At 38.1% G+C, this 144,179-nt stretch overlaps 1 protein-coding gene and 1 long non-coding RNA gene across 2 annotated transcripts; one reads left to right on the top strand and one right to left on the bottom strand.

Moving 5' to 3' along the window:
• The first annotated feature begins 4,620 nt into the window (after positions 1-4,620).
• LOC137272503 (uncharacterized) lies at positions 4,621-17,494 on the top strand. Its single transcript, XR_010956097.1, has 3 exons — positions 4,621-4,827; positions 16,138-16,363; positions 17,332-17,494. It is a non-coding gene; the product is annotated as an uncharacterized lncRNA (long non-coding RNA).
• A 38,505-nt stretch (positions 17,495-55,999) lies between these two features.
• Positions 56,000-116,646, bottom strand: LOC137272502 (synaptotagmin-1-like). Its single transcript, XM_067804887.1, has 5 exons — positions 116,084-116,646; positions 83,519-83,727; positions 70,334-70,762; positions 68,637-68,757; positions 56,000-56,975 (listed from the first exon to the last, which is right to left on the bottom strand). Exons 1-5 carry the CDS (start codon positions 116,484-116,486, stop codon positions 56,677-56,679), a joined length of 1,461 nt encoding a protein of 486 aa, XP_067660988.1. The 5' UTR covers positions 116,487-116,646; the 3' UTR covers positions 56,000-56,676.
• Positions 116,647-144,179: the final 27,533 nt, after the last annotated feature.

Genomic DNA, 144,179 nt, shown 5'->3' with positions numbered 1-144,179 from the left:
TACTACAGCGCCATGGCCAATGGTTACTACAGCATCCAAACATTTATGAAGAAACCACTTAGCCACCGTAGGAGTAGCTTCAGTAGTTGTACTGTGGAGTAAACCAAACGACGAAAAAATATTATATATTGTTTAAGGAGTCGACTTGTCCTTCTATCAGTTCAAGGAGGATTCATTCAGTTTTTAGCGGCATCATGAATGGTTTTACCGGGATCCACAGATGCTGAAGGTATACTATGGTAGTAGGCGTATTGTGGAAGCTGAGGTCTAGGCTGATGGAAAATGTATTTGGCGTTGTTTATTTAATTCATTCGATTCTCTTTTTGAAAACCAATGACGATGTTCGATTATTCATTTGTGTACTGATATGGGATGTAGGTTCACAATAACATATATGACAATAATCAGAATTATTTCTTATTCTGAGAACTTGACTTGAATTAAGCTAAGGCTACAGTGTGGAATCCGGTCGGAATTACTCCCAACGGCTAATGGACACGGTAGATCAGTCACATCATATATAAACGCTATTCTGAGGATAGGTAGTAGGTGCCTTGCTGAACAAAAGACGGTGGTAGCTTAGTAGATAAAGCGTTGGCTGGTCACTCCAAGACCAGTTTTCGTGTCCCCAGATTGCTACAGTATATGTGAAGACCATTTCTGGAGTTTCCCGCCGTAACATGGCAGGAATGTTGCTTAAAGCCCCGCCCACTCAGTGTAACGTGATCCAATAGTCAGATACTATATTTTACTTCGACTAGTTTTAAAGGAATTATGATGCTTTACAGGGTATTTGGTGACGGTTTTTAACGTAGAGTAACAACACAGCAAATTCCAGGGTTGCTTGGCTGAAACATTACTGACCTTAGTTTAACTCTTTCACTCACCCACACCTCTCTGTTGTTTATAGAATGGCATCACTTAGTTTGAGGGCGGTTGGGTTGCCTAGTGTGCAGGAAGACAAGGATTCTATTCCCAGCATGGACTCAATGTGAGAAGCCCATTCCCGGCGTCCCCGTTCCGAAAACGACGTAAAACTAAAACTCACTCACACACTCATCACTTAGTTTGAAGCGGCCGAGAGAAAAACAGCTTCAAAAATTGAAAAGAAAAGAAAAAAGCATGTTTGAAATATAATGTCTTATTTTATGTGCATGTTTAGAAAAGGTTTTAATTTGTGCGGCAATACTTTCTAATGTTAAGATGGTGAATGTGATTTGCATTTTCCAACGAATTATGAACGAAACCTATCAATGTCAGGATCTGTGTCCTACATTTAGCCTGAGCGAATGTTTGGGCTATGAGCCTTGATACAAAGTGCCTGATCATCACTTTCCGTTAGTCGCCTTTCACGACAAGCATGGATTACTGAAGATCAATTCTAACCCTAATTTTCATTGGAGATACCAACTCAGACACTCAGACCCGAACAGTCAATGTTTTTAAAACCTAGCGCCAGGCAGGATAACAACAAATACAATCTTTTAACGGCTTTGGATATGGCGCGACTTTCTCGAAGGCGGCCTTCTCAACGCATTACAAAAACAGCTGTGTATGGAATAGATTGTAGGGGAAAAAACTTTGAATATGTTTCAGCTCCGTCTTAGTGACAAGTTATTTATTCAGCTCTTGTACAAGGTGTCTGGAGATGGAATTTTATTAACACATGTATCTATTTGCGTTTTAGTGTACATTGATGCTCGTAACCTTTAAAACAGTCAACTGCTTTTTACATTAAAACATTATTTCACTGACACTGGAGACAGTCGGACTAGAAGGCATTCTGTCATTACAAAAGTGAAATAAGGGAATTTGGACAGACTGGTTGATTGGTTAACGTTTGTATATTGAATGTCGGGTATTAAGGTATTACATGCCTGTCTCCACTGGTTGAGTTTCTGCTTTGCCTGTTCAGTCAAGATAGTGCCGTGGACATTGTTTTCCGATACCACAGTTTTCTATGCAAGGCCATTCAAAGAGTTTAGTCGCTTTGGAAAATCTGTCGTGTTGTGAATCACTGAACTGACTGGTCCTGGCTTGTATGTTACAAGACCGCTGTCACAAAGCTGGAACATTCCTGCGTGGGACTTTGAACGCCAACAAAACAGGTTCACATCTTATACACTAATCAAAGATTACCCACCTTAACACGTTGAAAAAAACGGGTTCGGAAAATCAATCAGTATTGCCAAAGTCAATACTTCTCTTCTGTCTCGTGTTTAATGGGAAAATCTTCCACGCGTCTGTAGGGGTTGTTTAAGTTTTTTCCCCTGTTTTGGAACAACAGCACGCATCTTGTACCTTCTGGAGCTACGCTCACTAAAATCAAACACAGATTAATGTTGCTTACAGATGAACGGGTCAAACAACAAAACAAACAAACAAGCATACAAACAAACACAAGGTTTAAGAACAATCAACCAAAACTGATAAATCTTCACTAGCTCACTGCTAGGTATTATACTGTCACTCGATGCCATTTTGTAATGTTGATTAACAATATAGCATATCCAAATGGAATTACCTGCAATAGTGCTGACGTTACTTTCAATTTTTTCTCACTCACCCCGACTCAACAATTTACAGACAGCCGTTATTTAGCTGGAATGCTGCCGAAATAAGTGTCAACAAATAACAAATACTTTTTTATAAATTACAAATTTAAGTGCGTTGACACTTGAAATATAACGACAAGATCCCATATCTGACTAAAATGTTTGCCTCCAAATTAAAAAGATGGAAGATAAATGTTTGAAATTTTATGTCCTGTCTTGAGCATTTCCACAAAACGTATTTAATTCCTACGACATTACCTTCTAATATTAAAGTGGTGAAAATATATGGTATTTTCTGACGAGTTATATACGTTTTACAATGTACATAACCGAACGAACGCTATTAATTTCAGTGTTTATTTTTCACATTTAGTCTTAACGGAACGTTGCCCAGCATTGAAAAGGTATTGCAGCTATTTCAACATATAAAGAATACTCGTCAATTTCATGATATCCCGAAGGACTACACCAAGACTGCAATTTAAACCATGTATCATCCAAAGCGCAGGTTTACATGCTTTAGTGTGCGCCCCCCATGTCAACATTACCCATGGAAATTAAAGTTAGTAGGTATCTCCAGCAGCCCATGCTTGTCCTAAGCGACAAAGCGAGACTGGGTGATGTCATTGTATCCCCAATACATCTAGCGATGTTCATGATATTAATCATTCGGCTGTCTGAACTTTGCCAAGTTTGACGGATTAGCGACGGAATTCTTTATATTGACTTTTACAGGGTGTTATATGGACCCCATGACGATTCGTGTTAGAACTGATCTTCAGTAGCCCGTGCTTGTCGTACGAGGTGACTAACGGGATCGGATGGTCAGGATCGTTGAGTATACCCTTATCATCGCATTCTAGTTGTGCAGATCGACGCTTATGACGTTGATCTCAGGATAGTCGGGTACATCGACTATTTACGTACCGCCTTCATATAGCTGGGATATTTAACGATACTGAGCGTTCGTTGTCCTGTTAGCAATTCAACAAATAACAGCAGGTGGAGCGTGAGTGAGTGAATGTGGTTTTACGACGTACGCTTTTAACAATATTCCAGCAATATCACGGACGGGGACACTAGAAATGGGTTTCATAGATAGTATTCATGTGGGGAATAGAACCTGCGTCTTCGGCGTGACGAGTCAACGTTTTAAACATTTTGATGGAGCGTAAAGCAGTATTTCATCAGTTGACGTAATTACTGATTAATTGGGTTTCAGTTGTGAGACATGCACCTTCTTTTAGTAAAACCTTTAGTCATCACAGATTGTCATTGATCCATTAGATACTTCTTATTGTTGTTTCCCCTTTATTATCATAAATATTATTGTATATATATATTGGATATACACGTGACGCACATATCCTTGCATCTAGTACATGCTTAAGGTGCTGATATTTTCCCCTACGATCATTAGATGTGAATTTCAACGGCACATTTCAATATATCAGCATATTAACGTATTATCAATCTCAATTCCTCAGGACCATACAACTCTTGCAGCCAAGGGTGCGCCGAGTTATTGTGATGTACCCATTCACAGCTGGGTAAACTTGAACACATTGTCACAGTACTTTGTTGAAGTTTACTGCACATTGCTGTACCCGCAACTAGGTGTTTCACATTTCCATGTGAATACCATCTGCTCATATGCCAACAGAATCGTGGGTTCTTTTAAGTGCACAGGTTGTGTACTGTACACTAGGCGTTGTGGCAACACTGAAATGGTCTGCACTCCAAGATTTTTACACCCGATCACAGTTGCGCTCGATCCCGACACCTCACGCTCGCTGGATCACTCGCCTGGCACCTCGGACAGCTAGCCAGCCATGCTCCTATTTATTTACACCAAATGGAATCGGTTTCGGGCAGACTGGGTATTGTTTTGCACTGATATTCTCTATCGATGATGATGATGATGATGGTGATGATGACGACAACGAAGATGATGACGACGACGAGGATTATGGTGGTTGTGATGTTGATGCGATGATGATAATGACGTTGACACCAGGTGTCTCATGAAACGACAAACACTACACTATACAAATGACATACAGTCATAAATGAGAGGGCTACTGATTCCAGTTCCATGCCGTTTACAAAGATATAATCATTTGTCACTCCACAAGTGATATGCATCCGTGACAAACAGGATGCGGATCTACACGGTGACGGACGTTCTCACCCTTACACTATCTATCTACACACCTGTCGGCAGGTGGGGACATTTCACTCAAGGTCGCTGTGTACCCTGGACGCATTTAAGGTATGTGCTTTACTGATTACTGATACCAATGATTAAAGGAAGATATAATCTGAAATGCATTGATTGTGTCACCGAAATCGTCATTCAAACACAGGTATATTCATGTTCTATTATTCGGGGAATCTTCTTGAATGATGATGTTATCAATATAATTTGTTTTGCTAGTTGCAATACACAATAATCAAGCTTAGCAACACAAGTTAGCAAGCTCGCCCACCCGATCCCGTTAGTTACTGAAGACCAGTTCTAACTACTACTACTACTACTACTACTACTACTACTACTACTACTACTACTACTACTACTACTACTACTACTACTACTACTACTACTACTACTACTACTACTACTACTACTACTACTACTGCTGCTGCTGCTGCTGCTGCTACTACTACTACTACTACTACTACTACTACTACTACTACTACTACTACTACTGTGAAGATGACGAGATCGGATGGTCGGGCTCATTGTTACCGTTGCCCCCTTGCGTAGATACATTCTCACTGTGTAGGCCACTGTATTGTCTGGTACAAACCCGGTTATTTATAAATCTTTGAATACTGCTAGCAATAATGACAATAATATTATTAATGTATACCTATAAACCTATGTGTATGTTCGCAACGATACACATCCAATACTATAATAAATTGAGGATATAATCTGACATTAGAGCATATCAAAAACTGAAAAATCAAAAGTGACTTATCATGAGTCTATATTTGTCTCGGCAGTATTACGGCTGCACGATGCTGTTTGTAAACAAACAAATCGGGACCAAACAATCCAGTGATTTCCATAAGACACACTTTGTCAGTTTGTAATATATTGTGCGATTTTTTTCGTTGCACTTATTTGTGGCCCGTTCATTTTTCAAGTATTGTCTTTTTCGTATTTCCCACCTTGGAATGGCTCAGTCTTCTACAGTGAACACTGGCAAATATGACAGGACTGATATTTTACAGAAAGGTATATTTAATAAGGTATATTAATCACGAATAGGTGATTTACGTTTTAGGAAAATTCAAATATAAAACATATGATATGTCGTTGTCTTCTTGCGTTGACGTCAGTATGGCAACAAGCGATGTCTAAGTTTGCAGCACACACATTACAGTGTGCTAACAGGCAGTTGAGGCAAGTTTGTCTCTTTTTAGATACACATATTGGATTTTACATGTAATTTCCCGAACATTCTCTCTGCCCAGTGCGTTTACAGGACAGTGATTGAAATGTGTAACGTTATCTTTAACATATCAGGAGAGATTTGAGACGGAGTATCGATGTTTTTATTCTCGTAGTAAAATAATCAGGCTTTTAAATTTGAACAGGAATAATTTCGTTAAAAGACATTTAAAGTGAAAAATTCAAGTGGAATCAGTGAGGTTTGTTTTTTCGGAGTTGTTAAACATGATGGTACGATTTTTTCACTGGAAAATGTTAAATCAAACAGATTGTTCCCAAATAGCCCCTTGCAAAAATAATATTTTTTGAAAACTGTATCAAACCACGGGTCGGTTCCCATCAACCGGGCTTGAACAAACTTTTTAATAATCTTTGAATTCCATGTCTAGAAACTTGTTTCATTTTTTTCTCCGATATAGAACTTTTTAACTGCATTTATGTTAACTATTTCTCTAAGATCGCCAGTACACGCCAAATGTCCAAATGTCGGAGTGTGACTGAACTGTTTGTGTGGATGACCATGAATAGCCACTGGCCCGCTGGGCCGTAGCTAGTAACAATCCAGTCGGACCAGTAAATCTTCACAGGCACTGGTCAGGCAATATCATGACGTGATACAAATGGTCATCATGTTAGCAGCTTGAGGATGAAACCAGTGTCTTACATTAAAATTTCGGACCAGTGACTTAATCTTATGGCTGGTAACTTCCAGGCATAGCAAGCCCGACTGGCTTGCAAAACTATTTCGTACGCTGCCAGCATAGATAGAAAGATTATTCACAGGCGAGCACACATCTAATATGGTTGGTTAGATTCATTTGATTTCAATTTGATATCAGCCTTTTAATGTTTATGAGCTCAATGAAGAAGTCCTATTAAAAATATCATCTCTATAAATATTTACACTTAAACAGAAATAACGAACTGGATTTAATTTATATTTGAATACATATATATTTTATTCTAAATACATATAAGCAATAAAACCCTGTCCAAGTCAATAAAAAGTCGCTGTCGCTTAAGGAGAGGAATATACGATTCCGCCCATAAAATAGTGAGTGAGTTAGGATTTTGAGTCACATCAGAAGTATGTCAGCCATATAATACCAAGTATTCATTCAGGACACACAAAAGCCTATGGGCGAAGGACAGTAGAATACAACAGCTGTATAGATATATAGATGTAAAACTATCATGTAAATCCCAAACTGTAGACAATATGCAACAGGTGACAGATCGCCGACAACTTAAGGTAAATTACCATAAAAAGAGCCACCGGGACTTAAGGTACCATTTTTTCCTGCATGGAACCTGCCTGGATTTAGACCATCTCTTCAGCCGTGGGAGACTGTGCTATTGATTTGTTTACAGAAGATATGTATCAAATCTCGTTTGCCACGTGTTCAGCAAAATGTGTTAAAAAGCTTGGAGCCTGTGAATAATAAATTATTCGCATGACTGGGGTCAATGACATGGCTGAAGGTGTTGTAGATTTGCACAAACATTATCAAGACTGACAGAAATGGTTTGAAATGTGAATGGGATGTTATATTTAAATTTAACTCACTATTAAAGCGCACGTGAAGGTTTAATCTTGGTAGACATCCATGACACCATATCCCCGAGGCCTATTTTAGGTTTCTAGGACACTGTAATAAAGTATTTGTTTAATATCTTCTTGTACCCAAATTCTAAGGTTGGGAAATGGCTTAAAATCTCACGATTGATCGTTGCTTCATTACCAACGAACAATCATCGAAAAGACTTTTTTAAGATTTTCCAATCCAGGGTGATATTGCAGATATGTATATCCTGATGGAACCTGATACTTTACAGGGATGACTAAAATATCCTGTATTAGAGAAATATTCAGTCCTGACTTTTCAGTGAGTGAAGTGAGTTTTCAAAGACTTAAACACGTATTCCGTCCTGATAACTTTGAAGATATGTTCCATCGTCAAGTGTTTCAAAGAGCATAACAATATTTCATTTGTTTTCGATTATGAGAAAATGCGATCACCTGCTCGGTCCTTTGGTCACTGCGACAAATCTTTGATTATTTTAATTTTTATTAATCGGAACACCACTACTAAATGCACAGTGAAAAATGTTTTGAAAATAGTGGCCGTTCGTACATGTGTTTAATAACTGATGACAGACCAGAAGAGGTTATGAGGCCATCACAAGGGCGAACAATATCACGTGATCGTTACTGAAATAAAAACACACCAGCTTATGAAAAAATGGGATCCAAAAAGACAAAATAACAGGAAAATAGTACCGATAGAACACGTTCTACGTCCACAAGAAATCGATTTGAGTCGATTGTACAGTTGTGATCATGAGTACTCATTTGTTTCAACAGTAATACATCTCTACGATGTTGTTTGTAAACAGATCGTTACGGGAACTTCACCATCATTTGCACGCACACAACGTATCGGGAGTGTGGGAGGTGTGTTGTTGTAAAAGCCTTTGCCGGGTCGCCGGGTGGGGTTGGGGTTGGGTGGGGGTCTACCAGTGGATGGTTGTAACAGCCTGTTTCTGTGTGTAGGTGTAGTGTCTTGCAGCGAATGGGAAAGAGCGCAGCTGTGATTGTAGCAAATGGTGGGCTTTGACAAACTGCAACACACACCAAAGTTCCGTGATACTATTAGCAACCAGGTATAAAGTATTGTGTTAATCTGCCTGAGCACACAACTTGGGGTAAACAAACCACCAACAAGGATGATGATGATGATGATGATGATGATGATGATGATGATGATGATATTTACGATAAAACACTGTGCGGATACATCATTTTTATGTTTCAACAGAAAAAGAACTTTTCAAAATAACCTTGAGCAAAATGCGATTTTCTTCATGGGGTGGTCCGGTAGTTTGCGGGTAAAGCGTTCGCTTGTCACGCTGAAGACCGGGTTCGATTCCTCATATGGGTACAATCTGTAAAGCCCATTTCTGGTGTCTCCCATGATATTGCTGGAATATTGCTAAAGCGGTGTAAAACAGGGTACCATACTCACACTCATATTTCTGATGTCCTACCTTTACGAGTGTTCCTTGTGTGTGCATGCTGAAATTCAAAATTACTTCATCTCGTAGCCAACAGCTGGAAAATTGTTGGTGCGGGGTAAGTCAACATTCATTTTTGTAATCTACGCAGTTCAGTTAAGTTCCCCCTTCTTTCAGCTAAGCGGGGGTTCCTAATACAACGTCATGCAATAGTTGCTTGATTGGTGAAACAGCTTTTTCGTAGCAAGATTAAAATATCGCAAACACTTGCTGAATCGCCGGGTTTTTTGTGTGTATATGAACAGCGTGTAAGTCACTCCATTTCTGTAATTACACAATGCCATTTAGAAAGTGGTCAAATGTAGCATGTGTCATATTTGGAAGTCACGGTGGCTGAGCGAGTTGGGCGGCTGACTTTGTGTGCTGGCGATTAGGTATTTAATATTTTAAGGCACACCAACAGAAGAATACCAGCACTGTGTTGTAAAATAGTGATTATCAGTGATAGTACATCCTCATCATGCACAAAATATAGGGGGCTGTTGATAGCATAGTGGTTAAAGCGTCCCGCCGACAAGCCGAACACCTGTGTGAAACCCGTTTCTGGTATGGCTTGGTGTGATATTGTTGGCATAGTTCTAAAAGCGGCTTAAAACCATACTCACGCGCTCACAAAATATACAAGATTGTGCGGTGGAATGGCACAGGTTCCGTAACGGGATGTAACGTTCGCATGTCACTACATTGGACTGTACAAGTCTCTTTTTGTTCATATTCCATTGTTTTTGGAACCTGCAGAATCCCTCGTAGGGCCATATTGTACCAGAAGAAATTTAGATGTAAACCAGTGTCCTCCTTCCTTATGTGCTCGTTTCCCGACCTGTCAGTGCCATGCACAGTGTATTATTGTGAAGGGGCGCACCTTTGTCAGTTGATTGTCAACATGCCCCAACAGCTTAGGCAAGATCGCCGTTTAACATTCTCTGCTCAACTATTTTATTTTAACTCGACCTGCCATTTGTGCCAACTGACCTTCCGGATCATGCATATGAAGAGTAGCTCAGGTCAAGCTGAACAAACTGTAACTGTACCAGGTGGAAACATCATTGAACCTTTCCCAAAAGTTTTCTAGTGCACTTAAAACAGACACCAACATACAATACAACTGTCTACATCATGATCCGGGTTGTTTATATATACTAAACGTCAAAAGAAACGGTACCCTCCTACCTTTATGAATTACTGAAAAGCTATGAAACAGACATATTTATTCAGTAATGTGGGCCTAACGGCCTATAATACAATTGACAGATACAATGTTTTACAATGCCACGTGTTAGTTCCAAGAACAATGCTTAAGCAGGTGTTTCAAAAACAGAGCAACTGATATACTAACATGTGGATCTTTAGACTAGTACATTTATCATGCCTTGTTCACACTGACACATGGCATCCAGCTGCGGCAAGAACTTTTGGCGAATTTCATTATATTTTGTACATTGCATAAAAACATGGTATTCATTTTCAATCGCTCTAAACTTACAATTTATACGGATACAACTAGTTTTACAATTTTCTTTATTTCGCCTGAAAGAAACAGTTTTAAAATTGTGTAGGGATATTCTAAATTACTACTCTCAGAAGAGACTGCAAAATATAACATTCAGGCTCCAGAATTGCTTTCAGCTTACAGTAGTGCGTTAAATAATGCGAGTTACAAATAGACTCATGCCAAGTTTGTTTGTACATATCAGTTAATCTTTCTCCAAACTGCCACATAAACATATATGTATCACCAACAGTGTGTGTTATCCACACAAAGGAAAAACCTGTTCTAAACAATATAGTTCTAATGTTGGACACCCAATTACATTTTCCATTTTCATCTAAAGTTTTTAGTAGTACATAACATTGATATGGATACCAATTTACTTTCATTTGCAACAACTTAATCCAATACTTAATACATCGTACTTGGGTTAGTATGAGCATATCACATCTACCAGTCTCACCAAGTATTTATGCAGCATTGTTAGATGCAAACTTTCCCACTCTTAATTATCGTTTAAAATATGTAGTTTGCACTTGCTCTGTTACAAGATGGTAATTACTGCCCCAAATTTCACTTGCGTATAATAAAACATGAGCAATGTTCTTATCAAATATTGCACAGGCTGTAGTGAATGAGATATCTGTTCTTACTAAATAAATGACACATAGAAACCATTACTTTAGATGCCTAAAACACATGTTAGAAGGTATTTGTTTACAAGACAGTTTATAATACAGATTTAGGCAAATCAAAAAAATAATTTCTCAAATACATTCATATTTAGGTGAAATGTATCGTCAGGAGACTTAAAGGTTGAATTAAAATTTTGCGAACAGGATAAACCATTTTAAGTCTCCATTTTGAACTATTAAAACAAGAAAGAACTGTTGCAGAACGTGTAGAATTGTAAAAGGATTATTCCCATGTCTTCATAGTACGTCTTTTGAAATTTTTATTACTGATTTGCATTGGTAAATCGTAAGTAAAGGGTGTCTTTGATATTGTGAAAATGTTTTTAGAGGCATCCCAAATTATGTTTGTTAACATTTACGCCATTTTCTGTTTGCACTATCAATCACCAAAACGCAGCAATGTTCAAGCAGTGTTTGCATCCATTTCACGTGTAGAATGATTCAATAGGGCATAAAGAGATACTAAAATGCATGATATGACACGAGAAATATGCCACGATTAACAGCTGAAGAGAGAGAAAGAGCTACCGAAATGGTGCAGATGAGGTCGACGTACACTACTGCTGCCAACGCCCTAATTATAATGACACCGTATCACGGTTATAAGACTTATTTCGAGCTACAGACAGAGAGGGATCACCGTAGACAGGCCAAAAATGGACGTCTGCGCATTTCAACGCTAGCTATAGACGCCGCCATTATCAAGCAAGTCATCTAACGGTGTTAGAACCGACACCAAAACGTCGCCCTCACAAGAATAGAGAAGTTGTCATCCATGTAGTCCTTTAATACTGCTGCAACTTTTAAATGCCTCTCAAAGAAATTATGATATGATATGATATGATATGATATGATATGATATGATATGATATGATATGATCATCATGTTCCCTTCATCAAAGGATTGTTTTTCTGGCATTCTTTTAACCAACTCAACTCTCAGGGGATCATTCAACTCATGCAGCCTGTTACCTCGTTACCTCTCACAAGGTACCCATTTGCAGTAGGGTGAACTGGGACACATAGTCACGGTATTTTGTCCAATGAAACTGCATGTTACTATGCCATCAACTAGGTGTCTGCATGTGTTCGTGTGTCCACCATCTGATCAGCTTCTAGATGAGTGGATTCTTTAAAGTGCACATGGTTGTGTATTGCACACTAGGGGTTGTGACAACACTGAAAGAGCGGGATCGACCAAGGCACATTTCGCGCCTTAGACAGTTCGCTCACCGTGTAAAGAGAATTGGCGGCGCCTTAGACCGATGAGTCCCTCGTGCCCCCAGCTCGCCCATTAACATGCCGGAATGCCGTTGTTTTTCAGTTGAAGACGAGCGAGCCTTGCGCGACCTCCTCATTAATTTGACATTTTTGTACTTTTGTGTTTAGCTTAATTGTATATAATCAGAAACAGATTTCATCTGGACTGATAAGCACATGTGACCAAGTGCTAGTGTTGTGTACCAGTCACCGACAAAACCATCTGATAGCTTTCAGAAACCGAACGTATGATATATCGTCAGTCAGTGTACTATGTACTAAAGTGTTGAATGCTATACATTGATATATTTACACGCAGTGTGTCGTGTGAAAATGCTTCAAGTCTCTAAACTTGAGGTGTGTAAGTTTGGAAGTAGGTGGCTTATCGTAATCAAAATGTTAAAAAAATGGAAAAACATCTTTCCTCAGTGTCATAGTAGAACAACTGATGATGGTAACATGTCTTAAATAGCTCTAAAAAGGAAACAAATGTGTCAACATTGTTAAAATATGGTACATTTCTACAGGACCATATTCTTTTGGAAGAATATGTAAAAATATCTAAGAATTATTTCTCAATTTGGAAGAGGGATCGAAGCCATTTTGCGTCGCATGTTAATACCTGTCTGACGCAAGGTTGTACCATATCTCCAACCTTATTCCTAAATACAGTAAACGCCGAAAGAAACGCTAAACCCCTTCCCTAATGACGGAGACGCCTATCTTCAACTATCGTTGTGATGCATGGACGTCCACTTCTTGATCTGTCTACGGTGACCCCAGTCTCACTGTAGCCCTGAATAAGTCTTATAGCCGTGATACGGTCACATTCGAAAGCGGCGGCAATAGAATTGGATGTCGACCCGATGGGCACCTTTCCAATGGCTTCTTCTCTCTTAAGTTGTTAATCGTGGCATATTTCTCGTACATGTGTACCATATCATGCATTCTAGTCTCTCATTCTACATGTAAAATGGATACAAATAGTGCTCGAATATTGCTGCGTTTCGGCGACTGATATTGCCATGTGTAAACAGAAAATGGAAAAAAATGTTTACAAAGATAACTTTGGGTGTTCCTAAACATTTTTTCGCAATAGCAAAGACACGTTTTACTTGTTTTCACTGATGCAAGCCAGCAGAAAGATGTTTTAAAAGACTGAAATCATGGGAATGATTCTATTATGGATAGTTGAAAAGTGGTGACTTTAAATGATTTATCTTTGTGCGAAAGTAGAATCCTATTTCAACAGTTCGTTTAGATATCTAAATCAGTACTGTTATTGGTTTGTTTCGGTTAATATAATTGTTCTGAAGAGGTTGCATGTCATCTAAATATGAATGCATTTCTATATCTACATGTGGTTGTTTTGTAATTTGCATACAGCTATGTTGTTCTTGTAAAATAATACCTTTTAACATATTTTTTCATAGTTTTTAAGTAATTCAGAAAGGTGTGAGCGGAGGTGTATCTTTTGGAGTATATATATATATGATACCTTAGTTGTTTTACTGTCTATTTTCTGGTATTTACGCCTTTATATACATTCGTCCTGAAAGGTATGAAAAGTTTATTCGAGGTAAGCCCGTCATTCCGAAGATATTTCGTTTCATCTCGGTTGCGTTTTTGTGTCAAGTAGAGGTGCAGTGTCAGTTTTGATTCTGATATACTGAACATCAAAAGAAAAGCAACTGTTTTTGTCAAGATGACATATAAACATCAACGCTCACACTTATGAGATTTCATTTTTTCGAAACTTGCGTTTCATTTGCTATTGTGTATATATCTTAGGAATTACAACAATTTAGGAATTTGAACTTAAAACAGTTTTTCAACGAATAACTTGAAAAGTATTAGTCAAAATTTTGTCATATTTGGAGGCTTGTCTGAAAAGATGGCTGCAGTGCACAGTATGGTGCCCCGTAGTTTTTTAATTTTTGAAAGAGTTGCGTCAATTTGTAATTTGGAGCTTCAAAAACCCCCAAAACATGAGAGTATTTGTTCAACCCAGACCTTATAAACATAATGGATTGTTTTCAGATTTGGGGTTCACTTTCACATCTATGACCCGTGTAGTGGAAAGGTATAGTGGAACATTGACGTTTTCATTTTATTGGGAAATAATGCAAAATTTTTAATAACTCTAAAAATCGGGAAAAAAACTTGCCTATCAAATTTGTTCACCCAATGAAAATATTGATGCATTAATGACAGAAATGGTGTCCGATACAATCTTCCATATTAACTTGTATGATACTTTACCGAGTTATCTTAGGTGAACAATATTGACTTAACAATTAATTGACTGAACTTGGCACATGTTTATGACCAGTGCCACAGGTGGGGCAGGATCCTTGCGCCTTCTAGACAACACCTGTATCATCACTAGTTCATAGTGATTGCTAAACACATGCTCTGTCATTGTATCGCATAGTGACAGACACTGGTATATCTGATCCAAATTCAGTTTGTTTACAAACAATATCGTATAGTATACAGGATTTAGTCACAAATGCCGACTCTGCTCTCAGCAAAGATTTCTTTGTGAATGTGGAAAGCGGTTTGTCGCTTCTGTTCACAATATAATGGCCTTTTCCATATTTTAATTATTAATTTCAGATTCTTTGTGGGAAAAGTTTTTTCTTTTGCCAAACATCATTATTATTGACTGTTGTTAATCTGAAGAGTTATTAGTAACATTCGCCCGTATTTAGGCTTGTTACACTCTAGTCCTGTATCAGGAATGTGTAATTTGCTGTGCTTCCGATATGGCTGTGACTAAACCTTAACTCACTCACTCAAGTTTAAAGTGTGAGTACGTGTGTACGCATACGCCCTGAAAGTACTTCACATGGAGATGCACCCACGTGACTCATATTTCAAACAAGCAGCATGGGTAGTGAATACAGAAGCATTCTCCTCTCTCAAACGCTGGTACTTCGGACACGTGAACAATGGTTGCTTGTCGTAATAGGCGACTAACAGGATCAGGTGGTGAGCCTCGCTCACTTGGTTGAACACACAACATCAGACGCTATTCCACAAAAGTAAAATTAAACCAAAACACGACAAAACTTAGACCCGTTCTTTAAGAATATATCTGTGTGTGAGGGAGCAACAATCTAATCGAAGTGTTTGTTCTAGGTTCTGGAGACCAATACTGACCTTGGTCGTCACGAGTGTGATGGATGTGTGTATTGTGCGTACAACAAACATTGGTTTACTTTGTATTGTGCGTACAACAAACATTGGTTTACTTTGTATTGTGCCTACAACAAACATTGGTTTACTTTGTATTGTGCGTACAACAAACATTGGTTTACTTTGCATTGTGGGTTCCGGTATGTCACTACTAACACGTGGTTCTCCATGTAGTCGGGCCCCGTGAAGATCCGGGTTAGAACTGATCTTCATCAAAATATGCTAGTCGTAAGAGGCGACTAACGGGGTCGGGTGGTTGACTTAGTTGACACATGTCATTGTATCCCAGTAGCGCAGATCGATGATCATGCTGTTAATGACTGGTCTTAACATACAGCTGAAATATTTCTGTGCGCGGCTTTAAAAACTCACCCAATAACTCACTCACTCTGTGTTCGGTAGATGAAGACAGCCTGCCTGCTTCTCGTTATCGGCCTGGTGTTAGTTTTGACCGACAGCTCCAATTCTCTTTTCTGGAGAAAACGACGGCGGATATTCAACCCTTGTCGTATCATTGCCTGTACCCATCATAAGATAAGGGACGTAGACCGTGACAACACCGTCGACGACGACGTAAACAGCTCCAAAGACGATGTTTCCAGGGACGTACCTCGCTTGCCTGAAACTGGTTAGTATCGAACTTAGAATGCCATGATCTTAACTAGTTACACTTTAAATACCCTGGTCTCACAGGAGGATTACTCTTTAGATGGTCTTAAAGGTGGTCTATAACTTCTCTTTGTGCCACTAATATAAAATTATCTAAAGGTTGGCTTGCTCGGGGTTATGTTGGAATAGGATGATCTGAAAGATCTATCTCGTCTAAAGGTTTACTCACCTTTAGACTGTCTTAAAGGAGGTCTTTCTTTTCTCTCCCTATCACTTGAATACAGTCATCGATCTTAAAGGAGGTTAAAGTGTTCGTCTCGGGCTACTTAGAATAGGATGGTCTTAAAGGAGGTCGAACTCTTCTCTCCTTACCATTTGAATGTCGTGATCGCCCTCAAAGGTGGTTACGTTTTCGCTGTGGACAAGTTAGAATAGTATGCTCTTAGAGGAGTTCGAACTCTTCTCACCGTGATCGTTCTCATGGAAACAACAAACGGAAAGTGTACTTTCCCGTAAACATGAGTTGATAATAGAACTGCAAGTCCCTTTAACGTCTGGTTAATAATAATTGCCATATATGATTATTATGCAAAGATATGCAAAAGCAATTTGGTTGGCTATTTCGAAAAATAGATTGCATGACATAGTATTTACTGCAATCATTTTAAAAAATCTATGTTGATCACTCGATTGTCTGGTCCAGAGTCGAGTATTCACAGATCGCAGCCATATTGCTGGAATATTTGGCATCAAAAAGCAAACAACAAAGTTTTTTCTTCGTCGGTAAATGACTTTTCTTTCTTTGGAAAGAATACACACGAGTGATATAAACATCACTTCAGCGGCTTATAAAACCACTCTGATGTTTAGATATTTAACGTAGGCTGATCCGTCAATTTTGCAAAGAAAAATGTACTTCAGATCCATATTTGTCATATTTTGGTTAGAATTTTACCCTTAATGGTGTGAATATAAATTATGTTTCAGATCAGTTGGTGTAACCGGTGCAATGACATGACCACATTACGCCTGGTTCTGAAGGATGACATTCAGACTGTCTCTAAAAATAACATTACTTTCTACTCAAAAGGATGGCATTTGCGTTTGACAATTGTTCAAATTCCTTATTACAGCATATAATTCCTGAGTATGATCTGTCTTGTGATTTTTCAAATAATTATTCAAATATTCAAATCATACAGAAGTATGTGTTGCGCCATGTTCGACAGAAGTTGGGTTGGAATCCACCCTGAATATGACGAGCCTGACTTCATGCTTCAACCCTTGCTCCTCAGTGATACGCAGTGATACGAGTGAGTGAGTGAGAATGGTTTTACGCCGCGCTTAGCAACATTCAAGCAACATCCCGGCGGGGGACACCAGAAAAAGGTTTCACACATTGTACCCATGTGGGAATCGACCCCACGACTCTTGAACCATTAGGTTACCCAACTGTCCTTGTTACAGAAATACGCCCCACAGCAAGCAGCGTTAAATCACTCACACACACTCACTTTTTGAGCGAGCATGACTGTTCGCAAAGGGCTGGGACCGCTGCCATATAGCTGGAATATTGATGAGTGCGCCCTTGAACAACAAACCGGCTCTAGGTTTGAACTAGGAATAAAACAGACAGAATTCTGTCTTACTATCCACTGTTGATTTTCTCTCCAAAATAACCCATTCCTATTGGGATTTACAGAATGTAAGTGTGTGTTTGAAGTAACACCGATTAGTAACATTTCACGCTTGCGTGACATACTGACATGTTCACTCACCCTTTTCAAACTGAATCAGTGAGTGAGTATGGTCTTAATCCTACTTTGGTAATTTTGCAGGATTATCGGGAGACACCAGAAAGGGGTTTCACACCCTGCATACATGTGCGGAATCGAACCCAGTTCTTCGGCGTGACGAGTGAACGCTTTGACCACTTGGCTATCTCACCGTCCCTTTTCAAAAAGAACAGCGATGCTTTCCGTTGATCAGCAACAGGATATTGGCCTGCTTAAGAGAGGCTACCCTACATAACGGCCTCCTTTAAAATCTGGACAGCCAGGCCGTGACCTATGCATTCAATTCCTTGTGTACATGCCCCTCTCCGTAGTGTAGTGGTTAGATCGTCCGTCCGGAGAGGTCGCTGGTTCGATCCCTGGCTGCGTCATACCAAAAGATGTTAAAATATGGTACTTGTTGGGCCCTGCCTTGCCTCCGGCATTAATGGGTACAACAAGGACTGGTCGGCTCGTTGTCAGTATAATGTGTCAGTGTGAAGGGGCAGTGGGGTAGCTTGGCGGTTAGAGCGTTCGCTCTTCACGCCGGAGACCCGGGTTCCATTCCGCACATGGACTCAATGTGTGAAGCCCATTTCTGGTGTCCCCCGCAGTGATATTGATGAAATATTGCTGAAAGTGGAGTAAAACCATACTCACTCACTCACACACACACTGTTCATGCTGAACTGTGACAGTACATGCAGTCTGGGCTAGTACAAACATACACACTCACGCACACACACGCACACGCACACACACGCACACACGACACACACACTCACGCACGCACGCACATGCACACGCACACGCACATGCACGTCGTCCTGTGAGCGAAATCTTCTCAAGTACTACATTAAAACCCCTTTCCACTTCACCTCGATCACCATGAGGGGTAGACATCAGAACGTTGCTTCAGGAAGCTCCTCAAACCCCTATCGCTAATCAAATCACGTGAACGTTTCCCGATGAGTCGGGAAAAGGTACTTTGTTTTATCTCGCAATAATTGCCCGACTACTAATTATCATTTGGAAATAAGCACGCTTTTTCCTCAGACAAGGAGATGAAAGATGTTTTTCTAACCACCCCTTTTTCATCAGTGTTGGTGACGCTCCCTGAATAATGATAAAGTGGCTATTTTCTTGCTTGTCGTTGCATCAACACTTAATTACGTTGTACACACAACGTTCGCAAACTTCTAAGGAAAAATAAATGAAACTGGATCAGAGAAGTTTTTTTTTCACTCATGGAACAAAATGATTTGAAGTGTTTGGCCGAAAAACATTGGGGATGGTACATTTGGGATGTGAAACTCTGAAACCATGAAATATACAACAAAATGCGAGTTTCTTGGCTTTAGATTATGGAATATGGACTAGACAATCCTGTGACTGATACTGGTACGTGACACTTTTAGTAAATGAGTTTAGTTTTACGCCGCTTTGAGGAACATTCGGACGACACCAGAAAGGGGTTTAAAACATCGTACCCAAAGAAGAATCGAACCCGGGTCTGCGGCGTGATGAGCGAACGCTGTAACCACTCACTCATACGAGATTATGAAGATATTATGTCTGGGTGTTGAGATTATATGCGCAGGTCGGCACCTATTACCAAGTTACCGAGCACCAGCCATATCAGGGGGGGGGGGACACCAGAAATAGGCTTTGTTAACCCATGTGGGGAATCGAACCTGCGTCTTCTGCGAGACGAGCAACGGCTTTAAGAACACTAGTCTTCCCCATTGCCCCTCAGACCTATTAGATTAGGAGACCTATATATGTTGTAGACTCACGAAATACGTTTGATTGATATGAAATAGGAAACTAAAGGCACCGCCGCTAATGCAAAATTTGGTATCGATGTAAAAGATAAATAACTGCTTTTTCGCTAATGTTCTTTGTAATATCATTCAAATGACACCGTTCCGGTAAATACCCCCTCATCTAATGACATTATAAACATAAACACATTTCCAAACGGTAAGAGAGTCAGAGGAAGACTAGGTTTCCTGTTAATCTGGCAACGAATTGGCAATATCTGGGTTGATATGGTAATATATTTTGATATAACTATACGGCCGGGTTCTTCAACCCAATGTGCCTTTTGCGTGTCTGGTTTGCGTTGACACAATTTCATGTGTGGCTTTGATCAAACATGAACAGTTCTTTGATCAAAACAAATATTGATGTTGTTGCTCCCAACACGAATCACATCAAGATTCTGTAAATGTACCATTTACCACCATGTGTCAATCAGATGGAGGACTTATCTGTTTCACGTTACGTGAGTTTTGCATGTGCGATGCAGACTGAGTAAAAGTTTCACGGGTGATGTTATAATCCAGACTCGATGTTTACAGACCACGTCGTACAGTTATAATACTGCTGAATAAGGAAAACAACTATTGCGAAAACAATAAACAACAAACAGACAAACTCATGCCGACTCACAGCCTGTCCACCCAATGCAGTTAGTTCCCTTCACACAATACACTGGTGATGCTATCCTCTGCAGTATTATTACGAGAATGAGAGGGTAAAATTGTTATGATAAGGACAGTCTCATGCAACATACTATTGTGATAGCCAGAGTCGCAACAGTGCAAAGGTTTTCGCTTGGCTTTGCACCAGATAGATATAGTCGCAACAGTATAAAGGTTTTCGCTTGGCTTGGCACCAGGTAGATATAGTCGCAGTAGTATAAAGGTTTTCGCTTGGCTTGGCACCAGATACATATAGTCGCAGTAGTATAAAGGTTTTCGCTTGGCTTGGCACCAGGTAGATATAGTCACAGTAGTATAAAGGTTTTCGCTTGGCTTGGCACCAGGTAGATATAGTCGCAACAGTGCAAAGGTTTTCGCTTGGCTTTGCACCAGATAGATATAGTCGCAACAGTATAAAGGTTTTCGCTTGGCTTGGCACCAGGTAGATATAGTCGCAGTAGTATAAAGGTTTTCGCTTGGCTTGGCACCAGATACATATAGTCGCAGTAGTATAAAGGTTTTCGCTTGGCTTGGCACCAGGTAGATATAGTCACAGTAGTATAAAGGTTTTCGCTTGGCTTGGCACCAGGTAGATATAGTCGCAGTAGTATAAAGGTTTTCGCTTGGCTTGGCACCAGATAGATATAGTCGCAGTAGTATAAAGGTTTTCGCCTGGCTTGGCACCAGATAGATATAGTCGCAACAGTATAAAGGTTTTCGCCTGGCTTGGCACCAGATAGATATAGTCGCAACAGTATAAAGGTTTTCGCTTGGCTTGGCACCAGGTAGATATAGTCGCAGTAGTATAAAGGTTTTCGCTTGGCTTGGCACCAGATAGATATAGTCGCAACAGTATAAAGGTTTTCGCTTGGCTTGGCATCAGGTAGATATAGACGCAGTAGTATAAAGGTTTTCGCTTGGCTTGGCACCAGATAGATATAGTCGCAACAGCATAAAGGTTTTCGCTTGGCTTGGCACCAGATAGATATAGTCGCAGTAGTATAAAGGTTTTCGCTTGGCTTGGCACCAGATAGATATAGTCGCAGTAGTATAAAGGTTTTCGCTTGGCTTGACACCAGGTAGGTATAGTCGCAACAGTATAAAGGTTTTCGCTTGGCTTGGCACCAGATAGATATAGTCGCAACAGTATAAAGGTTTTCGCTTGGCTTGGCACCAGATACATATAGTCGCAGTAGTATGAAGGTTTTCGCTTGGCTTGGCACCAGATAGATATAGTCGCAACAGCATAAAGGTTTTCGCTTGGCTTGGCACCAGATAGATATAGTCGCAGTAGTATAAAGGTTTTCGCTTGGCTTGACACCAGGTAGGTATAGTCGCAACAGTATAAAGGTTTTCGCTTGGCTTGGCACCAGATAGATATAGTCGCAACAGTATAAAGGTTTTCGCTTGGCTTGGTACCAGATAGATATAGTCGCAACAGCATAAAGGTTTTCGCTTGGCTTGGCACCAGATAGATATAGTCGCAGTAGTATAAAGGTTTTCGCTTGGCTTGGCACCAGATAGATATAGTCGCAGTAGTATGAAGGTTTTCGCTTGGCTTGGCACCAGATAGATATAGTCGCAACAGTATAAAGGTTTTCGCTTGGCTTGACACTAGGTAGGTATAGTCGCAACAGTATAAAGGTTTTCGCTTGGCTTGGCACCAGATAGCCATAGTCTATTGCAAATAATCATTGCAGTACTGTTGTGATACGTTTTCCCCCAGAATTGTCTCATTTCAAGTCTTTTCCCTATTCAAAGTATATTATATAAAATGAAAACAAGGTGAAGTAGTTTCAGTCTCTTTCAATAACTTTGAAGAAGCTTGAAACCCAGGTCAATTAAGCAGTTAAACATAAAGCTGCAAGTCTCTACCCACTACCCTGCACCTTGAGCTGCACATTTATCAGCGGACGTCAATTACTAAACTATCGATAGTCACACATACAAAAGGTATTCGTCCTACCATCGATTAATTAATATCGGAGACACAACAATTGAAATCCATCAATAGTTCGATTCATCGTTACTGCCTTATTGCTGGATGCAGCCTCAAACCATCAGTTGCTCATGATATATAGTTTATTTGCAGTGAAAATGTACCGATGAAGTTCACTTTAAACGAAAAAGTAAATCCAACAAATAGAAACTGAGAAATCCTAATAATTTTACATTGCCAATAAAAAAATTAAGTCTCTGAAATTTATTCAAGTTATACAAAAGTGCGTAGCAAACGATCATTGTTTCAAATTGCTTTATTTGTTTGTATAAGGATTGGGTATGAAATTAAATGAAACACCGAGAACAAGTAGGGTTGCTTAACGCCACACGTATAGAGAATAGGGGGTGAAACTGGTTGGGCTTGTAGATGTCATCCTCGATATACTCTTCAAAAAAGAAACGCAAAACCCAGATATCAATGAAAATTTGATATTAGATGCGCGGAAAAGAAAGATACGTGAATGAGATTTTGTGGAGCAATGCATAGGTATCTTTCATATTTCATGAGAATAACTGTCATCACAGTCATTACTGCTGTCTACCAGGTGGTGTTAAAGTCAGTACCTCGTATGACCACCTCCAGCTGCTACCACTGCCTGGCACCTCCCCCAACTGACATCATTGCCCGTCACCTCCTTGGGTACAGATCGAATCAGTCGTTGAATGTTTTGTTGCGGAATATTTCTCCATTCCTCCTGCAGCATGTGGAACAACTGTTGAAGCTTCTGTGGTGGATTAAGACGTCGACGTACCCGTCTATCAATCTGATCCCAAAGGTGTTCGATTGGGTTTAGATCCGGGGATCTGAAGGGCCAGGGGAGGGTATTGATGTTGTTATTGGCCAGGTAGTGCACGGTGGCACGTGCTGTATGGTGCCTGACGTTGTCCTGCTGGAAGAGCTGCCGTTGACGGTCAACAAGATCCTTGCCACCTCACTCTTTGATTCGCCAGCTTGCAATCGTCCAATTGCCTGATTTCGATCGGCAGCGTTGAGACGACCCCATTTCGTGCACAGTACTTGCAAGATCGTGGATGAAGTTGTGAGATTCATTTGAGTCTTTTATAGTGACATGCTGTACTCCTGCTTTGCACGTGAGAAACAATCATTGTGCCTCATATTCGTGCTGCATTACATCCACGCACATCATGACAATCTTGATTGATAAAACCGTTCAAAGTCATTTTGGTTGTGTTTGGTCAAGCATGATCTTCTAAAACATTCCAGAAACAATGGTGCAATGTGCAAGCCTGATACAATGTTTGGGTAAGTATCATTTTTGAATTTCAGTTTGCGTTTCCGTTTTTTGCAGAGTGCATCTCCAGGGTATAAGTTCCGCTAAGTCTCCACTGCATCCTGGATACACCTACGGCTCTGTCCGATAATTTTATTACCTCCCTTTGTTGGGTTTGTTGTATTGTTTCGTGTTTGTTTTGTTTTGTTTGTTTTTGTTTTGCTTGGATTTGATAATCCAGTGATCAGCATCGATCTACCCAGTTGCCATAACGAGGCAACGAGCCAGCGAGCCTTACGAAGAGCATGGGTTGCTGGAAACCAATTCTAACCCAGATCTTCATGAATAGTTATCATAATGAGTAAAATGGACAACGGCGAGTCAAAGTTATTCCTTGGAACAAAAGATCAGTGCATCTTATGGGGACAGGGGTGTCTTCATCCTCAGCACTTCGGCCTTTCCTCTCACCTCATCCATATGATAAACCTTGATACTACTGCATTTTGTGCTCACTTACTTCTACATACACCCGTGAAGATTAGGGTGCGAATTGATATTCAGCGACCCATGATTGTCATAAGAGGCATCTAGCGGGATCGGGTGATCAGACTCGCTGACTTGTTGACACATGTCATCGGATCTCAGTTGCTGAGGTCGATGTTCATGATGCTGAATATTGAATTGTCAAGACTGGATCATACAGACCACCGCCATATAACTGGAATATTGCTCAGTGCGGCGTTAAACAACAAACCATTCAATCAACTTCCACATAAGCTAGGACAAGAAGCATATCACTTCGTGTGCAGTCAGCATGTGTGTGGTTGAACTGATCTGACAAATGAAATTTCTAACGTCAAATGTACAACTAATACAACACTCTTTCTTCATAAAAATGCACACATGGGACAGTTTAATTCCCAGTTATTCCATTTTTCAAATCCTTCAGCAACTGAGGATGAATCTGATGGCATCAATCTGATCACTTTAATATTTCTATTTAGATCCCCCGAAGCCCCACTAACATTTTTACGGTTCCCCAACGTCCAATGACGTTGGTCATTCTGGTACACTTCCTCTCCGCTTTAGAATCGATTGTGACAGGCTAGCATCCCAATTATATTCAGGTGGCCTGACAATGCACATGGGACGGTGATAGTGAATTCACAAAAGCGGTTGATGTTGTAGGATTCTTTATACTTTCAAACAAAATATTTAAACACTCAGAACAGAACACCACGAACACATATTGCAAGGGTGAGGTATTCGTATTGCTAATATTCGCGATAAAATAATTTTCATAAAACAAATATGAAATCTTTGCTAAACGCACGTCCACTGTACAATTCAAAGTGTTAGTGAGGAAAAGAATATTTCCATTTGAGGAATGTATTGTGAATGGCGGATGTTAAAAGTTGGGAAGGGATTTTTACCCTTTTCGAGAACACCTGGTCTTGGCACTGATGTCAGTGAACTATTCATTTCCACAGCTTGTTTTCCCTTTACAGGAAACGGCATTTCTTGCGAGTGAGTATGGTTTCACGCAGTTTTATGCAGCAATATTCCAGCAGCCACGACGGAGGACCAGAAATGGGCTTCACACATTGTACCTGTGCTGGGAATCGAACCGGGGTAATCGGCGTGACGAGTGAACACCTTAACCACAAGGCTACCCACCCGCCAACACTAAACAGTGATGATATACAGGATTGCATGTGACTATCTATCCAAAGGCTACACGGGTATGTTGTCGTTCATATAGAAGTTACTTATATCTTTTATTGTATTAAATGGTTCTTGATTTAATTTCTGATATCTAAAGCAGGATTACTGACATCGTAAAATGTTACAGAAATGTCAGCAACATATTTCGTAATATCGGTTGTATTAATGAAAACCATAGATACCTTGAACTTTAATAATACCTTCAATGCATAAATGTATATCGGTTTTAAGACTCATCTCTTAGATGTTTGAAAAATATGTCTTTCGAGAATTCGGATACATCATTACAAATAAAAATACAGTTTAATTTAAGAAAGTAGGGGAGACGTTCTTGTCACACTAGAGACATAACACTTTTTAAAGATTTCCTAACAAGGTAGGCAATGTCACACTAACCCCGACGATATAATGAACAATATCAGCATTTTTTCCATATATATTCTCTCTAATGCTTCGGATAATTCTCCAGGAAGCTCGTAACCGATGGAACTCTTGTGTGAACTAAAATCCCACCATCAGACAATAAGAGCTTTTACCCACCAGAACATTCTTACCAAATATGAATACGTCTCTCACAACCAAGACCTCATCCCCTTATCGCCATCAAAGTGGAAAATTGAATTAAATAAAGTATTATATCAGAAAAAATAAGAGCTTTCTTTTTGGCGGAGTCTTGACACCTCCAGGACGTGTATGTTCCGTAGTTTCTGAAGACTGTCTGTCTTCACCGTCTGCCAGACAAATGCTATTCAGATAGCCCCATCATGTCTTGGCCAAAACCACCAGGATTACCGTTTCCATAAGTCCTAAAAAAACTCACAGAGGGCTCACTAATCTTCGTCAAATGGAGTTGATGAGGAGGTGTTAGCGGCCTATTCTGATGACGGGGACTTCGATGCTACTCCACTGGTGGAGTGATGTTTACGTCTGACGCAGAAGTGAGTCCCATGTCTGCGCTTTCAGAACAGAAGTGAATTGTTTTTGAGTAAGATGGCGGGAGTGAAATTTATCTATGACAGGTGTGTTGGACTGTTTCCTTTAGGGGACATTTTCTGGTTGCATATGAAGGTTATTTCCAAAGCTGGCGAAAAAAATAGAACTTCAGAGCAATAAAGGAAATGCCTTTTACTATTCTCACTTTTTCATGACCATGCAGACCAACAACAGATGTCTTAACTATCAATCAACTTGAGTTTTAGGAAATGTTATCAACGGTTTAGAGTGGCCAGTTTTTAACAACCATTTTGCAATTTTGTTCTTCCTCAATAGATACTCTTTAAACCCCGTGGACATCTTCTTGTTCGAGTGAGTGGGAAGGTGTTGGTGAGAGTGTGGTTGTGGGTAGGCGTGTGGAGGTGTGTTTTGGGTTTTGGACGCGTGCGTGTGTGTGTGTGTTTGTAGGCGTGCACGTGTGTTTGTGTGGGGTGGTGGGGGTTAGTGTGAGGAATGAATTTCCAGGAAAATGTGGGGTTGTAGCCAGAGACGTTTTTAAGTGGAATGAGATATATCGCGACACATGTAAAACTGTGCTGAAATGCACCAAGCATGTTACGACAATGCCTGTCTGCTGCACACACCTACTTCTACAGACACATCTCCTACTACTACATCAGATACTACTATGTCAGATGCTTCGACCATCAAAAGGTAGAGGGTTTTGGATTTACAAGACTGATGAAATGCAAATGATTACGCCAAGGAGGAAAGAGATGATGAAGTAATATAAAGGGAAAATGTTACAATTTATTCCATTCCTTTGGGAATGTCTCATCTGTGTGTCTTTACATTACTTTTTCTCATATGCATTAGAATTGGCTAATGATATGCTCGGGAAATGAAATATTCAATGTTGTTTTAATAGTATATAAAGAACAAATCAATAGGTTATTGTTTTAGCAATGTTAGCTACCAAAATAACTCACACACTAATACGAGACATTTGATGACCTACGCCATTGATATCGAGATTGCGGTTACTTCACAGTCTGCCAACTCCACATTGTCTTCCATACAACTAAATCTATTATGCATGAGCACAGCTACTATAACCATCACTGATGACAACAGGTCCCCCAGAAGTTAAAGTGTTGGCCCACCAGGTCACACACGCAGCTTCGAATCCTGATATTAGTACAATAGGTGGAGTCCATTATCGTTTTAGCATCATGATGTAAGATCCGGGTCGACTCACAGTTCTAAAACGTGGAGCTTGTTCTTGATTATTAGGAGTAAAATATTTCTGCCGGGAAATGAAACACATACCTCAAAATGGATTTGCCCAAGAGGTTATGCGAACGTTATCAAAACGTTACATGGCAATGCATCTATGATATCCATGTCATTTGTATCCCAATCGAATTACCATGAGTAGTTTAACTGCATTCCAAAAGTTGTAAGGAATTCGTTGGTTTCACATTAATTTCAGACTCGCTGTGCGCATGCACAGATCGTGTAAAAATATCTACTGGTCAATTCCGCTTTGGACGTACGTTTACCGATAGCGTAAACACACGCTAAAGAAAACGAAAAATCAAACCAAATACATAGTTTTATGTCTATTACAACTTATATTTATACCTGTATGTACAATAGACCGAGAGTAGAGAAATAAATAGCTTGATTTATGTCAATAAGTTCTTGTATAAACACATCACGCCACCACCGTTCTTCCCGCACATCCCCTTCTCACAACTAACAAAACACACATTTCTGATGCAGCCGCAACCACAATAGTACATCAATACCTGAAAAGCATATGTAAATTGATATATTTAGTCAGCTATGAACAGTTGTCACTCGTAAATAATTACTTTTTAATCACTTTGTTTTGAGTGTATTTACACTATCGGTATGCGTACGTCCAAGGCGGAATTGACCAGTAGATATTTTTACACGCTCTGCGCATGCGCACAGCGAGTCTGAAATTAATGTGAAACCAATGAATAACAAGTCTGTATGGAGGATCAATTTCATATCAACTTCACTTAAAGTAGCGACGTTTCGGTATGGATATTTAAACCGATTCCAAGCATCACAAGATCCATCAACAAGAGGTCATCCCCAAGTGTAGTTGATTTCATTTTCACCGCAAACGAAGGTGCCCTTTATTTTTGTCTAGTTTGTATGACGGCTGTCGGTAAATAATCAGGTCAGGGCCAGACAATCCAGTGATCAACAGTGATGAACATCGATCTACGTAATCAAGTGTCACCCGAGATAGCGATCCCGACCACCCGGCCCCGTTAGTCGACACTTTCCCGACAAGCATGGGTTACTGAAGATCAATTCCATGGCCCTTCCACCATATGTCAGTATACACTCATGGTGGTGCCATGAAAAGGATCTAAAACACTACCTTGTCATTAAGTTATTGGGAAAGGCTAGAGGGGCAGAACAGTTGGTACTGGCAAATCCCGCGACGCGTGCATGTGGTCCCAATCACAGACCCTGTCAGCAAAGATGGAAATATAGCATTTAGTCGACATTTTTAACACACTTGCGCTGGGTTATCGGATTTGAGTCCTCATTTCCTACACATGTTGACGCGAGGAACAACAACACTGGTTCTGCTAAATTGCCAATCAGGTCTTAGTGTAAAACCTTTTATGTCCAACATGGCGTGTTGCTAAAACGACATTCTTCGCGCAAGAGGGCGGAGGGCTATTGGAGCTTTGGTGGGCTTGTGTTTTCTTCGGTTTTTTATTTTCTAGCAGAGTACTTGTCCGATCATGCCCAAAATCCAAAACGTCAGGATTATATTTTGGCACCGTATTGGCGTTGAAGCGAAAAACCTCGGTAACGGCTTGAAATTTTTCATTACGTTGCACGGGTCTCCACTAGCCTGAGGAAGGACTGAAGTGTGTTAGGGCCAACACAATGTACCGTGCCTCTCAGTGAGCTATTTGTGCACTGTCGTGACGCGGGAAGCCAATTTAAGGACAAATGACGTCATTGTCACTCGTCCTAGTGCAATTTGCGGACACTCTTTTTCCTTCTCAGAGCTCTCTAAAATGTCATCGTGGTTTCTAGAGCGGAATGAACGTTCAATTTTCTTTAAGATATTTAAACAAAACTCTGATCAGCACAGAATGGGGACCTGATACAAAGAAGCGATTTTCCCGAGTGACCATGTCAATGAGAAGAAATGGTGGTTCTTTCAAGTAACCAGCACAGCGTCGTGCGAAGCTAAACATCAAAACGTTATTCTTGGAGCTTTAATGCAATTCATCACAGGTAGAGAGAGACCTTTCCCCAAACTGGCTGGTTTCGTTATAGAAATGCATTAGCGACAACTCAGGCATTCGTCATCATATCGAAGGCGGTCCTTCAAGAGTAAGGGACAAGGGAGTGTTTGTAGTATAGAATACTGTAAGGGATATTCTCGTGATCTCGACCTCTGGAAATAAGATAAAATGTAGCATTCTCGTGTTCTCGCCATTTCGTGTTTCTTAAGGGCCTTATTTGACAGGCAGAGATTGCGAGATTTGACAGCATGTACAAAGGTCGCATTTTAGCCTTCTCGACGTTTGAGAAAAAGTGCAATGCACCAAAAACACGAGAACACGCGATTAAGCCATATCTCGCGTTATCAGAATCTCGAATTCTCGCACATTTAGCATTTTAGCTTATTTTCAAAGGGCGAGAATGTCCCTTATGGAATTCCATACAATCATTAACACAAACTTCGTATAATGCTTTGTTTATCCCCTTTGTGGCATTTGTCAATTTCTGTAAGCATATGCAAGTGAAGGTTCATCTGAACCTTTACTTTTACCTGCAGTCTTATGTATCGAAAACAGAGAGATGTTTTCGTGCTCGTTTGCTGTGCTGATCAGTATTTCATGACTTTACTTTTCACAGTGAGTAAGTATGGTTTTATGCCGCTTTTGGAGATATTCCACCAACATCATGGGGGCACCAGAAATGGGGCTCACACATTGTACCCATATGGGGAATCGAACCCGGGTCATCCACGTGACGCTTTAAACACTCGGCTACCCCACCGCCCCCTAGTATATGACAGCCCTTGCCGGACGCAATGGGAGTCTCACAAAATGGCCATTTTCGCGACAGTCACGAGCAAGGGTTTCGTGTAGAATACTCAGAAATTTTGGAATCAGAAATTCTGGTTACTGGCAAAAGCTAAGGGACATTAATCTATACATAGGTTAATGGTGCTCCATTGAAATTATTAGTCATATCTGAGTCTCTAGGTTTCATACCGTGGTATTGAATTATATCTGATCACAGATTTGCTAGGCTTACTGAACAATTTGCACAGATATCGTGAAACCAGCCATCGATATTATGAAGATCATCCCATCATGTTATCTACAAGGTTGTCTTGGAGTGTTTGTACTAACACGCTTGAGCCAGTAAAGCTTATTAATTATGGAACAATTACATCGTAATTGTGCAAATAGTCCTGTTCATGTGTCACTTGAACTTTTTTGACTGTTTGAAGAAAACCATATTGTTGTACGGTCAGAGGTGTTCGGATTTCAAGAAAGAAGTGTTGTTGATGGATTTCCATAAATTTCAGTGTAAACATACATTAAGTAATGCAGCATTACCTGAATATGGAAGATACATTACGATTGCAAATTATCTCCTTAAATGTATTACACTTTGTTGTAAACGATTAAGAATGTCTAATGATCGTTATCCTACACAATGTTTTAATTTTAATTTGATATATAGATAGATTCCATTGGTAGGATTACTTGGTTTTCAGAAATATCTAAGGTTTTGTATGAGTATGGATTATTTTCAACATTATGTAAACAGTAAATGGTTGTTCAAAACAAAATATTATTAGCAATATCAGGAATTTATCCTGTAAGGGTTAGAAGTGTGATATCATCATTGCCTATTGATATCAATGTAAGACTAATGTAAGATGCTCAAAAAGATATTTATGATGCTAAGATGTAATATATTATGATGTAATATAAGATGGAAAGAAACTATAAACTCTGATGTAATTTGTAACATGTAATAGTAATAGAAATGAAGATGGGTTCCCCGTTTTTAGCAATATTCCATCACTATGAGAAACAGGCTTCGCATATTATACCCATGAAATGAAGATGAAGTCTACTTCCTGTTTTATTGTGATGAATATGTATCACTGCTAAAAATGTAATTATCAGTGTGGAATAATATAACAAATGCTTGTAAATTCATAAAATTAATAACTTCTTATGACATGGTTCTGTTATTGAACTGTGCTAAATTTATCAAATCATCTGATAAATGTCGATTCTTTGTAAACTGACAACTCAAATGTCTACCTATTGCCACTATGCACTGTGTCATTTGTATTGTTTTTGTACGTGGGCCGATAGCATACAAACTGACAACAAACGTCCTCACACCTATGGTACAAGGTTTACGCCACCATGAAGACGTAGTTTAGAGTTGGCCTTCATCAACTCATGCTTGCCCTATGCGGAGACTCGTGTGGTCAGACTCGCAGATTTGGTTGCCACATGTCAGCTTATCCCATCGTAGATCAGTACTCATGCTGTTGATCGCTAGACCCATATTACAACAAGCATCAATTGGTCTTCATCAACCGACATACAGGCAGCCACCGTATAGGTAGAATATTGCTCAATGCGGCGTTAAACGGCAAACTCTAAAGTCTTACTCACATAGTTAAACTGCTAACATGCACCTATTTCGGAATCCATCATGTTAAAATATGAAAAAACTGTTCGTGCAAACTTGTCAGTTGTTTTCGTCCTTTCGTCGAATTCGTGTTGTTTACATGAATGTTGCACATGTACAAAAATAATCTCGTAAATCAGGTCTGAATTTAAATACCGTGACAACCTGACGTCAGGAACTGTCACGTCATTAAGCCCGAAACTGCAAAAACTCCACAAATAAAAATTAATTACATTAAAACCAAACAAATGTTTAAAAAATATGTTGTCATGGAAGTTCAGCAGAAACATCGTCGACGGTATATATAGCTCTTCGTTAATTTGGTCGAGAGAAAAAAAGTATCGATTGAATGTCCGTCGTGTCTGTTTGCGACGGGTTTTTTTCCGAAAGGATATAATGTGTTCTTGCCAAAGCCAAAGGAAACTTTTGAACGTTATTTAAACAGTCTAAGCACTGGGGTAGCGCAGTGGTTATAACGTTCGCTCGTCATGCAGAAGACCCAGGTTCGATTCCCCAGATGGGTACATTGAAGCCCATTCTGGTGTCCTGCGCAGTAAGTGCAGTACTCCAGTGGTATCAGGGAGTAATATTCTGGTGCTGAAGGCAAGATTAAACTGGCGTAGGCCTTAGTGTGAACTTGTATGGTGAGTATGGCTTTACGCCGCTTCACACATTGTACTCATTTGTGGAATCGAAGCGGGTCTTCAGCTTGACGAGCTTTAGCTATTATGCTACCCCTCCGTCCCTGCAAGTGTGAAACGACTGCTCCTTTCGTGAAACCCATGGGACGAACCGACATTTGGTCCCACAATCATACGATTCTGGCTTGCCCAAGGGACGTAACCCTGTATGGCCAATGACTTTATGGACCTGCGAAAGACCGTTGAAGGAACAAAACGCTGCTTCCAATGGTGGTAACTGTTTTCGAACCCGGCCCATCGATTTTCCTGTTAGTGACGCAGCAAAGCTCAAATATTTTAAAATATTGTTTTTCTAACTGAGATATAATCAAATCAATTAAGGGGAAATCTTGCACTATAGTAAATGTTTTAAGGACAGTTCTTGTAGAATTCACCAGCAACATGTTGTCTTTTGCATCTATTTGTATATCGTCAAAACGAAATTCACCATTTTCGGAATTTGAAATCATATCACCGCTCCTACTGTTCATATTGCTCGCTATTGTGTGAAAACCAGGAGTAACGACATTGATACAAGTGGATTATTTCTGCGTTGAAACAGTTTGCCGCTTTGAAGCAATATCACACTTTTGTCCAGAATAATTATATTTGTCGATTGTTTGTGATAACAGAAAGACTTCAGAGACATGTATGGTTGTGTTCATCCTGAACTGGATAACCTATATTTTATGCCGTAAAGTGAACGCTTCTTTCGGGGCAGATTTACTTCGTATTGTTGTATTTTCAAACATAACGTGAATATGTCAGTGCCGATGCTTGATATTGTTTCCTTTCTCTTTTGTTTAACGCTGCTTCCAGCTATATTTCAGTTTGATGGCATCGGTCTGTAATCGAAACGGGATCACACAATCCAGTGAGCATCGATCTACGCAGCTGGGATACAATGACATGCATCACCGAGCCTGAGCAGTCGATCCCGTCAGTCGCCTCTTACGACAAGCATGGGTTACTGAAGACCAGTTCTAACCCAGTCTTCACGGGTTTCGTCCTCTCTCTATATATGATGCTCCTGAATCAGCGTCTCAAACGAGTCTCCTGAAAATTATATGAATGGATTTCGTGAACAGTTTCTCTCTTTTGTTGGTTGGTTGCCTAATTCAGCATCGAAGCACATCACACCTACGGCGATCAGTCAGTTCAGAGAGTAACCAGAAGGTCCGGTGACAATCACCAAACAATCACATGAGCTATACTGGTGTCATGATCTCAGACATGTAGACATGGTGCTGACAAACAAATACCAAAGTAAAATACCCTCAGATTCGAACCAACAAATGTAGGTTCTCGCCTACCACAGAGGACTAAACGAAGCATTGTGAATGGCACCGCCCAAAACAACTTGGCCACCCGTGTAATCAGTGAGCTAGAACGTAGTATAACTAAATAACGTTTAGCAAACAATATCATATTTAGTTTGTTTATTGTTTCCTGACCACTTAGGCAATGCCCAAACTTTAGACGTCGATGTTAACGTCACCTAGGCTGGACCAGGTAAACCACGTGATCGATATCATGAAATAAGATCCTCACATTAAGCAAAGCAGCAAGTCTGGCTCTCACGCCAAGAACAATATCCATGTTTTCAATAGAAATCTGATTCAGAATATATCTCAGTGAACCGTGAAGATGCGTGTTAAAATTGGTCTTCAGGAACCATGCTTGTTGGTAGAGGCGAATAACGGGATCGGGAGGTCAGACTCGCTGACTCATGTCATCGTATCCCAGATGATCACCGGGTTGTCTCTAAAATTATTATTTACAGACTGAAGACATATAGCTGGAACATTGGTGATTGGGGTTTAAACAAAAAGAAACGTCGTGAAAAAGCGTGCATATATTCTACCATACAATATCTTGTACTTGACAATATTTAGATTCCTCATGTGATCATGTCATCCGTGAATCCAAAATCAGGAATCACCACCGACACGTCAGAACACGGACCAAAAACACGAACAGTATCCCAACGTCCACAAAGATCGCGTACAATTGTAATATTTAAAAAAACGACCACATACCTAGACTCCTGTCCATCAATTTGCAGCATGCGAGAACCATCTAAAGGTATTTAAGACGTCTAATTCCCCATGCCAAGGAAATACGAACAGGACGAGAAACGGGTTTATCAAGCGTCAACTAAAGTCCCTTATTTCGATCCGTCGTTTCAAAGGCTACACAAATTTGGACTCTCTGCACTGATGAACAGGCACCGAAAGAGCTGTGTGTTCAGCCAACGCCTCATCCTACTCCTAATGTAGCCTAGCTTTTATCATTACCCAGTAATTGGGGCCCATCATGATGGCCACGTCCTGCACTGTGGACGTCGGCCAAACATGCTTCCGTTACGATAAAAAACTGAAAGACCGATCGATTTGCATTAGAACACCTTCCTTGGTCACAATTAAAACCTTGAGATAAACTTGAGAGCGGGAGATCGCGCTTCCCCGACAATCAATGAATTAGAAATCTCGCGAGATTTCGTGGAAACAGGATGCAGGTGAACAAGTTGCCGTTGCCTTGGTGTTAATGAAACCCTGTGGATATAAAAGGTACGAGGACCATTCTTCTTTGCTCGTTAAAATGTCGTTAGGGGCTCTCCACAAATGTGGTTTACTGAGGTGCTGGAACCACAAAAGCACGGAAGCACGAAACGTCACACAGGGTTTTAACAAGGTGTTAGGTTCAACACAGGCTGCTCTCAAAACAATTTATTCGGTCTCCATCAAGGAAACGCTGTAGTGAAAACTTTCAAGTAAGGGTGTTGAATGTGTAATTTCAAATATTTCACTGAGGAATTCAATCAAACACGAGGCAATCTGCATGCCATCACAAAACATTGACATTGATTTTCTCAGGTTTTGTGATGGTTTTAAAATCAACTTGTTATTTTTTCTAAAGCTAGTTGTTTGGAAAACGTTCTTGATGCTACTCAGTGTGAATACAGTGACCAGATACATCCGGGCAGTTGTGCTCTAAATCATCAGGATTTATGTATCATTGTTAGAATACAAGTAATCATTATGCCACTTGAAATAAACAAGTGAAGATCCGGGTTAGAATTGGTCACAACCCGTGCTGGTCGTAAGGAGCGACTAACGGGATCGGGTGGTCAAGCTTGCTGACTTGGTTGACACATGTCATCGATTCTTAACTATATAGACCGATGTTCGTGATGCCAAACACTGGATTGTCTGGCCCTGACTCGATTACTGACAGCAGCTTAATGGTGATATATTTAAATTCATTTGAACATATCAGAGCGCGGTAACGTCCATGCATAGCTAGCCGACGAGGTGAGGTGCTGGATAGCAAAATGTGACGGTAACCACGCCTTATCATTGTCTATTTTGCACAGATGCTGCTTTATGTAGATGCGAATCTTACTGCTTCTTCAGCTGTGGAGTTTAATCTTTTATGTTCCAGAAGGAGTTTAATCTATTATGTTCCAGAAGGAGTTTAATCTATTATGTTCCAGAAGGAGTTTAATCTTTTATGTTCCAGAAGGAGTTTAATCTTTTATGTTCCAGAAGGAGTTTAATCTTTTATGTTCCAGAAGCATTCTTATTGTTTCACACATACGTTTTTCAGAGGACCAAAGAATTACTGTCAACCGTTTACGAAAATGAAACATACAGCTTTATGGATTACAACTCCTTGGTTATTACGTTGAGCGACGTTTCGATGTAGATTCTTACGTCGTTTTCAAGCTATATGTGAATACAACCAAATCATGAGAAGCTTATATACATGGTATGTTGTTACAAACAGCGGATTAACATATATAAGCTATATTAAAGTAGTTTCGAATGAGAGAAGTTGTTTATATTCACATGTCATAAAATTTCATTTAATAACTTTATCCACAAAGTTTGTTCACAATGTCAACATCACTTATTGTGACTAACAGTGAAAACTATTAGGACAGCAACTTTTCAAGCATTTACACTTGCTGTTTGACACTTGCAGTGTCCACAGCAACCACACCTCACAAATCCCTGTCCACCACATATAGATGAAATGAAGTATATTGATTGTTGTTACACCACATGACACGAAATTGCTGACCCTCTTAGTCTTTTAACGAAATGACGGCAATTTTAGGTCACTTCACGACATTACTGATTTTGTTGTATAACGTACACAATATGACATTCGACAGTAATTTCTATATACACACTTTGGCATTACAATATCAAATACAATTCAAAACACAATATTTGTAATAGTTTAAAACATGGCTTTAACAATTTTATGTACGATTCATGACGCAGGCGCCAACAGTAATATTTACAATTTGAAACACGGGTTAAAAACCCAAGTGTAAAAACAAGGAATTTGTAAATCATTTACATGTGATTCAAAGTTACATATAATGATATGCAATCTCACAGATCTTTCAGGCTTACTTCTTGTTAATCTGAATCTGTTTGTAATTACAGTCTTTACGAGATTAGGAAAACAGTTTTCTTTGCAAAGTATGCATTCGGGAGAATCGGTATCTGAAATCGATGAGTTATTAATTTGTAAAATTATTAATTCACTATTCTCTAGGACATTTTCCATGCCAGTTGAGCATTTGGAATGGTAATACGTTCTGCAGCATCTATCCATGGCTAATAGAGTTTTGAGACGTCGTTATTTTATCGCTTCTGCTATTGGTTGGGGGTTGAAATTTCTTTAGTTTCAGTCTTCGCTCCACTAGAAATTCAATCATACAAATGTTTATTCAACATGCCGTTTGTCTGTAGATATTATTTTTCACATTTAAAATGCAACACGTCGTTTCTAAAATAACAGTTTTAAAACCGTATCTCCTGTCATTACTTCATATTCGTTGGTCCCCAGTCACGATTTGCACTATGACTGATGATGGCTTATCATCTAATATAGATGGCTTTCACACTGCTTCCTGCTTAAGGTCGGATTTCCCGCCCTTATTAAGCCGATACCAGGCTTTACAAGCGAAGCACTACTCATACAACTTGATCACTATGATTATGTTGTCCAGTATAAGGCCCTTTGCTTGGACAGGATCAGCAGTGCCACTCATAGTCCGCAAATACGAAATGTGACTTCTTCCTACTGACCCAGTTCGTAGAAACCTGATACGACAATAAGGCAATGTCAATGAAATGACATATCCCTGTTCCGAACCCGCTGACAAATGGATTAAATATCGAAAACAGTCGTCCAAGGGATATCTCAAGACAATCTCATCACGCCAAACGTCATTACCAGAACAAGCTTTGCGTCCACACACCTCGCACCGAAACTTTGTAATTGAAGACGGGTTTACAACGATCTCTGTAGCAGAATTCAGTTTAGTTGACTATCAATCCGCAGAGAGCATGTTTTAGTGATCCAGAACCGATTGGGTCTGAGTTATGCTGCATTGTTGTCTATATTCTGCTCCGTTTACTTAATATTATGTCCCAAAGGATTGTCTGAAATAAATGACCACTCACAATACGTGACCATAGGTCATTCAGTTGGAAAGTTATATCCCCAGGGCGCAGATATACCGTTCTGGTGCCAAAAGTTGTGTCGTCCAGTGATGACTGGAATAATATGGGTATTTACCATTTCATGTATCTACCAGAAATGATGTCTTTGTGCGAAATAATTTGATAGTACAGTTGTTTCATTTAAAACATATTCCGTGAGTGGACATACAGTTGACCCATGAAGATTCGAGTTAGAATTGATCTTCAGTAACCTATGCTTGTCGTAAGAGGCGATCAACGGGATCGGGTGGTCAGACTCGCTGACTTGGTAAACATCTGTCATTGTATCCAAAATGCGTCGACTGGTGTTGATCACCCTGTTGCCTGGTCCATGCTTACAGATTGCCGTATTATTGCCGGAATATTGCTGAGTATGGCGTAAAATAAAACTCACTCACTCCCAAACATATGCATTGTATAAGATGTGTTTGCCTGTCAATCAGGAGAATGGTTCGCGTGATGATGGAATTCTTATAGTTGGATCTACAGTTATCTTCCTAGTTCAGCGTAACTCAAACCAACTGACATGAGCGTAACTCAAACCAACTGGCACGGAATGTCTAGCAGAGCGGATGCTTGTAGGACTTCATCACTCCTGTATCACGGAAATGAGTGCTAGAAGTAGTCATCATTGAATGAAAATACATAGCAGTAGCACAAATGGCAAGCTAAGACAATGTTGCTTTTAGCAACTTCAGAGTAACTTCGGAAACTTTTATTCAGGATTCTTTATGGGAAATATGATGACAAGGTGGGTGAGTGAGTGAGTTTAACTGTGACAAAGATAGCAAACATGTCAAAATTAGCCAGGTGAGATGAAATGGGGTTTAAGGTCGTACTTAATGATATTTCATTCATATGACGACGTGCATGCGTGTGTCTGTGTGGCAGCTTGTACTAGACTAGACTAAGCTGGTTTTATAGTGCTAGCCCAATGAGATACAATGCCACAGTTAAGCAGGAATACCCCACTCAGACTCATTATACTGACTCCGAACCGACTTGTCTTTGTTGTACCCATTTATGCAGAGCGCCAGGCATGGACCAACAAGTACCTGTGTCCATAATTATTTTAACGTCATTTAGCATGACTCGACCAGGGATCTAACCCGAGGCCTTCCGCTCTCTGGGCGGACGCTCTAACCACTACACCACGGAAGCGATTCAAAATTGCCCAAAATGCTAAAACGTGACAGTTTACCCTTTTGTCGAATTGTCACGCCTTGGTTATAGCACCACGTTTTTTAGATAAGAAATGGATCAAAGAGATAAAAAACATAATTTTTGCTTTAACAAGGTCGTTGAACTATTATTTGAAAACCTATTTTTCTCGTGAAACATAAATACAAACTGAATATCCAAGCGAAAAATAATAAAACATAGTAGATACTTTTCCTTTTCATATAATAACAGAATATAAAAGTTCTTTGTCATTATAAATCGAAATTTTAAACCAAGGCTCCGAATTACAGTAGTTGATTCAAAGACGGGCGTGGACTGATTGTCGGGTCGTGTAGAACTGATACAACCTAACTGAAACCCAGGCTGTCAGCAACAATACTGCAATATGCTGCAATCAGTTTGACAGTTGCAGATTACTCAGTTACACGGACTTACTATCTCAGTAGAACGCAGACTATAAAACGCCGTACACCGGTGAACGTACATATGGTTGCGCAAGGAATTACGCCAACAGAAACAGGTTACTGATTTCATGATCAGAAGCACCACCGAAAGGCCACCCCAGATCTTCATCAGGCCTTTTGTGAAGTAAAAGGCGCATAATGGGAGTAGGCATTCTGACTTGGTTGACATCGCTGATCGATGCCCATGATGTTGATCACTGGATTGTCTGGTTCAGACACCATGTAGCTGTAATATTGCTTAGTGCGGAGTAAAGCAATATTCAAACAAAAGATAACGTCTTCTGAATTTATCTACTGGAAATAGATAAATGTGAGATGAGGGTTCGCTTGATTAAAGAATTCAGGAAATCACGTTAATTTGCTGACGAGTTATTCCTGGATCAACGTAACCAAAGGCAACGGATGTAATACGTTGCGTGACTGAAGTGCACAAATGGCAAGCGATTGGCAGGTCCAGAGACAACCTCTTGGGTGTATACAAGAATATGATCCGAGATCCATTGCCACTGGAAACCCAGACTGTCTGCTTAACCAAATATTGGAATGTGTCAAATGAGTTAGACAGTTGCAGATTACGCCAATTACACAGACCCAATATCTCAGTGTAACACTCGGCATTAATAACATTGTCTAGGTCTTGAGATGAAATGGACAAGATCTCATGGAATATGTTTGTATGACGGTTAACATGACGAGGTCGTTCGAACACAGGATTTGGTCTCTGAAACACATGGAGATCGCTGAGTGGGTGAGTTTAGTTGTACGCCGTACTCAGCAATATTCCTGCTATATGGTGGCGGTCTGTTTGCGTCTTGACCTAACAATCCAGTGGTCAACAGCATGAGCATCGATCTGCGCATTTGGAAACCGATGACGTGTCAGCAAGTCAGCGGGCTTGACCAGTCGATCCCGTTAGTCGTCTCTTACGACAAGCATAGTCGCCTTTGATGGTAAGCGTGGGCTGCTGGAGGATTATTCTATCCCGGACCTTTACGGGTCACATGGTCATCACTATGCGTAAATGCAAACACATGATTCTAATTATATAAGGCGCCGCAATTCGCTGTGACAGAAAACTGGTGCTGGGTTTGAATAACAGTCGTTGTGATTTTATTTTCTTAGGTTTGTGTGTGGTGGCAGGTATCACTTTCAGATAACACCTGGTGTGTCTGCTTTAACAGTGTAGTGATGTGAATATACAGAAAATAGTTTAATGGATATAACAAATATAAGTATACCATTTACAAAATACCGTTATAAAGAACGTAAACAATCACTTTTACAAGGTGTTGTGATTTGTATTTTTGTGTTGTATAGCGTTGTGTATGAAAAAGAGACTGACCAGTATTTCAAAGCTATTTACATTTTGATGGACCCGAATGTTTTGATCGTGTATGCATTGTTCAAAGCCGGAAAGTGAATTGATTTACAAGACACGGACAAGACTAAACAAGTAAAACCATTCCACTCCACAAAATGAGCGAGTCATTTTGAAAGCATGTCTTGTGTGTGTTTAGGCCGCGTTTCAAATCAGACTGCGAAACACATCACGAAAAATCGCTTCCTGTCACGTGACCAGTGTTGCATGATGGCCAGTGATGGAGAAATCCACACTCCGTATTAAGAACGCTTTTTCTGATTGGTCTGAAATTGACTTCCGCCGCACTGATGGGAGCTATAAATACTTCTTTTCTGATTGGATCTCGATTGAATTCGTTTTTGGTGCAGACCTTGCTTCGGCAATCGTACTTCTCTCTATAAACGATTTATATTTTCACCCCTGGCTATGCAATCCTAGTGGGTTGCTAATAGATTCCTGATATAAATCTGATGGCACATGATAAGTCCCAGCAAAGGTCACGCGTCCTCATATAATGACAGCTGACTACCTTTAACTAGACGTACGAGTTTGTCGTTGCGTGCGTGCGCGCGCGCGCGCATGCTCACGTGCTAGCTTGCATGTATATATTTATACAACCGGTCGGATTGGGACGTTTTTGTTCACCATCATGTTCATGCGCCCATAACAAAATTCCGTTCTCACTCCATGATTCCAAACATAGGAAGACCGAGTGAGTGAGTGAGTGAGTGAGTGAGTACGATTTTGCCCCGCTTTTAGCTAAATTCATGGCTGTGGGAACGGGCTTCACATTTGGTATCCACGTGGGAAACTGAACCTGGGTCTTCAGCGTGACGAGCATTAGGCTGCCCCACCGCCCCGCAAGAAGACAGAACGTTTTACGATTAAGAAAGTACAAGTGATTTGAAGACAGGTGCTGTGGCAGCGAGACGTTTTGCCGTTTTTCTATGATTATCATTCGGAGAAACGTTGAAGGATTGTTAATGCAACACTATGTCCCGAATGGTGGATTCATTTAAGCTAATGGATGGATAGTTTGTTCAGAAATGCGTCTACACAGAAATGTTTGTTGGCAGTGGTGAAAAAAGATTTGTATAATAATTGTAGGAAGCATTCGAAGACCAAAACTGCCGTGTTGATGGTGAAAGTGAAAAGATTTTTTTCATCGTGTTCAGAAATACGCCCAAACTGACAGTTAGTTGGCAGTGGCAAAACAAGTGATTTATATATTTGTATATTTGTACTTAAACAACAAAAATGTTGTGTTAATGGTGAAAATGAAAAGATTGTTTGATTGTACTTGTTGGATATATAAGTATAAGGATAGAAACAATCAAATAGGCGCATTATTATCCGACAGCAGTATCAAGTCAAATCACCACAGAGATATGGTATATTACAGATAATACTGGTCCTTCTATGATGCTAACATGACTTTGTTTCAATCAAATTCATTTCAGGACGTTAGCCTTCAGATTCGCGAAGAGGTTTCAGTCAGTGTGTCTTAAGATCCGAGCTAACGATACCGAAATATGGCAATGGCTTAATAGCAGTGAATGGGTACCCGATAGGATGAGATAATGTGTAAGCAAAGAAAAGCAAATGACAATCTTCTTGTCCCATCAACACTGAAGTGTGTATTCCACATGGTGGATTGAGATGAAATAGGGTTTAAGGTTGTACTTGAGAATATTTAGCTCGTAAAATGACATACACGGGTATGTATGTGTGGCTGTTTGTACTTGCCCAGACTTAAGATGGTTTTATAGTGCTAGCTCACTGAGATACCATTCGTAGTTGGGAGGGACAAACAATTACCATATTTTAACTTTTTTTGGTATGGCGGACGCTCTAACCAGTACCCCACGGAGGCGGTATGGTGAAGTGGGGATACTTCGGGCATGTCTCATCTAGGAGGGTCGTGAATATAAGCCATATCATAGTACCAGTAGCGAGAAGAAAGTGATTTGAAAGAACTTATCCGATTACCGACGTACTGATGTATCATAATCTGAATAAATGTGTCTACTGGGACATGACCGACATACGCATGCAACAGGCCATAATTTTTATGTGACTGTAATGATTTAGGTGTATGCCTTTCATGTGATTTGGCATATCCAGGGACCTATAACATTATTTTAAGAGATGCTCGGGAGGAAGGTTACAACCTTCTGTGATTGTGTTTTAACGCCCATAATCCCGCTATATGACGGCTGTTTGTAAATAATCGAATCTGGACCAGACAATCCGCTCAATGTTATCATGTGCGTCGATCTACACAGTTAGGATCTCATAACCCGCATCAGTCGAATCAGCGAGCCTCATCACCCGATCATGTTAGTCGCCTCAAGTATGGGTTGTTCAAGGCCAATTCTAACCCTGATTTTGACCTTATCGAAGTGAATAAATGAGTGAGTGAGAATATGTTTTCACAGCTTTTTGCAAATTTCCAGCAATATAGGGAATGGAACACTGGAATCCCTCTGCGTGACGAGCGAACACTTTAAACACAAAGCTACCCCATCGTCAAACATTACCTGAATGCATATTGACATCGGACTAGAGCCTGGATCAGACAATTCGATGACTGACATGTGCATCGATCTACGCTTTGCGTATACGATGACATGCATCAAACACATCATGCCCCCCCCCCCCCCCCCCCCCCCGTTAGTCGCCTCGGATAAAAAAAAGAAATTTTTTAATCATAACGAATATTCGATACCATATGTTCTTTTAGCTTCCATAACTAACTGCTAGACATGGGTTATTTTTTTACTTATACAGAAATATTTACAATAGGAGTAATTAATAATAAATAATTTGCTATGTTCGTTATGTTTGTACTAACTCATAATGAGGGCCAACTCAGCGTCATACTTTGTTATGCTTAACATTCCGTAAGTATACATCGGACAGAATATTGTCTTGCTTCCTGTGGCAAATGGGTACCTGTTTTCGCAAATTATATAAGACTTACATTTCGTATTGATTTTGTGACTTCAAACCCACACAGCCTTGTCCGTATCTATTTGAAGGTGAGCTCCATGACCTTATGATCAAAACGAGTGTGTGTCCATTGAAGGTCTAGACTTGTGAATTACTGTCTGTTGGACACTGATTGGGAGACTGTTTGTATTTGCGTATGATTAGCTCAAGATGGAACCAGACTTGTTGGACATCAACAGCTTGTTAACCCGTATCAGAAACGATCAAATTTGTCTGGAAATGAAGAATATTAGATGACGCTTGGCTATCAATTAGAGTGGGTTGTGGTGCATAACTATTATCAAAGTTTCAGTTAAATCTGTACAACTTTTCATGTGTTGTATTCGGAGCTGATAAACTAATGTTTATAGTCACGAGATCTGGGATTCGGACCTACGACCACGGGATCATTGCAAATGCTAGCAGGTGCAACAACATATCCACTCCTGTCGCCCTTTTGCTCATTGTCCTGAAAGGCATTGTACGTCGATTCATTTCTATGTAACTTTTCTCACATATCGGCGTGTGTGACTGACAATCCGGTGATCAACAGTACGAGTATCGATCTACGCAGCTGGGATACGATAACAAGTGTCATCCAAGTCAGGAAGTCTTGCCACCTGTTAGTCGCCTTTTACGACAAGCATGGGTTACTGAAGATCACCTCTAAACCGGATCTTCACAGATTCTCAATATATCAGACAAATGAACACTGTCCTTAATGTTCATTTTGCCTTCTTAATCTTAAGCAAGTCTATATGTATTTTGCAGTCTAATTCTGATAATCCGGACTGAGATCAAATGAACACCCAACGATGCACTACTGGGCAAACTGAGTATACCTTTCAAAATTACTTTGACAATAAATGAAAACCGTTGTAAAATATATCAGGCCGAAAACCGTCGCCCAAATACTGAACGAGTGAGTGATGAGAGAATTTAAATTAGTTTTACACTGCTCTCAGCAATATTCCAGCTAAATGGCGGCGGTCTGTAAATAATCGAGTCTGAAACAGACAATCCATTGATCAACACCAAAAGCATGAATATACTCATTTGGGAATCGATGACATGTGTCAACAAAGTCAACGAGTGTGGCCACCTGTTAGTCGCCTCTTTCGATAAGCATGGGTTAATGAAGATCAGTTCTAACCCAGTTCGTCACGGGTAGCGAAATACTGCAAAGGGAGACCCAAAGTCCTCCTTCACACGCCGCCCCGAAAGTCCGCCAATCTATAGGAAGTTGGCAATTCGCTTACTGAGGAGTGGAAGTCTCCCATGGCGACCTACCTTTTATACAAGCACGAAGTGACGGCGTTTCGTATAGATCACATAATGACAATAGCTTTTTATGTGATTTTGTTACTCTCATTCCGATTTGTGATCGTATTGGTCACGTGTCATGTGGCACATGACCACAGACATTTTCCAGAAACGTGTCAATATTGTCTTTGTATAGTTCACCTAATGCATAGAACCTGACTTGTTACTTTCAGTGGTGATCTGGAGGAAATTTATGTGGTAATGTAATAACATTTTCTAATTGTGCTGGGGAAGTTCTTCAAAGATTCAGAAAAGGTTCAGCTTAATGTATGACAGTAACTACATGGAGTCGCCACGCAAACTCTGAGTATGGCAATATCGTCAATGGTAAAGCAAACAGTGGCTTGCCCCGTGTGAATCATATAACAAATTTAATATCCTTGTCCCATTTCTCATCGGATGTCTTGTGTCAGTGCTTACTTTTTTATATTTCCCGAAAGATTATGAACAAAGGCGAAGAGTGCTTACATCATACAAAGGCTTTGGAAAACAGCAAACAAGTGATGGCAGGATTTATCTGAGGTTATTTATCAAATAGATTGCTGTATTCCCAAGATAAAACAAAACAAACTACCAGAGTAAGACGGTATCATTACAAAAAATGCATAAAGTGAACTGGACATTCATTTGGGTTGAGTTTCTTAGTGGTCGGGCGAGTAGAAGTAAACAACTCCTATTTGATGCAAATTGGATGAAATTCCCTAACATTCGATGTCAATGATGATTATCAGTAATTCTTTGTTATATTTTCTTGCTGTATTTGTAACCACTAGGAACAGTGGTATCTGTTGCGCCAGGTAATTTAGATTTCTTTTCTGCAGTTGATGTTACATATGCAGTAGATTCCCTTTAAACCGACATCCCTCTAATCCGATGTTCCCTGTAAACTGACATATGATAATACATTTTCAAACCAGGATAAAAAAGAGAACAAGAACTATATTTAACAATTAAAGAACCATAAAAGGATCATGTATGTTAAACGTTGTACTTCGATATGTAAAATAACTCAATTAATATATATTGACGCCAGGGATGTGATAACGCAGCACCACAATCTGCCCCATATGGTTGACCCGGATGGACAAAACGGTTTCCGTATTCAGGTAATATCTATGATAAAAGAAGAATCGATTGTAACGATTTAAAAGTATACGGACCCGTGAATATCCGTGTTAGAATTCAACTTCAGGAACCCATGCGAATAACGGGATCGGGTGATCAGGCAATTGCGTAGACTGATGCTCTTGCTGTTGATCACTGGATTGTTTACAGACGGCCGCCGTATAGCTGAAATATTGCTGAGTATTGCGTAAAATAAACCCCCGAACTCAATCATTCACTCACTCATAATGTCTACATAATGTTAGCAGTTATGACACCAGGTGTTCTAGTCACTCGTCACAAACACAGGCAAAGGCAGGTCAATTATTCAAGTACAAAAGAAAGCCTAAAATGTTTATTTTTCAGACACTGCTTAAACACCCGTGATATCATTCTCATCTGTTCGACTTGTTTGTTGTTAACGTGGCACTGCCTAACATCCGAGCTATGATGACGGCGGTCCGTAAGTAGTCGAATCTGAGCCATTCAACCCAGTGATCAGTATCATGAGCATCGATCGCAAAGGCATACGATAAGGTGTATCAACAACGTCAGGGAGTCTGCAAGCAAGTTGCTGAAGACCACTACTAGATCCGTGAAATGCTCATGCTGTAGATCACTAAATTGTCTGGTCCAGACTCTGCTATTTATAGACCGCCGCCATATAGCTGTAATATTACTGAGTGCGACGTAAAGCTAAACTCACTCACTCACCAGTTCTAACCCGGATCTTTGCGGGTGTCTTTCTGACCAAGTGTGTTACAAATGTAACCACAACATCTTGGCTTCATAACATTTTCATTCTACACTGTACTCCATGAAATGACGCTGATTGTTTGTTTACATCAACAAATGCCTTTCCAACCATTCCCAAACTGAAATATGTTTGCATATGTGCCTTTAAGACTTTTCGTTTCGTTACACAGAACTCAACAATACCATGACTGTGTTTTCCCCTCTCCTTAGAGAACACATTTGGACACGACGACTCTCGTTAGCCCGGATCTACATTACTTGGTACGAAATCGACGTGATTGACCATAGCTAACATATCGTAAAACCAATACAGAACGGCTGGCATTACGCTTGACGTGACGTCTTTTGCCAAGACAGTTGCATCGAGTTACCAACATGACAGCCAGTTTGCGCTCCCTCTCAGGATTGTCTAATTGTTATACAACTGTTCCACCGATATACAAGAACTCGCGATGCTAAATTTGCAAATTGTGTCACCAGCAGGATGAGAAGGTATTGCTGCAGAAGTTCCTGTCTGGCACATCCTGTCTATAGGCCATCAAGCTAATCTACCTCGTAAACACTAGGTATACCCTTCCACTGAAACATGTAACTCCTAACTTCTGGCACTTTGCTGTAGAAATTAATTCTGCAATTTGAATCGTCAGTCCAGGAATTAGATGACGACGCTATTGGAATCGCCCGGCAGAGATTCCGGTTGTTATAGTTCTATTTCAACCTATTCTGGTCGGGTAGATTTAATGGATCCGGTGGTCGGGTTTGGTGACTTGGCCTATTGCATGGTATCATACCTAAAGGCTTACATAGTCGGTGTTAATATCACCCACTGGATTGTCTGACAATAGTCTAATACTTAGATCACCGCTGTTTAGTTGAAATATTGTCGCTTTCAGCGTCAAAACGGGCTACTGGAATTTATCTTTAATCAAACATCTCCTTCAATAAAATGAACTCTTGAAGATCAGGGTAAGAGGGGATCTTCAGCAGACTATGCTTGTCTGACTTTCATGTCATCGTATTTCAACTGCGTAAATCCACGCGCATGATGCGGCGTTAAAGAACAAACAAACAGACAAACAAACAAACGAACAAACACAGCTAAATCTGAATCACTTGATTGTCTGGCCCACATCACTATATTTACAGGACACCGCTGTTTAGTTGGAACACTGCTGATTTCAAAGCAGAATGGTAAACAAGGTGCTGGGACTTTTCATCTTTAATCTTACACTTTTTTTCAAACAGTACTGACCTTTTCGCGATACCGGTCCAAATCGAACCAGAAAGAGCTACCGTTCTGGAGATATTAAGTTCAAAGAAACTGAGCATGTCAGCGAGGTAAAGTCAGAGCTGTAAATCTCTTTGAAGTCTTCTTCTCAAGCATCTTTAAGTTTCTGTGTTAAGTAAACGTCAGTGCTCAACCCGCTAATCATTCGCAAGACTGCAACTATATTTCACAGCGTGACTATTGAGGTAGAAACGATATCGACAGAGTATCGTAGCTATTCTCTGTTGCGACCAAATATTGCAATGTGTTTTCTCTCCTTGAATTGTCACATGTGAAGCCAATTACCAAATGAGAGTATAGTTTATATGCAATAAAAACAAGTTGAAATAGTTTCAGTCTCTCATAATAACTGACAAGAAACCTGAACCCCAGATCAAGTACACAGTTAATACATAAACTCATTGAAGCTGCAAGTCTGTACCCCAAGAATACCAATCACCCATCCCTACCCCACCCTACACCCCATGCATTTTACAACATATACATTCCATAAACTGCCGAAAGTAAAATAATTTTAGTACATAAAAGGAATTTTTGGCGATTTTATTTCTTTTCCTACCTCTCATTACGTTTTCTGGGTATAAAAACCTGTAAAACAAGAAATTAAATTGGTCTGGTGTAAAGGTATAGTGTAGAAACTGTCAGGTGCAGGCCATTCAGTGTGTAACCCACTCAGCTATGAATAATAGATTGAGTCTGTAAATAATCGAGTCTGGACCAGACAACCCAGTGATCAGCATCAGGGGCATCACTGTATGCAGTTGAGATATTATGACATGTTTCACACAAGCTGGTGAGACCTACCGAATGATCCCGTTAGTAGCCTCATAGAACAAGCATGGGTTGCTGAAGACCAGTTCTAACACAGATCTTCACAGTGAGTGAGTGAGTGAGTGAGTGAGTAAGTGAGTGCGTGAACTGGTTTTTAAAAAGTATTTCATATTTATCAACGTGTCACTAGGATGTGAATGTAGCCGGAGCACACCAACAGATGCAAGTCTCAGGTATTGACCAATTAGATGAACTCCATGGGTGATGATACTCACACAACTAAAAACAATCTGACCAAACATGGATTTGGACCCAAAATCATATTTTCTGGTGGGTGCAAGGCATGCAACGCTGAGCACCTGGCACAAAATGCTAACCGTGATCCCATACAATGTGATTCTCAGTGATGGAGTAATGATGAAATACAATGGAGTGCGAGCCTAACACATCCCCTACATCCATGTGAAGATATGGTCTACAATGACCAGATATTCAAAATATAATTACACGTAACAGAGGAGTGCAGTCTGGACTACCAGTCATCTGACTCCCATTTTTGTTGGCTGAGCGGGTCAAGTGGCTGACTTTGCCTTCTTAGTCCTAGCAATAAGGTGCCTGACTATAAGGGTTTGGGTTTACACCCCAGATGGGACTCAACCCAACAAAAGTACTAGAATCTGTCTGTTACAGAGATTGTGTAATCCTAAATATAACATGTTACAAAATAAAATTCTGTTTGTTGCACAACCTTTTATTCCCTATTTACAATAACTGACAAAATATATAAGAAACTCTGATAAAACGCATATATAATTTATCTGTAACCAGTGGTCACTTTATAAATATCATCAACAAGACTTCATTTGTCTCACAATAAAACAATGGAATATTCAGCTCATCATACTGAGAAGGAAAATGTTCAACTTGTCATACAACAGAACAAAGAAATTTACAGTTTATCAAACAATAAAACAAAGACATTTTTCAGTTCATACAGAGAAGAAAGAAATTACAGTTTGTCAAACAATACAAGAAAGAAATTTACAGCTTGTCAAACAATAGAAGAAAGAAATTTACAGCTTGTCATACACAGAAGAAAGGAAATTACAGTTTGTCAAACAATGGAAGAAAGAAATTTACAACTTTCTTACATATAAGTAAGAAATTTACAGCTTCTCCAACAATAGAATAAAGGAATTTTATAACAGCTCATCATACGTTACAACAAAGGAATTTACAGGTGGTATAAACAATTGTTCTACAAATGGTATGAAACATACAAATCTATTTGAATACATAATAATGTACATTGCACCGACTACATACCAGTGCGAGTGTTATCACATCTAGGGACAAGGGTAGAAAAATATGATATGATTAGTGAAATAAGATGGATAGTTGTTCTTTTTTCTGTTCCTGCTTCCATGTTCATTCTCTAGAATATTCTCCAAAGGATCAGGACACAATATTGATAAAACATCTACAACATCAAAAGAAAAGAATTTATTTTAGAACCATTCAAAAACTCACGTCAGTTGTCACATGATCGATTCACAGTGTTATTGCTATCAATGTGTAAACGCAACTACTATTAAACAATAATAAATGTGGAAAATTTAAAGACATAACACATTTGTGAATGAGTATACTGTAAACCCAATGATGATGTAAACCAGGCACATTGCAAGTAAATTTTTGTCTGTAAGACTGATAGGTTGGAATGTTTTATATTGAAATAGTATGGAGAGCTTGCCCAACCTTTTAGTAAAACTTTTGTATAAGCCCAGTAACTTTTTAATCATGTAGCTATGATATTTCATATTTGAGATCTGGGAGCAAAGAAAAAACAGATACTGAGATAAAATAATTCTTAGTCCGCAAAAGAATGATTCAGAAATAATTCATCCTTTAGCAAAATACATTTTTTTTTAATTCTTCCTTTTCACATTTTTTAACTAGCTGCTCCTTTAAAAGTTGCCCGAGCTGCACTAGTGACCGAGCAAATATCCCCTCTCAGAAATATCAGACTCTCTAGGATATTTAATGGTGGGTTCCTTGATTAAGACAAAGCTGAAAGAGTCGTGGTAGAAGTGTTCCAGCAATGCTTCTTGGATATACTTCTATCTACAGGAACTTACCCTGTGCCATACACCACTGGAACAAGTCAACAAACATTGGCGCCAAGTATTTTTCTCCTGGCATACACATGGAAATGGCGACTAAATGTATTCTTTTGTCTTCAGGAACTGACCCTGTGCCAGGTCTTAGACAACTGCTTCAAATAGGTCTTTTACCTGGTACATACATACATACACACACACACAGCTGGAACCAGCAGAGGTACCTTTCTGTCTACAAGAACCGACCCTGTGCCAGGTCACAGACCATGGATATAATGGCCAGTAGTGATCCTTGACCAACAACATGACCTTTGAAAGGTATCTTTATAACAACTGAGACCGCATACTGACTGTCCATATTCGTCTATGTGTATTCAGATTACTTTTAGATGGAATATAAAATTGCCTTGTATATATAACTGAACATATTTAGTTTCAATGACATCTGATCAAAATTTAGTAACTGTTGCTTGGTGTCTAAGTGAACTCCATGTGAATATCTCAAGATACAGAAACATTTATATATCTGATTCTGCTTGCACTCAGTTGTAGCTGAGATTTCTTGGAAGGGTTTTATCAATTTTGATCAAAATTGTGTTGTTGTTGGCGGGGGTTGTTTTAAAATGTAGAAGTAGCAGTAACAACAACAGTTGTTATAGTATTAGTGGTATTAGTATTAGTATTAGTATTAGTAGTAGTAGTAGTAGTAGTAGTAGTAGTAGTAGTAGTCATGCCTCACTGTATCCATCATTTTATTATATTAGCATAGATGCCTATCCACTGCTCTCTTATTAGCATAATGGGAAGTCAGCAGAGGAAACATCTATTAATATCTGAGTTGTAATCCAATAAGCTCTCATGATTTATTCAAAATGTGATTATTAATCAGTGTTTTAACCTTGTGGAACCTACTTTAAGAGAATGCTTGAAACTTTGGCACATAATACACAATATGGAAATTGATACTGAAATGACACTTTATCTTTTTCCATTGATTAATCTTCTACAATGCCCATGAATATGTCGTTAAGCGGCATTTCAGAAGTTGCAGTATAAATCACTTGCGTTGACTTTGCATGTCAATTTCACAGTTCTTTTAGTGCAGCATTTTGTCCTCATGGTCACCTGATAAAAAACTAGGTTACAAAAGTTCAAGGTCACCTCATAAAATGAAAACTTAAATTAGGTCACAAAGGTCCTTTTAACATATCAGTGTTAACCATAACACATTATTCCACCCATTCTCACTGATCACAGTTATTTTTTCTTATCTGCGTATTCAGAATATTTTATCATTCCCTCGATAGTTTTGAATTTGTAAACACTGCATATGTCTTCCTCTCTAGGAATTTGCAGGACAATTCAGCATAATTGTAATTATAGTAAACACAGATGAAATGCAGTTCATTGCAGCACAATATATATTGATAGTCATGTTTAACTGGTTTTAAATCTCCTGGGGGTAGACATATTTTGCGGGTTTATTTGTTTGGACATTGAAAAATTTCGTCAATTGACAAAATGCTATATAATAGATATTTGTATCCTCATATTTTTTTACTTTGGCCAGTAGGTGATAAAAACTTAAAAAAAAATCTGGGTGTGCAATAAATCCTTATACAATTATAATGCTAAAATCTGACAGTGCCATCCATTTCAATGAGATTTGCATTGTGAACTCAATCTGGACTGACTGACAAAAAACAAGCATGTAATACTAACAGTGTTTTTATCAGAAAATTACATATTTCTAAGGTCATCTTATCAGGAAACAAGGATGAAAACTCTAACAACCTTATCTTTGAAATTAAAATCTGCACAATAATCAAGAGCACAGACTTCAGGTGAGCTGGAATTCAAACAAGGCAAAAATGGAAAACAAAGTTATCATAAACAAAAGAAACACAATAATAATCGTGTTACTTGGTAAGATCTCTTTAAAAAAATAGAGACGTAAGTCTAAATTACTCAAGTTATTTGTTGAATGTTCAGAATTAGAGCTACCTCCCTTTCAAAGGGCCAGCCATTTCTCAACACAACACATACAGCAATACAGTCACGGTATCACAATACAGTTTCAACTGGAACAATACACAAAGATGTTCCATGAAGTCGACACCTACATGGACACCTGTGTGTTGCCATCTGGATGTAGAATCTTCAACACTGTCACAGATCACATGTACACAGATCACAGAAAACACACCTGGTGGTAATGACATCATGGAGTGCAGGCTTGTCACATATGTGAAGGAGTGTGTTGTTTTGGGTTTGATCTTGATGCTTAAAAAAAGACAAGTAACGAGTATTTCTGTGATCACTAACAAAGAAACCTGTCACAGCTACTGCATGTAAGATATACACCAAAAGCAAAGGTGTTTATGCTCAAAGAAATAATCTCCTCTACTTCTTTGATCTTAAATCTGGCAATGGTGAGAAATGCTGTGTTGTGTATGTGTCTGTGTGTTTGAGTGTATGAGTCTATTCTGTGTGGCTGTTGGGAAAGGATTTCTAAGAGGCAACATCATAAATCTTTTGTCCACTGATTTAGAATAAAAAGTATTCCATAGTGTCTTTGAAAAGAAGAAGCCTAAAAAGAAATAAAAACAATTCATATTTTTTCCCTAAAATCAGCATGTTTGGCAGGTATATATTTGTTTTGAAAAACCTGAGGCAAAAATGTTCAATACTTTCCTGAACCATGATAGAACCTGATGGAAACATCCAGGATCCTCCTCAACCTCCACAATACAAACTGTGGGTAACCTAAGATGAGGTCTTTATTGATATGGTATACATGCGTTACACATTCAAAGGTACTCCCAAGTAGAAATCTGATAGATTATGAAAGGCAACATAAACAGAGAGAAATGGTGACTGAGTTGAGTTTTGATCTGTTTCCAACTGAATTCTGTTAAATTATGATTTGTCAAGTCCATGATGGAGAAATGTCCTAATCATTCTAAATGGAATTACAAATGTTGAATATAATGGTATTGTTATAGTTTCTCCTCTTTGATGAATAAGATTCCACATTTCAATGGTGGAACATCAAATAAGGGCCTGATTTTGGTGTGTAACGTACCTTCATAAATGTAATTATCACTATCATGTGAGAAATGTAAAGGTCATTTCCAGAGATCATGTTAAATAATTGCAATCCATTTGTCACTGACTTCTTCACTGCAGTTATGTTGTATGATAAATGTCATAGAACTGAGGTCAAGGTCATTATCCTCCAAGGTATTGGTCACACAAACACATCGTTCATCAGACAGGGAGTGAAAGCTTCTCACTGAAACAACTCTGACGACAAGATGACAGGAACGCACAAGGCAATGACTTCACAGCAGGAATTGATGATGTCAGGACATCTGATGACACCAAGTGTCAGGAAATGACATAACATCCCAATTTTCATCAGTGAAGTAAAGGTTGGAGTGGAGTGCGGTGTGCAGATACCCACAAAACACAGGACCCCATTCACAAGGATATTGGGTGCAATGCTCATCAATGCCCCGTAGCCTCTTGTGGAGGGTTTAAAGCAGCATGTATTTTGTCCCAATCTGCCACCTTGTACCTCTGATTAGTACAAGTCATTGTTAGTACTTCCTGGCTTTGTATAGACTACATTCCTCCATCACACATGATATCCATGAAGATCCTGGCAACAACTGATCTTCAGCCACACAACCTTGTCGTAATGAACATGATTTGGCCATCAAACTTGCTGAAGAGGTTCACAAATGGCATCATGTTCCAACTGTGTGAATCAAAGTTTATGATGTGAATTTGATTTGGATTATTTACAGATCAGTGTCACTTTGTGGGTACACTGATGAATGCAGCATTAACTAGCAAACAAACCATGAGGACATGGGACTGAATTTTTCTTCAGCAACCCATGCTTATCGTAAGAAGTGATTAACAGGATCAGGTGGTCAGGCTCTCTTACATAGTTGAAACAAGTCACTGATTCCCAATTGCACAGACTGCTATTGATCACTGGACTGTCCGGTCCAGACCTAATTATTTACAAACTGCCACCATTCAGCTGAAATATTTGTGAGAGTGGCATAAAACAAGCCAAAGCAAAATAACAAACAAAAATATCTCCATGAACACATCTGGACAAAATGCAGCATAGTTGTGATATATGTATTTCTTAAACTATGACATGAGTCTTTTAACTCTTAATATTCCAATGGACTGCACTTAGTGCATGAAATGTCTGTGAGTAATTCATCTGCCCAATACTGAACATAAAGTGGCTGAGAAGAACCAGATTCCAGTGAGTGCCAAACTCTTGAAATCAATGTGGGAGAAATTCTGCCACAACTCAGCAGATGCTGTATGAGAAATATTGCCAATTGTGGGATCCTATCAAAATGTTCATTGCCAAGAGCATCTACTGGTTACTTTGCTTGTTCCCAAATCAACACATGTGGGTTAGAATTTATCTTCAGTAACCCATGCTTGTTGTAAGAGGCAACTGATGGGATCAGGTGCTCAGCCTCTCTGGTTTGGTTGACATGTCATCAGTTCAGAGGTTGATGCTCATGTTGTTGATCACTGTACTGTCTGGTCCAGACTCAGTTATTACAGACCGTTGGAGCTGGAATATTGCTGGAATACAGCGTAAAATATTGGAATATTGCTGAGAGTGGCCTAAAACTAAACTCACTCACTCTTTCTCAAACCACATCATCATTCCTGGGTGTTTCAGTAAGCAACACCATAACAGATGTCATCACAGGTGATGGAGGAAGGTAATGTAGTCTAAACCCATGAAGTACCAACGCTGGGTACAGCATCCCACTTCACAACCATTTGAGACACATGGCTTTGTTTAGTTCCGTCATCTCGTCGTCTTCCTGGCGTCAGCTGAGGTTGTGCCACCTAGCCACAGCACTCTTGGCACTGATCAGGTCCTTCCAGTGAGCCATCTCGTCTCCTTCAGAGGTAGGACCCAGCTGAGTCTTACCCAGCAGTTCATCGTTACCAATCTTATTGTCATGGTATACTGCAAGCTCCAAGCATATATTGTTGAGGAACTCCTTGCCAAGGTTAAACACCAGTGCTTCGTTCCAGACAGGATTTGTTGTGTTGTGTTTTGTTGAGGTCTTCTTCTTCTTCAGCTTCTTCCCAGAAAAGGATAATGTTGCTTTTACGTAAGGATCTGCAAGAGAACACGCAGTGCATGAAAATAGGGTTATTGAAGAGTAAAGTACTTGATATTTTTTTGTATAGGACTTTTTGATTAAATCATATCTGCTGAACTTACTGGTCACAAAACATTCATTGTACTACAAATGTCATATATATGTATGTCTATGTTTAAATATAGGTTTTGGGTTGGTCTGCTTTGTTATTTATGCCACATTTAGCAATATTCAAACTATAAGGCGGCAGTCTGTATATCATCAAGTCTGGACCATACAATCCAGTGATCAACTGCATGAGCACCAATCTATGCACTTGGGATACGATGACGTGTCAATGGTACCAAGTCAGTGAACCTGACCAACCAATCCTGTTAGTCGTCTCTTGTGACAAGCATGGGTTGCTGAAGACCAATTGTGAAGTATGATAGCTTTGTGAAACATGTCTCTGAGTTGCTATTGAAAGGAGAACTAAAGTCATTCATGGACTTCTGTAATACTGCTAAATGTTTTAACTATTCAGCACTTGTAAATGACATGCTCTTTCATGTTTGTGCATCTAAATTTATGACCACCTGCCTTTAATACTGTGTATGTTTATCAATTGCCAGCACTTTCATCTAATTTTATTGCCAACCTCATAAAAAAACACCTTTTGTTTAATTCCAGCAACGCCGAGTCAAACCTTAACTGTACCGCCTCGTCCTATAAAACGTTCATCTTCTAATCAGATGCTGCCACAAGTTCATAGAACATCAGAAATTATAATAAGAATTACACTAAATGAGACTCGAACACATTTTTCCGATAATTAAATTAAGTTGATTTGGGGTTTTTTTCCTGACCGCCTGACCCATGATATAAGGATTTTGTGGCTACATGAAACGCATAAAAGGAGGATGCCATAAATACTATAATTCTGTTTATCAGTTGTCACCGCTTTCTGTAAATACATTCATTCATTTTCATTCATTCATTCATTTTTGTTTCTTTATTTACTCCACCCGCCCACCAACTCTCTCACTCACAATTACTACAAATTTACTAACAGAACAAATACATATTACATCTTATGTTTGCATTTCCAAAGTGGACCTGAGCACTTTGAAAATCATGAGCACACAACAATGCAGCCATAAGCTAAAAGGTGAAGCACAGTCCTTTGAAATTTGAGATAGCCTCACTGTGGATTTCACACCTCTAATTTCAATTCAGTGCCAAGCTGCAAGCATTTGAACAAGATAGCAAATTTATAAACAGGAGGCAAATAAGACAACATCCAACCAAAGTAGATTTACTTCCATTCTACCATGACAAAATAAAATGGGAACTCTTGTTCTTCACTTTGATATGCTGTTAGGAAAGATATTTTGGGAAGCAGTCCAAAGCTTTTAGTGGGTTGTCAATTATGGAACACTGATAAAAACCTCTGGTAGCATTTCGGTGCCATATATGCAGACATTTTTTTCAATGTCTCTATGAATATCTTGTATATATGACTTGCACTGAGTGTCTGTAGCATAGAGTTGGGTTTTACACTACTTTTGGTCATGTTCCAGTAATATCACCGCGAGGACACCAGAAGTGGGCTGCACACATTGTGCCCATATGGGTAATCGAACCCTGGTACTGGTTGTGACAATCATCTTGGTAACAAAGTGAACTGAGTGTCATTGAGCCTCACCCATGGCAGGACATATGACACATATTTTTTCAAGAGCATTTCTTCTTTCCTGCCAATATAAAACTTCTCTTTTGAAAATATGTTTTTCTTTCTCAATATCCATTGTCCCTTGGATGAAACTGAACACATTTCCCTGCTTCAATTTTTACTTAAGGCAGTGGGGTAGCCTAACGGTTAAAGTGTTCACTCGTCATGCCGAAGACCTGGGTTTAGTTCCCCATGTGAGTACAATGCGTGAAGCTCATTTCTGGTGTTCCCTGCTGTGTTTTTGCTGAATATTGCTAAAAGTGGTATAAAATCAAACTCACTCACTTATACTTTATTTACCCATCAGACAGACAACTGTGAACAGCTGGGTACAAATGTCTTGCGCCTCGGCATGAAAATTGTTGGAAACTGCTGGAGTTGCAAAATATCAGTGGAAAGCTACTGAATTATTGATGAAATATATGAATGTAATACCGCTGGAGTGTTTCTTGTATGTATGTTGCTTGAATGTTGGGGTAATATTACTAGAATATTTCAAGAATTTATTGATGTAATGCAGGAATTCTGTTGAAATACTAAAGGAATATTGAAGACATATTTCTAGAATATTCTGGAATTCTGTTGAAATTTTATCTATTTCCAATATATGCTTCAATAACAGTTCAATATCTGGGGAATAGTGCTGGAATATTCCAAGAATTTATTGGCATGCTACCAAAACGATGCTGACATACTGTGGGAATATTCATGGAATGTTCACAAAATAAACTGGAATAATAGTTCATTATTGTGGGAAAATTGCAGGGAAATTCCTAAATGTTATTCAAATACTGCATAAACATGACTAAAATATGCAGGAATTGTTGCAATATTTCCATGATATGGCTGCGATAATTTCAGGTTGCAAGAATGTTGTAAAGACCAAATGTGCCCAATTCCATTGTGAGAAAATACAATGGTTGAGCCACTTGCCTTTGTCTGCAAGCCTCATTAAATACCCTCCTTAATTTCGCTTCATTTTAGAATCCTGTGTGCGTCTTCAATAACATTTGTAATTTTCAAGCTGTTTCAGGTGATTGCAGAAGATGACACTGTTCACTATCCACATGAGAAACGTTATTATTCCCAGCTGAAGGGTGCCCTTGCTGACATTTCCTGGCTCATAAAAGCCCCCCAAAATAGATTATTGATGAGCGAAAGAGACATGTCAATTTTGACGAGCCATCAGGCAAAGCCATTAATTCATTAGATTTTCCAGCCTAGCAACGTGTTGAAATACAGGACCTGGTTTTGTTCATAGTCCTGAACTGAACACTTCCAGTCTTCACAATATGATATATGATAATATGTAGTGCTTACTATCATTGTCATGGCCTGAAACCATCTCATGTTTGAGACGCTTCTGCAATAATTTCTTCACCATTTTGTAGATATTAAACAAATGTGGAATACAATTAGGAGAACAATTCTATTTCCTTCCAGGAATTAATTTAAGTTGACAAGAACTTTGATGACTTTTGCTTGTGATTCATTCTTGTTACATTTCGTTTGTACTTCAATGACCGCTAATTGTTTTAGATCACATGAAAAAATACAACACAAAGATTTTTTTTCCATTCTGATAACAGGCCCTTGATGAAATTCCTGAATTGAAATGATCAAGCTTAATATGAATCAAAATTAAGTTTCACCCACCCTGTTAGTCACTCTAAAATAAAATTTCAGGTAATTATTTATTTATTTGAAGACCAAAGTGGGCTTTATCGCATTAAAGTACAGAACATGTCCTTGAAAGTATTAGTGTTGAGTACATCATTATTGGCAAATGGGGACATAATCCCAGATTTGCATCTTACTGATCATTTGCTGCACCAGTGAATTGGAAACTAGCATCTGAGTGGGTTTGATTAAAAGGCACTCAGCCTTTTTGTTGCAACTAAAGGATGAAAGGTAGTGTCTGTTGGAGACCCGTTTAGAAGTTTTCACGTAAGTGGACTTGTAATATCTAGTCCGAATGTAATAGTTACAAAGTCAATATTGCTTTCAATGAATGTAATAACTGGCTGATGTTGATTGAGAGATGATTACATGTGGGAATTGCGCTTGGAAATTATGCAAACATCCGTCAATATCTTCCATTTTGTCCAATTTATAAGGCAGTTTTAGAGTCAATGCGCAATGGAGGTTTAATTTGAAGAAGATGATTTTTCGTAGTCAAACATGGCCTTGCTGTAGTCACCTTGTTGTGAAAGTCCCCTGATAGCAGATCACAGATGCAGTCTGTTTGTCATCAATTCCTACACAAGCGCTACAAATGAGTTCCACGGCTCAGTGTCGATAGATTGGTTTCCTGCTCTAGAAAGTTCCAATGCAAACAAATTACGAACAGTTAGAATGTACCAATCAGCTCCAGCTTCATCTTCAGTGTATTGGGAGTGAAACAGAATCATTTCATGCCCCACAAGCTTTCTTATTTAGCAGACACTGTTTTGGAAAACCCTACTTTGAGGAACAGGGCCCTCGCCCATGACAGACTAACAACAGATATTCGACAAATGTTATTTCTATAACTTCTTCTGAATATTTTGTCCTTGGTCCATTTTGTAAACCCTGTGATGAAAGAGTCATGATCAAACATGCTGAGATAACTTTAATGTCTTGATATTCTATTACAAAGGACATATTTCAGGTTGAAAACAGTGAAGGAACATTTTGATATGATGCTAGTTGTTATTTAAGTATTGATTTTTTAGAAAGAAATTGAATTACATGAAAGTTTGAAGAATATATTTGGTAAACAGTTACTAACACAATCATCAATGGATGAAGTGATGGCTTAAATCCAGCTAGGGTCCATGCAGTAAGTGAACATTCAGTAAGTCCACATGATTTCTAGTTTTGTGGTCTACCATCAGTAATTCAGCTGAGATCCACAGCATGTTTCATGTTGTATTGTCTTTAGTTTCAGATTTACTTGCTAGTTTTACATTTATATCTAATTGTCTCTGTGGTGTAATAGTCTGCCCTGAGAGTGGATGGTTGAAGGTTTGGTCCCTGATCACGTCATTCCGAAAAACGTTAAAATAGGTACTGTTTGGTCACTGCCTGGCGCTCGGCATTAATGGCTACAACAAGGACTGGTTGGCATAGAGTTAGTATAATGTGTCTGAGTGGGGTATTCTGTTTTAACCGCAGCACGGTTTCTAGCAGTATAAAACCAGCTGAAGTCTAGGTTTGTACACGCTGCCACACACATCAGCAACAGTTGGACTGAGCACCCATTTCAGTACCAAGACCTGTTATGATCATGTGAAAAATAGATTAAACAATGTAAATGTTATTCTTTCATGATTAAAAGGTTATATTGTCCTTGAATTTAGACATTATTTACAGCCACCTGTTTTCAATATAAAACACGAGTAAGATACTGAAATACTCGAAATTTTAGCCCCTGAGTTGAACAGTATATTGCCATTTCTAACAAATCTGATGTCACTACTGGTAATTAACAGATGGGGGTAGCTGGGTAGGGTAGGGTAACAGGGGGTGGGGTACCTGAGTAGAAAAATTGTTTCTATTCCTGCCCTAGTGTACAGTACAAAATCCTGTGCACTTAAAAGAACCCACAAATCTATTGGTATATGACCAGATGGTGGCCATACATGCAGACAGACACCTAGTTGTGGCTACAGTAACATGCAGTAAACCTGGACTAAGTACTGTGAATATGTGTCCCAGTCTTTCAAGCCGTAAATGGGTACCTTGTAAGGGTTGGAAAGCCACATGAACTCTGTGCATCTAGTGGCTGCAAAGCGGTTGAGAATGATAAATATGGCATGCTGTTGAGATTGACATCCAGTGGTCGAGGAAAATACAAAGCACCTTTGAGCTGGAGGGATATGATAGTATAATGATTATAACATATGGCTGAAATACTGCAAGTGTGAGTCAAAAACTCACCCATTGTCCATGTAAAGATCGCCTGATGTTAAAGTCTATCACTGCACAAATCTCTAGTAGATTGCCATAACAGAGTGTTCGTTTACTCATCACCATCTGCAGTAAACTGTAAATCCTGTGGGAAATTGATTCAGTTGCAAGGGATTGGCTATAGACTGACTCCCAAACACAATGAATGAAAAACTTCGCCTTGCAGAAAGGCTAGTCATAAATATAAACAACAAATCAAGACCAATATATTATCTGCATTGCACATTTGTGATTTTTACCCCAAACAATGCATGTTCCAAGGGGTATTAAGATAAACTCATCCGTATGTGCACATTTGTTTTTTCTGGAGCAGAACTTTAAAAGCGTTCACTATTTCTTCACAAAATATGCCAGATACACAGCATGTCTTTTGGTAGTTTGGATTTCTGAATCAAATATTGTTTGCATTTCCATGGCAACAAGTTTGCCTTCAACTGAATTTGGTGGTAGTGCTCCTTTCTCGAGCAGAAGTTCAAAACCTTTTAATACTCTACTTAGACTTTGGACATGCCAAAACATTTGACATGGTCATAACTAGAAGACATATTCAGGAACAGCATTTTGTCATTGTGGGGGATATTGATGACTTTGTCTTTTTGTTTCAATTTAAGTTACTGCTGAACTTGAAGAATCTTTTTCTGTCCATCTGGCCATAGTTTCTATGCGTATCATGCAATATTTTGCATCTGTTGAAACCTTATACTCCTTTATTTTCTGCAAATCACTTCTGCCATTTGTGGCAACTTTGTATGTTGAAAAGTTGTAGGTGAAAAGAGAAATGGTCAAACATATGAATTTCAAAGATATTGAAATTTTACAGTTCAAGGAAGCCCAAACAATCGTTTCTTTACGTCATTATTTTTTGAGTCAAAACTTTTGCAAAAACATAAAAAAAACCATGATTCCAGCCTGATTTATCAACTTTACAAACTGATACGAAATCTGCATTATCAGCAGATTATGTCATAATGCCATCATTAACAGCCAAATGTATGTCTTACTTTTTCTTTGATGTGTAGAATGAGCAGGATACATTGGACAGCCTGTTCGAAAATTACCGATAGAACTCATTTTCTTCAAACAGTAATTTTCTCTGAACATCATCCACAAACAGTAATTTTATTATTTTCAAGAAAGGCGAATAATTCATGGCGTTATAAACTGCACTCATTTACCAAATAAACATCTTAATATTGCAATTTCCCCCAGAATAATATACTGGCTGACTTTATGTGCTCTCCTTATGAGATAATCAAGAATACATCACGATTGTATTACCCCCAAGTGGAATGTAGAATATTATGAACCGTTTTTATGAAGAATCTTCAAAGTGGCTTTAGTCTCTCCTGATAATAGGATAATGTCAAAGAAAAATACTGACCATGATTTTACGACAAGTTTGACAAGCTAGGCAACAAATTACTCTGTTGCAGAGCTGCGACTTGCGGGTTTACATTCCCCTGAGATGTAGACGGTGTGCTTCCTTACTAATATAGGTACGTGGAAGAACATTATGCAAGGAGGTCACTTATATGAAAATGATTTAATATATTTGTGTGACTTTGAAACTGAAGAGATACAGCAAACAAATATGTTGCGATGTGGCAACAGGGACGAATATGCTGATGGCTACTTTTCACTTAAAATTAACCTTCACTGAAAATATGGGTGAAATTTAGCAATCTCTACAGGGTGATATTGTGATATGAAAATGCATACTTGGCATCAGACATCCCTGTGACGTCATCGGTAATGATGACATCACAATCAAATGACATCACAATGGTTTCTCGGCTTCTTTTCATTAAAAAAAACAAACAACCTCCACTGAAGATATGGGTGAAATTTAGCAAACTCTGTGAAATTTAGCAAACTCTGTGAAATTTAGCAAACTCTGTGAGAGGATATTACTACAGTGAAAATGCATCTCAATGCTTAGCATCACTGTGATGTCATTGGTGACCACTAATAACATCACAATTAAATGACATCACTAATCTCTCTGCTTCTGAAGTTGGTTAGTTGTACTGTTAAGACATTGCTAATTACTGTTAACTAGCTAAAAAGGTTGGAAGAATGATCCTGGACAATAAATAGAATCTCACCCCTGTGATAGAAAACATATCAGCACTTGTCAACAAAAGTTTGAAACTCCATGGCAAGAGATAGAGCTTCTAAATTTTACAAACTCTTTATTGTTATGTTACATATCAAAAGACATGAGGGTGAAAATGTTTATCATCCAGAGGAGATATCGATTGGGTGAGATATAGAGTTTGTTACATGAGTATGCATGTCCTCAACATTTATGAAACAAGCATTAAAGTTTGTATTGCCCGAATGAATGCGCAATGTTGAAATGTTTCATGACATCACAGATGATGAACTACAGAAACAACAGTTGCTAGGGAAAAGTGGTATGTGCACATATATGTGACACTGGTTATGTTTCACAATATGGGTAATAAAAGCATCTTTTCCTCAGACACATCACTGTCGTGAGAGTGACACAACTGTGATGTCATCCGTAATCATGATGTCACAATCAAATGACATCACTGTGCTCTGTGCTACTGAAGCTGGTTAGCTCTATATTTCTAGGCATGAAACTGATTAAAACTGTTTACAAGCAGAACAAGGTAGCTCACCAAGTGTCTTCGAATTCCTAACTGAAATATACCAAGAATTGTTGTTAAAAATAAAAACACTATAAAGTTTAGAAATAAACACAAAGTGACATTCTCCATCAGTCTGTGTATTTTCACAACACACTCAGCCATATCACAGCTATATGGTTGCAGTCTGTAAATAATTGAACCTAGACCAGACAATCCAGTGATCAACAATATGAGCATCAACCTGCATAACTAGGAACTGATGGCATGTCAACCAAGTCGGTGAGTCTCACCACCCGATCCTGTTAGTGGCCACTATAGACAAGCTCAAATGTACTTCGAATACATCTCAAATATAGTCTGAACGTCCCGAATGCCAGTATGGCATTAATGCAAAGCTTTGTAATGTTTTACTTGATTCCTGTGAAGAAGCCTTAAAGCTTAGTCATATAGATATATATGTTTGGCAGTAACAACTAATTCCTTTTATGTTGAAAAGGTGACCCAGTGCAATGGGAGATTATGAAAAAGGGAAATCTAGACTTGCTTCATTTAAAGCTTTAGCATTGCTGGTACTGCCAGACAAACAACATCGTGTACTGATTCCATAGGAATCAAACTTTGGTCTTCTGGTGCTAAATGTTCTGTAAAAACTTTCAGACTTTTTGTCACGGCATCATTTGGGGCCAAGTTACCATTGCAGAAGCACCTTGGCGGAAGGAAAAGCACTGTGGCCCCTAGCTGTGAGTGAGTTTAGTTTTACACCCCTTTTAGCAATATTCCAGCAATATCACAGCAGGCACACCAGAAATGGACTTCACACATTTTACCCATGTGTGGAATTGAACCCATGTCTTCAGTTTGATGACAAACACTTTAACCACTGGGTTATGAATACCCTATGGAACCCTCAGTCCCGTGAGATGGACATGAATCATGAATTATTTTAATGCACTTTTGTAAATTCTGTGTCCAAGGTCAAGAAATATGTAGATATTTGAATGTGAAATATCCTATTTATGAGCAAACATCCAGATTGATGTGTACAACAAAGGAATGATCAAAGGGATATTTGAAAGAAGTGTCCCCAAGGCAAAACCTTCATTTTTTGCACAAGACATTGATCTTGACAAGGTTGTTCCAAATCTAAATATCCTGACATTGATAATCAAATATTTATCATTACTCATATTATCTGTCAATTTGCGACAATATAGTGTCTAGAAATATTTCAAGATGTGGCTATAAATGTACATGTATTGAGCATGAAACTGACACCATCTGTAACATAATGATGTTAGAAGTTTAATGTGTATTTTATTGTAAAGACTGCTGAGACACACTAGGAGTACATTTGTCCTACAAATATTTCAGCAATATAGGCTGAGAAAAACAGAAATTGATTTCACAACTTGCACACATGGGGAAATGAACCCAAGTTGCTCGTGTGAAAAGTGGACATGTTATTCACTAGTCTATCCAATGGTTCTCATATGCAATATCTGTGATTAAAAAATTTAAAAATTTCAATCTACAAAATATTTTCAGTACTACAAGGCTGTTTTATGCATTTAAAAAGGCACTGAATTTCTATGATAAAAATAGCTTAAAACCATATGTGACATTGACTGAATTCTAATTTGAAACAATTTGAAAATTTCTTATTAGCAACAAAACAGACAGTTAAATTGGAGTCATATATTACAGGACCTAACTATAATGTACTGAGATCAGACTCCAACTTATTGAAACAATCTTAAGTCCATGTTTTGACTCAAGTTAAAGCTTTTACTCAAATCTAGGAAAATGCAGGAAAATAATTTTCCCAGAATGAAACGAAATTTCACTTTTTTCTATACAGTCTCACAAGTCTGTACTCACATAAAAACAAATTTAATAACTGTAATAGTTTTGTTTAAATAAAAATGAAACAATTACACTTTTTCTTAATGTGACATGTATTCTTCAATAACACCATATTATCGTTTCAATGTAATGTCATGCTGTCAATTTCACAGTGTATATATCCACCACCCATCATCCAGGGTCTGATACACACGCTGACAACAGGCTATCACTTGCAACTGACACATCAGATGAAACACAATGAAACTGACCTTCACATTTATGCTAATATATATTTCATGAATTATTGAAGAACACATTTACAAAAAGTTCAAAGGAATTCAGCTTTTAACAAAAGATGTCACTGTGATGATGTTAAGAAAATCTGTCATCAGTGGGTGAAAAGAGTTAATCTTCATGAGTATGCATGGTTTTACCCAAGATGCAGTGCAAGAATCATGATAAAACCAATGTCTTTTGCAAAAATTTGAAACACTCTTTTTTTGAATGGAAGTTTGAAACAAAGAAATCACTCAAAAATGATGTAGTTATTATTCCTTATAGAACAAATGAAGTGAGACCATACCCCTTAATAGTTACGTGTGTTAGTTTCAGTATTATGGTCAAGGAATATTTCTTAAGTTTAAACTCTTATTTAATTTTATGTAGTATTTGGATACATATATATCATTTTGTTTCCACACTCTTTCTATCACAACCGAATAACCTCAAAACCTCATGATCACATGTAAAAACTAATGTTTTATGGAAATAATATCTGAAAAGATATCACATTTATCTTTTGTCCGTAAGTTTCTCACTGTTGATATTATCATGGCATGACATTTTAAGTTCATTACAATAATGTGATAGAAACTGCTTTTGCTTGATCTTTTTAAAAAACCTTAAATAGATGAGACTTTTGCTGAAAAGTTTATCGGATCAGAGGTACTTATTTGAGTCCTAAGTGTAGTTTGGTAATCTCAAGTTTGATGCATCAAGGACAAAACTGAGTCATGTGCCAGATTTAAAGATATTGTAGTAAATATATCTTGTAGGGGTGACTACTGAGGAGGAAAACAACTATTGTCACAATGATAGCCTAATGCGGCACACTATTGTGAAGATGATAGTCTAGTACGACCATCTATTGAAATAGTTTTTTGTCTCCTTGATTTTTCTGCTTTGAAGTCATTTCTCAAATGAATGTATAGTTTATATAAAATAAAAGCAAGCTGAAGTAGTTTCAGCCTCTTTTAATAACTGACAAGAATCTTATTGTTATTCACAATTTCAAACTTCGAATCTCTTACCTAATGTTTGCCACCATGTTTGTAACAAGGGCAGATAACTCTAAATCAAAGAGACCAAATCATACTTTATAGTGATGCATTGATAGTTTTTTGTTTCTCCCATTGATTAACTGCTATCGTAGACTCAACAATTGCAATCCATTGATAGTAGGATGCAGATTCATTACAGCAATATATACTGAGGTTAAGCATGATGTCAAACATTCTAACCATATGACTACCTCCATGGCTATCGGAACTTACCTAGAGTTATCTTCCCTTCCTCTGAATGCCTGAGATTCCTGGCTTTGGTAACAACAATGGTAAGTCTCTCAGCACTGGGCAAATAGCACAGCGAGAACATCAGATCCCCTATAGCATGTTGCTGTGGAAACAAATATATCATTAGATATATATATATATACATACACTACCAACAAGAATAGTCTGTGAGAACATGGCCATTAGTGGTCTCCCATGTACCATGTTGCTATGGAAACAAGCATATCAAAGTATTTAACAACAGACCATGAACTTTGGATGGGAGGGTGAGGATGAACTTTGGTAGAGACAATGTATAGAATCCAGAAAGGAAACAAAACTCATTAGGTGGCAAATTGGACAAAAAATAAAATGACTCAATCTAACTCTGTCAGACCCATCACACAAAACAACAATTTGCATCAAAGCATATCTGTGACATCATTCTGTGTTGAAATACTCCATGATTTTTCAGAAATAGGCCATGTTCTGTGAGCAGTTTTAAGTGCAAAGATGCATCATGATGGCCTGTAATGACCCACAATCCATAGAATCTTAGGCGTGTGGGCCTGATTGAGAGCAAGGATGTGTTTGAAGTTAAACAACCTTATAACTCTCCATTCCCTAAAAATACTGGCCTTAGCTCCTGTAGTACCTCAGCTCCATTACTGTTGTGTAATGTAAGGTTACGAGGCTGTTCCCTTCTAGATAATGCTCAGCTCAGCAGGTGAACCATTCCACATGCCCTGAGAGTGTCGGGGTCTACAATTGATTGTCTTCAGCATGAATACATCTTGTTTAAGGAGACATGTGTTCTTTAGAATTTGTTATAAATACCACTAATGATATCTTGTCTGTCTCCTTTAGAAAGTGCTGCAAGATGTGGGGTTGCCAAGGTCATTGCACCTATGTTGGAGCATGCTTATACAAGTTTGTTTGTTTGTTTAATGCTGAACTCCACAATATTTCAGTTATTTGGCAGTGGGCAGTCAATAATCAAATCTGGACAAGGGAATCCCAGTGATGAACAGCATGAGCATCGATCTATTCAGCTGTGATACAATGACACATGTCAGCCAAGTCAGTGAGCCTTAACTCAATTCCGTTACTCGCCTCTCATGAGAGCAAAGGTTGTTGAAGATCAGTTCTAACGTGGATCTCCACTGGCTGTGTTGTTGCATGTGCCACTGTAGAGTATTTAATAATTTTTTGTGTGGGTGGGTTGATGGGTGGTGTGGTCATTTGTCTCACGATACTGAACAGTCTTGTACTTTACTCCTTAAAGCCAAATGCAAGGCAAGATAACAATAATTACCATCTTTTAATATAATGAGAGAAACAAACAAAGGAACACAAACAAATTCAAGAGTTCCAATAATGTTTTCCAGGTTTCATAGCCAACTTTGAATAGCACTGTGGGAGGAGATAATAATTAAAGAAATAAATAAAGTACTGGAATGTTCCTTTTTTGTTTCCCTCAGTACATCTGTTGGTATGACCAAAGGATAAAGCAAAGTTACTGACTTTATGTCCCATTCTTCAACACTGCACTAACATTACCTTAGTGACTTATGATCGCCTTAGCACTTTGTGAAAGGAGGTCATCATCATGATAAAAAATATTCTATACATGCAAGAAAAAAAATAAGCACACATATCACAAGGACACTAAATCATATGAAATAGTCATTGCTACTCACATCCTTTTTCTCGCATGGTATGATTCCCTTCCACAATATAACCTTTTCACTGAGGTCTACCAATTCCAGTGGCACATGTACTTGTCCAATACACTCATCCCGTGAAAACTGGTCATAATCATACAATAGCACCTCCAGAGTTGTCACAGCTAACTTATGTGGGGACACCTCGAAAACAAACTCCTCTTCAAATTCCGGGTTGACTGTTTTCCTGTGAATCTTGCTTTGTAATATACTCCTTTGTTCTGGAAGTAACGAAACTTTGCAATAGGGGTCGGCAGTGCCGCTGAAATCCCGCGGTACTAGGTCCCTTGCTTGTATCATATGTACTGTGAGTATTGATGTCTCCTTGTTGTACTCCATACTGAGGTTGATGGAGCCTTGTTGCTCTTCTTGGAGTGATGAGACGGAGCTCTGCCGTACTAGTTGCTGTAACAGAGAATAGGTGAGTGAGTGAGAGAGTGAGTGAGTGAGTGAGTTACTCAGTTTTCCTCCAATGAGGAAATGGGGTTTAATTTTGTACTTAAGAATATTTCACACACATGACAATGTGCATGTGTGTATATGTGGCAGCTTGTTATGTGACTAGCCCATATTTAAGCAGGTTTTACAATGTCAGCTCACTAAGATACCATGCCGCAGTTAAGCCTGAATACCTTGCTCAGACACATTATACTGACACCAAGCCAACCAATCCTTGTTGTAATCATTAATGCCGAGCAACAGGCAGGGACCAACAAGTACCATATTTTGACATATTTTGGGTTGACGCAACTAAGTCACAATAGGTAACAACAGGTAACAACAAAGCTGTTCATGAGTTAATCGTCTGAGGGTTGGTTAGTATTCCAAGAGAAACGAATACTTTAATCAGTGGGCTGTGCCTAAGTGAGTGAGTGAGTGAGTGAGTGAGTGAGTGAGTGAGTGAGTGAGTGAGTGAGTGAGTGAGTGAGTGAGTGAGTGAGTGAGTGAGTGAGTGAGTGAGTGAGTGAGAGTGATAAAATTCTGTTTTGAAACCAGATGCACACATTCCTGTGGGAAAACGCTTTTTCCAGATGATTAATAGGCTAGCAACTAGAAATGAACATATTTTACAGATAAAACAGTTCATAATAAAAATAACATACAATGTAAAGGAACCCCAAATGTTTCTTCATAAGCAAGACTGCCATATATTTTAGACTTGCATGGTCTTCTTGTATATATTTGCTGATGGATTGATTGATCAAATGAGTAAGACTCTGGCAAATCTAAACACTATTTTGGAAATGTCACTTAGTATGAGAGCAACATCCAAGCGGTGCCGGCTGTGGTGATTTACCACCTGCCCAAGACCTACAGTCTACTGCTGACAGTCGAAGGGTTTCAATCTGGGTTAATATAGGATTACTCGTCTGGGTACTGATAATGACATGTTGTAACAGGGAGGAGAAAATAACACATTGATGTAACAGAGAGAGGACAATATACTAGTGTATTATCTTACATAGTGCTGTAAGAAAGAGGAGAAAATCACATATTGCTGTAACAAGGACAAGAAAATCATATATTGCTGTAATAAAGAGGAGAAAATCATATATTGCTGGAACAAAGAGGAGATAACTGTATATTGTAACAGAGAAGAGGAGATGGTATAGTACTCCAACTGATGTAACAGAGAGGAGACAATGGAACTCTGATGCGAAAGAGGAGACGATGGAACAATAATGTAACAGAGAAGAGACAGTGGAACACTGATGTAACAGAGGAGAAAATGGAACAATAATGTAACAGAGAAGAGACAGTGGAACACTGATGTAACAGAGGAGAAAATGGAACATTGACGTAACAGAGGAGACAACAGTATTTTGCTGTTACAGAAAAGAAACAATGACTGCTGATGTGGAGCAGTCAGAGTGAAATAGTGCTGTTCTAGACAGGAGACAATGGACAATGAAAAGTTCCATTGACACAAACAAAACAACTAACAATGTCAGTCCACTAAAACTGACACAGAATAACAAAACTTATTGTCCATAACAGGAAAATGTAAAAGAGGAAAAAAACATGATGACGTACCAGAAGGAAACCATGCATATATACAACAATCTTAACAAACAAAAAAGTGTCAAAAAAGATGTTGTTTCCGTAATGCATAAAACAATGTTGACACCATGTGGCTAAGCCATGCTCACTGAATGAAAGTGTCCGAATCTTAACCCTGGTGAAGACTGCATGCCTGTCTGACAAGTGTACTAATTGGTGGCATTGTCCGGATGGGGTAGCTATTTCTGTTTCCTTTGCACAGCAGTCCGGATCCGGAAGCTGAATATCTCGACTAACAAGACACAATAGATATATTTAGGCGTATTGGTAAAACCCTGGCTGCTAGTCTGGCAAAAGAACATACAATAACGTTACTATTTTTCTCCACACCAAATTGATAAACCAATAAATTACATAGCAAATCCCATGAAATTGTATAGATTTTATTCATTTTGATATCCCTATTAATTATGATATCACTGGCATAGCTAAACATAGACAGTCAAAGCACGTAGCAAGCCATGTTTTTTCATGCAAGCCCGAAAGTGTTATATCTAGATGGTATTGAGGGCTTTCATAGCCCAGGCTTTTTTTCATACTGGCAGCTACGTCCCTGCAATCTGTCAGCACACACTATACTGACTCCAATGTGATCAGTTAGTTCTTGCAGTGTAACTCGAAATAATGTCTTCAATGACCTGGCTGGGGATCAAACCAGCTACATACTGCACTGCAGATGTGGACTCACAATGGCAAGGCTGTCAAACTGACATGCCAAATTCGACCAAGTCGAATCATCTGTGTGATTAATCAAATTTAACAAATGGGACAAATCAGCCACTCAATTGAGAGCCCAGAGTCTGTTGTAGTTATTTGGCAAGTTGAATGTGGCAAGACCAATCAAACTGTGTTTTGGTGTCACATGGTAAATGTTTACAGACAAATATGGCTTCATCTGCTTCAAGAAAACCATCTCAAGGTTTCACGGGAGGAAACAGTGCTTTTTATGGTTCATTATCTGAGTCATGAAACACTATGGAATATTACGAGCAGGGTTTACTCTGAAAGCAAGAAGAAGAATGCTGTGCTGATGGTGATCAGCTTCACATTTCCGGAAAAGTCACTGCCACCTGCTTCACATGGTATCAGGCAGCAGATAATTGCTGCTAAGTCTGCCTCGCATATTTTGATATCATACAACAGAATGTAAAATAAACCACATTGAACCATGTGAATGGTAGCAAATCGACATTTATCACAACCACCAAAGATGTTGCACAGTGTATGGAAATTGGCAGATTGTAATGATGTGTCTCCGTGTCATACTTAAGTCCATGATGTCAGACAGTGTCCTCGGTTGAGGACACCATACAAACATTTATTGAAAAGAAACCCTGACCCGTACTGGCAGATGTGATCTTATCAAGATAACAAAACACATACTACTAGATACATATTAGATGATCCTGTGCACTAAATGCATTTGTGACAAGAGAGGCGGTACAACGAATTGGGCGAGTACACTTGGCTGCTACAGGCAGCTTGACGATTATGCACGTGCAATACATGCTAACCGTGACATGAAATCAACACCGCCACTGATTAACATCTGTCTCGCTACTGTGTAACACCTGTCTCAATACTGTTAAACAGATTTCAGTTGTAGTAAAAAATGTCCAAGTTCGGAAAACATGGGCAAATAGTTCATTCTCTGGCAAGGGAGATAGCATATAATGTTATCATGTATATGGACAAAAATTGTGCAACCAAAGTAGATTCTCTTTTACAAAGTAGCCTTGCTACTGGACTCTCAACAGCAACTTTAAAGCGCATTAAGGCAGAAGGTGGTAGGAGTGCGAGTGGACCTACATTTATCAGACCCACCAAGTTGAGCAAACCCAAAACTTGCAGTTACAAACTTGATGATTTCGACCGTTGTGCAGTCCGTCAATTTGTACAAAGTTTATATAGCGTAAAAAAACAACTACCCACTCTGGATACGATGTATGATATGGCAAAGTGCCAGTTGAACTACAAGGGTTCTAAGGAAAGTTTTCAAAAAAATCTCCAAGACATGGGGTTTAGGTGGCGAAAAATGCAGTCAAACTGTGAACTTTTAATGGAATGTAAAGACATTGTTTCCAAGCGTTTGCAATACTTGCGTGCAATAAAGAAATACAGAGAAGAAAATTGAACACTCATCTTTATCGATGAAACATGGTTGCATGTACACCACATTGCTCCAAAGTGTTGGCAACTTGAGGGTGAAGTCGTAATAAATGGGGTTCAACCTCCGTCAGGCACCGGACCTCGGCTTATTGTGGTTCATGCAAGGGGTGAAAACGGTTTGGTTCCAAATGCTTTGCTTGTTTTTTATTCCATACTCAAATCAGCAGACTATCATGATGAGATGAACTTTGATAATTTTTCCAAATGGCTCCAGGAAAAGTTGATCCCAAACCTTCCACTGCACTCTGTCATCGTTATGGATAATGCACCATATCATGGCAAGCAAGTAGGCAAATGCCCGCCAACCGCCAACAGAAAAGATGACATAAAAGCGTGGCTACAAAGGAACAATATCTCATTTCATGAGAAAATGCTTAAAGCCGAACTATTGTTTCTTGCAAAATCCAAAAAATCGGACCCTGTCTACATAGTAGACACGATGTTGAAGCAACATGGTCATGATGTACTATGTCTCCCTCCATACCACGCAGAACTAAACCCAATTGAGTTAATTTGGGCAAATGTGAAAAATTATATCGCTTCACAAAACTTGCAGTTCACAAAAAGTTCCTTAAGAGTTGCCATAAATGAAAGGATGTCTGCAATTGGTGCAAAAGAATGGTTGGAATGTTGTAAACATGTTAAAACAATTGAAGATGGTTACTGGCAACGTGAAATCGCAGTAGAAAGGGAAATTGACAGACTACTGATTGACTTAGGACTTGCAAGTGATTCAGACACCGAGACTGATTCAGAGAGTGATAATTAAAGCATGAATCAGTAAGTCCGCCTAATTTTCCAGCATTGTTGTGTCTTGTATAATAATTGACACATACTATATCAGGTTTTTACTGTTCCCATACTTTGTCATAAAAAAGAGTAATCTTTGGTGAGTTGTCTGTATTTTATATTTTTTTCGTCACTGACAAATCTACTGAGTCTGGTACTGAGTAATCCCCAAACCGACAAATTTGTGTACAAAGATATTTCTCACTGACTTATCAATGTCAAAAGGTATTTTCAGTTTTCTGTGCACAATTTTGGTGACCATAATAAAAATATGACAGAAATTTGGAAATATTGTTTGAATACTAACCATTTCTCTGGAACCGGTTATATAAATTTCCAAGACATATATTCCTGGTCAATCACCAGCGGAATTATGGACAAAAATCAGCCCGTACAGAGAAATAGGAACAAAATTATGGGATAAAAATATTTCCCCCTTGCTCCTCTCATTTAGCCACCACCATTCAGTAACAGTTAACTTTTAACATATTAAAAAGGTAAATGAAACACAATTAACTATATGTAGTTATTATCTATTTAATATTTAGCAGACGAAACATCAACTTTACCCATTAAAAACAACACCGCATATTACTTCGAATGATAAGACTGCAATTTCAGGCGTAAGATACTGATATTCCACACTAAGCTTTAGTTAAGACAAAGACAAATGGATGATTGGGGCATTGACAAGCATTTTAGATATTCAACAATTTTGTTAAAAAAAACAGGAAAATGTCATTTGCTTCGTGAAATGGATTGGTGGTCCTAAACATATTTGCTCAGTATATTGTGTTGATTCAATTCGTTGGGATTGTACCTGTTCCCAAATCGAGTGTGCTATAACAACTCATGCGTGAAACGCAAGGGGGGGGGGAAAATGAACTTCTCTATATTTATCAGACAACCTGTCTCCCCCTTGTTTCAAATGGATCGATCTGTGGGGCGTTCCAAAGTATGCAAACTGGGGTCATTTGTCAGGTCGTGGATCATCTTATATGTGTTTACCAGTACATGCCGTTACTATTTGTCATGAAGGGTGACTTTAGCAGGAAACTACTAAAAATAGGAGGTTAACCATAGAACTGAATTCTGGTTGTGATATGTTGCATGTGTGAAACAAGAAACCTGACATGTTATCTTCTAGCCACTGAGTTCTCAAACACCTTGATTACATCAAAACTGCACTACTGGAAGGGGAAATAACTCATTTGAAGGGGAAGTAACCTAAATGAGAGAAACAAGAACTGACCTAACCTTCCAAAAAGAAATGGAAACTGTAGAGCCAGGTTCATTGTTAAAGTCAAACAAATATAACTTCTTGCCTTACAATTATCAAAACAACTTAGTTACATGTAAAAGTGCATAGATGGAAGGGGAAATCACTCCAAGGAACTGGAACAGTCGTCAGCTTAATAAGTTTTAATTGCATGGTCAAGTTGATCAAAAGAATCAGCTGAATATCAGAAACAAGAAAGTTCATGCAATGTTCTTGCCATATAGTTCCCTCAACACCTTAATACTTACATCAAACTGTCAAAGTTGCAAAAACAAAACAACTGATGCAAATGTGGAACTGAATTATTGAATTAGATGCACACACAGCTAGGTAGATTAGGGTTAGGATCATTTTTAGATTTTTATGCGAAACAAGAAACCTTTTCTCTCTTGCCTAATTGCCAGACAGTTTTCAGTGCACGTCATAAAGGCTGAATATATTCAGCTGCAAGTGTCAGCAGTAATGGTGCTATATGTGCACCTAATGAACTACTCAGACCGGCGCCATTACACTACAACTCGCAATGTACTGGTGTTGAAGAGGACGTTAATATTGCCTTGTAGGAGAACTGTCAGTCACTGGTATAGAAGCATGGCTGGCTAGACATTTTCATCACAGTGTTATCAAGATACCTGATTATATGTGTATTTATATGTTGCTGTTCTGTCTGCTGGTTTCATTGTGAACATCGAAGTGGGCAGCTTTACAGCTGTGCAGACAGTTTTACAACTATATGGACAGATTTGGCCGGAAGTTAATTCAATCTTTGTTTGCTTTGGTTTAAGAATTTGTTTTTGCTTGGACAGTGAAACTTTTACATTAAGTGATATCTTGTAGGATATTCAGGGAAAGAAACCTTTCAAAACTTACCACAGGAGCAGTGAGTGGACAATAATTATTGGTCCTGTCTCAGTTACAGACAACATTCATAGATTTACTTAACTATCAGTACAAAATTCACTGTCCACCTGGACCACTGCAAACTTTTAATTAAGTGGTTCTGATGGTTTTTACTTGTCAAGACCCGGTAATTTCGCACACTGGGGTATATCATGATGAGCACATGATCAGTTTGGTACACATAAATAGTGGAGGGGTGGGATGTGTGGGGTGGTGTCAGTGGTTGGGGTGGTGGGGGGTGGTGGTTAATGACATGGGAGGGTAATGGGTAACTTGCTATGTACACAAATAATAGGGGTAGGGGATCGGGGTTAAGGTGGAGTGTCATTCACATGGTACATGCTTCCCTATAGACATCCTACTCTCGCCCTCTAGCCATAACTTATGAATGGTCTCTTAATTCTCTTTTATTAACCATAACTTTTCATCATTTTTAGCTCCCTTTAGAAAAAAGTGCTGATCATGACAGCTGTCTTTCAAAATTGTCGACTGATATGCAGAGTCATCAGTATAAATATTTCTTGCTTGACATCATTCTGACTTTATGTTACTGTATGAACTGAATGACATCAATGATGTCCAGACCATGTCAAACATACACTGTACACTGTTGTATGCAATGTGATGTCTGTAACCATTATTTTTATGAACTCTGGTATTGCAACCTCTACCTAACAATGCCTCAAACTGACCCTAAGACTTGCTGCACCTTGACAAATGCCTGAACACTTTTCCGTCACAACCATGAAATAAATACCTTCAACAATAACTAAAAATCCTCCAAAATGCAATTTATTGTCGACAAGTAGTTAAGCCAAAGCAACCAATGGGAATGTCTGTAAAAATACTATGTAATAACTGCATTCTGCCCCCAATCTCCTGACATCATTAATAGACAAAGCCCACCTTATTAGTACAATCGTTATAGACAACCTGAGGACAACCGAGAGCTATATATGACCGAACTGAGGCACAAAGCTTCTTGAAATCACCTAATGCTTGTGTCAATTCCATTCCTGCTTATAATGGTCATACCAAATCTTCTCCAAACCCTCTTTCCTGGGAACAGTATTTGAAGCAAGGTGGCTCAGAATAGCAAAGCTTTTCTACTAGCCTGATGTAGCATGAATCTGGAAAATTATCTGTTGCCCACAAGATCCTTTCTGTCTACAGAAGGTAACGGTATGCCTTGTTCCAAGAGGAAATTCAATTTCAGGAAAGACTACAGTCTGTGCCTTATACTAGACAGGCAAGTACAGATTCTTGTTGGCGCACTGCCTTAAGGCAACAATCTCATTCTCACAGTGTGATAAGATTTGCTGTCAATTTTGTCCTGGTTTTGAAAGATTTGAGTGGAAAGAAGTTGCTTGAAAATGAGTTTTTAGCATCTTCAAACACCTCTCCCATCTTCAAAGCTTCTAATTTTGGACTTTTTACATAATAGTGGTTTGCTCTGAGATACAATTGTTTACAGTTTAAGGCTTGTCATTCTCAATTTATTATATGAACTTTGAATCTTATTCCAAAGCAATATTTAAAAGAGGCCAAAAACCTATCACAATTATTTTTTTGAATAAGGGAATTTTTGAAGTTGAGAAATATAATTATTGTTCAGAGAACTATTGTGGGTTGAGTCAAATGGATTTATTGGTGGTGAGATTTGACACTAATCAATATTGGCATTTGGTAATTAAATTTGATTATTTAATTTCACTGAATGAGAGTGAGTACATTAGGGTGTTGAAATTTAAAAACAGATTTTTGTACTTTATTTTTTGTGAAGTTCATGGGGATTTTAATGATTTTGATATCAATCAACCCTATACAATTTCAGTTTTAATTGTCTTGATTGGCATGTTTACAAAGAAACTCTTAAAAAAAGCCAGGATATGCTCATCGTCTTGTAAACAACTATCACCGCATGACACCAAGTGTTTTGTAGTGAGTGAGCAAGTTTAGTTTTACGCCACTCTCTGCAATATTCCAGCTGAAGGCGACAGTTTTTAATAACTGAGTGTGGATCAGACAATCCAGTGATCAACAACATGAGCATCGATCTATGCAAGTGGGATTAACATGTGTCAACCCAGTCAGCGAGCCTGAACACCTGATCCCGTTAGTCACCTCTTACAACAAGCCTTGGGTAGCTGAAGATCAATTCTAACCCGGATATTCATGGGTAGCAGGGTTTCTGTTTATTATGATTCTAAAAATCTTTCCAGCTATATTTCACTGCCCATGGCATACTTATTTAATTAATCATAAAAACAAACTTTAAAAAGTGCTTTTGGACTGACCAACTTGAGATCTGATGCAAGAAAAAAACATTACCATTCAATTTCTAATGGCTGTTAGAGCTGATTTAATGTAAATTATGTCATCTGATGTCAGAGCTGATGAAATTTAAATTTCAGTCTCAGTGAAAGAGTATGGTTTTACGCTGCTTTCAGCAATATGTCAGGAATATGACAGCAGGAGAGACCACAAATGGGCTTCAAACATTGTACCCACATGAGGAATTGAACCCGGGTCCCAAATGAGTGAATGCCACTAGGCTACCCCATGGCCTCTTCAGTGTCTGATTTCATTAAACCAAAGTAATTTTAATTTTTGTATCTGATGTCATTAAACTAAAATTATTTAAATTTCAGTGTCTGATGTCCTTAAATGCATGAAATGTAAATTTCAGTGTCGGATGTCACTAGCTGATGGAGATGAAATTTTGGTGTCTGATGTCATTAAACAAAAGACATGTAATTTCAGTATCTGAAGTGCTTAAGCACATGGCACTTAAACTCACATGTCTCATATCATTAAACAAATGAATATGAAGTTATTAGAACTATGAAATTTAAGTTAAAATCTCTGATCATATTTGTCCCGATAATTGATGAAATGCAAACTACAAAAGAGTACAAGATTGATGGCATTGGACAATTCTGCCTTTGTTTGCTAACAACCTTGTCCAATCTAATTCAGGGGTGGAAATAACTATAAAATTGCTAGTGTACTCTGGTACAGTGGCATATGTAAAATCGCTTGCCCTGATAATTTTTCCACTATATTGGACAATTTTCTCGTTGATTTTTTAAATAAGAAACATAATTCACATTAGAAAGTCTACTGGACACAGGTACATCATGATATACAAATTTGCTTGCCCGACAGAAAAAAATGATGTACTTGGATGTCAGTCAATGGGCTATTTCCACCCCAGAAATTAAGATCAGATATTTTAGTTTGATTGATACCTTGAAACCTACTACTGTCTCAGGCAAACTTTGATCCTCAAATAGATATGAATAATGCATTAGATTTTGAGCTGATCATAAGTTACCTTTTGCCATGCTTTCATCAAACTATGTGAATGACAGCTGTTACAGAGAATTTTACTTGTGAGTGAAGTCAGAGATTCAAATCCATGCACATAAAAAAATCCTTGTTGATTTGTAAGAATGAAATTGACATCATATGAAATATCCACACTATTCCACTTCATTCAGAACAGCCTCATTACATTTGTTTTTGAGCTCAGAAATCAGATATACAGCAATACGTCCACTCAGTTGTAAAGAGAATTTAAAAGTCTCCACAATGATTGGCTGAACAGAAGTTCACACGATGTAAGATATCGATGTGGAGTGATAATAAAAAGGTCTGATTCAAATTAGATTACAGCAGATGCCTGAAATGAAATTACAGCACGGTGATGAGGAAAAATGAGAACCACATATTTTTCCGATCCTAAAGGTATTACACTGACTTTACATTGCCACCAATGAGAGTTGGATTGTGATCCTAATGATATCCGACTGTTGGATGCATGATCACAGTCAGATGTCAGCCAAGATACAGGGCTTCCACTGTTGCCCCTGACGATACTCTCTACTACTACATCAGATCATCATCAGTCTGGTGAGATTCAGAAGCATGGCCGATATTTGCAGGAAGACGAAAGAATCGGTCTAACTGGTCATCTCCAATGAAGTCAGAAAAGCTTAAATGGCTTAATATGTTGCCCATTAATAGTGACTGAAGATTGTGCAAGCCTTTGAGAGTTGGGTATATTGGATGATGGGGTTCAGCAATGGCTTGAACAGATTGGAAAAAAGGATTAGGAATGGGTCTTTAGTGTTGGTCTGTTTTCGATGGATGATCTGCAATGCAGAAAAAGAAGTGCTACAACTATTGTTCTTGTTACCAAATGGAACTGCAATGTTTTGCCAGTGCCTTGTTTAGGATGCTCAGTGCTTATGGTCTTCACTTTAGATCAAGGTGCTGATTTTGCATAAAAATTAGCATTGACTTTGAATGTGTCTACGGTAATTAGACTATTAAAGGTTGAAGTGATAATGTAAACATTTAAGATGACAACTATTAAAATTGGATTTGCTTGTTGTTTACAGCCATGATATTCCATGTACAATATTCCATGTAAAATAATCAAGTTTGGACAAAACAAACCAGTGATTGATACCATGAACAACAAACTCAAGTCACCTTCTTCAACACCTGAAGGTTGTTGGGAACAAATTATAACCAAGATTCCCCACAGGTAACAAAGAAAGAGCGACATATTTCATTTGGTGGAGTATCAAATGGGTAAAATGTCTATTGAAATTCCAAGCTGAAATGAGCATGTAAAACAACCAACCATGGTGACATTTCAGCTGGGTATATTTAAGTCATTGTGCAAAATAGTTTCCCTTCAGGCCAGTGACTGTGGAGAGTTACTGACTTGACTGGATTTTTACTAGCCACAGACTAGGGGGCCAGTGTATGTTTTGTGGACAGGCCTGAGGTAATCGCTTAAATAACCAAACTTCTTCCTTTACACAATGCCAAATATCAATAGATCAAGCTGCATTCAGATGAGTCATTATCACACAAGCAGAGACATCTAGAATACCTGTATATCATGACAGGGAAGAAGGTAAAGCCAAGTGCAGTGCTCAGACAATAAAACAAAATGACTGTATACCTTTCAAGTACATATATGTATCTAAATGTACTTATGAATCTCTAAATCTTTTATTGTGTATTAGAGCATCATTTTTTTATGTTCTATGTATTCTCAACATAGCAGTTTCGGGGGGAAAAAACATTTATTGTAATTCATATTTGAATTTCTTGCTTTCTTTTAAATTGTGGAAGTGATTGTTTTGTAAAAAGATAAACATTTTATATGACAGCACAGTACAAATTAGGTTCAAATTGGCCATGTTGGAATGAGGAAAAAGGTTGATAATGTTGTTGGCAATGACCAGTTGGGCGATGAGAAACAGAAAATAAAAATGATGCCCTTAATCAGTTGACAAAACTCAAGACACTTTTGACAAATGTCTTTTTCAACTTGCCCATGTGGGGAAACAAACCCTGGTTTTCAGTGTGACAAGCAAACACTTGATCCACTTGGCTACATCCCCTCTCTTCCTCGTGCATGTAGGCAGTATAACTACCCGAATAAAATCACTTCCATTGGGGCTCCTTAGAACCAATTTAATATCTACAATCCCTAGGTACAGCCATCAATATTTGCAAAGTGTTCTAAGATTTGTTTGACAGAAGTTGCAAGTTCCCAATTCCTACAAATATTGAAAAACGTTCAAGTTGTTTTATTTTTCATTTATTAACATGAATTTTAAAGTTGAAAATCTGGGAAAAAGTAAATGAAATTTGTGAACCAGCAAAGTAGGTTGTTCGACAAACTGTATGAACTGGAATATTTTAGTTCATTTATCTTTGAACAAGTAAGATAGAACTCTCAGTTTTCATGACCCCAAAGTACAATCTATATACTGAATTGCTGTGAAACAAAATGTGTAAAATTAAGGTTTGAAGACACAGATATCTAAACATTGTGAAAAAATAACTAAGTCTTGAAGTAAATATCTTATGAATGAAATATATCATGAATCACCATATATTTTAGATTGTAAAGAGAAATGTGTAACAAAATTTACCTTTTTGTCATAAAGTCTTGTGTCAATTTTAGTGAAATCGATAGCATCATGCATTGATGCTCTTCTTCGTTGGTTATAGGCAGGGGGTGGGGTTGATGGAACAGCCTCAGATCCCATCATTGGGCCGGTCAGCTTCTCACTGGGAAAGGTGAAGGCCAACTCTCGGAGACCAGGTATTGAGGCAGGTGTAACTACACCAGAGCTTATTTCTGTAACAGAAACAAAGTAACTATATTTATGAAGAAATACATATTTCCATCAGAAATTATCAATACAGTTGTTGTATATCAGATGAATAAAACACAATATGGAAATAAGCAGACTGGTCAAACTGAGGTGAGGTGAGGTGAGGTGAGGTGAGGTGAGGTGAGGTGAGGTGAGGTGAGGTGAGGTGAACTTTATGCTCATTATCACCTTGACCTGTCTGCATGTGTAACACATGCATGAGCATGCTTGTGTGTCTGTGCATGTGTGTGAATGCTTGTGTGCATGTGCCTGTATTTTCAGTATCAGAGACACACAAACTGAGAGTCAGAACTGAACAAAATTTATGCTATTTTGTAACAAATTTGGTAACAGTTTCAGTGATGTACTCATCTATATAATGACACAATAACATTTCTCAACACTAGAGGCCATTTGTGTGTCTAGTTCATGTTTATACAATTTTATGCGAAAGGGTGCATACGTCCATGTGCGTGTGCGTGTGTGAATGAGTATGAGTGTGAATGTATGAAACATACACCCTTTATGACAAAGTGCAAGATGCAATGAGCAATCTTTCCTGTTCGTCAGCTTATATATTTCAGTCAAAATGTATATAACAAACTATGGTTACAACAAATTGAAATCAGCGATGTGTTTGAATTTACTGTACGTATATACATATACATCATATACGCCATGTGAAATCAACATCACCAGCCACATGTCCATAGCTTTCAAACACATGCCTCACATTTATTGATTTATGTTACTGCAATCAGCAAGCTTCCTCCTTGTCAGCAGTTTAATCTGCTTCACAATATACAGTACTATCTCAACTCCCTGCAAATTATGGGTCTAAAGCTCTAGGACTATTCAATTATTTCCACCAGGCTCTCACGTTGCACTGATACCAACGTGGACTCAGCAAAGGAAACACATGTTATACTCCAGCTGGTCTGGGTTGCATCCATGTGACTGATACATAGAAATGGTTTCCATTCATTTATTTAATTTTCTCCTGCAGTTTTTCAAATATTATTGAATTATAAAACTAGGACGAAGAAATTTACGTCTGTTTTATAATCAACTGACTTTGCTTTTTAACAAATTACAAAAAGTGCTTTGTTGGGTTGAAATTTAATGGTTATGTAACTTCTTTTGTATGTAGCTTTAGTTTATGCTAATTTCAATTTATGAACCAATTTCATAAATTGCTTGATGGACAGAGCTGTAAGTTTTTGCCTATTTCTCATTTTATTTTAGATCTATTATGGATTAAGTAATTGTGTCTAACAACACTATGTAAAAAACTGATGGTGTACTGATATTTTATTTGTTTTGAGTTTGTTAAGTTCGTTCCAGCAAATCTTCAAGTCAAAGTGGAGGATTGCAGTTTTTCACAGAACACTTTGAAAAAGAAACAAGAAACTATAGCAACAGGAATAATTCATTACATTTAGTTACAAGTTGTGTGCATTTGACATAAAAAGAAAAATTACTTGATATTTGTTTCAGGTTTAATGCCACCTGACTCTTGGTATCATTGGAAATCACTGAAAGTCAAGAAAAGCTGACCCAGTTCTAAAAGAACAAAAATGTTCTGATTTAATTGTGTTATCATTACTCTGATTATACATTTTGATATTTACTCCACTTGTCATATTAATCATCAAACATCTAAACCTTCCAAGAAATTATGGTATGGCAGTATAGCCTAGTGGTTAAAGCATTCACTAGTCACACTTAATAGCCAGGTTTGATTTCCGACATGGGTACAACATGTAAAGCCCATTGTGAAATTGCTGGGAGTTTGTTAAGAGAAGCTTAAAACTAAACTTACCCACTCAGTTTCTCGTTCATGTACAGACTTGTATTCTTGAGATTTTCTTTTATAATCTTATAGTCTGTTGGCAGTGAAAACATACCAGTGAATTTTGTACCAGTGAAGTGTTTTATTTCTCTGCATTACATGAAACACTGAGATAGTAGGGGTAGTCGAAGTTATTGCTGAGCAGGTACTGCATGTGTGTTTGTTTCACTGTTCTAACTAATGCGCTGTAACCCTTTGTAATACAAACAAACAATAGCGATTTGAATCTATGATTGTTTGTTAAACAACTTTTATCATAAGTTAAATGAAATTCAGAGATTTAAATGCTCAATTGGCAAGGTTGAATTATGAGGATTTGCAAACTAAATTTCACTTTATTCTATTTACTTTTCTGTTCATAGTGACATTTTTCGGTATGTTCTCACTGCAAACTGACTGTTGCTGAATCAGTGAGTGAGTGAGTGAGTTTAGTAAATAATTGAGTCTGGACCAGACAATCCAGTGATCAACAACATGAGAATCGATCTGTGCAATTGGAAACCGATGACATGTCAACCAAGTCAACGAACCTGACCACCCGATCCTGTTATTCACCTCTAACGACAAGCACAGTCGCCTTTTATGGCAAGTATGGGTTGCTGAAGACCTGTTCTACCCTTGGACCTTCAAGGGTCAGCTGCATCAGTCCTCATGAAGGTAAAGTAACATTGATGATGATGATGATGATGATGATGATGATGATGATGATGATGATGATAAAAGAGAATTCCAAAAGTTTTAATTAACCATTTGCGGCATAAGCTGAACTTTCACAGCAACATATTATTACGCTGCACTGTCTATTCATAACTCTGGATACTTGTAAATGAATAAAGATAATGCATGTATTCAGAAATCAGTACCAGTGGCAATAGGTCATCAATATGCTCATATCTCATTATGCTAAAAAACACATTGATATCAAGATGAAAATAAACAATTTGAGTAAATATACAACACTGATTTTTTTAAACGAAAAATCACTAGGAATAAAGTCATTCTTTTTAGGATTTCAATATCACTTAAAACTCTTTTCAACAATTATTTCCTTTTCTCAACAAGTCCAAGATCACATGAAACAGGAGAGCTGATCTTCAAACAAAAATAGATAAATACTCCCATAGAACACCTTTGAATTCCTGAAGGTTGGCAAAATATTGACCAGGGCCATATCAATGAACTTTTGCGTGGTCATTGCATTGATATGTCCAGATTTTCCAATAGCACCACCATCATGGAATCAATTCCCATATCTTTCCTTCTTTCATCAAAACATTACTTTGTAATGGATTTCTCACTTGCTGATATCTTTGACAGGAACAAAGGTATTATTCCAACGAGATCAATGGTCTACTGGGAACACTGCCATACTTCCATGCCGATAAACCATGCACAGAGGAAACCTATCCCTCAGTAATTTACGGCCTTTCAAATTACTAGCACTAAAAGAATAAGCTGCTTTTCCAATACTAGAACCACATGGAATGAACAGGGACCGAATTAGGTATTAAAGTTCTCTCGATTCTGTCAGCCTGTAGAGAAATGGTAATTCCATGATTTCCACAAATCAATTGGTTACGTTTCCAAGACTATTTCCAGATCAAGTTTCTGCAGAAAGTTGGCAACAGTGTTTGATTGTTTTAGATATAAAGCAATATTTCAGTATCCCTATTTTAGGATTCACATCTTTTAAGGTGGAATCAAGCATGGTGTTTGTATGAAATCATTACAACTCTTGAATAGGCCTCAGTATAGTTTTTAATGACAAGGATTAAGTTTGATGAAGGTCTGTGTTTTGATTTGCATCATATGATGCTGTGTCTGTTTTTTCGTCTAAGGTACCAGGCAAGCTTAAGGTGCAGAGACCAAGCCCACCTCTGACTGGGTGTAAAAACCTTGGAATCAACTTTTTTGGTGTTGTCACCCCCCTGGTGCACAGTACAACCCTGTGCGCTTAGAAGAACCTTCAAATTGCCTAGCCTTTGTATGCATTTGTGATGGGTGGCACCATTTCTGCAGGATGTTCTCACCTTGTTCATGAAAATGTGTTTGAGTGGGATTGATTATGCTTAACTGCAGCATGAAATCTCAGTGAGCTAGCACTTTAAAACCAGCTTAAGTTTGGGCTAAGTCTTAAATGTGGCATTAAACGTCATTTCACCTCACCTCACCTCACCTCACCTCACCTCACCTCACACTTGTAAATTTTTATGATTATGAAAAGCATTTTGTCTGTGTTGTTTATATGTAGGGACTTGCAGAGTCTGATAGATTGCAGCAAGTATTTAAGAGCTCCACAACAACTTTTTTTGATGTACATGATTTATTTGATCAAACAAATTTTGAAAAACAGGTTTTGAAACACATTTACTCAAGGACATTTTCTTCTAACTATTGTAGCAATCTATGTAGTTAGTAATAGACCACCAACATCAAGGTCAGGACACCAAGAAACAACTTAATGTATTGCTTCTGTGCTTGGTAATGAAAATGACTTGCTGATAAATGTTCCAGAAACACGCCTGAAGAGGTGTGGTAGGCTTGGGGAGTGGTAGGCAAGGTGTCTAATTTTCCAGGCAAACTTAAGGTGCCAAGATCGAGCCCACCTGTGACTGGTTGTAAAACACTTGGAGTCAACTTATGAGTCTGTGTGCAGACTCTTTCCATGTTGTCACAACCGCTAGTATACAGTACACAACCTGTGCACTTGAAAGAACCCATGAGTCCATTAGGAAATGACCAGATGGTGGTCACATGAATACAAGCATACACCTAGTTGCAGGTATAGCAATGTGCAGTAAACTTGGACAAAGTTCTGTGACCATGTGTCCCAGTCCACCAAACAGTGAATGGGTACCTTGTAAGGATGGGAAAGCCACATTTACTCAGTGTGCCTAGTGGCAAAAAGAGTTGTATGATCCCCAGGGAGTTGAGATTGATAATACGATGTGCTGTTGAGACACATTAAGGGGCAAACATAATAAAGCAACTTGAGCAGTTGTTCTGAGCTAGATATTGGCTCTATACATATTTATGAAAATAGATAAATAACTAACAAATGTTTATAGAGACTTTCTGTGATAGATCTTACAGGTGCCATATTCAACATTACCAACAGCTTAAGCCGTCACCACCAGCTCTATTATTCAATACCAACTAAAGACCTACCTTCACAAGCAATCCTATTGTGTCTAAATCCAACTTCTCCAAACCCATGACATTTTCTTCTCTGAACGTATGTACACCTTGAGCATGACATGGTAAATGGTATCGGATGAATAATAAATGTTTTTATCATTATTAGTCTTCAGCATGGTGAGTAATTGCTCTATCCACTTGAATATTTGTCTGCCTTAAGACTGTATCTGGAAAGGTGTGAAGGTCAGAATATGAAAGCGTTTCTATCCTGCAAAGGTTTGTGTAAGGTTTTATAGCCATGCTGATTGAGTCTTGTGGAAGAAATTCTGCCAAATACAAATCTGATTTATTGCCATAGAAATAAACTGTGAATATTAACACTTCCTTTCTTAAGGTGTAAAAGTTATTCAGCGACAAACATAGAAAATTATTTATGAATATTTATAACCATTCTTTGTGTTGGATTCGTATTGTGAAATAAAGTTTATCATTTCTTCCATATTTCATTTTCAATAAAAGAAGCAATTATTTTCGGATAAACTTATCGGCTCTGTGTCAATGCTGAATGTCATTCTTCTCTGGAAGTAAGAGATGAATTATTGCAGAAATGTTGCCCTTGGCAGATGGAGGCTATATTGATGATATGTTTCTGAGGCACTTATTTCATTGCCATGCAAACTCAGTTGTCACAGCTACAAATTCTCAATTGAAATGGGAATGAAAACAGATGAAGAGCCATTGATAGTAATGATAATATTCTAGCACTGTTTTTCAATAAGTACATGGGTCAAACCACACTGACAGAAAATACACCAGGTTAGCGAAAAATGACCGGATCTTTTTCAGAAATATACAGGGTTTGGGGTGTCATAGTATCCCAGTTGTGGAGACTGATGCTCATGCTGTTGCCCACTGGATTGTCTGGTCCAGATTTGATTATTTTAAGACCACCATTATTCAGCTGGAATACTGTTTAGTGTTGCATGAAAAACATGAAACCAACAAACAAATAGGAGCAGAACAATGAATGGTCCCATTAAACTTACGATGACGACATAGACATTCTGCATTACTTGACACTTCCAGAAGAGATTGTAAACGAATGGCCCCAATAAGAAACTCTCCAATACATTGTTCATAACTTATGTGAAGAATCTGAAATGTATGACACTTCAAGAAAACCAAATAGTAAGTGAATTAACCCACCGAGCAACAATGAATAGTCCCTGAGGATCTCTGACACTGAGGATGCACACTAAATGACTGTCAGTAAAGCAGTACAAGAACGACCATATTTAAAAGAGAACATGAAATGAATGATCCCTAACTTATGATGAAGAACGGCAGAAATGCTTTGACATACACTACTTAAAGTGGTTGAGTTTGTGTGTGCATTTAGTTTTACACTGCACTCAGGAATATGCCAGCTATGTGGCGACATTACTTAAAGACTGTAGCCATATAGTTGCAGTATTGTTGATTCCAGTGATAAACAACAAAGGCCCTGGTTTTGTCAATGGAAAATTGTTTTCATCAAACAGGCATATTGAACATTTCACACATAAAATATGGCTAATAGATATTCAAAAGTTTCACAGTAGCATCATTAAGTTTTTTTATCTCTGTCAAACATATGTTGACAGGTGCCCAGCTGTTTTCCTACATGACAAATGTGATTGACATACATTTCATTATTACTGAAATGACAACCTGTTGCCAGGGTGGGAACAGTGTTGAGAAGTGAAACATACGTCAATCAATGGTGAAAATCTCACATTTCACAATGTTTTGTTTCTATCTCTAAAACACCTGTTACTTACCAACACTTATAATAGCATCTAGCATAACAATCAATATTTTAGAATTGACTTTGTCTTTGTGATTATAGTTTTCACAAAGCTCAAGGTGACTGTATAAAACTGTTTGAATACCGTGCATATAGTGACAGTCTGGAAGTCAAACTAGATACAAGACAGATACATGAAGGTTTTATTGTTGTCAAGGTGAGTGAGGGAATGAGTGAGGGAGAGTGAGTGTGTAGGTGGATGAGTGGGTGAGTGAGTGAGTGAGTTAGTGAAAGTAAGCATGTAGCTGAGTGAGTGAGTAAGCAGCACTGAGTGACACTGCACGAAGCAAGATTCCACTTATACCACGGCCTGTCAACTTGGAAACAAAAAAACCCAAAGATATCCCTGATGCTACAGATCTCCTATTTGTTTAAATTATGATGAACAGTGTGTGAAAATTTCATGAAACTTATTCTTCTCCTTAACAAACAAACACTATGAAGTATATATCAACTTTACAACTTACTTATAAATTCCACAACTTTTCCCTGTCAAAAGTACTTGACATTGCAATGATAAATATATGATTCATACTATGTCCATCTACAGTGCTGATCCCAGCGAAATTCCTTGTCGAAAGGATACCTGGCTCAAGATCACACAGTACTGTTCAATCAGCACCTTGAATCAATACCCATCTTTCACGAACATCAACTAAATTTTTTTTAATGATCCTCTCCTGAACTGGCCCTGCTTTTGTGATCTTTCCCCAAATCCCTGAAGCCCAATACAACTGTGCATTAAATGACAGGTTCGTCACATGTGAATAAAATATCTTGACACAACTGCTTCGAATACCGTCAATTCAGCTGCTACACATGAAACTGCCTAAAGGCAGATCAGTTCAAATTCCACATGGATAGATTTGATTTTCACAGAGAGTGACAAAAAAAAGACAGAATTTGGCAATCAATATCTTAAAATGCCAAGACAAGGAATTTTGCTGGGATTTGAACATGTTGCCTTGGCAATAAAAGTCTTTCTAAAACCACATCAAAGCAGAAATGATACTATTTTCCTGACAAGCAATTACAGTCCAAGAATGCAGTGTCACATTGCTCGGGAAGGATCTCATTTTGCAGTTTCTATCAATATTTCACAAGTGTGATGCTGACTTGACTGGGTCACACTACATCAAGGATGTGGGGGAAGGTGTTGCTATTATTGATCACAGGTTCATGATAAATAAGGTGAGATTAAGAAGTCCACGGCTGGCAGGAGCTGACATATTTTTCTTTTGTACCACACATAGTGATAGAAAGACTTACACACTGAACTTAATGCTGGACTACAAGTCTTCTGTCTCACTACTGAAGACCCATGAAGATCCAAGTTAGAATTGATCTTTTAACCCATGCTTGTCGTAAGAGGCGACTTACAGGATCACATGGTCAGGCTTGCTAACTGGGCTGACACCTGTCATTGTTTCCCCATTGCATAGATATATGTTCATGTTGTTGATCACTGGTTTGTCTGGTCAAAATCTGATGACGGACAGACAGACAGACAGAGAGACAGATAGACAGATAGATAGATAGATAGATAGATAGATAGATAGATAGATAGATAGATAGATAGATAGATAGATAGATAGATATTGCTGAGTGTGGCATAAAACTAAACTCACTCTCACAAATGGACTACAAGTCTTCTGTCTCACTACTGCATTACAAGTCTTCCTGTCATCATATCCCAACTGTGCAGATCAATGCTCAAGTTAACCACTAGGTTGTCTGGTCCAGACCAGAAAACTCACTTCTATCATACAGCTTGAAAACTGCTGAGTGTGGTGTGCAACAACAAGAAAACAACTACTTTGAACATACTTGCATACTGAGGATGTGTGAAGCCCATTTCTGGTGTCAGGATAAAACCCTGTCACTTCCTCGGTAGTTAAGGAAATAATGATGGTGTAAGTTAATGCTGACAGTCTGTTGTGACAGTCAGTTCCAGTCCTTTCCATGGTTTCCATGCTCACACTTTCCTCTGCACCATTTACTTTAAAAAAGACATTGTTATCTCTCTCTTCAGTTATTAAATGATACATCACAATCAGCTGACTATTGTCTACGAATCTAAATGTATAAAGCACATTTCTGGTGTCCCCCACCATGATATTGTTGGAATATTGCTAAACGCAGCATAAAGTTAAATTCACCCACTCACTCACTCACTTCCTTGTCAACCTAAGCTTCACATCAGAGTGATATTTCATGATTTTAGAAATCAATTCACACTCAGCAACCAGATTACAAAAAGATGGCTCCACAAATAGCTATGTTGATTTTTTTTTCACGCTGATTGACATTAGGTTGGACTGAAAGCCGATGTAATTCTGAATTGAAATAGTGCAGTAGACCTCTCCTGAACCCATTTGTCAATCAAACAGACACATGCATAAGTTAATGTAATCAGTTTTACAGACCTTTAAACTTAACGTAATTATGCATATTATGATTTGTCAAAAGTTTTTCGCAACAAGCTAAACAAGATTGATTTTATTTTGGAAAAAAGTTAAATCCATCTCCTAAAATGTGCTGACACAATGTACGGAAATATCGGGAATTAATTGACAAAAACACCGCTCTTTGAGAAAATGTCATTGTTGAAAAACTGTATTGCAAAGAGTGAGACAGTGAGACAGTGAGTGAGTGAGTGAGTGAGGTAAAGCCTAAAGTGATAATAGTCTCAAACAGGTACCACTTTCATATTCATGGATTTTGTGATATTATACTGTAATTCACAATCATGGTAGCACTTGAGCTAGCCATAATCCTGGGAGTTGCCAGTCATTAGGGTTTTGTGATTTGGAGTTCACATCTAATGTTTGCCTAGACTAAAACTGACAGTCTATTTACAGGTCATAATGACCCACCCATGGTCCCTACTGTGGTGATCTACCTTCAGTTGTTGGTAATGTATAGCCTGTTGTTATACTTTATTGACCATGTAATGATATTAGTTTGAACTTTCTCCACTAGTTTTAATGATAATTGTAATATTCTAGGTGTTTTATTGTCCTTTGTCAACAGGTTTTTATATTGCACATATGTTCCATTCCAGTGTTAAATGTTCTCGTCACGATATTGCTGAAATATTGCTAATGTGACGTTAAATATTAACTCACTCACTCACTCACTCATAATGCCCAACAAAGTGTGCACTCAAATCAAAATGTTCCATTTGAATCAATGAAGGCAAGTCTAAAAGCTGAGTCTATGATAAGCGGCTAAAGATGGTATTTTTAATACACTGGATTGACACAGGCATCAGTGGATCCAGATGGGGGATCAGGGACCCCCTCCTTTCCTAATTCCTGGAACCTCCCATGAGTGGTACAGCTGAGTGAGTGGGTTTCATTCAAGATGGAAAAGTTCTAAAACCTGCACAGTGTGCAAAATGATTTCCAAACTTTGCTAGCCAGCCAGGCGAGCTAGGCCTGAAAATTACTAGCCCACAAAATAATTCACTAGTCCAAAATTTGACTGTAGAAATGGGTTTCATCATTAAGCTGCTAATATGACGATTTAAAAGTATTTTGTGACTTAACAGGTCGAAGAGAGTGATCTATTTACAAAATGACCCCAAGAAAATACAATAGCTAATAGGGTCCGTGACTGTGGATATTTATGGACTTGACTGGAATTGTACTAGCCTTGGACTAGTGGGCCGGTGGCTGTGGCTTTCCTCCCACATGAAACAGACCTGCCATGATGTCAAAGAAACAAAACCTCAAGCACCGTTAAGCAAACTCTCTCCTCAGTATCATAAGAAATAGGTTCTCAAGGAATCAGCTTCTAAATCTGCCAATACTAATCATCAAGCTATCTCAGGAAGATGGAAAGAAAGACGAGAATTATAAATGATCTGCCCCTAAAGCAGGAATCAATACAGATGTAATTTAAACATGGTTTTTCAATCTACTTTGAACTTCCGAGTTGTATAAAGGAATAACACGAGACTTTCAAAAACATGTTAATTCCAGCTGAATGAGTGGTCTGAGTTTTTTCTGTATTCCTGATATCAAAATGCTCTGTATTATCAATAACAATGAGAGCATTTATTTACAAATAGAGCTGGTTCAAATGTAAAAATACCATTTCATCGAGATTAGTTCCTTGATGGTGTGACGTTCAAGAATTCAGTGATTGAAACATGTAACATGACGATACTTGAATGTTCAGCATTTACAGTTACTTATCATCGCACTGGTATACGTGTTTATCATAGGTTGATGTGTTAGCAGCATTCAAAACTCTACGAAGATTTGGAACTGTTGTCGTGCTTGATGTAAAATTGTTGTAGAACTTAATTATATTGTAAAAGGGTGAGTGTTTGTTTCAGTTGTTTAAAGCCTACTCAGTAATATTCCAGCAATATGATGATGTCCAAGTCTGTAATTCAACTAATCAGTGATTGATGTCATGAGCATCAGTGAATACTTCATGTTATCAACCACCTCATCCATTCAGCTGACGCTTACAAATTCCACTTCTATGCCACTAACCCCACAGGTTCAAGTACTAGTACACTATGAGGAGAGATTAAATATTGACTGAATTCTTCTGAGTGAGTGAGTGAGTTCAGAGTGAAGTGAGTGAGTGGTTGTGTGAGTAGGCATGTGGGTGCATGAGCAGGTGAGTACATGAGTGAGTGGTTTTATGGTTGACTTGAGTGAGCAAGCAGGTAAGGAGTAGTAAGGTGTTGAGTGACTGGTTGAGTGTTTGAGTGAGTGTTTGAGTGAGTGAGTGAGTGCAGAGTGAAGTGAGTGAGTGGTTGAGTGTGTAGGCGTGCGGGTAAATGAGTGAGTACATGAGTGAGTGAGTGATTGAGGGGTTGTGTTGAGTGAGCAAGTAGGTAAGGAGTAGTGAGTTGTTGAGTGGTTGAGTGAGTGACTGAATAATTGACTGACTGACTGAGTAAGTGACTGAGTGAGTGAGAGTATTTTTCTATGCAAAATATTGCTCAGAAAACTTTCCAGCAATTATCACAGCGCAGGTCACCAGAAATAGGATCCACATGTTGTACCATCATGTAATCTTGAAATGTGACGTGCAGAGTATAAAGGAAATAATGTCACAACTAGAGTTGCCCTCTCTCCTTTCAGTAATCAGAGAAAACATCAGTATAGTTCTCCTAGTGATCCTCAGGACCAAACATTGTTCAAACCCTTGTCCTAGGAATGGATTAGTGAGAATGTAACAGCCATGATGTGATTACCTGCACTCAATATCTTCAAATTTGGTGAAAATCAACAATTACACCATTTAAAGCAATGAGCTCAACTCACATCACCTCAAATGTGTCAAAGATCAGACAGCTCAAGGATTTCAAAGTTACAGGAAAACATGATTGACTTGTCCTATGTCTGTTCAAATTTAATTTAGTGTTTAATCCTTCCTATTAAGTGTAGGTTGTCTGGACACTAATCAACAGTTCCTCCTAAATTATCGTCTAATGTTTACTATCTTGTTTGTCCACACTGGTGAGACAGACAGGTCATTTTGAACTCTTGACCTTCACAATCTTTCTCTGGCTAACTTTGTCGTGATTAACTGAATAAGTGTTGATTTGAGATGCACATTCACTCAATGCCAGACAGATCAATTGAAAAGAGCAAGTTCTCGGCCATTATTTTGGTTCTGATTTGTCCTGTATGAATGGTTAAGACATTATTGAGATCAAATTACTGGTGAAAAGTCTGAATGGTACATTTTGATGACTGGAAAAACTTTCTGCAACTTCAATTTTTCTGCTGAGCAATGGTTAGGTAAAAAACTCTTTTTGGTGTGCATTACATTGTCATAAGATTAACAGGCCACAGTCAATTATAAGTGGAATATTGACATAGGAAGAATGAAAATCAGTATGGGATGCTTAAAAACCAAAGCTTCTTGTTTTAATTGACAAGAAGACATGTGTTCCATCAAATGTTTTTAGGGGCTTTCCTTTGTCAATAAGGTCTGTCAATAATGTTGAATTTCTTGTCAACTGTATTGTAATCAATGAAAATGACCCAATGGTAACCCAACAGTCTGAAATTCTCATTTACATTGGTATGTTAGACTTGGTAGCACAGCAAACAAATCAGCAAATGAAAATGAAGGGCAAGTTATTTGAGGTCATGAGGACACTGAGAATGGATCTTGGGTTGGTGTAGCTTTATTGAAATGCGTCCCTGGAGAAATAGAGCATACATACGCCTGATGACATCATTGTTTTATGAGGGGGAACCGTATCAATTGGTAGGTAATTTATCATAGAATGAATGAGGAAGAAAAACAGATTATCTGTTTCAACTGAATTAATGTTTAATTTTCAGCATTACTTCCAACAGGATAGATTCGCTATTTCTTTAGTAAGGAGCAGGATGTTATCCTGTTTATTACCAAATATATCATAGTGATGAGTGTATACAATTTTGCCACTTTGTAGAAAAGTAATTTCTTGGATATGATGTGACAAACATACAATTTCAATGCATTGACATGGGATCCTAGCATTCCCAAGGGACCAAACTCAGCAAGTGTGGTGCCAAAAACTACTGCATCAATCATGTCATCAGCCTGTATCTGAGAACAGCTTAATCAGTGGCAAAATTACGTTGCATAAGATCCTTACATTCTCAAAGGACATAACTCTGCACATCTAGTGCCTTAAACCACTGCTCCACTGATGCCATTAGCCAGTATCTGAGAGCAACTTCATACCATACAGAAACTTTATCAATAATAAGCTTTCTCGGCACACCAATGGTCAGTTCGTTAGTAGAGCTCCTTTTGTCTCTTGTTGGGACACAGTGTTTGCTGGAGTGTGCTGGTTCAATTCCTGAGTAAGTTAGGCATTGCAAAAACTTCACTAGATTTTGTCTGACCAAGTTTGAAAATTTGTTACATTTGCTACTGATTGTTTGTTAGATGTTTAATTGGCAATTTATGAACATGAGATGCTATTTGATGAACACAAAGAGTTTTCTGGATTTCATCTTCTTTTATTCTTTGATAAAACAATTCAAGGCTGTTCCAGTGCCCTAATAAGGTAAAACTGATTTACCAGATGATGGGTTAGAACAGAACCCAAATCCTTGTAATGAAGAATTAAAGAAGATGAAATCCTGAAAATTTTTATGTTGATTGTTTGTGGTTTTCAGCCATACTCAGCATTATTCTAACTACATGACAGCATTCTGCAAATATTCAGATCTAGACCAGATAATCCAGTGATTGACATCATGAACATCACAGAACATAAATGGGATAGCATGACATGCAATGAAGGAAGTCAACGAGTGTAAATATGAAACACAAATGTGATACCACGACATACACACAAACATGCCACTTACTAGTATTAGCTATCCAGTCACCTCTTATGGCAAGCATAGGTTCAGGAGCTGAGTCCCAAGAGAAGTATTTCACAGCAAGTAATGGTCTGGTGACAGTCTGCGTCTAGACTCTGTATTGAATGCCTTAAGTAAACAGATACATTGTCGTTCTGTGGTGTACATAATCATTAATTCATGAATTGGTGCACAGATTAACAAAGTGGTCCTGATTAAACAACATGAATCAACTGCCCAACACAGACATTTGCTTGAGTTCAATACTGCAGTAGGAGGTTTATTGACAGACGGAAAAAAATATTCCTTTGTGGAGTACAGGGTGAGAATATGTTGCTGTGTTGGTCATTAGAGGTGGCCTAATTATTGGACAAGATGGTCAGGTGTGGTGGCACGATGCTTTGCAATGTCATCGTACCATGATGGTGTTCAACAACCCAGGATGGAGGTCTCAAGAGGTAATGTACGGGATCAGATGGTTGACAGTTTCTGATTGATCACAAGACTTTGTACCATGATGGAGTTGATCAACTATTGCTGGCTGCAAGAACCAACCTAGTGGATCAGATAGTCAACTTCAGTTTATCATTGATCGCATATTATTGTACCATGATGGAGTTGATCAACCATCAACCATCAAAGTGGACTTTGAGAGTGAATTTTGAGAATATGATGGTCTCACTCTGTAACTATGTGATCAGACAGTCATCATACCATGATGTGATGTGTCATTGCTCATAGTATCAGCCATTGGTCAGCCAGGTCTAGACTTCATTACACACAAACTACCATCCCATAGCATGGACACAACTGAATTTTATGTAATTCAATAAAAAATCTTGCCAAACAGAGCAAACAACTTAATCACAGTAAAAATACATTTTAGCACAAGCCATTACAAAATATTGGATCAATTCAGCATTTTTCTGATAAAACATGACATGTTTGCTATACCAATCGCATCACAATGTAGGCGGAGGCTTGTATTGATAACTAACCCCTGCAAGCTGTGAACGGATGACAAATATGACAAGAACGTTGTGCAGGGAACAACATGAAATGACATCAATGATTTACATTCAGCAAGTTTTTGTACATTAAATTGCACAAGCATCTCCAACCGACAAAACCATCGATCACTTTTCAAAGCGTTACAATGCAGCTGTGATAGGTGCTCCCAAGGGATTATGGGTAAGAATATAGGTTCCCAACAACCTATGACACAGCCTTGAAAGAGGTGGCTAAATGGATCATGATGAGCACAGGACTTGGTTGATTGTGTTCCATCGGACGATTTCTCAGAAAGATCCTGTGAGCAAACTAACTGCTGGTCCTTCGGTTAGTGTCAAGGAAAAGTTTTAGGGCAAGTCAAATTTTACTTAAAAGCACGCAACATGGCTACATATAGGAGTTCATACATTACCATTTATCTTACCTCACACATGAATGTCGCTTTCTGATTGGCTAAGCGCTATTCTATTATTTTCTATTATGTACCTGCTTACAGGCGATGTATTATTTTCAGTGTACACAGCTGGGAATTCCGAACTCTTCTGGTGCTTCATGGTAGTACTTCTTTGCCTCGAATAACATTGAATCACGCATCAAGCACAGAAATTACTGATGTTTTGTGAGTGAAAATCGATGGAAGGGAGATAATTATAAATCTGTTTACCTCGTGTCATCTGCAAAATGGCGATTCGCCTCGCATTCAGCAGAAGTGCTTCAAACAGTTCAAAATTAAAATTCAGGTGCTTGGTCAGATAAATATGTTGTTCACTGGTCATGAGAGGGCCATGGGCTCATGTACCTTCAAGGTTTGTTTATGTTCCCCGAATCTGCAGGGCCATATAATATGAGCCAAATTTTGAAAATATATGCAGCATTTTCATCAAACTTCTTTTCTGGTAACCAGTAAGAAAATGGCATTGTATCATTTTATATGAACGAACACTGAGAGAAAAGAAGAACTAATACACATAAAGGTGAGAATTAATATGGAAGTCGACTTCTTTAGTTTGACGATATGTCACATTTCAGAGTATATTCTTACGCCTTCATCAGGTATAAAGTTGTGTTCCTTAAACACAGAAGTTGACATCCATAAATTCTCGCCTTGATGCAGAAGGTGTTTACCACTTCTGGGAAACTAATGTTCACGGGTGATGAACCCAGAAACATAATTACAGAGGATTAATCTAGAAATCTGATAGTTAGTTCATGACCCAGGTCTGATCTGAGATATAAGAAACAAAGAAATCAATCTCACTGCATCTTATGTAATTCAGAAGCTAATGACAGTATTTCTTTGCATGTTATAATGAAATAGATATAGCACACCTTTCTGGATGATCATAACTGTGTAATTAGTGCTGGAAAATAGGGTGACTGTAGCATATTGGCAAGATGTTGGGGTAGCCTTAAGCAGTTAAAGAGTTCCCTTTTCATACCAACAGCTGGGGTTCTACACCCTACATGGCTAGAATGTGTGATGTCCATTTCTGGTGTCCCCACCGTGATATTACTGGAATATTGCTAAAAGTCGCAAAACACTATGCTCTCTCACTCATTTATATTAGCCTAGTTTATTATCAGTTCAGTTTAGTTTTAAACTGCAATATTCCAGCTATATGGCGGTGGCCTGTAAATAATCAAGTCTGGACTAAACAATCCAGTGATCAGCAGCACAAACCCTCATTCTCTACAACTGAAATACCATGATATGTGTCAACCATGTCAGCAAACCTAAACTATAGGTTACTGAAGATCTAACCTGGATCTTCACAGGTGTGTTGATGATATGAGTATTAATGCATAACTCTTGGTGACACCATGTAGATGCAACAAAAAGACCATGAGTGGGGAGTCCTCCTTTTTCGAAGCTGCTAATCATGCTGGTGTGTAAAAAACATAAACTATATGACATATTTTCAAGAAAAGTAACAACTATTTCAGTCTTTTGGGGCTAATAAATGCATTTTTTTCACAAAATATATTAAGCTTGGATTTATATTTTAAATTCACCTCATCGAGATGACCTTAGTCTGTGTATTAGCATCCTGTGCACATGTACTGTAAATAGCACTTCCTGTACACAGTCATGCTGTATAGTGACATAGCTGACCAGAAACCATGTTGAATGTCAACAAATGTCTGATATTTTAAACTGTTGTAAGTTTGACATTTTCACGTGATGAAACTCTATCAGTGACAACTTGCATATTCAGAGATATGAATGATACTGACTAAATTTTGAAATCCTGATTCATCAACCAACTCAGGTCACAATCAGTTGAAATTAAGCAACGTTGGGCATGGGGCATCCATGTATGGGTGACAGTGTTTGGCAGTTTTACTCCTGAGAGTTTCTAGGAATTCAGTCCTGTCCCACAATGAATCACTTGTGACATGTCATCTCACCTTTGTTGTTAGAATTTCTCCAAAATTGAATGTGTCCACCCAGCATTAAATTGGGTACCTGGTATAAGACGATGATAGTCTGAATTTGAACCTTGAGCACCTGACAGGTGACTGGTTGTATTCTCCATTCGGCATGTTTAGTACTTGTTGACCAGGGGTAGTATGTCAGCACGTAGAGAATAAATGTGCATCATATAAATGCATATTACGCACTTATTATGTAGATGGCTTATTATGATGGTGCAAGAAAATCCCACCAACAAACAATCACATTTCAAACTTTAACACACTTTACAAATGAAAGTCCAGTTGACTGAAGATAACACAGGCAAATTGCAATTTCCCACATTTTTATCTCTTTTTTTTTATTAAGTTGGTGTTTCAAGATATCAGACTTCTGCACACACAAATCCAATTGTTCTCCAATTCATGCTAGAAAGTCTCCAAAATACATGAAAACATTCCAGTTTTTAACAAGCTCAACAAATGACAGTCCAAGTGTCTGAAACTTGTAATTCACCTGAGGATGGGGCAAGAAGTTGAAACGTTGTGTCAGTATGAGAAAGAAGTTGTTATCCATTATGAATACTCCCAAATTCACTTGAGAGAGTAGACAAAAACTTTGTGCCTTCTACAAACAAAGTTCTTATTCATAACACTCCTAATTCACCTGAGGATGGGGCAAGAAGTTGAAACGTTGTGTCAGTATGAGAAAGAAGTTGTTATCCATTATGAATACTCCCAAATTCACTTGAGAGAGTAGACAAAAACTTTGTGCCTTCTACAAACAAAGTTCTTATTCATAACACTCCTAATTCACCTGAGGATGGGGCAAGAAGTTGAAACGTTGTGTCAGTATGAGAAAGAAGTTGTTATCCATTATGAATACTCCCAAATTCACTTGAGAGAGTAGACAAAAACTTTGTGCCTTCTACAAACAAAGTTCTTATTCATAACACTCCTAATTCACCTGAGGATGGGGCAAGAAGTTGAAACGTTGTGTCAGTATGAGAAAGAAGTTGTTATCCATTATGAATACTCCCAAATTCACTTGAGAGAGTAGACAAAAACTTTGTGCCTTCTACAAACAAAGTTCTTATTCATAACACTCCTAATTCACCTGAGGATGGGGCAAGAAGTAGCCCTGAAACTTTGTGTTTGTATAAAAAAAGAAATTTATGTTCATAACACTTCTAATTCAGCTTATCATGAAGCAGGCCCTGAATGTTGCAAAAGTACCACAAAGAAGTATTTATCAGTAATAACACTCTCATGTTTACATTCAGCATCTAAATCTCCATACAGACACACATTACCATGGAACACACAAAACTCTTCTAGCTGACAAACAGAGATGACTTGAATGTGAATTTGAAAACAAATTCTTTTCAAAATAGCAACAACATTTTCCACTTGACTTCTTTTCATGGGTTTTTGGAGACTTCATGATCCTGGTCTTGCTAAAACATCAGAATGAAATTATGTCCCACTGGGGAAATTTCTTTCATGCATACTTCTCTTCCAGAAAAAATAAACAGCCACTGATTCTTGCCAAACAAAACTGCAAAACAATTAGCTTGTATGGACACTGGTTTCCACTGACAACAGTTGATAGATGATGAGGCTAAGAGACATCAGCATTGCTGAACATGATTTCCTGTTTTTATTCTCAACATTAACCCTTACAGAGCTAAAACAAAGTTCCTAAACACTGGACAAGCCCAACCTGAGAAGATGTTGGTTAGAACCGGTTTTGATCAACCTACTAACAGGACTGGGTGGTCAGGCCTGCTGTGATGTCTTGGTTGGTTGACATGTCATGTTCATGCTGTTAATCACTGGATTGTCACATTCAGACTTGGATTTTTATTGGTAATAGGTCTTGGTAGTCCTGCAGGTACCCTGTATGGTCATATCCTGAACCCATCCACCTTGTGTATCTATGTGACCAGTTTGAGCCCAATCATAAGTCTTGTTATCATCTGTCTTGTAAGCTTGTTCACAGCACTATTCACACATGGTTTGGTAAAGAGACGAAACTAAAAAAAACAGTAGGTGTAATCAATTTCCCTCAAAACTAAATTCAATGTCACCTTGACAAATCTGCATTTCGGTTTATTTAGAAGTTGTTGAAAAACAAGTCTTTTAGATGATCCATCAAACAAACATATTCTGAAATAGACATTCATTTCAAATTTGATGCGCAAGACAGTTTCCCTAAAAAACAGCATATCCCATTACAAGCATGAAGTTTACATCTTGCTGACAAGATTCGTCAATTACAATTCATTCATAACAAATAAAACTGCCATCTCGTAACTTCTTAATTTTGTGCATATCTTGTTACAATGACAAAAAATGGCATGTTCATTAACCTAAACAAGCAAAGCCTCCAACAGCCACTAAATTTACATTTTACATACAAGAGTCGTCAATTTCATTTCACTCATGACCAGTTAAAGTCCTACCTTGAAAACTCGTATCTCGTTACAGTGTCCAAAATGACATGCTCATCAATCAAAACAGAGTTGAAAACAGCCACTAAATTTACATCTTACAGGCACGAGTCGTCAATTACATTTCACACATGACAAGCTAAACTGCTACTTCAAAAACTCATAAATTATTAACATATCTTGTTGACTTTCAAAACAGCACGTTTTCGAATCTAAACAACCTTGTCAGCAACAGACATTATAGTCACATAAGAGGACGAAAATTTGTCAATTTCCCTCAAGACAACAATTTTTCTGCAATGGACATGAAATTCCCCTACGATGGACATTATTGATCCTATAGCTTAAACAGGAGACGGGCTGATAAAGACTGGGCTATGCAGCATCAACATCTTCAATACAGGAGGTGCTGTCCAGAGATAGTCTCCAGAGGATCTTACTATCCATTAAGGAACATGGCTGTTTTCAATTTGGGAGAGACCTGACGATATTGAGTAGCGCAGGAGATGACTGAGGTAAAAAGAACCTCAAAGGAGACTATCTACACAGAATGATGGTGATCCGCACTTTGATCTTCGCTGTAGTTTGATCATTTGATCGTGTTGGGATCACTGAGTCTGTGTCTGAATTCTGATAGGTGGAGGTGGAGAATCATATGGACGGACGGGTAAAGATTGATTATAATTGACATTGATTTCTAACATGTCCTGTCAAGCTTGACAAACTTTCTTACACTTAAATGGAATGTCTGTACAGTGTTTGGGAACAATATTTGGAAAAAAGAAATATCTGAGAACCTTATAGAACATACACAAAGAAGCACTATATTTAATCCATACACTTTTAAGAGAAAGAGGTATCCATCTCATTTCTTCATATATTGAGTACATGGGCATATATCTCCATTTTGTTCTGAACATCTGGTTCAATAGAGATAATGCTGTATCTTAACAACACAGCCAATTCCACCGTCATGTCAATAAAATGCAGTCAAACCTCACTTACACAGGCTTTCTAATCTAGAAATCCTGCTTTCCACAGGAGTTAAATGAAACTTTTCATCTTGTTTTCTGCCTCACCTTAACATAATCAATACCTCCCCTTAACATTATCAATGTCTCACCTTAACACCATTAATGCCCCAACTTAACATCACTAATGACTCATCTTAACATCATTAATGACTCATCTTAACATCACTAATGCCTTACCTTAACATCATTAATGCCTCACCTTAACATCATTACCTTAACAATGAGTATTACACCTTAACATCAATAGTACCAATTACTGAAACCTCCATACATCTCTCAGCTTATCCATGTCTCACTTTAACATCAATAATATCTCAACTTGACATCCATAATGCGTAATGTTGAAATCAGCAGTGTATAATCATAACATCAGGCATTTCACCACTAACTCACAGAGTATCTCACCTAAACATCTGTCTCTGCTGAGTGTGGCAAATTATTTCACCAGCAGCTGTTTTCAGTTGAAAATGCATGATGGGTGTGGCAAATTGTGTCAGTTCAAATTGTGTGGTGACTGTAGCATTCAGCATGACCAGCAAACTGGTTTGAGCTGATGTTCATACTGACAATGGCATGTAATTGGAGCACTAGTTCGTTTCAGTCAATAATGAACATTTGGCTCTTCCTGTTTAGAGAGCTTAGGACATGCATGACAAAAAAGATGTTTGTAAAGGTCGAAAGGCTTTTTAGATATGCCACCAGGTTGCGACTGTTTTTTTAAGGCCACTTAAGTACAGAAGAGAGTTCTTGACTGGATTTGCTCTATATCGACCACAGTCATAATGTTATAGCCATAAATTGCTGCAAAATGTAAAAAGGTTAAATATTTGAAATAAAACAATGATAGGCCTGGGTTATTGTGTTTTAGTTTCATCTTTCCGATCGAAAAGAAAGGGCAACAGATTGATGTGTACTTTGTACAGTGTTCTAGTTTCATCACAGAACAGATACAGCCCACAGTGATGGAGGCTCTAGACTTTTCTACTAATTCAAAGCAGTGAGCTGACAAATAGGAAGATCTGGGTTATTATTTTTAGCAAACCTTATCCTAAGAGGCACCCAAAACGATTGCACACATCAGAAAACTGGTTTCTGGGTTTGTTTCCCACTTTGCTCCGATTGTGTTTTCCAGTTTGTGAACACCACAGCTTTGATAATGGGGTGCATGATCTAACTGGTGATCATAATGGAGGCCAGAATCTGTTTCTCCATTTATCCTACATTCAGACGACCCATGCTCATAAAACTGAAGTGTTGTTTAATGTCACATTCAGAAATATTCCAAATAACTGGCAGAGGTCAGTCTATCATTTGAGTCTGGACCAAACAATCCAGTGATGAACAGCATGAGCATCAATCTATGCAAAGGGGATTCGATAACATAAGTCAGTCAAGTCAGCGAGTCTGACCACCCTTTTCCAACAAGCATGTGTTACTGAAAATCAATTCTAACCTGGATCTCCTCAAGTCCATTGAAAATAGATGACGAAAGCATCAGTGGTATTTGGAGACCATTTCATTGAAACCAGACATTATGTTCCACTTTCTATTTCACAAAGTTGAATCATTTTAGAAAGCTGACGTGTGATGCTTTACTATCACAGGACCAAAAGCTGGATAGTATAGCAATGAAATAAATGTAAATAAAGTAGGAAATACATGCTATGACCGGATTTATGTGTGTTTGCAGATATTTCCTAACTTTTGTGTATATATTTCATTCATTTAGCAGGTGTAGGTTTACGCATTTACAGCAGCCACTTACACCAGGAATCATTAATAGATTCTAATCAACCTTTTTGAAAGTATAGATAATGAAATATGTGCAGCTATGATCTGTCGGATAACTCATACAAGTGTGCACTAAAATCAGGGACCTACCAGTTCATGTCTGTATGTACACATCTGTCTGTGTTTTACTGCAAGAAGCATTGGCTCCTCATATATAAGAAGTGTACCTAAGGTCTGTTATTTAAACTGTCATGTAATTCCATTACAAAAAGTATAAAAATATTACCTACTGATCAGAAAGGAAAGTACATGTACCCAAAAACCGACGCACAGCCACCACCCCACCCTAGGTCTACCCTATCAAACACACCAGCACAAACACACCAAACATATCTCTGTGGAAAATACACCCATTTTTTGAACCTCTTAAACATACAGCATGTGTATGTCAAGAAAGGCAAGGACGTTGACAGTCGTACTCAGTCATGGGTTTCACTTCGCCATGTGTTCCTTAAATGATCTCAGTACAGTATGGTAAAGTTGGAAGTGCTAACAAACTCGATGTGATATTTATATTACAGAATCATTGAAATACATGTTAAAGTAGAGTCAATCTTGTAACCCTCTGTTTACTCATTACCAACCATTTATGAGCCTACTGTATATATGACAAAACTCACCCTGGTCATGGGAGATTTCAAATGTATTGAAATGCATGTCCAACAATCACAACATTTACATATGTTATACATGCTGGAAACCGCATGACAACAATGGTCAGATTTACACACCTGTAAAATACATGCAAATGCAGAGCTGTGTGTTTGCTTATTTTACTATATTATATATAGTATATACTATTTATATTTCCTAACATTAAGAAATTTGGGCAATACAGTCATTTTGTCTGGTGGATGGTGCCACCTGATATTGAGAAAGAAAATGTTGTTTGATGTGACAGATATATTGAGAACCATGACATGACATACATGGGCGACATCAACATCTGCAATCATTCTGCCAGATCAGTGATGAATACACTATAACATATGCGAGAGAGAGAGAGCAAGAGAGCGAGAGAGAGAACGAGAGAGAGAAAAAGAAAGAGAGAGAGAGAGATTGTAGTTTTATTCTGCCTTCAGAAATACCATAGGACTATCAGGGGATTTCACATATTTTACACTTGTGGGAGTTTAATCCTGGGACTTTAGCATGACAAGTGAATGCTACAACCATATATACTTCACCTATTCTACATGATGTTTGAGGTCTACCACATTCTGCTGGGGTAGTCTAGTGGTTAAACTGTTTATTCACCTCGCCAGGTTCAATTTCCTACATGGGTATGACATGTAAAGCTCAATTCTTCAGTGTGACAAGAAAATACAATAACCTCACAGTTTAACCACTACTTCTCCTATATATGAGTGAGTGAGTGAGTGAGTGAGTGAGTGGGTGGGTGGGTGAGTGAGTGAGTGAGTGGGTGGGTGGGTGGGTGGGTGAGTGGGTGAGTGAGTGAGTGAATGAGTGACTCCTTGAATCTGTCAGTCTGTGAGTGAGTCTACAAATCGAGATTCAAATTCCACAATCCACATACACACATCAGGCTCATTCAGACTAGATTCAGCAACAGAAAATCCAAAGTTTGAAAAAACCCAAAATCTCACATTTCCAAAGATGTAGTCAAACAAATCAGGAACGTAATTGACACACTGACAAAAAATGGCGCGAAAATTGCTTCAGACACAGACACCTTATCACCATCTTTTTTACATAGCTATCACACAGCTTTGCAAAGTCACTAGACAGCACGCTCCCTGTAGGTATCTGCAATAGTGTGACACTTCATGGCCCAGGCATTAGAGAAGAATCTGGTGCCAATCCATATTTGCATTTTTTATCTTTCTTCACATGACAGGTATGGATGTTTCATCTGAGAAAAACGAGTGTCATGAATAAACTGGCATGTTAGCCCCCACGGGAGTCTAGACAAACTTAATTTAGACACGAATGTAATGGTGGCTGAAAAACATTAAATAAAAGTAACTGTAAACTTTCACACTAATGTAAAGGTAGACTTTAAGATAAAGGTAATGATAAATTTTGCAACTGAACCAAATGTTGACTTTCACATTCTCATAGACATGGTGATAAAAGTAATAGCAAACTTTCTGATATGTCATAATAAACTTACATTAATAGCAGACTTGGATAAAACATGTAAGGCAAACTTTTGGATAAAAAGTATGTTAAAGTTTGAGATAAATGTAAAATTTTCAAATTTTGGAAATGGTAAACATTGAGATAAAATACACTGTAAACTTGCAGAAAAAAGCCACAATGATCGATGTTACAACTTTGTGGCAAAATAAACAATTAACTATGAGTTAAAACTAACTGTAAACTTTCAAACAGAGGCAATAGTAAACGTAATGGAGACAAAAATGATGGTAAACTTTGAGATAAAAATAAAAGTTAACTTTGTGATAAAACTAACTGTGAACTTTCGAATAGAATAGTAAGCTTGGAGAGAATAATGATGGTAAACTTTGAGATAAAAAGACAGATAACTCTGCAATAACAGTAACAGATAACTTTGTGATAAACATGACAGTAAACTATCAGATGTAAGTGCACAATTCAGGGGATGCGAAAAGTGGTAGGCTGATCTATGGACATATAATGGCAACATCAGAGAATAATCTGACAATTACCAGATGCAACAAATACCACTGGACATAAGGACTAAATTATGGTGAAAATATAAATGAAATATGAATGGATCACTGAAAATCAGTAATGACAAAATGTTAAAGGTCACATGCAACCAAAAAATCAAACATAATTAAACCACATTTATCACTTATTCATGACATATAATATACATTGTTGCTTTTAAAAACACAAATAAACAAAATTATAAGCGTACAATCGCGATTCAAAAGTTCATATTTTGTACTTGGGCTTACTTCCCCTGAAACGAAGCCCTTGGGAGACCGAACCCAGTTGTAGCGGGTGGATCTGCACTCAAGTGTAACGACGGCTTCCGATTGGCTGTTTCATTTGCTGATATGCTGAGGGTTCATTGTGTATATGGAAAGATGATCTGTTTGATGGGCATTTTAGAAGTATGGCGAGTCACAAGAAAGTAAGATTCTTTATGGATAACAACTTCTTTTTGTGTACTTGATGTGCCGTTTCAGTATGGATTCATATACTGTTGTCAAACAAAAAATCATATACACTAAAATAAGTTGTTATCAATGAAGAATGTAGATATAGATGTTAGGTTTTGAAAATACATGTTCTCTGAATTTGCGCTCGATCAAATCAAAAATCATCTCAGTAGAGATGGTAAACTACTGCGTAGCTGGAATCAGTCATTCGTCCAAGTACAAAACAGGACTTGAAACTGACAAGAGTTTGCACCAGTTTCCGTCAGATCCACTCATCCAAAAAAACATGACATGTGTATCACACCTGCATACCGAAAGGTACCAGAATCTGCAAAGTTGTGTTTTACGTTGCATGTGACCTTTAACATGGCCTTCCCTACTAGTAGCACCAGCCATCCAAACGATCTGCATTAAAGAGTGTGCACTGCTTGCATTATGCCGTACTCAAATTTGGGATTGTGGTGTAGGTTAGTGGTTAAGGCGTTTATTCGATATCCTGAAGACTCAGGTTCAATTCTCTACATGGGTACAATGTGCCAAGTTCATTTCTGCTGTGATATTGCTGGAATATTGCTAAATGTAGTGTAGAACTAAATGCATGCATGCATGCTCACACGAAGAACTTGAGTTTTTCCCATTCTAGCACTCTTGGTTCAAATGGTGATGATCACTGATAGGGCTGTAATGATGCATCAAACTATCGATGGATTGCAATTGTTCAGTCTCCGATAGCAATTAATATATGGTAGAAATGAAGCACTATTGATGCATTGATAGTATGTGTTACTTAAATTGGTGGTTTAGTTATTGACTTCTGTTGATAAATGCATAGTTCAAAATAGATGGAGTACCAGATTCATTCACTCTGATTTTGAGTAATCGGCACTATTACCTCTTGAATAAACTTGATCTTGTTTTCATGTTTCTGGTCAGTTATCAAAAGAGATTAAAACTGCTTCAACTTGTTTTCATTTCATATTTGAGAGAGAAAAGGAGAGATAAAAAAACCTACTGCAATAGTATTGCAATAGTTGGTCGCAATAGACTATTGCTCTCACAATGGTATGTTGCAATAGACTATCGCTATCACATTAGTATGTTGCAATAGACTATTGCTCTCACCATAGTATGTTGCAATAGACTATCACTATCACAATAGCATGTTGCAATAGACTATCACTATCACAATAGCATGTTGCAATAGACAATCACTATCATAATAGCATGTTGCAATAGACTATCACTATCACAATAGCATCTTGCAATAGACTATCACTATCACAATAGCATCTTGCAATAGACTATCACTATCACAATAGCATCTTGCAATAGACTATCGATATTGCAAGAGCAAAATGTTTCCCCCTCCAATAGTTAGCCCTAAGCACCAATCACTCAGAGAGTATCAAGTCAGAAATCCTCCTGACAGTTGATATGAAACTATCTCTCTAACCTTTACAAGTATTTCATGTAGTGTTTTATCAATCCAAATTAATGCAGTATCGCTGTCAGTTGAGTATTGGCGAGTGCTAATGCGACATGTTTCTCCATAGCAAGATTCAAATAATCAATGTGAGAAATCTACACCCCACTGTGATGTTGTCTTGTCAACACTATTCATCACTCCCAGAATTACACAAGCTTTCGTTAAGGCTGCAGCTTCATGTTTACACTACAGCGATACGAGAGAATTGGGAATGATTGTGAAGACTTGACAACGAGATGTTGGGGTAACAACAGCATGTACCTACAGCTGAAAGTTGTTCATTTCAGCCTCTATCTTGTAAATCTATAACAGTGTAAAAAGCATATGGCAACAAACAAACTTCCATCACATGTGAGTTAATGGTCAATGAGTGAGTACCCAATTTTCATTTTGTTTGGATAATGAGCAAATGGATAGCTGAAAGCATCACTCAAACAAAAGTAAGTGAAATTTCTAATGCATTTGATTTTCAGTTGATTATATGTTTTACTCAACTTTCTATTTGAAAATGAGCATAAAAACACTGTTCATAAATACATTAATCCATTCAGTGCATGTTGCATATCTTGCAGCAACAAAAGAACTGGACTAAATGCTCATCCCTGCCACAAACCTTTGGGGTAGTGAAAGCTTTTATGCACTTTATAAATAAAATGGTAAACCCAATCATATCGTAAATCCAAACATAGACTTCAGAAAAATGAAGATGTCATGCTAGGAACTTAATAATAATGGCTGAAACATTTCTCAATACGGTGGCAATAGACTGATTGACTGACCGCTCCATAGATAGCAAACATTACCTATTAGTGTACAATGATCCTGTGCTGTACGTTGCAATTCTGACTGGTCAGATTAAGTCATGTGACATCGTGGTTGTTTAGAGGGTATATGACAAGACATCATCAATAGTCAAAGATGTCACAACCTGGACATGGGTTGCCTTCATACATTTTTCATCAGTGTTTCTCTGTCTGTGGGTAATACATATCATATGCCTATCTGACACTAGTAACATGTATGTATCCACCAATCTGTCCTTTGTCAATCAGTTCTATAAGTATCTTAACAAAGGCTTGATATTAACACCATCCATTCACCAATCTGTCCGAACTGTCAGTCAGTGCTGTAAGTCCCTCATTGAAGGTTTGACATCAACACAATCCATTCATCTATCTGTCCTTAATGAATCGACAAAGGTTTGGGGCTTGAGGGATCTTGCCACCATCCATTCAATTATATGATCTTTGTCAATCAATGCTAAAGTCCCTCATGAAAGGCTTGACATCAACACCATCAATTCACCAATCATTCATTTGTCAATCCATGCTAAAAGCTTGACATCACCACCATCCATTCACCTATTTGTCCTTTGTCGATCAATGCTAGAGTCTCTCACGAAAGGCTTGACATTAACACCAACCATTAGCCAATCTGTCCTTTGTCAATATAGTCCTTGCCAAAGGCTTGAGACATGCACTTGAGACAGATAATCCTCAATTTCTTGTAGCTTATTTGTTATTCTTTTATTATCAAAGCAATATACAAGGATGATGAGTCAAAATAAAACAACTCTTGTATTTATGTAGGCCACATCTATGTACAATTTTATCAAAGATCCTGTAAAACTATACGTAAAAGCACATCTTCAGCAGTTAAATAACAAACCAGAACAACTGAAACTAAACTCATTCAACCACAAAACCAATCTACAAGACATAAAGCACATGTGTAACTCAAGTTAATGACTTCTTCATGAATTAATTTTAGACGAACATACAATATGTTCAATGTATATATATGTACTAGATTCAGTGATAGATCCTGACGTGCATCTCAATTATTAGAAGCAAACTCATTGTGCTGACATACAAATAACATATTATTAAATCATTTCATAACATTTTTCAACATAAATAACAATTAAATGACTATTTTAGGCAGGAAATGCTTTCCTACTTATTTCCATTCATTTTTGTTTATTTAAACACACACATTTTTTTCTACATGTTTGTTAATTCTTCAGAAGCATATATGCAATAATGACATAACATGTAATTAAAATATTTCTTCACATGACATTTCTTCAACAGAAATAATTGCGAAGTGACTATTTTCTCTTACAGAAATTACTTCCCAAATTATTTACATTCATTGGGCTTTTTCTGTAGACTTGCTTCGCTGATTACTTCCACTTGCTTAATATACACCTAGTGAAAATTGTTTCCTGTATTCAGGCATTCATTGTTTACTTTAATTATGCATGTTTATTATATTTGCAGCACAATCAAACTAATGTTTAACATCTCTCGTAAGGCTTTTTGAGGAGTTTTTAATCATACTTTTTATCACACAATTACTATACTCATGGAAACAAATAATGGAACACATGAAAGTACAAGTGTTTTTTATTTATTTCCAGAATTCACTCTCAGTGCCACGTGTACCTTGTGATGAAACTTGGAATTTGAGAATAAAGGAACACCTGTACTTTCATGTATTCCCTAATTTATTTCCATGAGTATATTATAATATACAAAACTACATGACAATAACAATAAATGGATGATGGGGTAATTTAGTATTTACTCACGCTGAAGACCTAGGTTTGATTCCTGTGTATAATGTGTGAAGCCCATTTCGGGCGTCCCCTGCCATGATTTTGCTGGAATAGTGCTAAAAGGGTGTAAAAGCAAACTCACTCACTCACTCACATTATAACACCACTGTCTCTATAAAAAACATATGTTTCTGATGAAATATTTCATACAAAATACCCAATTCTTAAAGTGTTACAATAATTAAATGTTACATTTTACTGAAATGGCAACTCCTGAATATTCTCAAGCATGAATAAAAGTTCCCCTAACGCAGGAATATTTAACATATTTATGAGTAAAATATTGATTTGAAGCCATCAAAACGGGGACTCTATTCTGTCAAGTTTACACAACATGTGTTTTTATTGTACAACTGGGGGAGCTGAATACATGAACAGAGAGAACATGCTTGGAAATCAATCAGTATTAATTTCACTGCTGCACCTGCCAATCAAAGTGTTAATCAAAATAAATACCGGGGTATTGAAGTAGTTTAACAATGACAATGTGTGTTTAACATCTCTCTCATGGGACTTGTTAATCAGTCATCAGTTTAATCAGTTAGATTCGGATATTGTCAATTTCAAGTGTCATCAATATCCCATAGGTGAAAATTCTCGTCAATTTCAGGTATCACAGTTAGATTATATCAGTTATATCAGTTGGATTCGGATATTGTCAATTTCCAGTTTCATCAATATCGCATAGGTGAAAATTCTCGTCAATTTCAGGTATCAAGACAGATCCTAAATTTTGCCAGTTTCAAGTATGGTATGTCAGGTAGATGTTGATTCTCATCAATTTCAGGATTATTTCCATGAAGTGTAACAGATTCAAGACTCACATCATAAAAACAACAGGTTATTTATTTCTAAAATTCAAGGTACTGGTATACCAGATAGATATTGATTCTCATCCATTTCAGGTGTCAGTGCTATCACAGTCAGATCCGAAATCTAGCATAGGGATACTGTATCTTCAGGAAGATTTCTGGATTATTAGCATGAATCTATCACAGATTCTGGGCAAACATCACAAGACAACAATCCATTTCATTTCTCAACTTCAAGACAAGACAATGGTGTCGTGTAGGATTACTGAGTCTAGACACATTCTTGAAACACTCCACACATCGTACTTGGTAATACTTCCTCAACGCACCAAACACAATCAATAGACAAGTACCCAGTTGTATGAACAATTGCCAGCAATGATTCATTATTGACAACACGATACAAAGACTGTTTTGATCCATATGTAAAATTGCACAATAGAAACACTAAGATCAACACTCATGCATATCTTATGCTGAGGACATCACCTGAGACAATTAGTTTACTTAGAGACAATCCCTTTATTCTCAGTTTTGATGAGTAAGTGTACGCCAGCCAGTAATGAAGTAATGCATCATCACTGTGTTCATCAGGGTCTCAGCTGGTAGAAGCATCTGTTTACATGTATTAATGAAGTATGTCTGTGTGCAGCATGACTGAACCATCAAAACAGTCATATAAGGTGACACAAATTCATCAATCAAATTGGATATCAGGTTAATGAATGCAGGGAACATTTGATATCATGTTCATGAATATGGGGGAAATTTGATATCATGTTCATGAATATGGGGAAAAATTGATATCATGTTCATGAATGTGAAAACTCTTGTGATTGATTACAGAACTAGACTGAGACTTTCACTTTCACTATATTAGAGTGAACCCCCCTTAATCCAAAACTCCAAACTAATGGAAGATTAATCCAAAGATTAATAATCACCATGATTAACAGGCATTTTAATAAGAAACTGCACTGATTAAAACATTAACAGTAAAATCTGCCTTGTCCCTGCAAACAGATTGTTACAAAAGAAAACAACTTGATAAAAATATTTAAATAAAGTTTAGATAAACACAGACCAACTAGTCTTATGTTGTATGGATGAATATCACCCTCAGTTTGATACTGATGAGAAAGGTCTGAATCTTGGTTGAACTAATTGGCAACATAATATCTACTGCAATTCATTTCACATCAAATAAAAAATCAATCACTGATTTTCTTAGAAAGCCTTTAGTTGGCATCCAAAGTTGTCATCAGTTGTACATCATTAATAACATTAACTGAAAAAAATAATAACATCAAAAGATGGTGACCCTGGAGGAACTCCTAAGTACAGATAATGATTCATTTATGAAGCACCAGGTAATTTCTATTAAAATCAATTATCAATATATTAAATAAATAGAAAATAATCAACCTACCTTCGTCACTATCATTGCGGGATAGAGATGGTACAAGACTCTGTGCTCGTTTCCGTTCAATCACAGTCGGTGGTACCCAAAACTTTTCACTGGCATCGGCAGTTGGCGAACTGGGACTACTACCCATCTTGCGGACGTTTAGGAGCCATTCGGTTTTTAAACTCCCAGCCCGTATCCCTCTTCCTTTGGCTGTCCCGGACATGAATGAATTTGCTTGGTCCCTCCTCAACAGTGGACTCACCTGGTCCGTACACCTCTCTTCCAAAAGTGTACGCTCATACCAGTTGAGGCGGTAACGTTTGGAGCAGAACACATACAGAAGCACTATCACCAGAGCGAGCAACACAGCCGGTATGCAGGCGTACACTGCTATTAAATAGCCTGGTGTGCCTTGACTAGCCATGGTCAATACAGGCTGAATGGGATTATCTCCCTTGGATAATACTGTCACAGCTAAATCAGGTTTCTATTAGAGGCAGTAGGGAGCTAGATGGTGTTTGACATGAATAGCTTATCCATTGTGATTAGCAGGTGAGAGACGCTCTCCGGGTTGGGATGAAAGGTTGGATTATGCACCTGCAATAAAGAAGCATTGTGATGAGAAATTATCATTGTTTGCAATGTTCCAAAGCTAGGTCAGTTTCTATATCTATACATTCACAGGTGTGTCTGTAAGGGTGATGAAGGCATGCATACAATATATACAAATCTAGCACAAAGTACCTACATGACTAATTCCACCTTATTATTACAGATAGGCGTGTCTGTATATATCTAAATGGATGCATCACCTACTGAAATGTTTTTCAATGAATAATTTTATTGCTTTGAGTTAACAACCTTTTGCCTAGTCACTGTAAAGGAGTAATCTATACACCTGACTGAACTAGCAGGTGAATGTTAAGAGTGGCGTATAATCTTCCTTGACAGTGCCCAGGTATTTCAATAGAAAGTGTTATCAGAATCAATTAATGATGACACAAATATTATTGAGTGTATAGGCAGTAAATGTTACAGCTAAATAGGACACTAGTGTGTTTCATTCTAATAAATTAGGTCACACGGGTGTCAATCAGATGTGTCACAATATTTCATTCTCCTAAAAATTATTGACTATTTTGTATGAACCAGCTGAACTGAAAAAAAAAGGAATATTTAGAACATGAAAAAAGAAAAACACAATGTGCTTTTCGCATGGAACTTTCATCAGGACAGACATTTCATGCACCAAGGAGGGTGTACTGTGGTGGGGTAGCGTAATGGTTAAAGCTTTCGCCCAGGTTCAATTCCCAACATGGGAACAAAATATGAAGTCCATTTCTGGTGTCCCCCGCAGTGATATTGCTGGAACAATGCTAAAAGCAGCTTAAAAACCTGTCTCACTCATGCACTGCTGATTCTAAAACATACTGTGAAAATATGGCAATTAAAACAATATGGCATTAACAGCAATTAACACACTTTGTAGCAAGATTTCTTGGATTTTCCTGTCCACTTGTGTGTCATTTCAATCAGCTATGACTAACGACTTGACTGTCAGATTTTATGAAGATTACTGGGCTAATTAATTAGACATTCCATCAAAAAACCACACAAGGTATAAACAAATGTTGATGTATTCCTATATAATGGTTTTCTGGACAAGAAACGTTTGTTGTTTATTCATATGAATAACTGCAAAACATCTCATTAATTTATATTAGATAATGTTTTCCATGACACAAGGCATCAATTCAAGAAGTGTGGTGTCTGTGTGATACAAAACCCGTCCTTATAGCACTACAGTCCAAAGGCATATGATGTGATCCAGTGACCAACAGCATGAGCATTGATTTGCTCAGTTGCAATGCAAAGACGTATCAAGTCAGCAAGCCTGATGAATGTTTGACCAACTGTCACTCACATGATTTCACACAGGAAATCTTGGTGTTGAGAAATTCACACATACAGTTACTAAAGTACAATTCACTCAAACATTCGCAGTTACTGCCATATAAGTTTAAATACTGTGTGAACATTATCATTAAGTGGTTTCAGTCGTAAGTGAAGTCATCTCTGTGAGCTGGTTTAACTGTAGGTCGACTGAGAACAAGAGGATCACTGACGTGCAACATTTCATAGAAGCACAGCATAGCATTGAGAGTTGGGCCAGCAACACTGGCAGACACTGGCCCAATGTTAGTAAACACTGGCCAACATCTGAATGCTATCTGGGTAGGTCTGACATGGCTGTGAAAAACGTTAACAGTAGAATGAGCCTGAAGACATCATCACTTTCTGACATTTCCATTCTTTCCACGATTTTCAGTTGTCTGAAATACTAAGAAAATCTTTGGCGGAAGATATCTATTAAAAGGTGTTGAAGCAAATTATAAGACACTCACTCACTCTCTTACTCACTCACCTACTCTCACCAATATGGAGACAATCTAATTTCAGGTAAGGCTAAATTGAAGACAAATGTGAAAGTACATGGCAGACTGAAGCATAAATCCACTAAAATCACCAAACCTTTACTGTTTTTGTACCATTTTACAAAGAATGTTGCCTGCATGAGGAAGGTATGTTCAAAGATGTGTGGCATTTTCCATTCAAAACCTAAACCACAAAGGGCTTGTCACCAGCATTCCAAATAGCTTTTGGCCAACTCGCCACATATGCTAGCTGATAAATCTCAGGTGCTGTTAGATACTTCTTTAGTGCACATGAATATGATGAAATTAACTATGAAGGTGTTAAACGTCTGTACACAAATTATTGCTTGTCACACAAAGATCATAAAAAATGTTAATAGTGTTGTGCAAACAACGTTTAGGAGCCATTACAATATAAATGTAATGGCTCACATCTTCAGTTATTACCAGATATCACACCAAGTCTGACTGATGTGCATTTCGATATTCATATTTTACAGGGTCAGTGAAGTATGATGTGAATTAGCAACATTTTTACTTAACCAACCCTCCTGGCCAGTGAAATTTTAAAATTAATTAATACACTCAAAGAAAAGACAAAAATAAATAAGAAAACAGCAACAAGAAAAAGTTATACATTGTCACAGACAGCCAGGATCTCAGCTATATAACATACAGCCCTTGTGAACTAAACCATTGGCAGCTGTTATTTCTTTACTTCATCTGTTGTGTTAGGACCACTTCAGGAATGCTGATCCCAGACAAACAATGTTGTGATGTTGTAATTACACCAAAATATTTATTTATGTCTTCCTCATCCTTGAAGGAACATGGGTTCATTTCAACATTGCTAAAGCTGTGAGAAAAATGTAGGATCCTTGTATAACAGATTTATCTCATCACTTACTTTCATTCCAAACATCTGCATTACAGGGATCATCGTTAGAAATGTAAATAGGTAGAAACATGTTTAAGTCATTTTCAAAGATTTTCTGTTAAATTATTCGTATCATTGTATATATTTCCCTTACTTGTTATATAAGATATGCTAAAGTTCAGTTTTTTAAAAAGTTTGCATATAAAGAATTAAGAGTTAGCAACATTTTGTGACTTTTACAAGATCTCAGTGAGAGATTACATTAGTAGAGCAAAACATTCACTGAACAAAATGTTGTACAAAGAGCTTTCATTCAAGAGGCTGTAGATATTTCAGTGCACCAAAAATTGTTTGATAACAATAATCATGTGATTGTTTGAACTTATCACTGATATAAACAATTTCACCATATATAGAGGATACTAAATGACCTTCCATGTAATACCAATTTAATTAAATGAGTGAATGATTTCACTTGTTTCATTCTAAATCTTTCAAGACTTTAATAAATATGGTATTTAATGATGCAAGTTTAAAATACTGTTTATTTAAAAAAAAAATAAATCAATTGAAACTGTACAGCATGATGACTCTCATATCAAATTTTCCGAAAGTCAAGCAAGGTCAAATGCTGCTATAAAAAAGTCATTAGCATTGTGACATCATAACTGTAACCATTATGATGTCATATGTCTAGCAGTATTACACTAGTGTAATATAGCTGTGAAATAAATACACTGTAGTATCTTCCATGGGCGAGAAATATCCCCTTTAAATATGCCCTGTTGTGCTATGGACAAATTATGCACAAACTGCAGAGATTTATATAACTACCATAGTTATCCCATCGGATACCCATTCACTGCTGGTGAACACAATCAGTTTTCAACAAACTCACTTGCCTAAGGTGAGACGTGTGTCACATGTTTATTGTGTGACAGGACGTAAGAAGCTTAACGTGGTCACAATCCCAAGGATTGCAAATGATCACAAGTACAACCCTCGTTTTAACTGTTTCCTCATTACAGTAATAAATACATTGCCTTAGGTTTTGATAACAACATCAATTACAATGGTCTTATAACAAAGGTCTTGTAAGGAATGGTTCAATCAATATAAGTCACCTGGATGCGTTGGGTACTCTTTTCTTTGTCCATTCTATACATTTGTGCTTTCTGTAAAACTCATACCTGAAAAACACTCAAAAAAGAAAATCCCCCCAAACCCTGGATTTGTATAACTCTTAATCACCATTTAACACAAAAAAGAAAACAGCAAGAAAACCCCTAAAAATAATTTCGTAAACTTAAAACCTCTCCCAAAATCCCAGTTTAGAAAAAAAAGAACACTCTTGAAATGTACATCGTCAATTTCGTAACTAGGCATCTTTACTAGACTGATGATATCGGTGATTTGAGATTGATGCGAAATAGAGTGCTTTCTATTTCACATTCAGGAAGGTGAGGCAGTGTGTTCCCACTGACCTGGGATGTAGGTCAAGTGGCAATGATGGGTCCCCAGATCTTATGGACACTTATGACACAGCAATATCAATACTCATCTAGCTTCAACTAATGGAAGAGAATGGCTGTTACAGCTCATGGGGAAGTGCATTATTTGAAGGAAGCTGTTCCATGATAACAGTGTTATTTTGAGATGCATTTCGGCTGCTTAGCCGAAGTTGAAATTAATAGAGCTTAGGCATTTTATTTCTATGGATGAGAACCTCTTTGTAATACATAAATCCATCATTATGAGAAATGCTGATACACCAGGAATGTGGATTAAAACAAATTTCAGTTATATTACATGGTTTATTTATGTGGTTCCCAGTCAATATATATGTATGTGAGTGAGTGAGTGAGTGAGTGAGTGAGTGAGTGAGTGAGTGAGTGAGTGAGTGAGTGAGTGAGTGAGTGAGTGAGTGAGTGAGTGAGTGAGTGAGTGAGTGAGTTAGTTTAGTTTTACTCTGCACTCACCAATATTCTAGCTATATGGTGGTGGTCTGTAAATAATCAAGTCTGGACAATTCAGTGATAAACAGCATGAGCATTGATCTATGCAATGGGGAAACGATGACATGTGTCAACCAAGCTAGTGAGCCTGACCCCCTGATCTATTTAGTCGCCTCTTATGACATGCATGAGTTCCTGAAAATCAATTTTAACCCAGATCTTCACATGTTACATATATATGTGAGGAAGATATCAAAGATACATTTTTTTCTTGAGATATTGTTACACTTATTGGTGACAGGGAAAATTCACCATGTAGGAACCTTATATTTTAGATCCTGGATTCACCAACTTAAAGTCATGAATTTGGTTCAAAACTAATTTCAGGATATATATATAATAATATCTATGAAAGTGTAACAACTTCCTTTCAATAATCAGAGAAATGTCTGCCCAAAGCATGTGCTAATATTACATTTAAATAGTGAAGATACAAAGTGTTTGGGAAAAAAAAGGCGTGAATGTTCTGTTCCACATGTAGTTCCCATCATATACACATGCAATGGCAAATCAATTGTAACCTCAACAAACACAGGATCATATGGAATTTCATCAAACAAAATCAGGTACTGGGTTCTTATTTTTTTGTCATGTCTCACACTCACTCAGTCACTTAACCACTCAATCACTTACTCACTTAACCACTCACTTGTTCAAGTTCTACTTACTCACTCAACCACTTACTCAACCATAGACTCAACCACTCAACCACTCAACCACTTGCTCACTCTTTCAGTTATCTTACCCATCAACACAACTCAGGTAAACTTCTGAAGATGTTGACTGAACTAACATGTACATATCAACTTCAGACTCAGGTTCCACAAACAACAGCACAGGAAGAGTTGTCTCCCATTAATATAAAATACATCCTGTAACCCTTAAATATTGAATTCATTTTTTGAATAACTTTGGGCTACACAGAACACATTTCCCCTGGCAGTTTGAAAATGGAATTGTATTGGTTTGTAAAAATATTTTTCAACATTTTAAAAACAGTGTTGTCTTTTTTTGACACAATGATTTATGCTGAATGTATATGGAGATATTTGAGGAGGTGACACTTGGTGCTGGACTGGGGTTGTTGTGCTCAACTTCCTGTACTTGGAAAAGGAACTTGTTAACCTCGCTAAAATTTGTGTCTTTAATGTGGTGTTTAGGCCACACTGATGATATTTATATATACATTTAATGGCTGGTAACAATTTGTTGGTTTTTTTAAGACAAAAAAGACATAACTGTGGAAGTCCATGGGAAAATATATGGTTTTGTGTAACCTTTAATGAATGTCAAGTCAGAGGAAAATAAAACAAGATACATGTGCTTCAAGGAAATATACAATGACTGATCGTATATGTTGTATTGTAATGTACCATAGGCCTGTCACCTCATAAAGATACCTGTAATATATCAAACACAATACCCAGTGTGTGTAGAACTTGTGTTAGTCTTGATGGTAGATTTTCTCTGTACAGTACTGGAATAGTTTGGTTTTCATCATTTCAGGTTTTCAAGACATGGAATCCAAAGACAAATTTAAGATCCCATACAATAATACAAAAGAATTTGATTAAAGCAGGGAAATACTGTTCATAGCAGTGTTGACATTCATTCTCACTAAAAAATGGTGAGGTATATATCGACTCATCAGTTATTGTCAGATGATACCAGAGACCATATCTCTGATGATACTTAGGGTATTTTCTGGAGACCAAAATCTATTTTCGTGGCAGACGGTGATCCTGTCCACCTTTACAGAACCAAATGCTCATAATGTCAATCATTGGATTTTCTGGGCAAGACTCAAACATTTGCTTGAGGCTTTAACCAAAACACTAGCACTTAAACCATTACTACATTCTGGTAGTGGAAATGCAGATGCAGGTGCAGATGCAGATTCAGATTTGAAGCTGGCATAAAATCACAGGTTTGTGCACTATTTTGATACAAGACATCTTGACTGGGATTGACCAGTTTGAAACTTTAGTATTCTAGGAAATAGAAATAAAATGTTTTTTAGTGTTTATTTCGTAGTTTTGAACACAAGTTTGACTGTTAAATATTCAATGACTTTTGTTTTCCCCAGTGATTGTTTTTAACACTTTTTGTAAAATCTTTTAAATAGATGACATAACAGGAGAGCAAATCTTTTCAATTTTTCCCCTTGAAATGTCATTAAAGTCAAAATGTATGTTTCTGATGCAAGCTATAACATGCAAATGAGATATCCATAGGTTCCGGTACATAATGTATTTTATGAAAAAAGTCTTGTACATTTCATCCTTCGTTTCTTTCATCGGTCTATATGGTGGCGGTCTGTAAATAATCTGGAGCGGAGAGTCCAGTCATTAACAAATGGGAACCAATGATATGTGTCAACCAAGCCAGTGAGCCTGACCATCCGTGCCCCGTTAGTAGCTTCTTACCACAAGCATGGGTTACTAAAGATCAGATCTTACCAGGATCTTCACGAGTACATTAATGATAGCATTCCAAATATTAAACACCCCACCCCAGGTTTTCTTCAACCAGATACCAACAGAGTGTTCTTCCTTTCTTATGTTTGTTTGTTGTTTAATGCAGCACTCAGTAGTTTTCCAACCAGACGGCACCAGTGGTGGTGGTGATGATGATGACGATGACAATGATGACAATGATGATGGTGGTGGTGGTGATGATGATGACAATGGTGGTGGTGGAGGTGCTGGTGATGATGACGATGGTGGTGGTGATGATGATGATGATGACAATGATGACGATGGTGGTGGTGGTGGTGATTATGATGGGGGTGGTGGTGGTGATGATGGTGGTGGTGGTGGTGGTGATGGTGATGGTGATGATGATGATGATGACAATGATGATGGTGGTGGTGGTGATGATGATGACAATGGTGGTGGTGGAGGTGCTGGTGGTGGTGGTGGTGGTGGTGGTGGTGGTGGTGGTGATGGTGATGATGATGATGACAATGATGATGGTGGTGGTGGTGATGATGATGACAATGGTGGTGGTGGAGGTGCTGGTGATGATGACGATGGTGGTGGTGGTGGTGCTGGTGGTGCTGGTGGTGGTGGTGGTGGTGGTGGTGGTGGTGGTGATTATGATGGGGGTGGTGGTGATGATGGTGGTGGTGATGGTGGTGGTGGTGGTAGTGGTGGTGGTGATGATGATGATGATGATGATGATGATGATGATGACGATGGTGGTGGTGGTGGTGCTGGTGGTGCTGGTGGTGGAGGTGCTGGTGGTGCTGGTGGTGGTGGTGGTGATGGTGATGATGATGATGACAATGATGACGATGATGGTGGTGGTGGTGGTGATTATGATGGGGGTGGTGGTGATGATGGTGGTGGTGATGGTGGCAGTGGTGGTAGTGGTGGTGGTGATGATGATGATGATGATGATGATGATGATGATGATGACAATGGTGGTGGTGGAGGTGCTGGTGATGACGATGGTGGTGGTGGTGGTGGAGGTGCTGGTGGTGGTGGTGGTGGTGGTGGTGGTGATGATGATGATGATGATGATGATGATGATGATGATGATGATGAAACATAATGTTTTTCAGTAAGAGAAATTATTAGCATCACTTGCCTCAGACCTGAACATTAAAAAGCCCAGCTTGTGTCAACAAACCAGTGGAGGATCACGAAATCAATGTCTCCTTGTAAATATTGTTTGATCTCATACACAAGTGATATCCCCTTTGGGAGAAAGAACTGGAAAAGGAACTGCAATATTGTTCAAATAAGAGTTTAATCAAACATCAATCAATAGTGGGAGTCTCTTCACTGTAACATTTTCATCTTTCTTGCACAGTACTGAGAGGAAGCGTATCTTGTTTAATGTCAAAGTCTCCAGTATTATAAGGCAACACCAATCTTATGTCTTTTTTTAACAGATCCGCCAGAGATATTTTTACAAGAATAAGAACAAAGACAAAAAATCAATTTTCCCCACTCAAAAAATAAAATTCCAATGTTTTACTGGATTCAAATGTAAACTTACACGAAATATTTTAGATCGTTTCTTGCTCCATATGTACTTAATAAATTGCCAAAAGTAAAATACATTTAGCATTTAAAAGGAATATTACTTTGACAGGGGACTTTTTATTTTTATCCCCTCTTCCCAGTTTTCTAAGGACATAAATCTATAAAACAAGAAATAAAATTGGTCTGACATAAGTAAGATTGAAATAATAAAATCTGGGTCAGCAAAACCATTTTGTTGTTTAACACCACACTGAGTAATATTCTATCTATATGATGACAATCTGTAAATGATCAAATCTGAACCAGACAATCCAGTGATTACTATCACAGATGTAAAGATAAGCTGCACATCTCCATAAATTAAGGAAATATTTACGTGAAAACCCAATTCCTATTAAATCTATTCTGTACAAGTACTCTTGATTTTTTCTATAAATGTTCTATAAATTTTACCTTACATGCATGCGCACAAAAATGCCAAATCCTAGCTTGCGTACTAGTGAATTAATTCCTGTCACTAAACCTAACAGAATTTGGAGTAAGCAGACCCATTTGATACAGAGGTTACTGAGGACAGAAAATGGCTGAAGTATATGTAGAGATTCTATTTCAGGACATGAACTTGGCAACTTGCAGACTTTCTTATTGTTTCTCATATTATAGATCGAATATAACAAACACATAATTCAACACTCACACTTATCATATTTTTACAATGAATGGAAAATGTCAAAATACCGAATTGAGTGTGAGTGAGGTGGGTACAGTTAATTTTGGGTACACAAAGAAAAATGTGGATACCCAGTTGAGATGAGCACAGCTGAGTACATAACTCAGTGACCCTAAATGTTATCTGTGGCCCTGATTTATAAGCATCAGTCTAAGCAATGGGGATATAATTACATGCATCAACTGACTCAGTTTGTAAATTAAATCAAGTCTGGACCAGATAATCCTGTGATCAGCATCATGATCAGCAAATGGGATGAACACATGGGTCCATATACATGACGAATCTGCTGTGTGCATATCCAGTACAATTTTGTGTCCAAATATGACACATCAGAGTAAGGACTACTTCTTAAAAGACTATGATCCAGCATACCAAAAGGGGTTGTCTGAGTGAATAAACAACCCATACAGATCTGGGTCAGAACTGATCTTCAGTAACCCATGTTTGTCGTAAGAGGTGACTAATGGGATTGGATGGTCGGAATCGCTGTCATCATATCCCAATTGCACACATGCTCATGCTGTTGATCACTAAATTGTCTGTCCAGATTATTACACTTTTTGCAGTCATATATTGGGAACATTGCTGAATGCAGCATTAAACAACATTCAAAACAAAATTCACCAAAGATCCCTGACTCTGCATACCAAAAGACCCGGTCACAAGCACTGCAGTGCAGCTATAACAACATGTCTTCCAATTACTCAAATCTGCTGGCAGTACTTTGATACGCCCACGAAGGGAAAACAAAAGTGGCAAAAAGACAATTTCTTTGGAAGCTGCTCATATTTGCCCGTGCTATGGAAAGGAAAAGATTTCATTGATTTTCTAGACCTTAAAAAGACAAAACACATAAAGACAACATCAGTAAGGATTTTGAATCAAATACAGAAGTAAACAGTCAAGAGGAAGACTGGGATCTGTCTTCCTTTTCCTCGATACAGGAAGTCGATCATAGGAAGTTAACTCAATAAAACCAGTCAGCAGAGAACAGCAAAATCAAAATGTAGATTTTCGACTTAAATCAATGAATGTTAAACAGAAACAAAGAAGAATTTCTAGAATTACATATATCAACACAAGTGAGTTTAGTTTTATGCCACAATAGTCCAGCTACATGGTAGTGGTTTGTAAATAATCAAGTGTAAATAGTCCAGTGATCAGGGGCATAAGCATCAATCTACGCAACTGGGATATGATTACATGTCAACCAAGTCATTGAACCTGACCATGCTGACCATCTGACCCCCCTTAGAAGACGCATTTTTTATTGAAGATCATTTCAAATCCGCATCTTCTATACACAAGCAGATTCAGGTAATAGAACCACATGCTTGACAGAGAGATTTTCTATTTGTATTGACAAATGATGATTTAATTTGTTATCCAGAATCAATCATAATCAATAATAACAAAATCGTCTTGGTAAACATGTAGACATTTGAGACCATTTAGAAATGATAACAAAGCATCACTTCTAAAACAAACAAGGAAATACACTTCTGTGAATCCATTACAACTTTTGCAGGTAAAACATTTGGTGTAACTGTGTGGTATCTCATTATGAAATCAGTAACATCAGTGTTCATCAGTGTTCATCGATTGAAAACTGTTCACAGACAAGTGGAATGATAACTATGGAAGCCCATTTCAGCCACAATCCTTACAACTCTACAACAAATCTTCATGAACAGTTACTCAGTAAAACCAATTACAATGACTTTATATGATCAAATCAGATAGTTTTCATCAATGAACTGCAAACATATGTTTATGTTTATTCAGTAAAAGTCTCCAAATTGATGTAGAATATTATTTAAATTTTTATTCAATATTACTGGCACTTTTACTTGTTTAAATGCATCTTTATTATGAAAATAGACAAAAGCACACAAATTCTGAACATTTCCTGACACAAAAATCTTCTTATCAGCATTGTGAAATGTGAACTTCAGTATACCACTGGTATCTGCTGTTGGCGTAAACTATTCATTAAACTGTTTGTCCGGATTTTAGCTATCACAAATATTGATGACATTGTGTGCAACTGACCCTGATACTCTCATGTGGATGATGGCTTCATCCCACTATGATAGCAATGTGTCAAAGGCTGGAACTTATGTTTCAACATTTTATATTGATGAAGGTTTGTGTAATTGTTGATTTTCATGTGCCTTGTTCATTCTGGATACTGTGACAAAACGTGTTAGGTGAATATATGACTGTTATTGATTACGTGAGGTTATCATTAACAGTTTCAGTAGATCTGAGAAAGGACTTCAAGATATGAAGGATTAATGATACATCACTAAGGACTCAGGGTGTTGAGGTATCATTAAGGACTTCAAAACAGCATGACAGAATTCAAGATATCATTAAAGGTCACTTGTAATGTAAAACACAACTTTGCAGATTCTGACAACTTTTGGTATGCACTTACCGAAACAAATCACCAAAAATGCCAATTCAACCTATAAAGTTGAAGAAAAAAACAAGATGAAAACAAGCCTGCGAAATTGAAAATCAAAAGATTCACTAAATTTCCCACAGCCCTGGGGAAAAAAGTGTTTTCAACAACTATGCCACGCTGCACTGATAACTCCTGTGCAGTTAGTAACAGTATGCCTGCCCGGAGTATGATGTCATGAGCAGTTAGTAACAGTATGCCTGCCCGGAGTATGATGTCATGAGCAGTTAGTAACAGTATGCCTACCTGGAGTATGATGTCATGAGCAGTACTCTAAATCTTGGTTGTGTGCACAAACAAGTAAATAATCTACTCGTTACACACAAAAAAAACCCGATAGTCGATAGTGATAAGCAGACTCTGTCACATAGAATACTCAATGTCTGGTTTATTGACACCTATATGTCTGCCTGCCTGTCTGCTAATGACAATATGCAAAGCACAATTTCAATCACTGGCCCCAAGCAATTTTGAAATTAACACCTATCAGCTAGGCTTATAAGCCATAAACAAAGAGCCAGCTAAGCGTATCGACAAATGAACCATTGGCCAATGACAAGGCGTTGTTACACATGAAAGATTTCATGCTATCATTTGGATTTCAAGACACTAATTAAGATTTCAAGATATTATCAAGGACTTCAATTCCAGTAGATATGTAGACAGTCAAGAGGCAGACAAGGGTAAAATGTCTATATGGAGAAGATACACACAAGTCCACTCCTGTAATGACCCAAGGTGATGCAGCTCACCAAGCCATCATTAGATGGTGATTAGTGATCATGGCTGGGATGTCACGTCAGCTCTAATCTGGTCAAGCTTCTGCCCACTGTTTGATGTCCTCATTACCCTTCTGGTGTCATGGCTGCTGTGAGTGTGCAAGAAACCATTACAAGACTCTCCATATTTCTGAACTAACATCAATCATACTGACATTAGTAGTTTTGTGTGTTGTTGGGAATGCCATCGTAAAGAATCGGCAAAAGTTACGATTTATTTAGTATTTTCTTGATGAAGTTATGTTTGTTTGCAGAATAAAGATTGGATCAAGCTTGCATTCTAGAAATGAGCGTCCCATTTTCCACTGCATTCTCAATAACATTACTACATGACAAGTGAAATGAAACAGAAATTCAAACTAACAAAGTCAAAACTGTATTCAGCAAACCAATACTATGACTGTAAATGAAGCGGCCACAAAATTTTTGAGTCCTTTACTGACAAGGTAAGGATGTCAGTCATCTGTGGGATGACTCCAATTGCCCTGCTACATAAACATCACAGTGGTCTACTGTAAGTTCCTTTAACAGTTTTGCTGTTCTTAATTACAAACAGTGGGGCAGCCTAATGGTTAAAGCACCCACTTGTCACCAAGAAGACCATGTTTGATGGTCAATCACCATGATATTGCTGGAATTTTGTAAAAGGCAAATAAAACCATACTCATTCACTAATTACAAGATAGTTCAAAATAAAACAAAAAGGACTACACAACAAAACAAGAGTCATTAGAAGATGACATATCCCCCCGGCCCCCACATATTTGTAAGGACAAATCATCTGACAGTTACTTATTGTGTTTTTAGACAAAGTCAGAATTGTTTCCATGGAATTCATGAAAAATATAAATGTCACATATCTGTAATCAGAAAAAGTCACCATTTCAAGATCTGTTTCATATATCTGCCAAGATCTTTTGAAAGATATGAAATGGTTTTCGAATTGTGTTCCAGAAATGAAGTCAGCAACGTGTTCAAGGAACCGAGAAAATAATACATCATAAAAACCTGTAAATACCAAAAGGCACCACTTTGGGTTCTGTCACATATATCTACCAAGTTTTAGTGACAGATATTAAGAAGTTTTTGACTTCTGCTCCGGAAACGAAACACACCTCTCACTTTTGAGAGTAAGTCTGAAACATTTCGATGGAAACTGTTAAAATAATAAACCACAGAAACCTGTAAGTAGCAAAGGCACCACTTTAGGTTCTGATTGATATATCTACCAAGTTTTGCAGAAAAATATTGAGCGGATTTGGAGTTCTGTTCTGGAAACGAAGCCCATCCCTCCATTTTGAGACTAAGTCCAAAACATTTCGATAGAAACGCAGAAAATAATAAATCACAAAAACCTGTACATAGCAAAAGGCACCACTTCAGCTTCAGACTGATATTTCTACCAAGTTTTGCAGAAAAATATTGAACAGTTTTTGAAACGAAACACACCTCTCACTTTTGAGACTATGTCTGAAACATTTCCATGGAAACCAAGAAAATAATAAATCACAAAACCTGTAAATACCAAAAGGCACCACTATAGGTTCAGACTGATATATCTGCTAAGTTTTGCAGAAAAACATTGAATGGTTTTTGAGTTCTGTTCCTGAAACGAAGCCCATCCCTCCATTTCGAGACTAAGTCCGAAACGTTTCCAAGGATACCCAGAAAGTAATAAATCACAAAATCTGTACAGAGCAAAAGGCACCATTTCAGCTTCTGACTGATATATCTACCAAGTATTGCAGAAAAATATTGAACGGCTTTTGAGTTCTGCTCCGGAAACGAAGCCCACCCCACCGTAAGACTAACACAAAAATGTTCCATGGAAAAACAAAAAAAAATATAAATGCCAAAAATCTGTAAATAGCAAAAGGCACAACCCGTAGACTGAGATTACTATATCTATCAAGTTTGGTTTAAAAATATTGAACGGTTTCTGAGTTATGTGCCGGAAACAAAATGATTACGGACTGACAAGGACGGACAGAAGGACAGGGGACGGACAGAAGGACAGGGGACGGATGGACAGACAAGGCATAGACTATATCCCCCCGCATTACATGTTGGGGGGATAACAAAGTATTTGAGAAATGGTGTTATGGCTATCATCGCTTGTTTCCAAGACTTTTGATGAGATTCAAACCACCAACTTTCTCAGCAGAAGCCTGGCACGTACCTTCTAAACTTGACCACATAGGTTAGACCTACAAACTGATAATGTAAGGATGCCAGATCTTCACAGGTATAAGAAGCTTGACTTGTAGCGACATGCAGGCTGGCTAAGTCAAATCTGTCTGACACGAGTGAACAAGCCACCATATTTCTGGCAACCAGAGCTGGCTGGATTCAACCTTAATAAAGGGGAATATAACCATACTAAAGTGCAGTAAATTGCAGGTCAGGCTTAATTCCACTTTCCACAACTCCACTACAACCCAAAGGACTGTGAGTACGTTGGGGTTTTATGGTTTAGGTTGCTTTTTGCAATGTTCCAGCAACATCAGACATCATCAGAGCTTCACAAGCTCTACCCATGTGCAATTCACAGAGGACAACAGTACAAGACTGTTGAAACGCTGCACTCACGAAAAAAACAAGTTGTTATACATGAAGTATGTTTGTATTGTACTTCCTAACATCTAAAATGTCTCCAATTATATTATGTGAATGTAGATAATGAGTTTGATTGTATTTGCACTCATGAACCCCTGCAAACATTTCATGTCTTCTGTTGTTTCATGCAGTATGTTTTGATTCTGGTTGTCATGAGTGAATACGTTAATACACAAATCATGTTGCAGCTTGTGGCCTGGAAATAGATCTCCATCTAAAGAATCGTCATGTTTACCAGTCACTCACCTTCATCAATTCATCAATGCAACCACAAAGCAAACCTCTGAATGGACAGGTACTGACAGTATCATATCAGGTATTTTTGCAAGACAATACATGAGACGTGTTTTATCTAACATTCAATGAACCAATATTGTACATTTTGTTTGTTTGAAAGGAATGCCACTTGTCCTTAATGGTGATGAACACTTAATTGTTTATTCAGGTCTCACTGACTGCTCAAGCCATTTTGAATTCAAAACCAGAATCCAAAGTAATAAAAGATAAAGGGAATTAGAAAATGAAATAGATTGGTATTGTAACAATTTCTTAGTTTGTAATAGTGCAAAAATAACTGTTCTTGATGCAATAACAACAACAACAGATAGGCATAAAGCTGTTTGACAAGAGCAACTTTGACTTGAAGTATGAGTCAGTTATCATGGTTATCAAGGAATTTTAATCTGGAAGGTAGTCTATCAAAATTTAACCTTAGGTCCATTCATAACATCTCACCTCTTTCCATGACCTTCAAAATGACTCGTACGCCTATCATACACCATTCTTGCCAAGAATCCTGGCATTTAGCCAATCAAATCACTTGAAGTAAAACACATTTTAAAGCATGCAAATGGCTGCACTGTCGAACGTTGAAACTTTGTTAAACCATGCAAAGCACAATTCAAACATTAACTTTGAGCTAAAGGATCAGCAACATGGAACACTGAAACATATTTTACAAAGGGAATGACTCTATTGTGGATTTGCTTACAAGATATAGGATATCCTAGGATCAATGCCTGGAAATTTAGGGTTATCTTTCCTTGGTAATAGTACTAGACTTACTGTACTATTTTCATCTTCATGTCCACTTCGCGCTTAAAAAGTGCCCAGTTGTAAACATGGACATGAGAGTGGTACAAGAGGTCATCTGGCTTGCCAGAATGACATGAGTAGTTATAAGTGACCGTAGGTCATTACCATCTTTGCCAATCACAGTCCTTTACACTGATCTCACACAAATGTTTGATGCCTGTTTTCTCACACCAGTTTCTCACACACAGGTGAGTAAGAACATTTCACACATGCTAAAGCAAATATTATTCAACAACGTCTGACAGTAATATATGGTAGTCAAGGATACTGTGATATCTACTCAAGAGAAAAATATATATAAATCACTCCCCAGTAGCCAACATTTTGGTGATCTGTTTCAAGGTAGAAAACATTTGTGAATGAAATTCTGTGAAGATGAAGTTACAAACAACAACAATTGTTATATATTTGTAACCCTATTCAATGGAAACACTGAAAAATATTACTCTAGACAACATTTGAAATGCACGCTGTTATGCCTGTTATGAAAAAGAGTGAATGAGTGAGTTTAGTTTTATACCACACTTAGCAATATTCCAGCTTTATAGCTATATGGCAGCAATCTGTAAATAATCGAGTCTGGACCAGACAATCCAGTGATCAACAAAATGAGCATCGATCGGCGCAGCTGGGAACTGATGACATGTGTCAACCAACTCAGCGAGTCTGACCACCCGATCCTGATAGTCTCCTCTTATGACAAGCATGGTTGCCTTTTATGGCAAGCATGGGTTGCTGAAGGTCTATTCTGTCCCGGGACCTTCATGGGTTGTCATGAAAAAGAACAATGGTGAGTGAGTTTAGTCTTCTGCCATCCTTTCAGCAACAATCCAGCAACATCACTGTTCCCTGCTCCACACATTGTTCCCTGGGGAATCAAACCCATGTCTTTGGCATGACAACGTTAACCACAAGTTTACCCCACCACCCCAAAACAACAAATGAGCGACAAGACTTATCAAAAGTCATCAGAACATGACATACAAAATGTATTCCCCAGTCTGGCTGTCTACCGACCTTGGTTCATTGCCATTGGATGATACCTTAGTTCACTGAAAACGATGATGCTTAACACACTTCAATATCTCAGTTAATAAAAGGCATCAGTTCATCAATGAATCTGTGTTCTGTTACACCAAAAAACCTTAGGGCAATTCGCAACCTCAACTTGGACTCCAACCTTAGCCGTAACCTAACTCTGGCTGAACACTTCAGCGCAGGAGTAATGGAAGCGTCCCATGGGTTACTATATGAATTCAGCATGTCCAGTTGACTCATTCTGTCACCACATTCACTGCTTCCTCAAACTTCTCTCAGTCTTGTTGCATAAAATAAAAGCAGCCACCGTATTCCCTTACCAACCTTAGAGACACTAAGGTTAGGTCGGACCAACCTTAGTTGGTTAACCTTAGTTAAGGTTGTTTCATGCAATGGGAGGCTAACCTTAGTAAGGTCTAAGGGCATAACCTTAGAGATAAGGTTGACCTTCAGAGATAAGGTTGTTTTGAACAACAGAGCACAGATCAGGATTCAGATTTCATCATGAAATATTCAACAGAAAATGATCACAACCATCAACATAAGTAAAAGTCCTTGTCAAAAACACCAAGAAAAACCCCACTGAAACTCCCAAATCATCAAAAGTTCATCAGTAGATTGCTTGTTTGGTGTTTAATGCCAAATGCCAGCTACATAGATGTAGTCAGTTATTAATCGATTTGGACCAAACAACAACAACATGCACATCGATCTTTGCAGTCAGGATACGATGACATGTCTGAACCAAATATGTGAGCCTGACCACCCTATCTGACAACAAGCATGGGCTGCTACAGAGCATTTTAAACCTGGATCTTCACAGCTGACTTCAAGTTTCAGCAAAAAATAGTCAATGTGCTTTAGGAGGTGTGAAGAAATGGGGTGTAATGTTGTGCTAAAGAATATTTTGCCCATGTGACGATGTGCATACATGTGCATGTGTGTACGGATTGTACTCAGCCCAGACTTCAGCTGTTTTCATAGTGCCAGATCACGGAGATACCATGCCGCAGTTTAGCATGAATACTCCACTCAGACACATTTATAATTGACTCCGATTCGACCAGTCCTTGTTGTACCAAGTAATGCCGAGTCCCATCCAGGGACCAACAAGTACCATATTTTAACATCCTGTGGGTGACGCAGCCAGGGATCGAGCCCACAACCTTCCACACCCTGGGTGGATGCTCTAACACTGCACCACAGAGGCAATTCAGTGGTTTCAAGTCCTGCTCTGGAAATGATAAAATGACAGCATACATGTGAAAAAAATAGACGAACATACTGATTGTTGTATTCTCTTGTTTTTCAAACCAAAAGGAAAAAATAGAAAAGAGTCAATTTGAAAATGTCAATTCCATTATGAACTGGATGAATGCTGCTGACAAACTAGCAGGTGAAACTGACAAGACCTGCCTATCACATTTCTAGCTGTCTTCTATTCCTTTCCCAGGGACCCCCAGGGAACAACCAGGATTGTTCATGCAGCAAGTTAGGCATCCGACTTATTTAGGCGCGTGACTCTGAGGGTGTGGGTGATAGGTAGGTACGAGATTCTGAACTGTACTAATCCAGTCTAATCCAAACATAACTGTGCTACATTTGACCACTTTCTAAGTGGCAACACACTAGTGGTGTTCCAATTCACTGAAATAATCAAAGATTTGTCGCAGATCAGACAACCAAGTGATTGATCACATTTCGATCACATAATCAAACACAAAGTCTTGGAAGTGCTGTTTCACTGTTTGAAACATTTAACAATGGAATATATCTTAGAAGTTATTAGAGCCTAAAAACATGTTTAATTCTTAGAAAAAGTCACTTTACTTACTGAAAAGTCATGACTTAATATTTCTTGATCATTCTGTGAAATTTATGTTCGTGATGTATCAGTCATCATTTAAAAGTATTAAGTTGCACCATTTTACTTTGGATGTGAAACCATGTCATGCGTTTCTGCAATAAAATCCTGAATAGAAAAATCTGGAAATTGATGCTAAGCAATTCAATGTTTGCTTGTTGGTAATGAACCAATTATAAATTGTGAAATTTCAACAAATTCCAAACACTAGTATTCACAAACATATACCCTTTACAGTATAAAAAATCCTATCAAACAAGAAAACCTACCTCTAGATTGATATGTTTCAGCAAACACATAACATGGCATCAGTATTTTCCACACTCTAATTTGATTCAATAACTCTGTCAGCTCATACAACTAAAACAACATGAAGGGCTCCGGAATTCTTCATGCTTCATTAAACAATAATCATTCACTTAAACAGCAGTGCAGTACCACTGTTTTTTTTTCAATCATAATCTGGATTGTACCAAAACGTGTCTAATTTGGATGCCATAGCAACAAGAAATAGATGGAAAACTAAGACCAGAGGTATCAAGTCAGTCGGGTCACAATGGCTGTAGCTCACCTACTGTAGTTCTTAGTTTACGATTTGGATATGAAAGTTATGTTTGGTAGGTGAGAAAAGAAACACCGAGTTACTGTGAAGAATTTATCAAGTCCTACATTTGAAGGACATATCTGTTTCATAGTAAAGGTCCATTCATAATTTATGGTTAGACAGGGTGATTTGATTTTTATGGAGAGGCATGTACGATAACAAAGATCCCTACTAAAATTTTATACAAAGTTGGTGACCCCACTCACCATTCATGTCACATACAAAATCAATGACCCCTTCCCATCTTTTATAAGCATAATGTTTAAATGTTTTTGTGTACAAGGTTGTTGACCCCCAAAATTCCCTGAACAAAATGGATAGCCCTTAAAATCATCATCACTCCTGCTAGCCATAAATTATGAACGGTCCCTAAAACATCAGAGAATAAGCTGACAAAAGAATGGTAATGTTCATAGTTGGGTTCTTTAAAGAAAAATAAATCAACACAGGAGTAGGGAGATGACACTCTTGGCCACTAGAGTGTCTTATTCTGCAATCTGCATGTTACATAACTCAGGGATCTACAGGACAAGAATGACCACATAAACATATAAAGACCGACAATGGATGAAACCAAATTTCTTTGCGCGTGTACATGAGTGCAGAAAATTTTTTTCAAAACACTCCAATCTTAGTAACAATAAGTTATCACTAAGTTTGCTACAAGTTGGGTTATGGTATCATTTGCAGTTTAATTACTGTTACAATGTGATCATTACACATAGTCAATAAAAGTAACTGAATTACAACAACACTACAACATAGTACTAATCATATTTAAGTGTCTGGGACCCTTGTTTTGTAGTCCAGGGGCTCCTTTCAAGAAGCAACCTTTACTCAGGTTATAAAAATTAACTCTAACTTCCATTCTTTAATATTGCACTAAGGCAACCTTAGTGACTTATGACTCCGTGAACGGAGGCCCAGGACCTCTAAGAATTTTAGATCCTCAAATCCTCAAATACAGGACTCAAGGTAAATCCTAGATAGCTACATGGGATCGTATTTACCTGCAACTTACTGCATTATGCAAAGGGCATCTGTTGGGCTATCGTCATTGTGTGATTGTGGATACAGATGTTACATTCATATTGCTTTAAACATGTCTGTGTTGATGAAACTTTATGTGTAAATTGTGTTATTGTATATGAAATTTTTGTTTACTGGTATGATGAAGACAAATACTACTAAGACCATCCTGTAATTTCCTGGTGTATTTTTGTTGAACTACCCACCACTGTCAGTTGAGTTGCAGGTATTCAAAGCCAGTTCTAACACATTTCAGACGACAATTTCATGTTCTGAAATATTTTGACAGGGATATATAGCACAAGTTGCAGGTCACATCAGCATCTTGGATAAGTTGCAGGTCATTGATATACTCAACTAGTTGCAGGTCACAGTGACATGAGGGACAAGGTAGAGGTCTAAAGCACTGGGCAAGTTTTGGCTCACTGGCATGTGGCACAAATTGTAGGTCACAGAAATATATTGGTTTCAGCAGCATTACAACTGCATGATGTTGTTTGTAAACAAATTGAGTCTGGACCAAGTGATATTTGTGGTGATGTATTGGATCATTCAAACTCTTGTCTGCTTTTCTCCAATTTCAGACCTTTTCAAGGTTGCAAGTGCACACCACTACTTAATGTTTTGATACCCACATACACATGGAACATTATTGAATGGATTTTAATAATAATTCGGGAACAACTAGGCACTACTCAGTGAAGACTTTGGCAACATTTAGGATTTTTTCTGTATCCCTATCATGTCTGACTTCAATTCAGCCATCAGTGACCTCAATCTCACCATCACTGACCTCTAATTTGTGTGCCTAATACTAGGCTACAAACTACCTCTGTCCATTAATGTCTTTCTTGATAGACCTTTAAATTATTAGTGCCAGCTAATTCTTTTTCCATGGTTAATGAAGGTCAGACCAAAGGTTATGTTTTGGTCAAGGTCATGTGTGACAAGAACTGACAGTTCAGGTTCTAAATTTTCATGATGTCTGAAGCCTTCCCCTAATGCTTTGTCCACATACACTGACATTTACTAATAAGGTCACTTTGTACATAGCAAGTACATAAACCATGCATTTTCTCCAGGACAAATTGTGGCATTGTAACCAAGGTATGCTGTACTTGACCACGCTAATATTTATTTAATAGCTCTAATCTACTGCAATACTGCACTGAAGTTTAACATAATCCTGTTACAATTCACTTGCATATTCATTGAATCGAATCATGCCCCACCATGAATCCACTTCACTGTTAGTGGTCACTTTAATCGAATATTTGTGAACATTTTTTCTTGACAGTGTTTTTGAATAATAGGAACTGTTTTGTATATCTAAGACATGGAAAACTGAATACATCCATACAACACAGTGGCATAACTTGTGACATTTTGTCAAGATGTACTGCTCTTGTCTATTACAGAAATTACTGGAATGATTTAACCTAAGGAAATGCATGGTGTTTGTTATTTTAAATCCTTGATCATCATGACGGTTCCTTGCATGTGTTTCTGTATATTTAACTTAATTCAGTAGCATTTAGAAGCTGGTGATGACCTGGAACCATTTCCATGGCTAAACAACTGCAACTGATGTGACGTTCCGGTGTAGGTACTAACACTATCAACAAACAAGTAATGGCACCATCATCAGTTACAATAAGATTTTGTTTGTCTATAAAAACATTGTTCCTGTGGTATATTTGTTAAATATATTGTTATATCATAGTGTGTTCATTGTAGTCCTAATGCATTCCATGCCAATAGTGACTATGCTTGTTGTAAGAGGCGACTAACGGGATCAGGTGGTCAGGCTCGCTGACTTGGTTGGCACATGTCATCGGTTCCTAATGGCGCAGATCGATGCTCATGTTGTTGATCACTGTTGTTGATCCAGACTCGATTATTTACAGACCGTCACCATATAGCTGCAATATTGCTGGATGCGGCATAAAACTAAACTCACTCACTCACTCACTCCATGCCAATGCGGTTGGGTATGTAACATGCTTACAGTGCTTTCTGCCTACAGTCCATTTCAGGTATAATTTTAACTGTGTTGGGAACTGAAAAACACCCCTCAGAATATCATGAACAGTGCCAATGACGATGAGTTACAATTTTTTGTCTGCTTCCATGCATGGTATGATATTGACAACATGGTAAAAACCATATAAACATCATTTAGTGATACGCAATAGAAAATAGATTAATCATGTTTTTACTGGTAATCCTTCTCAGATTGAAATCGCATATTGTTCCTGCTCCACATTTTATTTTTTATTTCTCAGGAGTTAGTTAAAGAAGATTATCCAACATTTATATTTAACCTCTGTTAATTAGCTTTTTTTTCAGTCATGAACATTAGCTAATAAACAGGGGAAAACCATGTGGGCTCATTTGCAAAATTCTAGAAAATCCTGCACCATTAGTTAGGATTATATATTCATTAAACTATTGTTGAATATTGCTAAAATTGACATAGAACCATATTCACTCACTCACTCACTCACTCACTCACTCACTCAGCGTCTGAAATATTTGGTCATTTACAGACTGAAACATAAATCCTTGTAGACAGTAGGACGAAAACTCAATTAATCATTATTCCACACAAAACACATTAAAGAAGCCACCTGAGTTCAGCCCCTATAAACAATGACTTAGCCATCAGTTGCAGCAAAGGAACTCGGTGAATTGTAGATAAAGTATGAAACTCTCCATATAGGATAAAGCCCCATGCCAGACAGACATTGTCCTAAATAGACTGAATCATGACCATTAAAGCGCCAAGGTCACTCAATGACATGGGACCCAGAGGTATTCAAGGACATGAGTAGAAGTACCAGTAATGGTTTCTACATTCCTGGTCCAAGAAACAATTTCACTATGAGCAGGGCATATCCTGTGATAATGGATTCGGTTTAGTGTTCAGAATTAATTATTGACTGATTGGTGATGAATACCAATTGATATGAAAATGTTTATGATGATCATCTCATATTGATGTCCCACAGAGGAGATAACATCTTCCCATAAAGACATATGTTGATGTTGATATAAATATTCTATAGCTTGCATTTGCATTATTCTATGTTGCTTCACCTCAATTTTATTCAGTTCAATTTTCTACCTACCAGTTTTCTTGATTCAGCCATTTTTTTATTCGATTTTTCGTCCATGTAAAGCATCAGATTTTATTTAACTGTCAGAGTTTACTAAACAAAACATGTCACACTGAAAACTTTTTCCCAAGATTTGAGTAGGAGATCAGAAATGTAAAGGATGCAGCACGAAATCTATCATTAACTTGACAATGCTTACTAACAACAATTTACATTGGGTAATTAGTCTCTCATAAACAAGTCATGCTTTGACTTATTTCAGCGCTTGAGCCTGCTCAAGTTGGAGTCAAAATGACATTCTTGCTTTGAGGAAATAATTTCAATAGATATTCAATTATCAAATCAAAATAGTGATAATGGTTATTGAAAATTGGAACCATGGTGTCAGATTCAATTTTGGATGAATCAAACTGAATCATTGTAGCCCTTCTGTGTCATATTCCCAGAAAGTTATTAGTTTCCCTACCCCCAGCGCTTTCTGTAATGCGGAGTGAGTGAGTCAGTCAGTCATTCAGTCAGTGGGTTGGTGAGTGGATGGGTGAGTGAGTTTGGTGAGTGAGTTTGGTGGGTGGGTGAGTGGGTTGGTGAGTGAGTGAGTGGGTGGGTGTGTGAGTGAGTGAGTGGGTGGATGGGTGGGTGAGTGAATGAGTGAGTGAGTGGGTGAGTGGATGAGTGGGTGGGTGGGGGTGTGGGTTACTGAGTGAGTGGGTGGGTGGCTGAGTGAGTGAGTGAGTAGGTGGTTTGGTGAATGGATGAGTGGGAGGTTGAGTGAGTGAGTGAGTGGGTGAATAGGTGGTTTGCGATGGAGGGTGGGTGGGTGAGTGAGTGAGTAGATGGGTGGGTGAGCGAGCGCGAGTAGGTGGGTGAGTAAATGAGTGAGTGAGTGAGTTAATCAGTGAGTGAATGAGCTAATCAGTGAGTGAGTATGAGTGAGTGAGTATTGTGATACAAACTGATTTTAGAAAGAGCCACGATCACATCAGAGACAATATATACCTAATGCCAATTTCTGCATTACAAGCCCTGTGAAATATGACATACACATGCCACACCATGTTGTGAGAACCATCCAGTCACTCTTGTCCTCAAACAGACATTGATTGACCGCTTGTCCTACACTGGCTGTAGATGTCAGGACACCATGTATGGATCCACGGGAGGCATTGTTTTAGTTTGTTTCCATCTAATCACCTGATCAGCACAGTCCCCATAGACCTATTTTCTGTCGGAGACTCTGCTAAATGGCCCCACTGTAAACCAGCTTCACACATACCAAGGTGTTAGACTTATTCTAGACTAAATTGTTTATGTCGGTAACATATGTCAGAGAGAGACAGGAATAATTTTGTCCATGACATTGATGTTGAAAATGTTTCAGATTATTCCCCATACTCTTCGGTATGCAATTTTCTGTACGAATCATTTGTTTTTGTTTGTTTGTTTGTTTGTTTGTTTATTTGTTTACTTATTTCACGCCTCATTGAGGAATATTTCAGCTCTATGAAGGCAGTCTGAACATATCAGTTTGTGCCCGACAATCCAGTGATTGATATCATGACAATCAGTCTATGCAATAGGGATACAGACACATGTGTCAACTAAGTCAGCAAGTATAACAGACCAACTGATCACATCAGTCTCTTTCAACATTAGCACAGGTTCCTGAGGACCAGTTCTAACCTGGGTTGGGTTCATCAGTTTAATCATTATATAACTGCATGGGTATTCAGAGTTGAAGTATTTTCCCTAGGTTTTCCTCAGTGCAAAAAGGACTGACCTCAAGGAAAATATGGTTGTCGAAGATTCTACATTGACCAGTGTTATAACTGACCTCAGGATGTCAATAGATTATGTGCAGTGGTAAGAAAACATATTTCATCAGTCATGATAAGTCTAAAATTAGCTGGTTAGATAAGGACTAACTTTATGGATGAGCAATTTCTTTATTCTAAAATTATCTGTCATGACATCAAATTTTAACTTAATCACGTTTCAAAATCAACTGAAATGGCATACATGAAAAGTGAAGGATCTCCTCCCAACTTATATTACTGAGAATTCCATGAATATGCACCACAAATACTGATTTTACTTCAGTCTGAGTTAATGAGAGGTTTCAAATCCCATTAAATACCTACGATCAAAACAGCTAAATAGATTTTGATCATTTTAATCTTAAAACTGCTAATATATATACAAACATGGCTGACAAACATATTTCCATATTCACAAGACATCTCCATAAACAGTTACCTGAAACTAGAGATTCTTAAGAGGCATTTAGAAATTGGTGTTCTAAGATAAGACAAAATGTTATGGATGTCAACTTCTTCTTTATTATTTACACAATAAGCCCAGAAATGTTGTGTAAATGATAAAGAAGAAAGTAACATTCATAACATTTTGTCTTACATGAAACTTGTATTAAGTATTCTTCCTGGCAGGAATCTTTACCAATAAAATTAGAAAGGTGTGGCTTAAAACAGTTCAGTAGAAACTGAATTTCACATTCTTGTGTATTCTCATCCATTCATATCCAAACCAGTGTCTCTCATAACACAAAACTATTTATGTATGTAATACATACCTTAAACATGCCAATTGTCAAAACAAAATTAGCTCTTACAATAAAAATATACCATTATTCATTTGTCCGATAATCACTTCATGCAATTCATATAAATATTCACTCCACTGAGATGACAGTATTACATTACCTTTAGTCATTCCAGAAAGCCGAATCCAAATAAATACAGGCAACATACAAGTGTGGTTTCACACAACCCAGTTTGCCAAGAGTCACTGCAATAGGGGAGTCAAAACCACGCTAAAGCTTTGCAACCATTAATCTACATATATGCCCAAACACATCTGGAACAACAGCATGAGTGCTTTCCGTTCTCCCTTGAGACTCTGCCTTCCAAGGACGCCCACACTTACAACACTGGCTCTGTCCATTATTCTCAGTGAAGCAGAATGGCTATTGTATTCCACTGAGTATCAGTGGACACAGCAGGTGTATGAGAACAAACGAATCTGGTCTCAGTGTTGTTTGATTTTGTGTTTGATATTTGTTTGACTGTTTGACCTGTAGAATTATTGTGGAAAAATCTGCCTGATTCAAAAACTAGGCATAACTTACTGATGCTAACTTTAATAGAGTGTAAGACAAACAGTTCAGTAGACATGCTGGGGACAGGGTAGGTTACAGCTTTTTGAGAAAGTGGACGTGTGCAGTATGGAGAAAAGGGCTGCACAAATTCATCTACACCCAAGTTCCATTGGTCATATTCCATTAGTCAATGAACCTGTGTTATTTGATTCTCTGTTTGACATGTGTTTGACCTATAGTAATCCTGTGAACAAATCTGGTTGATTTAAAGACTAGACACAACTTATTGATGCTAATTTTAACATGGTGTCAGTTTGACAAACATTTCTTTACAGACCATTA

This window comes from Haliotis asinina, chromosome 2 (assembly GCF_037392515.1).
Source record: "Haliotis asinina isolate JCU_RB_2024 chromosome 2, JCU_Hal_asi_v2, whole genome shotgun sequence".
NCBI lineage: Eukaryota > Metazoa > Mollusca > Gastropoda > Lepetellida > Haliotidae > Haliotis > Haliotis asinina.
This window is presented reverse-complemented; position numbering and strand designations above follow the sequence as displayed.

Bases quoted from the DNA above. Each gene is read 5' to 3' on its own strand.
- LOC137272502 (XM_067804887.1), bottom strand. From the start codon at position 116,486: ATGGCTAGTCAAGGCACACCAGGCTATTTAATAGCAGTGTACGCCTGC. The intron at 83,728-116,083 runs GTAGGTTGATTA...TTTCTGTTACAG, and splicing joins CCGCAATGATAGTGACGAAG to AAATAAGCTCTGGTGTAGTT. The intron at 68,758-70,333 runs GTGAGTAGCAAT...TTGTTTCCACAG, and splicing joins TACCATGCGAGAAAAAGGAT to CAACATGCTATAGGGGATCT.